The sequence below is a fragment of the Colossoma macropomum genome, unplaced genomic scaffold (genome assembly GCF_904425465.1).
Source record: "Colossoma macropomum unplaced genomic scaffold, Colossoma_macropomum, whole genome shotgun sequence".
Classification (NCBI taxonomy): domain Eukaryota; kingdom Metazoa; phylum Chordata; class Actinopteri; order Characiformes; family Serrasalmidae; genus Colossoma; species Colossoma macropomum.
This window is the reverse complement of record NW_023494799.1, coordinates 1,717,697-1,861,875: the sequence shown is the minus strand read 5'-3', so window position 1 is coordinate 1,861,875 and position 144,179 is coordinate 1,717,697. Positions and strand designations below refer to the sequence as shown.

At 40.0% G+C, this 144,179-nt stretch overlaps 3 protein-coding genes across 4 annotated transcripts; 2 read left to right on the top strand and 1 right to left on the bottom strand.

Annotated features, from left to right (window-relative positions):
- The first annotated feature begins 23,130 nt into the window (after positions 1–23,130).
- alpi.1 (alkaline phosphatase, intestinal, tandem duplicate 1) lies at positions 23,131–45,048 on the top strand. 2 transcript variants are annotated; one of them, XM_036586579.1, is made up of 11 exons: positions 23,131–23,430; positions 23,980–24,099; positions 25,777–25,892; positions 28,821–28,995; positions 35,139–35,311; positions 37,483–37,617; positions 37,707–37,782; positions 39,701–39,835; positions 41,136–41,327; positions 42,169–42,285; positions 44,521–45,048. In XM_036586579.1, the coding sequence occupies exons 1-11, from the start codon at positions 23,364–23,366 to the stop codon at positions 44,790–44,792; spliced, it is 1,578 nt and encodes a 525-aa protein (XP_036442472.1). In that variant the 5' UTR covers positions 23,131–23,363; the 3' UTR covers positions 44,793–45,048. The 2 variants fall into 2 exon arrangements, with proteins under 2 accessions (XP_036442472.1, XP_036442471.1); XM_036586578.1 differs by having other exon boundaries at positions 23,249–24,099.
- A 9,887-nt stretch (positions 45,049–54,935) lies between these two features.
- Positions 54,936–70,756, top strand: alpi.2 (alkaline phosphatase, intestinal, tandem duplicate 2). The gene is made up of 11 exons (XM_036586580.1): positions 54,936–55,071; positions 55,602–55,718; positions 60,393–60,508; positions 61,236–61,410; positions 62,858–63,030; positions 64,736–64,861; positions 65,127–65,196; positions 66,515–66,649; positions 67,709–67,900; positions 68,123–68,239; positions 69,960–70,756. Exons 1-11 carry the CDS (start codon positions 54,984–54,986, stop codon positions 70,238–70,240), a joined length of 1,590 nt encoding a protein of 529 aa, XP_036442473.1. The 5' UTR covers positions 54,936–54,983; the 3' UTR covers positions 70,241–70,756.
- A 4,842-nt stretch (positions 70,757–75,598) lies between these two features.
- Positions 75,599–128,901, bottom strand: map1sa (microtubule-associated protein 1Sa). The gene is made up of 7 exons (XM_036586577.1): positions 128,754–128,901; positions 106,419–106,520; positions 88,859–88,941; positions 86,114–86,254; positions 82,110–85,425; positions 80,966–81,180; positions 75,599–79,697 (listed from the first exon to the last, which is right to left on the bottom strand). The coding sequence occupies exons 1-7, from the start codon at positions 128,872–128,874 to the stop codon at positions 79,542–79,544; spliced, it is 4,134 nt and encodes a 1,377-aa protein (XP_036442470.1). The 5' UTR covers positions 128,875–128,901; the 3' UTR covers positions 75,599–79,541.
- Between the last annotated feature and the right edge of the window lie 15,278 nt (positions 128,902–144,179).

Below are 144,179 nucleotides of genomic sequence, written 5' to 3'. Positions count from 1 at the left end.
TTTTTTTCTGACTGAAAAGTGTAAAGTCTCACGTCAGGGGTTGAATTTGTTCTGAATTAAGATAAAAAAACTGTTTTCTTTTTCAATTTTGTAGTAGTGGCTTGGCTAGCAGTCAGGATTTGACAGCGCAGAAATTCTCAATGGCTGTATAATGTACTTGTGCAATGCATGCTGGGTATTGTAGTAGAGAATATTGATTAAAAAACATGAAAACAGTATAAGAACTTTCAAATCGGCAAGGCTGAGGGATACCGAGCTGCACGACAGAATGTTTTCTTCACTATATTTACTTTATCCCTGAGGCTGTTTCTGTTACTGTGCCTTTAAGACTGATATATGTAAATCAGCTCTGTTCTGATTGGCTGCCCTGTAATGTGCCTCATTCTAAAAGCAATGCAGGGTGAAACACTCCTTATAACTTCAAAGAAAATAGGTGGCTACAAACTGCTGTAGGCCGAATTGGCAGATACATGTAAAAAAGAACTTGGGTTTTTGTGACATCACAAAAACATTACAGATGAATTTCAGTATATGGAACAGTACATTTTAAAGCTTTAACAATGTGTAAAATAATACATCAAACTGTTACTTCAAAGAAGCAAGGAAAGTTTGGTTTTCCATGATATAAGCCCTTTAAACTCCAGATTTAGGCCCCTTTAAGAGGCTGACCTACATACATAAATCAATAAGTAAATAAAGCACCTAACCCCAGCTATGGTAAGTTATGTTAAGCTTCCAGTTTGAGGCTAAATTTGTGAAAATAGCTGCTGACTCAGATGCAGAAGTTCAATGGAGCGCTCATATGTAAGCATTAGCTGTCCTCAAACGTCCACATCCAAATGCTAATCTGGTAATAACAGGCTAACAGTGCTGCTGTGTTTAAAGCAGGAACATCAGGCAATTAAGTGGAGCTGCAGGGTTTCTTGGGTGTTAAAAGCGTCCAGAGCTCGGTTTCAAAGTGACCAGCGCTGGCGTATGCTGCTGTTGGTTTTTCCAGCTGGTTTTCGTTCCCAGGTAATGTTATGCTATTTCTTTCCTCCTTCCTACGCACTCAAGAAATAGCCTGAGGTAGGAGCGGCTGAGGTTTGAGAATGGACTTAAACCTGCCGTCTCGCGCTTTAAAGCCATTAGTCATTTTATCCACCTTTTTATACCACTACCTGAACTCGCAGTGCAGCTTCAAGAATTCAGAGAATCCTAAACTGTCCCAGCGTGTCCTGTTCTGCCACGACGCGTGGATTTGATACTCAAGTAGAACAGCTACCATGTGCTGCCTAGACGTTGCTGAGAAAGTTGGCAGGACAAGGTAGGTGTTTCTAATAAAGTGGCCAGTGAGTGGAAGCACAGCGTAGGTGTTTCTGATAAAGTGGCCAGTCAGTATAAGCACAAGGTGGATGTTTCTAATAAAGTGGCCAGTTAGTGGAAGTACAAAGTAGGTGTTTCTAATAAAGTGGCCAGTTAGTGGAAGCACAGCGTAGGTGTTTCTGATAAAGTGGCCAGTCAGTATAAGCACAAGGTGGGTGTTTCTAATAAAGTGGCGATTTAGCAGAAGTACAAGGTGTGTGTTTCTAATAAAGTGGCCGGTCAGTATAAGCACAAGTTGGGTGTTTCTAATAAAGTTGCCAGTAGTAGAAGTACAAGGTAAGTGTTTCTGATAAAGTGGCCAGTGAGTGGAAGCAGAAGGTAGGTACTTCTAATAAAGTGGCCAATCAGTGGAAGCACAAGTTGGGTGTTTCTAATAAAGTGGCCAGTTATTGGAAGTATGAGGTAGGTGTTTCTGATAAAGTGGCCAGTGAGTGGAAGTACAAGGTAGATGTTTCTAATAAAGTGGCCAGCGTGTGGAAGCACATAATAGGTGTTTCTAATAAAGTGGCCACTTTCATTTATGCCCAGTTGTCCTAACTAACACTGTGTGGACCAGTGTCTTTGGTCATTCTGGCTCCACAGTGTGAAGAGTCCACATGTGTGTTTCCTCCTACACCCACGCCGTCCTGCCGGAAGTAAAGTGAGCAGGTAATGCACAATTGACACACAGTAATGTGTGCAGTTCTGCTTCAGCTCAGCTTCACTGTACAAACAAACGTCCCCCCCAACCCACGGTTTACCCTCCGTACAGACAGACAGGGTTTTCTCTCCGTGCCGTGGTTTTTTGCGCCTGCCTCAGTGACTCATGCCCCCTACTGAATGAAAAGTGTAAACTAATGGAATTTTATGTTGTTTAAACGGCTCCTAAACTGTGTCTCCTCTGGGTTTGCTGGGTTATGTCTGCCCACTGTAACAAAAGGATTTTTTCTCGTCTGTTTATTCGTTTCTTCCTCAGACTCCGGTATGTCTGTACCACTGGACAAACCGCCCCATAAACGCTATTAACCATGTAGGGTCCATCTGTGCATCAGCAGATTTTGTGTACAGTCAATGTTTTGCATGCTTGTCAAAAGTTTGGGCACACCTACCTTCTCAAAAATAAATTAACGTATTCGTAGTTGGTTTGCAACAACTTATTAAATTAAGTGTAAAGCTCTTTAGATCTTCAGATTAAGGTCACGCCCATTTGATCTCCTTGTCATGATGTCAGCACTCAAACCATTTAGGTGTTCAAACCACCTTTAAGTTTCAATATGGGCATTTAAAGTGCATGATGTGCAAATTGGTATTTTTGGCTACTGGGCTCCCCCTACAGTTGCGGAGTGTAAATCACGTTTACAACTTTTACACCACTGTCGTAAATACAAATCGTGCTTTGAGCGCCCCCTCATGTACAGCTGTACACATGCGTTTGCTGACAAGCTTAAGGATACAGAACGTCATCAGAAGCGAAAGAACCATTTTAACCGACAAGGTAGAGTAATATTACAGGATTTGACTCATATAGACTCATACATACATCATCTAAACCGCTTATCCCCGTGTCTGCGTGGGTTTCCTCCGGGTACTCCGGTTTCCTCCCACAGTCCAAAAACATGCAGTCAGGCTGATTGGATGTGCTAAATTGCCCCTAGGTGTGTGTGAATGTGTCTGTCTGTCTGCCCTGTGATGGACTGGTGACCTGTCCGGGGTGTATCCTGCCTTCCGCCCAATGACAGCTGGGATAGGCTCCAGCACCCCACCGCGACCCAGAAGGATAAGCGGTTTAGATGATGGATGGATGGATAGCTGAGACAGGTTTGCAAGGTCACAAACTTTCAAGGCTTATTCAGCATGAGATTGAGAAAGACTGACCAAACCTTTTGGTGTGAGATTAATTTATTTCTTAGCCTGAATCGGGACTGAGGTTAGATAACCAGAGTGGCAATGACAGAGATAACATTCTCACTATTATAAGTCAGTGTAGCAGCAAAATGATTATGAAGCTGTTATTTTAAAGTAAAATTGTTTGGAAAATAAGACAAATCATTATTTAGACAAAGCCAGTGGCCGGTAAACCAGCAGTGCATAAGTTTAAACATAAGTGTTTACTACGTTCAGGTTTATCATTACTAAACCCAAACAAGCTGCACCACAAACTAGTTTTAACATTCAGCTTAGTAGTTACTGAATATTTGCACCCCCTGAGGCTGCTGTTGTGTCGCTCATCCAGAAACTGGCCTTAGTTTTATCAGTTTAACTTGTACACATTGTTCTCTTCTAGACTGGTTATTCTTTCCAAAGTCAGAGACCCCTAATTTAATTTCCAGTTGAAAAAAGTTATTAAATACAAGTTACTCATATTTTTAGCATCAGAAAAAACACAAAACACACACTAAACAAGACAATTACACAGAATCCTTAACAGCTGTCTGAGTGTTCAGTGAGTCACTCTCTCCCTTTATTCCAGCTTCCATTCTCTTCAGGAGACTCACTTTCAGCTCCTCAAAGAATCTGCAGACACACCTCCAAAGTTCAGTCTTGGGTTAGGGTTAGGGTTAGCTGGTTGATGATTTTCTGAAGTAATCAAACACATTCAGTGGTGTTGAGGTCTGGACTCTGGGGTGGTCAGTCCATTGTTCAGCTTCTTTGTTTGATGTGTCCGTCTCCTTTTCTCAGTGAGGTTCTTCTTGATCAGCTACACATCCTTTCAGACCCACAGCGCTGAGTCGTCTTCTCACAGTGGAAGGATGGACAGAAACACCTGTGGATGTTTTCAGATCTGAAGCAGCTTGATTTTCTCCTCTCTTTCAGAGATCAAATCAAATCAAATCAAATTTATTTGTATAGCGCTTTTTACAACTGATGTTGTCACAAAGCAGCTTCACAGAAATCCTTTAAAGCTTTAAGTGCTGTTTATCTGATGGGGGCAGTTTTGGGGTCGACCAGCTCTTCCAGGTGGTTGTTAGGAGCCATATTCTCTCTGTAGCTTTTAATCAGTTTTTAGACTCTGATTTTCTCCTTCCTTATGCAAGTGGATTATCTCTATTATATCTATCCTCCTCACAAATATCTACTGAAAAATGAATAACTTGTGCTTAGTGGTGGTTCTGACTGGGCATTAAACAATGAAGGAAACCTCCATTCTCTCTTTATCGAGTAGAAAACTTTACCTCTAGACTCAAACATCTCCAGATCTTGACCGTGACCTTTCCCACAGGTGTTTCTGAAGAGGTTGCTCATTGTTTTGGTGATGGTGGAGTTCTCTAAAGGTGCTACTGTTCAGCATAATTAGAAATGCCTTGAGAAGCGTTCATTTCCCCTCTGCCCCGCTGCCGTTTACGAGGTTTATTACAATGTGTGGAAAGGTCAGCTCCCTGCGGCCTGCTTAGACTAGCAGACGGCTTTGAAATGATCTTCACGTAAACCTTTAACCTCCTTTCGGTCAGGAGTGTTTGATGCGTATCATGTTTCAGAAGCAGCTTTGCTGTGGATGCACCTCAGTGTTGCTGTGTGAAGTGAATTTGCTATAGAATCTCTGGGAATTTAGCAGAATAAAGGATAAAACTAATATTGCAAATTATTTATTACTGCATAATTATTATTCATTTCATTTATGATTCAGGTTGTTTGGCCTAGATAAAATAATGCTTGTTTGTAGTGATGTTTACACCACTATTACATACACCCATCAGGCATATCATCATGACCATTATGTCCTTGTTTCTGCGCTCATTGTCCATTTTATCAGCTCCACTTACTATATAGGTGCACTTTGTAGTTCTACAGTTACAGACTGTAGTCCATCTGTTTCTCTGATACTTTGTTAGCCCCCTTTTACCCTGTTCTTCAGTGCTCAGGACCCCCATGGACCTTCACAGAGCAGGTACTATTTGGGTGGTGGGTCATTCTCAGCACTGCAGTAACACTGACGTGGTGGTGGTGTGTTAGTGTGTGTTGTGCTGGTCTGAGTGGATCAGACACAGCAGTGCTGCTGGAGTTTTTAAACACCTCAGTGTCACTGCTGGACTGAGAATAGTCCACCAACCAAAAATATCCAGCCAACAGCGTCCTGTGGGCAGCGTCCTGTGACCACTGATGAAGGAGGATGACCAACACAAACTGTGCAGCAGCAGATGAGCCATCGTCTCTGACTTTACATCTACAAGGTGGACTGACAAGGTAATAGAGTGGACAGTGAGTGGACACAGTGTTTAAAAACTTCAGCAGCACTGCTGTGTCTGATCCACTCACCTATATAGTAAGTGGAGCTGATAAAATGGACAATGCGTGTAGAAACAAGGATCATAATGTTATGCCTGATTGGTGTACATATGTGTTAATAATAGTGTAGTTTATCATAATGGTATCATATTTTGTATGTGTTCTTTGTACTTTTGCATTGTTCTTGAAAACTGGTTAATGTTTAGTCTACTAAGCAGTGGAGAACTGTGACTCTTAGAGCTGCGCCCTCAGTTTGGGAAAACCCTCATCTACAATAAGGCTAACTTTTGTTAGCACCTCTATGAGATTTCTAATAGTATGTTAGCACTAAGCTTATGCTGGTGCACATGAACATTTTCTGGACGATCTAATTTAAACTGTGATATGTGAAGCTTGTAAAAGACACTCTATATTTTTATTTGAAGCTTGTAACAGACATTAACGTAAAAAGTTTGTGTGTAAAAGTTTGTGCACCCCGGTCAAATTTCATGTTTTGTTAAAGTTAAAATAAGTGAACACATCCTCTACAGAGAACACACTTCTGCACATTTTAATGCACAATTACTGTTTATTTACTGAATCTATCATATTGGGGGACAAATAAAGCATAAAAAGCATGTTATTATTTATATTTATTTGTTCATGTGTATTAAAATGTGCAGAAGTGTGTAAAATGACCAGGGGTGTTCAAACTTGTTCATACAGCTGTATGCAGGCAAAACGTATCTATTTAAATTTTTCTACATCATTTGCATGTGTTAGCTGTTCTTCACATAGTGTGACAATTTCATGATAAATGGATCAACAGTAATGCTCCAAAATCACTCAGAATAAAATCTCAGTACATTAACTTACATCATGAGTGTGTGTGTAAGTGTGTGTGTGTAAGTGTGTGTGTCGGTGTTTCTGCCCTGTGATGGACTGACGACCTGTCCAGGGTGTTTCCTGCCTTCCGGGATTTTAGAGAAGAGACCACAAGCTGATTTTCTCCATGTATCACGCTGCAAAATTTACTGAAATAATCCATAAAAATCCATGTAAATTAAACAGAAAACAGTATAAAAACTTAAAAATGTTTTTTTTTTAATTCAATTTAATTAATGATGAAATACTACTTAAACATTCTATGCTGCAAACAGATTTCCCAGTTGATCTACCAGGCTTGAAACTTTTGCCAAATCACAAGTCAGAATGCTGTCGAGGATAAACAAACATACCGTGCACCTTTTATAAATTCTATTTTTATTGAGCAGAGTGACTGATGAGACCATTTATCTGCCTGGAAAAAGGAATGCCTGTATAACTTTCTCGCTGCTCTGCAGCACAAATGCTGTACGCATGAAAGGCCAGTGTGTTCAAGCTGTAGTGCTTACACTACACCATGCAAAGGCAGCATGTGTGAATCAGGCGTAAGGCCTTCTGCCCAGCTCCTGAGGTCCAATGGGAGAGCTCGCTTGGCTCTATCTACCTAATTTCTTTCCAACCAAAACTAAACACTGAATTAAGAGTATTACTGCAATACTTGTAGTGTTTAAATACAGCAAGGATGATGATTCTATAGGACAAAAATGAATTAGAAATGACTACTACCACCCAGACGTGTAACATGTTTGGAGAATTAACACTGATTCTGATATAAGGATTGTGATGTACAGTATTTAAACACAGCAGGTGGCAATTTTGATACTAAATAAACTGCAAAGAGGATGGAAACAGTCTTACAACCAAACAAACCTCATAAAAGTTCACTTTTCACACACAAGGCTGCAATTCTCCACCTGATCTCTGTTTTTACTATCGCTCTTGTTGTTGCTTTTCTAATACTTTGTATGGTTTTGTACAACCAGCTCTGATTTCACCCCAAATGCAGTTAAATCATTATAATGCATTTAGTACTCACTGTATATGCCTCTATAATTAGCTCCAAGCCTCATGCATGATAATTCTAATCTACAGTAAAGCTATTGTTTTTGTTTGCTTCAGCCTTTGTTTTCATGTTACTGTATAAATGCCTATTTAGTGTTAATGACATGTTGTGCTACTGTATTTTCAGCAGCTATACGTACGCAAATGGTGGGATGTTTTTAATGAAAGGGCTTTTCAGTTACCGTGGAAACAAACAAACCCCTCTGGCTGTTGTGCTGAAGTGGCACCATCCTGATTTCCTCTATTATGAGTAATGTGTGAGTCAGGCCTGCCGAGAAACTTCAAATGCACTCAGCACACATGACAAGAATGGTCTCAATAATGTCTGGTCAGTGGTGTCCCATGGTGGTCCCTTTCACTGAAGAGGGGCTTTGAGGGGGCTGACAAACTGTGCATTAAAGGATGGTCTACAGTCTTTAACAGTATACCTACAAAGTGGACCTAGATGGTGGGTGTTTCTGATAAAATGGCCAGTGAGTGTAGCTACAAGTAGGCCTGTCATGATTATGAAATGCTAGCTGACTTTAAATTTCCATATAAATAATTGTGATTAACAATTTAATTGAATCTGTTTTTGTTTATTTTGTGCAACTATTAAAGTCTACAGTGACCAAATTGGCTGATTAGGCTCATTATTTTGCTTCCTAGCTGCTGACAGTAGCTCCAAACTTTAAATAAACAAATATTACTCACTGCTGCCCTCTAGAGGTGTCATAGCACCAGTTAGAAGCCAGAACTTTGTTTTTGTAGTGCTGCATTCACACGTTTGCAGCATAGAGATGAGGGCAAACCAGATATTCTATTGTTTTAAAGGAGTTACAACAGACAGAGACTCCTAATTTAATTTCCAGTTGAAAAAAAGTCATTAAATAGAAGTGACTCATTTTTTTAGCATAAGAAAAAAGCAGAAATCACATATTAAACAGGAAATCACACAGAAGCCTCAACAGCTAAATCTAATCTCAGCTGTCTGAGTGTTCAGTGAGTCACTCTGTCCCTTTATTCCAGCTTCCATTCTCTTCAGGAGACTCACTTTCAGTTCCTCAGAGAATCTGCAGACTCACCTCCAAAGTTCAGCCTTAGAAGCTGGTTGATGATTTTCTGAAGTAATCAAACTCATTCAGTGGTGTTGAGGTCTGGACTCTGGGGTGGTCAGTCCATCGTTCAGCTTCATTGTTTGATGTGTTCGTCTCCTTTTCTCAGTGAGGTTCTTCTTGATCAGCTACACATCCTTTCAGACCCACAGCGCTGAGTCGTCTTCTCACAGTGGAAGGATGGACAGAAACACCTGTGGATGTTTTCAGATCTGATCAGCTTGATTTTCTCCTCTCTCTCAGAGATGAAAGCTTTAAGTGCTGTTTATCTGATGGGGGCAGTTTTGGGGTCGACCAGCTCTTCCAGGTGGTTGTTAGGAGCCATATTTTCTCTGGAGCTTTTAACCTGATAGAGTTACAACGGACGATTCTTCCACCGCAGCGGTAATCGATCAAGAGTCCAATTTTCCCATCTTTTGCCGTCGACTGCAGTGTTGGAATAAACCAGATGTTGATTTTTTGGGTAGCTGTGGACGCCAAACGTGTCGTTGTTGAATTCCAGATGAACACAGTATTATATGACACAAAATAAAAGAGTGCAGAGCACCTCCTACACAGCTAAGGCTCTCCTCTGATAATCACCTATTTTCGCCAGCACCGTAGTCACCATGGCAATATCTGCATAGCTTCATGCCACCATCGGCCACATACGGCTGTGAGGTGTGGAATGATGTTTTTGTGAATGCAGCATATGATCCATAACACGGCACTTCAATGTAGCAAAGCTGGTCACACTTTATGTGGACGGTCCCCTATAGATGATCCACAGATATGTTATTAACAAACTTTTTGGTGATGCTCACTTGATTTCTAACAGCATTTAGGTTAGGGTTGGGTTGAGAAGTAGGTGGAAGTTTTGCTTCGAGGTTAAGGTTAGCGTTAGGTTTAGGGTTAGGGACAGATTTAATAGAATATTTCACATGCAACTTCAAGTTCAGTTGCAATTAATTTATATTCAGTTGAATAAACTTAAGCATCTACAGTGGACCATCCAAATAAAGTGTTTCCTCAGATCTATACCCACACATGTAGATTGACATCTTGTACATCTTTTATCCATATCTTGTATGATCTGGAATAAATATATAACAATGTTCTATCCCCTGTGTACCCTGCATCTGATGTATCTACTTCAGACTCACTAATCACATATATGAAAATGTATACAACTGTGCATATCATAGTTTTTATTTCATAACTTACATTATTATACAAACTGTACATTGGAATGGTGCGATACAGTATATATATATATATATATATATATATATATATATATATATATATATATATACACACACATATATATATATATATATATATATATATATATATATATATATATATATATGTATATATATATATGTATATATAAGCACTATATGGGGGCTCACCTTTGCACCTGTGTAAACGTGATGTGACAATAAATGTGATTGGATTTGATCCCTCAATTAATGCGCTTTTTGCTTTCTTATATGTAAATGCATTTGTCTCAACCCAGCAGATGTAAATCTTCATATGTATGAAGCTGAACAATGGACTGACCACACCAGAGTCCAGACTTCAAATGGCTGGGAAGACCCAACAGACAGCAGAGCTGCAAACTCAGAAAACACATGCAGCTTCAGAAACGCTGCAAAGTCAATCACAACACAATGAAAATGTTTCCAGGAGACACTCAAAGAGGACACAGACGTTCAAGCTCTTAAATTCTATGAAGCAGAAATATTCAAGTTTATTTATTAACTTCTATTAAGTTGACTTTCATTTGAGCAGATAACTAACATCACTGCATCGTGACCAGCCTAACAGTAAAAGATAAAATTACCGCAGTACAGCTATGATATGTCAGATAGCTGACCAGCCAAGTTAACCATGAACTCACTGGAATGTGAGTCTTTATAATCTTATCAACTTCTGTCAGTGATTTTCCATCACAGATATTCCAGCCCCTTTGAGTTTTCCAGAAACATTTCCATTGTGTTGTGATTGGCGTGAAGCAGCATGTGTTTACTGTTTTTGCATGGCATTTGTGAAATGTGGTCCAGGCAGAGCTGTTCCTGACCCCCCTACACAAAACTCTACAAAGTGGTCCTCCTACCCGAGTCGTGAGCCATGCAAACCATTTGCAATCGCCACACGGTCACACCTGACACCCCAGTGCACCTACAGTCCTCCCTCCTTCAGACTAGTCTGCTCCATCTGTCGCTCTGAGAGCCAGTCGACCTGTGCAGAACAGAATGAGGTACAAACAAACAATATTTATTTGTTTGAATGCATTCGTGGACTTTGTGGTGGTTTTGGTGACTATTTGCTTCCAGTGTTTGTTAGCACTGTTAGCCTAGCAGCTCCAGTTCTATGCTAAAGAAGCAAAGCTTGGACGCCAAGCGTACCTTGGCTGATTGACTGCTTTTGGGCTAAGGCACTGTTTGCCCCACTGATCTGACCTTGAAACGTGCAGCCAGCGACGATAAGCTATTTTTTCCATCCTGCCGCTGTTGAATGTACATGGAGCATTCTGCTGAACCACTTCACCTGCAGCCCTACACTAAATACACTACTTATAAAACAGTGCAGTATTCAGATCTTAGATATCTACCAGGATTAGGTTCTGATCTATTTAAACTCAAGGTATTAACAGAGATAGTAATAATCTAAATGTATATACAACATCATCATTTATAGGGTGCTTTCTATTGGGAGGAGTCTGTCCCAAACACCAACCCCTAAATTTACACTTCTAAAAACAATACTTACATTTTTTTTTAATTTTAAGATCTTTTTTATTCCTTTTTTAAAGTGAAGTTGAAAGATTTAGATTTATCATGAGTTTATGTCTGATGTCTGACGTTTTCATGTCACTACCAAAACACAGAGTTTTAGTCAGTAGGCGGGGCCTCCACCTGCGTAACATCACAACACAAGAAATGCACTGTCGCTACAGGACGCAGAAACGTTAGTTCACGCCTTCATCACGTCCAGGTTAGATTACTGTAACGCTCTGCTTTCTGGTTGTTCCAGCCAAAACCTTAACAAGCTTCAGTTGGTCCAGAACGCTGCAGCCAGAGTTCTCAGCAAAACCAGGAAATTCGACCACATTAGCCCAATTTTGTGTACCTTACATTGGTTGCCAGTTAAATTCCACATTGAGCACAAAATTCTTCTACTGACATATAAAGCTTTGAATGGCCTTGATCCTCAGTACCTCAGTGACCTTATTTCCTATTATCAACCGACACGCCCACTTAGATCACAAGGTGCTGCTCATTATTAGTACCTAGAATTAATAAAGTTACGTCAGGGGGAGGAGCCTTTTCATACAAAGCCACCCAGCTTTGGAATAACCCACCAGTCTGTGTTCGGGACTCAGACACAGCCTCCATCTTTGAGTCTAGGCTAAAAACTTACCTGTTTAGTTGAGCCTTTGGTTAACTTGTTTTCCTAACTATGTCCCTCTTACCCCCCCTCTTTCCCGCTCCCCCTCTCTTTCCCTGAGCTGAGCGGCTGCCTGTCCTAAGAGGGTCTGACCTGAGATGCGGCCGGCGCACTGCACAGTGGTGTTAAACTGTATCCACTTATACTGTTTTGTGTCTGTGCTGTTATCCGGTGTCAACCAGAGGAGGACGGGTTCCCCTTTTGAGTCTGGTTCCTCTCAAGGTTTCTTCCTCCTGTTGAGGGAGTTTTTCCATGCCACTGTTGCCAAGGCTTGCTCACTGGGGGACCCGGATTCTCTGTAAAGCTGCTTTGTGACAACATCTGCTGTAAAAGGCGCTATATAAATAAATTTGACTTGACTTGACTTATTTTAGCCACACCCCTGCATTTTAGAGCAGGAAGTGAGGCTGCATCCCTGTCCCTCATGGCCACATGGTGAACAGTTAGATCCCATTGTTTTGAAGTAAATGTGTCCCAAAGTCTGAAAATCAGTGTGGAACATTAAGAATCGTCATATTTTCTGCAGTTCAGAAGTTTTTAGTGTTTTAATGTAAAATATGATGATGATGAAAGCTGTGTTTGCTGATCATGAACTGGCTGAGTTTCTGAGCTCAGAATGAGCTAAAATTGTCACCACCGTAACAGTCACTACTGACACATTACACATAAGGTTGGTAGAGTTATGATTGTTTTGGTAGAGACAAAATGAAATGATCAATCGTTAGTTTTAATAAAATAAATATAATTAAGGTACAGAGTCACTCAAAGCTAAAGGATTCTCCAAAATCAGGGAACAGTCCCAAATGTTTCTTCAACTCTGACAGACCTGTTCAGTGGAATGATCTACATATTAAAAAATAATGTGGTTGCTCTCATTCCTCCCTACCCCTCGATTTCACAAGATGACATAAATAAGTGTGACATAATTGACCAAAAAGTTAGAAAGTTAAAGACTTTTTTTAACCTGGCGTGAGACTCATCAGGCCCTACCCCAAGGTTATAAATGTAGTGTAAATGTATTTTTGTGATGCATTAATAAGGTCTCCTGTAAACTAGTTATTGGCTGTCTGTTAAGTCATGAGTTAAATGTTAATTAATGATCATTTTTCAGTTGCAAACGTACTTGAAATGTCTTTTTCATGTGGTGCAATAAATATGAATTCACAATGACTGAACATGGTAGAAAAAGCTAGTAAATGGTCGCATTTCGGTCACGTATCATCTGTATGATGGTTTGAGGAGGAGCTTACAATTAAAAATAAAATACATTTAATATTTATTTACAAATATCTGATTGAAGTAATTGACCAAAAAGCTAGAAAGTTAGAAAAAACAAAAAACAATTGTTTTTTTTAGCCTGCTGATGTGAGACCCATTAGGCCTAAGCTGGAGCCTGTACAGCCTACAGTTAATCCAGCCCTGGGTATGTTTTGAAATGAGCCCTTTAGAGTTACTGGACTGAATACTTACTGAATCTATTGCTCTCTTAGGAGCACATTTAGGCGCGGCACGCAGCACAAATTAATTCTGTGACGCAATTCTGCAGTGCTGAAGACCTACTGAATGTGTTGTTCTTTTAGCAAAGACAGTTCCAACACTATGTAGGACAAAAGCTTCACTCACACAGAAGCATGAACAAATTCCTGGAAACCTTTTGTGCCAATTCTGATGCCAAAAGTCGCTCAAACAAGCCAGAGTCCAGTGGTGATCCTCTACATTAACAGCAGCTCTATTTATTCGCTTACATGTACTCACGCTTGTGCGTACGGCTGTTTATTCGTGCAAGGATGAATCGTTTCATCCATAGTTTCAATGAACTTTGCACCATTTTGACATCATATGCTCTATATATTAACCCTTTAAATGGCCAGAGCCCACCGGCAGGCCCAACGTTTTATTACACACGTCTATAACCTAAGAATAGCTCAGTTAGTTTGCACTGAAGTCCCTGTAATTACTGAATAATAAGCTTTACACTCTTAAAAAAAGGTGGATCTTCAAGCGTTCTTTAGCAAAGACAAGGGTTCTATATAGATAACTCTTTGCATGATTAAAGGGCTCTTTGCATCATTACAACGTTCTTCAGACTGATGGAGAATATGTTTTGAAAAGGGTTCTATATAGCACCAAAAAGGGTTCTTCTATTGTTATAGGCTTGACATCAAAACTGTAGAAGAACGCTTTTTGGTGCAGTGTGCTTTAATCATGCAAAGGGTTCCCTGAGTGTATATGGTTCAATACAGAACCATTGTCTTTACCAAAGAACCCTTGAGGAACCTTCATTTTTAAGTGTGATGTAATAAGCCTGGATTTTGAGGGGTTAATAAGCTCCTCTGGCTCCTCTTCTTATTCACCGGATGCTCGTTTTTGTTTTCTGTGCCGCCTTAAATCGCACAACCGAGTGGGGATGCAGTTACGGCCTCTTTGTTCCTGCGCTGATGATGCTGGATGGAGTCAGAGGTTCCACTGCAGTTCTATAAGTTACTCTGTGACCTCAGACTTTTCACTCAGTGTTGGTTTTTGCCACTTTTACTCTTTTTGTGGTCATTATTTCACTGAAGAAACCAAACATTTACTGTGTGGTTTAAGCTGCTCCGCCACTCTGTGGAGCTTCCAGAGACACAGAGACGTGTCAGAAACGTCTACCTTCAAAGTCTGTGGGTGATTTCATAACAGAGAGGAGGAAAAATACAAACACTCAGGTTTTTACCTTCTTTACCTTCTACTCTCTCTCTCTCTCTCTCTCTCTCTCCCTCTCTCTCTCTCTCTCTTACCCTCCCCTCTTACCTCTCTCTCTCTCTCACCTTTCTCTTTCTCTTACCTCTCTCTCTCTTACCTCCCTCTCTCTCTCACCCCTCTCTCTCTTACCTCTCTCTCTTCCCTCTCTCTCTCTCTCTCTCTCTTACCCCCCCTCTCTCGTACCTCTCTATCTCTTCCCTCTCTCTCTTACCCCCTCTCTCTCTCACCTCTCTCTCTCTCTTACCTCTCTATCTCTTCCCTCTCTCTCTCTCTAACCCCCCTCTCTCACTCTCACCTCTCTCTCTCTCTCTCTTACCCCCCTCTCTCTCTTACCTCTCTATCTCTTCACTCTCTCTCTCTCTTACCCCCCTCTCTCACTCTCACCTCTCTCTCTCTTACCCCCCCTCTCTCTCTAACCTCTCTCTCACCCCTCTTTCTCTCTTACCTCTCTCTCTCTTACCCCCCTCTCTCACTCTCACCTCTCTCTCTCTCTCTCTCTTACCCCCCTCTCTCTCTCTAACCTCTCTCTCACCCTCTCTTTCTCTCTTACCTCTCTCTCTCTTACCCCCCTCTCTCTTACCTCTCTCTCTCGCTTACCTCTCTCTCTCTTACCTCTGTCTCTTCCCTCTCTCTCTCTTACTTCTGTCTCTCTTACCTCTCTTTCTTTCTCTCTCTCTCTCTTACCTCTCTTTCTTTTTCTCTCGCTCTCTCTCTCCCTCTGTCTGTCTCTCTCTCTTTCTTTTTCTCTCTCTTACCTCTCTCCCTCTCTCTCTCTGTCTCTCTCTTTCTTTTTCTATTTCTCTCGCCTCTCTCTCTGTTTCTCTGTCTCTCTTTCTGTCATCCCCTACCTCTTTCTTTCTTTTTCTTTCTCTCTCTCACTTGCCCTCATCACCTTCTCTTTTTTCATCTCTCACTCTCTCTCCCTTGAGTTCTCTTTATCTCTCTCTCTCTCTCTCTCTCTCTCTCATGCTCTCTCACACACACTCTCTTTCTCTCTTTTTCTGTTTCTTTATTTCTCTACAGTTTTCTGTCATCCACCTACCTCCCTTTCTTTTCTTTCTCTCTTTCTCTCTTTTCATCTATCACTCTCTCTCCTCAATTCCCTTTTTTCTGTCTTCCTCTTTTCCCTCTCCTCAATTTCTCTCTTTTGCTCTATCTCTCTCTGTTCACCCCTCTCATGACCATGCACACTCTTGATTCTCCAAGGGTTCTTTAGTAAAGACAGTGGTTCTGTATAGAACCATGAACACTCAAAGAACAATTTGCATGATTAAAGGTTCCTTGAAAGGATTCTTCAGATTGATGGAGGATGTGTTCTGCTTACGGTTCTGCTTTTGTGATGATGTCAAACTTGTAACTACAGGAGAACCCCTTTACATTCTCAGAAGTCACAGTTGCTTCTTCTACAGAAATAAAGGTACTAAACTGTCACTGGGTCAGTTCCCCTCTTGTCACTGGGGTGGTTCCCTCAAGGGTCCATCTCAGTACCTTTAGTCAGGGAACATAACTGAACCATAATCCACTGAAATGATATGTTCTAAGCTGTACTGACTCCACACACCCCGTCTCGTCTCCAGGCTTTTATTTTACTGTTCTGTTTAAAACATTCGGTTATGAAAAGGTACAAATACGAACTTTTCACCTGGAGAAACTTATTTAAGGTTCACAATCAGACCTTAAAACCACTGTTGGAGCTTTGAGGGAACATTTACACTGTTTGTACCTTGATGAAGGAAAAATGTACCTGAACAGAACCTTTATATCTAAATCTGAAGAACAATTTCACCATGCAAAGAACGCTTTAAGCACGCAAACAGTTCTTTGAGCGTTCATGGTTCTATATAGAATCATTGTCTTTACTAAAGAACCCTTGAATTACCAATTTTTTTAGGAGAGTAGAAATGAATTATGACTGTTTTTTGTACATAAAACAAAACGGATGTCGTAAGTGGACCTGAGGGCAAGGAATGAACCACAAGAAAACGCAGGATATGGGCTCTTTAAGCATCACCGGAACAACAGAAATGAGCATTTACAGATTTATGTTTGAATTCTAAGAAAAAAGCGTGGAAGTTAACATTGTTCTTAATCGCTTTGTTCTTACATCAAAGCAGAACAACTCTTCTCTCTTTCTCTCTCTTTCTCTCTCTCTCTCTCTCTCTCTCTCTCTCTCTTCTTTCCCTCGTACAAAACATCAAACTGACCAGAAAAACACTCACGTTAACGCCACCCATTCATTGCCTCATCTCTCCCCAGAGGTTCTAACCTCGCCAACCATTGTTTTTATGGGGAAAAAGAGGAGAAGAGGGTAGAGGAGGAGAGAGGGTTAGGGGGGGAGGGAGGAGGTCAAACAGAAAAAGAGAAGAACCCCTCAGGAACCGCGCTCAGATGAGATCCACCATGAGGCTGGAACTGTACCTGCTGCTGCTGATCTGCTGCGGCTCTGCCGGTGCTGAGGCTGGAGGTGAGAAAACACTTCAGCATCTGAATAATCTCACATCAGGTACGTCTACACTCCTAAAAAACACGGTTCTTCTTGTTACGATGCAAACTTGTAACTGTAGCAGAACCCTTTTTGGTGGTGGAACCCTATGCAACACATTCACCATCAATCTGAAGAACAATTTCACCAGGCAGAGAACCAGTTAATCATGGAAAGGGCTCTTTGAGTGTTCAAGGTTCTATATAGAACACTTTTCTTTACTAAAGAACCTTTGAAGAACCGTATTTTTTAAGTGTGTAGCTTTTGAAAATGCTTTTTAAACAAATGCTCATGTTTTCTTTCTCAGTTTTGCTTTAACGTATTCTATCAAAGCTTGAGCAGGTTAATTTAGAGGAAAATAATATGTGTAAATATTTGACAAACCTTTAAGGGAGAGTTCCACCAAATGTTTAAAATTTCTGCATTATTCAGTGTGTGAGGTGTAAACAGAGTGATTCAGAGTGGTTTGGTGTGAAATGGTTCAGATGTCTTTACAGTGGTGAACCACCAGTGAACCTACACGAGTCTTCTGAGTTTATATGGAATGTTGATGATGGAAAATAGTAATAAATCTGAAATAATACATTTTTATTTGGGGGGCTATTTTTTAACACCCTACATGCAACATAAAAAATACATTTAAGACAAAAATCTTGTCAAAACTATCATAAAACAACATCTCAAACATCAGGTATCAATTCATAACATTATTATTACATGTAATAACTCTCTGTGAGGAGCTTTTAGAGGCGGACGTCTGCTTCCTATCACCACAACTTTGAAAAACTGGTGGAGTTTCCCTTTCATATTAGGTGACTTGCTAACTAGCTGATTAAGCTGTTTTATATTGCTGCCCATTGATGTGTCAGTTATCAGGCACATTATCAGCATTTTGATTGGCTGTTTCATGAAACTTGTTTCACAAAGTTGAGAAGGCTGAGTTTCAAAAGAGTTTCACGTGAGTTGCAGGAAGTTTGATGCTGTTATTCTGCCTTGGGAATTTTCTCTGGAATGAAGCATTTCAACCACTCTGAATAACTCTGTTTACATCTTAACCACTTATTTATGCAGGAATTTAGAAAAACATTAAGGTTTTATGCCAATGAAAGGTTTGTGAAAAACCATGCATTTGTAAGAGTTTTGTAAGAGTTTGGGAATAATGTCAAAGCCCAAGCATTTACCCCCCTGCTGTGATGTCATAATGGTCCGAAAATCACTTTCACAGAGAAAATTCAAACTGCAAAAGAAGCCAAGGTGTCTCCAAACTTTTGACAAGGTTAGGCATGTCCAAAAAAGGAGCCTCACTCTTTATGCGTAAGAGCTGGATGGAACGTCTGTTCGGTTCTTGTTGTGATAACTGTATTGTAATACATTCACTGTGCTGGGGTCTCATATAGTGGCATCTACTGAAAACAGATTTATTACGTCTGCTTAATTTCTACTCGTTAGACATGATTCCCTTCACAGAGGAGTCGAGGCTGTTACTGCAGCAAAGAGGGACAAACTCACTGTTAATGCCCTTCATAGTCTACCGGCTTCTGGACGTGAAAGCCTGAAACAGTTCTCAGTGGTCAGCACACGGACTTTGTGTTTTGTTTATATTATAATTATTTGTTTGAGTATTTGTTTGTTTAAAGGTCCATTTCTGGTTATTGTCTGAAATAACGGTGCTAGCTCAACGAAGCCGAACATTCTAGGACACTGACTGAGGGAAAACATTCTAAAGCAGTGTAACTGGGGAAGAACATTCTAGAACAGTGTAACTTCGGGAGAACATTCCAGAATGGTGTGACTGGGGGGAGAACATTCTAAGACAGTGTGACTGGAGGAGAACATTCTAGAACAGTGTGACTGGGGGGAGAACATTCTACAACAGTGTGACTGGAGGAGAACATTCTAGAACAGTGTGACTGGGGGGAGAACATTCTACAACAGTGTGACTGGAAGAGAATATTTCAGAATGGTGTGACTGGAGGAGAACATTCTAGAACAGTGTGACTGGGGGGAGAACATTCTACAACAGTGTGACTGGAAGAGAACATTCCAGAATGGTGTGACTGGGGGATAACATTCCAGAATTGTGTGACTGGGGGATAACATTCCAGAATTGTGTGACTGGGGGATAACATTCCAGAATGGTGTGACTGGGGGATAACATTCCAGAATTGTGTGACTGGGGGATAACATTCCAGAATGGTGTGACTGGGGGGAGAACATTCTAAGACAGTGTGACTGGGGGATAACATTCCAGAATGGTGTGACTGGGGGATAACATTCCAGAATGGTGTGACTGGGGGAGAACATTCCAGAATGGTGTGACTGGGGAGAGAACATTCTAGAACACCGTGACTGAGGGAGAACATTCTAGAATGGTGTGACCAGGGGATAACATTCTAGAACAATGTGAGTTGGGGGAGAACATTCCAGAATGGTGTGACCAGGGGAGAACATTCTAGAACAGTGTGACTTGCGGGGAACATTCTAGAACAGTGGGACTGGGCGAGAACATTCTAGAACAGTGTGACTGGAGGAGAATATTCCAGAATGGTGTGACTGGGGGATAACATTCTAGAATGGTGTGACCAGGGGATAACATTCTAGAACAATGTGACTTGGGGGATAACAATCCAGAATGGTGTGACCAAGGGAGAACATTCTAGAACAGTGTGACTCGCGGGGACATTCTAGAACAATGGGACTGGGTGAGAACATTCTAGAACAGTGTGACTTGGTGGGAACACTCTAGAACAGTGGGACTGGGCGAGAACATTCTAGAACAGTTTGACTTGGGGGGAACACTCTAGAACAGTGTGACTGGGCAAGAACATTCTAGAACAGTGTGACTTGGGGGGAACACTCTAGAACAGTGGGACAGGGCGGGAACATTCTAGAACAGTGTGACAGGGGGGTTACATTCTAGAACAGTGTGACCAGGAAAGAACATTCCAGAATAGTGTGACTGGGCGAGAACATTCTAGAACAGTGTGACTTGGGGGAGAACAACAGCATGAATTGATTGTCTGTTTATGTTTATTGGTGTATGATGGTGTTTTTTCATGTTTGATTGTGATTGCTGGTGTTTGGTGGTGTTTTCCTGTTTGACTGTGTTTGTTGGTGTTTGATCGTGTTTGGTGGTGTTTACTCAGGTTAGATTGTGTTTGATGGCGTTTATTCCTGTTTGATTGTAATTGCTGGTGTTTGGTGGCGTTTATTCATGTCTGATTGTATTTGATGGTGTTTATTCATGTCCAATTGTGTTTGATGGTGTATGCTGGTGCTTATTCATGTCCAATTGTGTTTGATGGTGCTTATTGGTGTTTATTGGTGTTTGCTGGTGTTTGATGAGGTTTATTTGTGTTTATTTATTTATTTTGTGTGTTTCTTGGTGTTTGTTATCTTTCGTTGAGTCTGTGTGCCTTTAGCTTTAAAAGATCTTCCAGAATCCTCCTGTTTCAGAGTTGACTGTCTCTTTATTGCTGTTTTGTATTTGTCCCCAAATAATCCCTCTGGCTGGAATCTGGAGCTCCAGCCTGTTTCTGATCTAAGAAACGTTACTGGCTTGAACTGACGATGTTTATGGGTTTGATTAAGCTGATCACTCAGATGAATTTATGGGATTGTTCATGACCTTATTTTGAGGTTTGCACTTTAATGTGTGGAACTATAATAGACACACGCTCTCTCTCTCTCTCTCTCTCTCTCTCTCTCTCTCTCTCTCTCTCTCTCTCTCTCTCTCTCTACCACTCTCTGCCCTGATTTCTCACTGGCTTTTTTTCTCACACTATTAACATACACACAGTTTCTTTGATTGTTCCTTGAATGGTTCCCCCTATTAGAAAAGGGCTAGACTAGCTGTAGGGATTCACCACAGGGATTCTCAATAAGTCTATTTGCAAGATGCATGCTGGGTATTGTAGTGTAAGAACACTGATAAACGAAAGCACAAAGCGTGAATTCTATCAAACCGATGAGGCTGAGGATTTAATGCAGCGCTTTATTGTACATAATACAACAAAAAAGTATTCAACTCTAGTTTTAGGCCAGGTTTAGGCCTCAGGTTTAGGCCTGACATGGTCCCTTTACTCCCGTGAGAGCTGAAGGTCCCTCAGCACTAGTACAATGCTAATTCTCCTCCCTCTCAGCTAGCCTCTGAGAAAACTGGCCCACAAAAACAACGGCTTAGCATGCTGTGCTAGCAGAGTGTAGGGTTTCTCCAGTGGTGTTTTGGTACGTGTGGTGAGGAGGCATCATGTGGGGCCTCGGAGAGGGAGCAGCTCAGGTTTCTCCCTTTATTAGCTGCTGGATTTACCACATGTGAGCGCTGGCACTGCTCCCTCCTTCAGCTCCACACAGCCCTCATTTAATCACCCACTGTAGCCGATTTCTTAGCGCTGTTAAGTCCGTGTAATGACCCGTGTACCATCGCTCGCTGTCCAGCGCTGGCTGAAGTTTCCTCATCCACTTTTTGCGGCGTTGTGTTTGTTACATCCATTTTGCTCTTTCCCCCCAGCTTCTTCTCCCCCTCTCTGTATTTTTACGACTCGTTCAATCTCCACTACCTCATGGAGGAAAAATGCAATTCACTTTTATTTCCCACAAATACATCCCGGTTTGCTGAGTTAGTCGGCGCTCGCCGCCTTTCACACGACGAGAAGCAAGAAAGATTGAATGTGCTGCTCCATCTAATCGCCATCAGCCAAGTTTCAATCTCCGTCTGTCACACATTAGACTCGTTTTCAAAGAAGGTAATAAAAGAAAATCAGCGGAGTTTTGATGTGAGTGACGCTGAAGGCCGAGCTGAACAATAACCAGCGCGTAAAAATCTACGTATGAGCATTTAGCCACATCAAAGAGCCAATTCAGCTCCAATAACGCAGTTTCAGTATGAAGGAGAGGTTAAAACAGAGAGAGAGAGAGAGAGAGAGAGAGAGAGAGAGAGAGAGAGAGAGAGAGAGGACAAATCGAAACTGAGCGACCCTTTCTCTGCTCCTGTAATAAATATAACTTCTATCCCATCATTTAAGGAGAAAATGATTAAAGCTGAAGATCTGTTGCGCGTGTGTTTAGGAGAGACACCAGAATGTGTTGAACTATCAGCTAAATATGTTTACAGCTGCCACAAACGCAGAGAACAGAGTGACACAGTGTTGTGTGTATTTTACAATGTGTATGTGTATGTATGTATATGTGTTTATGTACATATTAATACTTTATTATTTTACTCTTTCTTTTATACATTATTTCCTTCTTCAACATTATCTTCATATTCTTCTAGGATATTTTAATTGCTTTGGCAACAATTGTTCATTACAATTCATGCCAGTAAAGTTATTTGAGTTGAACTGAACTGAATTGAGAGAGAGAGAGAGTGGGGGGGAGAGAGAAAGGGATGTGAGGGAGAGTAAAAGAAAGAAATAACACATGATAGGAAAAAGACAGAGGGGTTAGAGAGAGAGGAAAGAGAGGGGAAGAGGCAGAGATGGGAGAGAGAGAGAGGAGAAACAGAGAGAGAAGAAATGTAGGGAAGAATGGAGAGAATGGAGGGGTAGAGATAGACAAAGGGTGAGAGTAATAGCAAGAGGGAAATAGGGAAAGTGAAAGAGAAATGGGGAGAGAGAAAAGAGAGAGAGAGAAAGAAAGAAGAAAGAGAGAGAGAATGAAGAAAGAGAGAGAGAGAGAGAAAGAAGAGAGAGAGAATGAAGAAAGAGAGAGAGAGAGAATGAAGAAAGAGAGAGAGAAATGAGAGAGAGAGAGACAATGAGAGAGAGAGAATGAAGAAAGAGAGAGAGAGATAAAGAAGAGAGAGAGAATGAAGAAAGAGAGAGAAAAGGAGTGAGAGAGAGAAAGAAGAAAGAAAGAGAGAGAAAGGAGAGAGACAGAGAGAGAGAGAGAGAGAGAGAGAGAAAGGAGAGAGAGAGAGAGAGAGAGAGAGGTGTTGTTGGTGCTGTGTGGTCTCTCTGTGTTGGAGCTCAGCCTGGGGTTTATAAAGCTGAGCTACAGGCTGGAGGAGACACTGCTCTGCTGCCTCAGTCTGAGCTCGCTCAGCCCTCTCTCTCACTCTCTCTCTCTCTGTGTGTCTCTCTCTCTCACTTTCTTTCTCTCTCACTCTGAAGCTCAGGATGCTCTTGGCCTGCATCACTCTGCTCCTGCTGACCCCTCTGCTCCTGACCAGCTGCAGGCCGGACGGTGAGAGCACAGAGACCATATTGTCCCAGAGTTAGCCAGGTGAAATGCGCCAGCGGGTTTTCAGGGCTCCTGTGTGTGGGTGTTCAGGGATAAACTGGACGCTGTGGCATGGAAACAGGTCACCTTTAAACCATCCAGGTGACCGTTAGCAGGTTTTGTGCAGATTTTCAGCTGGACTTTCTCTTTTTAACTGTATTGTCCTTGTTTACTCTGACAGAGTTATGTTTTATCAGTTTTGTCTTTTGGGCGCATTACAGAAGCTTCCTAACAGCTTTTATTGATTGCTTGATTGATTGATTGATTGAGCCAAATGGATGGGACGGATCGCTGCTGCACTGTGTTGTTTTTCAGGGTGAATAAGTCTTGTTTTCAGCTGGTTTGCAGGCAGACTGTCTGTGTTGCTGCTTGTCTGTCAGCGCGAGGCTCTCAGGTCGTGTCGGTGCAGGTTGGAGCCGGAGCCTCTGTAAATGACTCACAGCCACAGGCCTGCTGCTGCTTCTGGAGAACACTGTAAACTGTTTTTTTTGTCCTTGCGGTTCTGGTTAATAGCTGAATGGGAGGCAGACCCGAGTTTTTGGAACGACCAGGCCAGAAGAACGCTGGAGGACGCTCTGAAACTGCAGCCACGTGTCCACCGGGCCAAAAACATCATTCTGTTCCTCGGTGATGGTGAGTTACACTCACAGCAAGTTACTGCAACTAGAGATTAACTCACTAACTATGATTCAACTAATCTGTTAAAGTCTGTTTGTGGGTCCAAACCACAATTCCTCGGTCTCATAAACACAAACTCACAAACAGTTTCACAGTAAATACTGAATAATTTACAGCAGTTACTGATTAATAATTACTGAGTTACTGTAGGAATAATTAATTTTGTCTGCTGAAAAATTCATAGTAGATACTGAATACCTGAATGAGTAATGAATAATGAATAGTGTTCACTTAAGCAATTATAGTAATTAATTATTAATACTGATCAGTGGACAACAAAGCAGATACATAATAATTCATAGCAGATATGTAATAATTGATAGTAGACACATAATATTTCGTAGTAGTTACTGAATCATTTATAGTAGATACTGACTAATTCATAGTCGATGCTGAATAATTCATAGTAGTTACTGAATAATTCATAGTAGGTACTGAATAATTAATAGTATTTACTGAATAAATCATAGTAGTTATTGAATATTTCATAGTAGATGCTGAATAATTCATAGTAGTTACTGAATAATTCATAGTAGTCACTGAATAATTCATAGTAGTAACTGAATCATTGATAGTAGAGACTCAATAGTTTATATTGGTTACTCAGTCACTCACAGTAGAAAATTAATCATTCATAGCCGTTACTGAGTAATTACATTATTTAATCTGCAAGTTAATAGCAGTTGCTTAAATTAATATATAGTAGATACTGAATAATTCAGTGTTTATTTAACAATTTGAAGTAATTACTGAGTAATTCATAAAGGTTCCTGTGCTATTTATAATAGATACTGAAAATTCATAGCTGTTCATGAAAACATCTTAGCAGTTACTGAATAATAAGCCCACAGTTTGAGGGATTAATCACCTAATATAAAAATTTTGCCTTCTTCAGTTCCTCTCCTTCTTAAAGTTCCATCTGTGCAACAAGCGAGTTCTTCTTTGATGATGCGATGATATAGTAGAAGCCATATCGCCCCCTACACTTCCTGTAGTGTATTACAGTCTGTCAGAGTGACTGTGTGGATCATATGAACATTATAGAGCTTTTTAAATGAAACAGTAGAAGTCATATCGCCCCCTACACTTCCTGTAGTGTATTACAGTCTGTCAGAATGACTGTGTGGATCATATGAACATTATAGAAGCTTTTTAAATAAAACAGTAGAAGCCATATCGCCCCCTACACTTCCGGTAGTGTATTGCAGTCTGTCAGAGTGACTGTGTGGATCATATGGACTTTATAGAGGCTTTTGTGATGTGACCAGTGCACTGACAATATATATATTTTTTAATAATCAACATTTTGTTGAGCCTGTTGACTAATGGGTCAGTCCACTGCTGCATTTAAGTGACTTTTAGACTTATTATCAAGAGCGTGTAGCGTCTAACGCTCTGGGAGTATATTTCAATTTAAAAGTAAAAATTCACTCCACTACTGGATCTACTTTAAGGGGAAATCTGCACTGAACTACTTGTGCAACAGTCCGCGATATATGTAAACGCTAAGATAGATATAAACGGTTGGTGAACCAGTCTCATATTTAAAGGTCATTTCAATGAGATTTTAGCATATGGCACAGTTCTGCAGGGTTTTTGACCATGGTGCTGCACCTCTTGGCCATCCTGCAGGTATGGGAGTGTCCACTGTGTCTGCGGCCCGAATCCTGCGAGGACAGATGGAGGGCCGGTCAGGGGAGGAGACAGTTCTGGCTATGGATACCTTCCCTTACCTCGCTCTGTCAAAGGTCTGAAACTCACTTTATCATTATCTCCTTCACTACATTCACCTCTACCACTACCACAATCTCCATCAGCATTTACACCTCCATCACCATTACCACCACTACCATCATCAACACCTCTATCACCTCCAAATCCATCACCACCACCATCACAGTCATTAATACAGGATTTATTACCACCATGACCATCATCATCTTCACAAAATTTACCACAGTCATCACATCATAACTGTCATTACTGTTATTATCATTACCATCATCACCACAACCATTACAACCCTTACCACCACCGTTATAACCATCACAACTATCAACATCACCAATATCACTATTATCATCACCATCATTACCATCATATTACCATCATCATCATAAGCATTATCAAAAATCACCATCACTAACACAACCATCGTTACCACTACACTTACCTTCATTATCACCACCATGACCACTACCATCATCATCACCATCTCCACCACAATCACCATCACTTAACCAGCATTGCCATCATATCACCACCATTAACACCATAACCAGTATCATCACTATCACCACCATCATCCCCATCATTATCATTACCGACTCCATCATCATAATCACTATTGCCATCACCATCACCAAATTTACCACTATCACATCATCACTATCAACACCATCATCATTACCATCCCTGACACCACCACCATCACAGCCATTACCACCATCATTACCATCATATCGTCACCATCACCACCATCATTGTCACCATCACCACCATCACTATCACCATCACCTTCTTCATCACCATTACCAATATCACCATCACTACTTAAACCAGCATCATCACGATTATCATTACCGTGCTTTGTCATCAATTTGATCCTTCAGTTTTGCATTTTTTACAAAAAAATCTAGACATTTTTGTTTAATAGGTTCAATTATTGCAGAACTGACAAAGAAACCATGTTCACTTATCAAAACTATTCTGAAAGGTCAGGTGTTTCCAACCTTTTGAAGGGCAGTGTACCTGTGTGTGCAGTGAGTATGTGTGCAGATGTGTTTCTACAAGAAGCCCTAATCTCAGTCTCATATAAACGCACAGCCAAGGAAAACCTCTTTGTCACTGGCCTTTATAGAGTGAGTGATTTTAGGACCATAAACTAGACTGCTTTGGACGATTAGGTCTCGATTGAAGGTTCTACTTCACTACATCAGATAATGCACTTTAATGTGAAGATTTCAGCAGAGTTGCCCTGTTTTTCTTCATCATAGGAGGAAATTTCAGTTACTGTCTAAAGCAGACTGCAGGTCAAAGAGCCATTCAGATGGGAATGATGCTGCTGCAGGGGAATGAATGACTGCTTTCTGTGTACATTTGGTCAAAATGCAAATGGATACTGGATGTGGGGGTTAAAGTATGTGGGTGTGAAAGAGAGGATGCATGCATTTGTGCAGGACTGAACCATGACTATTAGAGCTAAGCCTTCAGTTTTGGCTATGAATGTCAAAAACACCTCTACAGTAATGCAAATTTTCCTAAAATGTCTAAATTCTAACTGTTTGGTTTCCAACCAAAACTTAAAAATGAAATAAGGGTATTAATACAGTACGCAGTATAAGTATAAAAATGTCTCTTTTATCAGAACAGTTTTTAAATGTATATTTAAGTAGTTACACTGGGGACTCAGGTGTCAGTATCCACAATAATCCAAATAAATCTGTCCATTTGTCATCTACTGCAATTCAAACGTTTGAAATCAATGTTTACAATAACATAAAACCAATCTGGTTTTAGATAAATGTATAACTGATTGTAATCTACTCGTCCAGAACATCTTCACAGCTTTCAGATCATCATCACCATCACATCACCACCTTCGCCATCATCACTATCACCACCATCGCCATCTCCATCGTTACATCATAATCACCATCATCACCACATCTGCATCACCATCATCACCATCATCATCTTAATCACCATCACCACCATTGCCATTATCACCATCATCACCATCATCACTATCACCACCATCGCCATCTCTATCATTACATCATAATCATCACCATCATCATCTTAATCACAATCACCACCATTGCCATTATCACCATCATCACCATCATCACTATCACCACCATCGCCATCTCTATCATTACATCATAATCATCACCATCATCACCACATCTGCATCACCATAATCACCGTCATCATCTTAATCACCATCACCACCATTGCCATTATCACCATCATCACTATCATCACTATCACCAATTATCACCAATCTTCACGGCAATCACCTTCAGTATCACCCCATCACCACCACCATCTCTACCACCATCACTTAACCAGCATCATCATTTCCATCACCACAATCACCACTGGCATCACTATAATCATCACCATCATTAGCCCCGACACCATCATCATCTTCAATAAATATACCACTGTCATCAAATCATTACTGTCATCACTGGTATCGTCATCAACATCATCACCACAACCATCATGTCTCTTACCACCACCATCACAACCATCACCACTATCATCATCACCAGTAATCACCTTTATCATCACCATTACTACCATTATCATCATAACCATTACTAAAATATAATTTGCAGAAAAATGTCATTTAAATGTGTTAACTTATTTACAATTATGTAATCAACAAGACATGTAATTTGACCGGGGGACTCTACATCATCATATTGTACTTTATTCACTCATACACAGATATAATTTTGCTTTACAGTAAATGGACAGTAATGGGCATTTTCTCTTATTTGTCTCTATGGTCTGATAATAACCATAAATAAATAAAAGCCATTTCTTTTGTTTCCTCTTAAAACATTGTTATTCCGTCATTGCAGCCCAACTTTCGAATGTATTCCTGAATAAATGGTCATACTTGTGTAGAATGTTGACATTCTGGCCTTGGTGTCTTTGCGCAGACCTACAGTGTGGATAAGCAGGTTGCGGACAGCGCCAGCACGGCCACGGCTTATCACTGCGGGGTCAAAGCCAACTCCAAAACTGTGGGCGTGAGCGCGAACGCTGTGGCCTACGAGTGCAACACCACCTTCGGCAACGAGGTCTACTCCGTCCTGCACCGCGCCAAGGCTCAAGGTACGCCTGGAGTTACACAACACTGAGCCGAGGGAGCCAAGGGTCAGTTTCTGCTGTGTGTTTGTGTTCCAGCTCAGGGTCAGCACTCTTTATGGGTCTTTATCTACAGCATAGCCCATTCAGTAGATCAGAGATAAACATAATAATTCCAGAAAGCAATTTTCATATTTTATTATTTACTGAGCAAAAGCGGTCAGCTGATATGGAGCGGTATGAGCTTTAACTACAATTATCTTGGCTTTCAGACAGATTAGTAGCACATCTGACCTGAGTTCAGCCCACTAATCAGCTCTGCATGCTTAGATACAGCTCTGTGCAAAAGTTTGGGCGCCCATGTTGTTGTTTATTTTCTGTCATCTACAGAGAACACACTTCTGTCCATTTTAATGCACTAATTTAACTTAAAAAATTAAAAAAATGTGGCCTGTGCAAAAGTTATGGTACCTTTAACAGTTTATGTGTCATATTTGAGTGTGTTTTCTGTAGAGGATGTGTTAACATGACTTCACTGGTGCTCAAACATTTGCATGTTACATTTTTTAGGGAATTTTAGCGGTTCAAAAAGCTTTTAATACACATGTAAGCACACTTTCTTTGCCAGTTTGCGATAACAGATTAAATAGAAAGCTGTTTAGGTCTTCAGATAAACTGATAAACTTCTACCTAAGGAATAAAGTCTAAGGCCACTGCCTTTTTCTCCCCTTCTTGTGAGGTCAGCACTCATCAGCACTCAAACCTTTTCAAGTTTCTGAACTGCTTCAACATGAGCTTTTAAGAACAGTTTGAAAAATAAAACTGTCAAATCATTATTTAGATAAAATCTGATCTTCATACTAAAAAAACTTTGGTGATCATGAAGCTGAGAGTTGAAGATAAATATACACAAAGCATCAGCACAGAGCTGCTTTATGATAAACTATTCATATGTTTTTATTCATTCTAATTGTTATTCATTTGATTTATGTCTTACAACTAAATCTGATTGCTCTAAAGTAGTGAAATTTTCTGTGTTTATACTTTGGATGAATATCTAACAGCATCTAATTAAAGTTTTTTGATTGCATATAAGTTTAACACTTTTATTCACAATCAGATTTCGATTTTTGGTTATTTGGTAAAATCCAGGTGTACTGTGAGCGAAAGACTTTATGTGAAATGGTTAATTGTAGAGACTCAGATCTCTTTACAGTGGTGGTGATGGGAACCAGGGGTCGCCATGACTACAACACAAATATAGACATTTTATTTACTATCCAAAACCACCAGTGAACCTACACGAGTCTCCTGAGCTTATATGTAACGTTGATGATGTAAAAATAGTGGAAAATCTGGAATAATAAGTCTTTTTTGGGGGGACTATTTTGCCTCACAGCGCCCTGCATGTATGTTTTAGTGTCTGAGACATCAGGCAGTGATTTCATAACCATTTCATGTAAGAACTCTCTGTGAGGGAGCTTTTAGAGGTGGGAAAGAATATAAAATGTAAAAAAAAAAAATGGATATTTAAAAGGACATTTACACAAAACTGGTTAATAATCTAATAATTCATTAGAAAGTGAATATTAAAGCCTTCAGCCTGGAATTTAAAGGATTATTATAATAAATTAAAGTGCCCCTATCATGAAAAACTTAATTTCACTCACTTCTTAATAAAAGAGTTTGTCTGTACAGTTTATATATGGAAACTAAGCCACAAAACAGCCTATTATGATGTCACTGTTTTTGTGATGTCATAAAAACATTGCATTGACATACTGTTCAGTCTACAGAAGCTTAGCCCCGCCCACTCACACTGAAGTTAAAAGGAGTGTTTCACCCCAGGCTGCTTTTTGTGCTGGAGGCAGAGCCAATCAGAGCAGAGCTTATTTATATCTATCAGTCTTAAAGGCACAGTAAGAAAAACTGTTTCAATCTAATGGATAAAGAGAGGCTGGAAAATAGCCTAGAAGTGAATTGTGACTGTTTTTGGTACATAAAACCAAACCAATGTAATAAGTGGACATCAGTGGAAAAAAAAATACAAGAAAAATTATGACATGGGCCTTTTAAGTGAGAAAACTCATTTTTAGCCATGTTGTTCAATCAGTTTGAAAAATGTCTTCAAATTGTGCTCCCAAATATCTCCAAAAATAACTGACATATCTCCAAAATAGTAACTATGAAATGCTTACACAAAGTAAAGGAGAGTTGCTGTGTTCAAATGATGTAGCAAAATAAAAATCTGAATTATTTATTTATTTATTATTTTTTATTTTTTGGACAGGGAAGATGTAACAGTGAAAATGTTCAGTGTGCTCCTATGTAGTATTTCAGAGTGGTGATCTGTTGCTGCGAGTGTCCTGAAGCTGGAACAGGAAAACATGGGAAGCTTAATCCTCTAATTATAGGCACGCACACGGATCACTAAACCAAAACATTTTCCTACATTAACATTAAACAAACTAAAAATCCTGCCCAAGACCTCCCAGCCCTGCAGCAGGTCCATTTTTCATTTTTCATAACTCTGAGCACATACAGTGTGTGAGGTCCGTCTGAGTACAGAGTTCCTGAATGTGGCTGAATGTATATTTGAACAAGTGCAAAAGCTTTAAATCGAATCCAAACATGTCACTTCATCACTGACTGTATGTGCCTGGAGAGTGGCCTCAGTGCAGTATGACTACCTCCATTCAGAGGGGCTTCACACTGGACCCCCGTGTTTGCACACCGAGGGGCCTTTTTTCTATTGTTTTCAATGGGAGAGGTGTGTTTTGTGAGCTGTTTTCGCACAAGTCAAAAAAGTAGGACTCAAAGTTGTCAAGTATCCTACGTCACAGTGTGTTTCTGTGCTAACGGGAGGTCAGGGCCGGAGTGGTACCGGTTTTGGTGGGTTTTCAGACCCACCCAAACTCTACACACACACAAACTGAGCAGGCGAACTTCATAGATATAATTTCAAAATGCAGCAGTGCAGTCGTCACCCTACACATTCCAACACGTCTGCCCTGAAACAGAACAACAGCAATCAATCAGAAAGCTGGATTCACGTAAACACAACCAACACTGCAGCACCTTCACTATAAAGCTCACGTCCAGCTCACCACAGGCACAACTTCTAAACAGAGAAGATGATAAATCTAAGTCAACATCAGACAGTTGAGATTACAAACATGAAGAAAAACAACACAGCAAACTTTAAAATTTACACCTAATTATATATTATAGGTAAAAGCGTATTGCTACAGCGGGCATGAAACATGTTTATGGTCCATTTATGTCTTACCTGTATGTCTGTTTTGACGTTTTCACAAAGCATCATGCCAGCTTTTGTAGTTAAAGACTGCTGTCAGTACCAAATTTGCAGAAAACCAACAACAACATTGTTTTACATTTGTTTCCAGCTTTGGACGGGTAGAAAATGACATACATTATAGGACAGATATACTTTTAATTGTCCCTAGTTTGATCTTTTTAACCACAACTGGAGCTTCACGTTCAAAAAATCAATCAATCAACCTTTATTTAACCTCAGAATACATTGAAGGAGACCCTCATTTACCATGTAGCCAAGTAATGCAGGAATCAGGGATTGAGAAGTTGTACAGTAAAAAATATAAATCAAATGTTATGATTAAATAAAAAAAAACATAATAGTGAAATTTAATGATAAGAAGGTACCAGTAAACTGTTAAATCAATAAACGATAAAAGTTACAATGTAGTAACTTACCAGTTAACAGAGCAGATAAGGATAAAATAAATAAAAACATAGATTAATGAAATAAAAGAAATGGATGTCTGACAATCCCTAGTTAAAAATGACACCAGAGAGTGAAGTTGTAGAGTTTCCTGTAATGAAGTCCAGTTCGTTGGTCCACTGTAGCTAAAAGCAGATTTTCCCAGCTCTGTAAAAGCTCTCGGCACTGGAAGGGTCCAATCACTGGGACGAGTCTGATAAACTGCATTATTTACACTGAGCATTTCTGTGATGTACGATGGCCAGTAAGAGCTTTACAGATAAAAAGAAGCCAATGTGTCTCCTGACGCACAGACAGAGATGACCAGCCAACCTTTTCATATAGTACACAATGATGGGTCTGTAGGGGTCACCGGTAATGAAGGCAGTGTGATGTACAGAGCCTAGAGATTTCAGAACAGTTACAGGTGCAGTGGGGTATGGCATGTAATAACAAACTGAAGGCTTGAAACAAATGTGGAACTCTGTGGATCTGCCTGCTGTGCCAGTCAGCACCAGACTGGATGATATTGTGGCCAGATTCACACAGTTGTGCTGAATTTAATTCACTAATAATCATTTCTGTAAAATAAAGTCAAGGCCTGTTTCTGTTTCCTTTTTGGCCAAGAAAACCATCAAATCCAGCTAACAGCTCCACTTAAAATATGTTAAGATTACATTGTTGATAATCTAAACAATAATAAAAATAGCACGCTTTCAAATTGCAATTTTGATATAAAAATAAATCTTTCAGGGCTAGGAAATAGATTTATGATGGTAAAAGTGTAGGAAAAATGTTAAAACTACATAAGACAAAAAAGGGAAACTAAGAAAATAAGGTTAACAAATCATAACTTTTATTATCAAAACTATTAAACAGATTAATAATAAAAAATAAGTAAAACAACTGAGAAAATTTCACTCTGCAGCTCTGCTGTAGGAGGAGAGTAGGTATGTTTGCAGCAGACGGGTAGCGATGGTTGAGTCTTTCATTTTTCTGGAGGCTGAATTGTCCCTTAAAGTAACAAGTAACTTGTAACACCTCAGTGGAACTTCTTAGAGCATCCTGTTTGTATAGGGACTGAAGTTTGTTTGACTCTATCTTTCTTATTGGAGACGTTCGTCTAAAATAAAACACTACAGTGTGACATCAGCCAGGTTTTGTTAATCAGATTCTAAAAAGAAGCAGCCATCACTAATGCAGACTTCAAAAATAAATGAACACAGTTCTGTGTATGTAAAGATAAAACCATGTTTATTTTATTCAGGAATAGCAGTGAGAGGCACAGACTAGCTGCTTTTTCAGGATTCGAGAGCCCTAAAATCTAAAGAACTAGTACATAACCTTTGTGTACTGATGGATCTCAGTTTTATCAGTCGTGTCAAAGCAGTTAGTAAATCAGCTTTTTATCACCTTAAAAACATCAGCAGATCTGGAGAACCTCATCCACGTCTTTATTTCCAGCAGGATTGATCACTGTAATGGTCTCCTAAATGGAGACAATTGAACAGCTTCAGCTGATTCAGAATGCAGCTGAATGAAAGAAGGACCCCCCATTCTTAAACCCTTACACTGGATCCCAGTCTGTTCCAGTATAGATTTTAAGGAGCTGTTCCTGCTCTATAAATGTCTTAATGGTGCAGGAGCAGCGTATTTATCTGATCTGCTGCAGCGATATGAGCCAAGCAGAACTCTCAGATCATTAGGAACTGGTCAGTCAGCACTGCTGAAGGTGAAGACTAAACATGGAGAAGCAGCGTTTAGATACTATGCTGCTCTTAAATGGACCCAATGGACAGAGAGCATTAGAAGAGCCCCGACACTAGAACCTTTAAATCCACCTGAAAATGATCCTATTAGAGCAGCAGATGGTTCTTCAAGGGTTCGTTAGTAAAGACAATGATTCTCTATAGAACCATGAACACTCAAAGAACCAATTGCATGCTTAAATGGTTCTTTGCTTCGTGAAATGGTTCTTCAGACTGATGGAGCATGTGTTAATGGTTCTGTATATAGCTTGTAACAATAGAGGAACCCTTTTTGGAACGCTTTTCAAAAAAGTTCTATCTAGAACCATATACAACATATTCTCCTACAATTTGAGGAATGATTCAGCATACAAGCATGAAAATGGTTCTGTGAGTGTTCACGGTTCTATATAGAAACTGCCTGTACAAAAGAACCCTTAAAGAACCTTCTTTTTGACCTTATTATTCCAGGTGAATTTTTAATTAGATTAATTAGAATTTTCTCTTTTAATTCTATTGTTTTAAGCACGTTTAATCATGTTTTTAATTTCTATTTCCCTTCTTTTTGAAAATTAATTGTAATTATCTTAATTTTTTCTCATTTGTAAAGCACTTTGGATGAGAACAGTGCATGAAAGGTGGGATATAAACAAAATTTTCTTGCCTATGTGTGTCTGTAGGGAAGTCTGTGGGTATAGTGACCAACACTCGCGTCCAGCACGCCTCTCCGGCCGCAGCATATGCCCACTCGGTGAGCCGTAGCTGGTACAGCGACGCGGATCTGCCTTCTGCTGCCCGCCGACAGGGCTGCACTGATATCTCCACACAACTGGTCACCAACACGGACATCGACGTGAGTGTTTATCCTTCCTTTAAAGGTGTAGTGTGTAAGATTTAGTGGCATCTAGTGGTGAGGTTACAGATTGCACCCAGCTAAATCCCCCTCCCTCACCCCTCCCTTTCCAAGCGTGTAGTAGAACCTACAGTGCCCGAAAGGAAGATCAGTATGCTAAATTACCTGTCCAGAAGAAAACATGCGACTTTGGCATCACTCCTCATCTGTCCCTTATCAGTGATTTCCATCTGGGAAAGGCCACAGCATTGTTTACCTTTGTTTTCTACCGTCGCCTGTCCTAATTCCGTCCTGCTTCTTCATGTTTTTACTTCTCTGATGGTGAGGATTCACCCTCTCTCACTTTTTTTTGTGCTAAATAATAAGTCTGATACTCCATTTGCCAGATTTGGGCTCTCAAACTTCTCACAACACAAAACGGTCAGCCAGAAACCAGGGATTCTTCTTTCTACATCTTCAGTGCCACCAAATTCAAGCTGCCGCTTCAGCATAGAAACGAGAAAGGTGCCCTCTAGAGCCAGTGTTTGGTTTGTCTGCTCTAGGCTGCAGTAGAAACATGGCGGCGGTAGCCTCTGTTGGAAGAGGAGCTGCTCCCTATGTAGATATGAAGGGCTCATTACAGCTGATTTTACACTCATGAAAACATGGTTTTGTTTACTATATTCCATTTCTGCTTATAGAGCCCCCTAAACCTTACACACTACACCTTTAAAGCTTAACAGGTAAATTCCAACAAAGATTACTTATTATATAAGTGTTTGTAGCAGTGCGCTAATTCTGGAAGTAGAACTATCATTTCCAAATTTAGCTTGATTTACTGTTAAATTAGTATTCTGAAAGCGAGTTGGGCAAAAAATCAACAAATCAACAAATGTACACAATTTCCTGCCTTACAGCCTAGATGTGTTCAGTGTCTGAAGTTTGCTTCTTTAGTTTTACACTGGTGCTACAAAGCTAATGTAGCTAACAAGTAATGGAAGCTTATATCCCACCAATTAGCATCACACAAACTGCAAACTGCATAAATCACAGTGTTGGGGTGGGATCTCACACAGCAATTCATACAAGTTACTAATACTTTGGCAACACTTTCTATGAATGTTATGTCTACAAGAACCTATGAACACATTCAAAATACATTATAATGCATTCATAAGGCATCATAAACATGGCCATAAATATTTATAAAAATGCATTAGATGTTATAGCCATGCTTATTATGCATTATGGATTGTTAACATACTGCATTATAAGTAGTATTCATGACAAATTATAAGAGCTCATAAGTCGTATTTGTCCGCTCTAAGTAAAGTGAAGCGTACTGTACTAAAGCCTCCTCCAGTGTTCAGAGTGAGGCTTCAAGTTGAAGTATTTACTGAAGGATTTACTGAAACACTAAAACATTCACAGTAAAGCACATTACAGGCTTCAAATGTCAGAGTTTAAACTAGAGCTGCCATCAGTGTTTTACCCAATGTGGGAAAGGTAATGTACACCACCGTTAGCTTAGTGCTAACTTAACACTGCATATCCAATAGAATGCTAGCAGAAATTAACTGTACTGTAGTGCAGTGGTGTTACAGAGTGAAGGTTTTTAGTGCTTGATGTTAGAACCAGTGAGGGAACAAATTACAACGACAGCACTCTACTATCTTGCCTCTCCCTCTCCAGGCCTTAGGACAAATAAGATTAACAAATCAAAGCAATCAAATAAAACTAATAAGCAGAATAGTGGTAAAAATAAATAAATAAAATAACTGAGTAGGATAAGGAAAAAAGATAAAATAAAAAACAATACTAAATCATTAATATGACAAAAATATAGAAAATAAATGATGCTAAATATGTATAATAATAATAATAATAATAATAATAATGATAAAAACGACCAAGAAATCAGCAAAAACAAACTTCTTGAATGAAGTAATCTCACTACTCATTACTTTACCTCTGAGTTACTCTCTAAAACCTGCTGGGACCAATACAGAGAAAGCACAGTCCTGTTTTAGGCTTGAAATTAGTGGTGTTGAAATGAATTAAAATGTAGAATATGGGCCCTTTACAAATTTACTGAAATAATTTCAAGGTGCTACACTGAACTATAGTTATCCAAAACATGGTTAATCCTCTATGGTTAATGTACTACAGTGGTAAATTTCTCTCCGTGGTAGGTCATTCTCGGAGGTGGCCGGATGTATATGACACCCAAAGGCACCCCGGATCCAGAATACCCGTCATCATCCTCACGAAAAGGAGACCGCAAGGACAAGAAGAACCTCATTGAGGTCTGGCTGAGTGATCGGAAGGTAAAGTGAGCTCCAGATGCGTTTTCATGGTTCAGTTTCTGAGTCTGCTCTGTCAGCGCGTGTGACTGTGACACTCCACTGTTTCTCAGGACAGGAACGCTCGGTACGTTTGGAACAAAGAGCAGTTCAACGCGGTGGACGTCAAAACCACAGACTGTCTGATGGGTAATGTTATTTTTACCTTTACACCTCAATATCATTCCACTGCAGTCTTATCTTTGTTTGCAATGTCCAGGCTAACAATAAGATAAGATCAGGAAAGCATATGTTTTCTTTGCATGCTGAAACTTTCATGCAACTAGTTGCAGGTTGTAAGTTGCATGAATCACAATTTCCATACAACATGACAGTTAGACAAAGCAGTTAAACATAATTTGCATGCAACACATTCAGTTTTTCCACAAGTGAGCATGATTAGCAGATAGAATGTTTCATATATTGCACAGTTCTGGCTACATGAGCTCATCTCTCAGGTGCTAATTCACATATTTGTGTCTTTTTATGATTTTAATTTCAAGAGAGGTGAAAATCAATAACTTAGATGATGATTCAGCGGGCTAAAAAGCAGGCCAGAGTGTGCAACCTGCAGTGAATGCAGGAATGCACATAACTCCTGTTTGCAGTCACAGACAGCATGTATATGAACTAAATAATCTGAAACTGTACTAAACATATCCTGAGTAAGAATGTAGTTCAGTTCGGAATATTTTCTGCAGAATTCACTGAAAAACTGCAAACCAAAGTAAAGAATATGTTACATGTGAGTCTTAACAGCTTCAAGTGTCCTTGTTGATGTAGAGCTGCTGTAAATAGTATTAAAACCAGTGTAAAGTGAAAGTACACCTCAGTTAGCTTGGAGCTAACTTTATTTAGGGATTTCCATAGAGACGCTAGCAAAAAATAGCATTACAACAGACTTTGAATAAAACTTTCAGCTTTCCAAAAGAAAAATGCATTATTTTACAAAAGGTCAGATGTTGTGCTCTTCAGAAAACAATTAAGGAGAGTACGTACTGGAGATAAAGCAAACCAGGGTTGAATGATTAATCATTTTTGTATCAAAATCGTTATTTGAAAGAATGTAATTTTCGAAATGCATGAGCTGCAATTTTATCATAGCCTCCGTCATCAACGACATTGTAGGTTTTAAGTGGGAATGTTTAACTTAGTTACACAGAGCCTGTGAAGTGCCTGTTAGACCAATCAGATGCAATGAAACACCCATGTGATGCGTACACGACAACAAAACCACAACTGTCTGGTGGTGCAGTATGTTCAGCGTTCCAGCCAGAAAGTGCAGAAAAGCTGCTCTTCTTTTCCAAAATAAACAAGCTGGACCTCAATTTATAGCAAATAGTTGCAAGTTATATTGCAGTTGCAGCCTCGTCAGAAAAATCATAATCAGATATTAGATATTCAGCTCCAAAACAGCTGTAATGTTGACATTAGCTGGCTAGTTAATTAGCTATTCAAGCTAACTGGTTACCAAGAAATACCAACTGTATTTCAAGATTCTCTTTTGGTTTGATTAGATTAGATTAAGTGGCCCTTATTAGTCCCACTATAGGGAAATTTCACCTCTGCATTTTGACCCATCTGTGCAGTGAAACACCACATACACACTAGTGAACACACACACACTAGGGGGCAGTGAGCACACTTGCCCAGAGCGGTGGGCAGCCCTATCTGCAGCGCCCGGGGAGCAGTGGAGGGTTAGGTGTCTTGCTCAAGGGCACTTCAGTCACGTACTGTCGGCTCAGGGCATCAAACTGGCGACCTTCTGGTCAGCTGGAATAATATGATTCTATGCAATCATGTGGTACGTTATTAGCATTTTGATTGATTGTTTCATGAAATTCCTCATATTAATCACAAATTTGAGACGGCTGAGTTTTAAGCAAGTTTCAAGTGAGTTGCAAACATCTGTACGTTATGCAAATGAAATTTAGTCTCAAGCAACTAAAGTTTCATGAGAGTTTCTTCATGTAAAGCCACCCTTGTATGAAAAGTGTTATGAGTCCACATTTTTATTTCCCTATTTCACAATAAGCTTTGGGAGTTTCTGAAATCTCTCTAATTGTAGGTCTGTTTGAACCCAAGGACATGAGATTTGAGGTGTTCAGAAACCGCAGCCGTGACCCCTCCATCGTGGAAATGACCGAGAAGGCCATTCAGATCCTCAGCAAGAACCCAAAGGGCTTTTTCCTCTTTGTAGAAGATGAGTATCATTCACCAGATTGCTTTGTCCTTTCATATTCATTAACTCAAATTATTCTCGTTGCGTTTTAAATATTTCCTTTTTATTTTGGCGTTGATGTTAATCCACTGTGCTCTCCAACAACTTTAACTTTAGATTCCGTCTCTTCAAGTGAATTACACCTTAAAAAGTTATCTTTTCTCTATCTATTTCATGACCGATGGAGATAAACATTTTACCATCACACACTTAAAAAAGAGGCTTCTTCAAGGGTTCTTTAATAAAAAAAACGGTTCTATATGGAACCATGAACACTCAATGAGTCTTTTTTATAATTAAAGCGTTCTTTGCATGGTGAAAGTGTTCTTCAGGTTAAAGGAGAATGTGCTGTAGATGGTTCCATATAGAACCTTTTTGAAAATGGTTCTGTATCGCATCAAAAAGGGTTCTTCTATTGTTACAAGCTTGACATCGCAACAATAGAAGAACCCTTTTTGGTGCTATATAGAGCACATTCTCCATCAATCTAAAGAACCTTTTCATGATGGAAAGAACCATTTAATAATGAAAAGGGTTTTTGAGTGTTCATGGTTCTAAAGAACCCCTGAAAAATCATCATTTTTAAGAGTGCAGAGCTAACTCGGAGTATGGATGTATTTATGTAATCTATAGATCAGTGGTAGTTATTTCTAATAATTATGTGATATATGTATACAGTTCATGATAAATATTGTAGTAAGATGACGCTGATAGATGAAAACTCAAAAATTATAAACAGTTATGAATTCTGTTCAGTGAAACTGAGAGATACAATTCTAGGCTACATAATACTACTTAACTACAAAGAACGTTAAATATTAAAATTGTTTAATGTCAAAATGCTTTAATCTGATCCCAATCCTAACACTGTTAAAAACAACCAACGTTTCGCCAGAATTATTAAAGCCATGCACTCATTTGTGGTCAAACCAAAAATGCTTAGACTATTAACATAAGCATAAAAACAAATTATTAATGTAAAAATAAATAAACAGCTTGTCTGTATTGTTTTTACTGACTATATTCCATTACTTTGTAAATGATTCCTCTGATTTGTGCTTTCAGTGCATTTCAAAAATATTTCAGTGAAATATCAACTTGATTTGTTGTGGTAAAATGGAAGATTTCATGATGAACTGAATCAGTTCCTTAATAACTGTAATCAAACAAAGGTCAGAGATTCACCCCTAGCTGATCATCTATAGAGGACAATCAAAATAAAGTGTAACAAATTGTAATTTGTACAAAATCATGACGTGATATATTGTTTTTTTGGCTGTAAGGGGGAGAATTGATCACGGGCATCATGATGGCATCGCTAAACTGGCTCTGACGGAGACGGTGATGTTTGACCGGGCAGTCCAGCGAGCATCTGAACTGACCAAAGAGTCCGAGACCCTCACTGTGGTGACTGCAGATCACTCACATGTCTTTACATTTGGTGGGAACACACCCCGGGGGAACCCCATATTCGGTGAGACCCACATTCCCAAAACACTTTCTGTGTTTCAGTACCATTAGTTGACAAAGTTGTCAACAATGTTTATTATTGACAAAAGCACTCAAAAATTCTCTATAATGTTCATATGATCCACACAGTCACTCTGACAGACTGTAATACACTACAGGAAGTGTAGGGGGCGATATGGCTTCTACTGTTTCATTTAAAAAGCCTCTATAATGTTCATATGATCCACACAGTCACTCTGATAGACTGTAATACACTACAGGAAGTGTAGGGGGCGATATGGCTTCTACTGTTTCATTTAAAAAGCTCTATAATGTTCATATGATCCACACAGTCACTCTGACAGACTGTAATACACTACAGGAAGTGTAGGGGGCGATATGGCTTCTACTGTTTCATTTAAAAAGCTCTATAATGTTCATATGATCCACACAGTCACTCTGACAGACTGTAATACACTACAGGAAGTGTAGGGGGCGATATGGCTTCTACTGTTTCATTTAAAAAGCCTCTATAATGTTCATATGATCCACACAGTCATCTAGGCTAATGAATTATATAAATTATTGGTAATTATTAGTAGTATGTTTTCTGTTTATTAATTAATACATTTTTAGATTTTTATTACAAATCTTAACACAACTCCTGTGTTATATAACACACATAACATTTTAAAATAGTGGTGAAAATGAAAAACGTGTTGTCCTGAACTGAATAAAAAATACTGCTTTATGTATTTTTAACACGTCTTTTTTGGGAGTGCAGATTAGTGTTCGTCAGTTGTGGAAAAGCAAATGAGCTCCACTTTGATGCAGTGTTGTGTTTGTTTGTTTGTTTGTTTTTAAAGGTTTGGCACCTAAGAAGGCTGATGACAGACTCCCCTTCACCAGCATCCTGTACGCTAACGGGCCGGGATACGTACACGTGAACGGGACGAGGGCGAACGTCTCGGCGGTGGACTACTGTGAGTGAGCTTCTGCTTTGCTCCTTCTGAGGACCCTTTTTTCCATGATGATAAAGCAACATTAGGTCTTGGCAGGTCCCCGTGGGGAAGAATGAAAACAAGACTTCCTTTTGGTTTCTGAGGTTAAAGTTAGGAGTCTGATGGAAAATACAGAAGAACTTGGATTATACTCGACATCCAAAAGAGCCAAAACGTTTCCTCATGATTACTGAGGGTAAAGTTAAGGTCAACTGTAGGTGACATTTAAAGCTATAGCTCATACACAGTTTCCCCTTTTGCTTCTTTAGATGCCTCTTTATGTTTTGCACTGGGGATACGAGGCTAATCTAGCTAAAGCCTTGGGTTCACTACACGACTAGTTTTAACAGATTATAAAAGGCTGGGCGTCTCACAGTACCACACTGGTTTTTGCAGATTTATTTTTGGCGACTGAAATATTGGGGATCCACACTAAACGATTAGGGATCACACACTACTCAACTTTTAATCTGCTGCTGAACCGAACGGATCTCACTGAACTCACATGAACTCTCGCGTCCTGCTGTTACTCGGAGGCCCATATGCTGCTGCTGTTTTCTCTGCCATTTGCGCTGATACAGTAAAGAAGCAGCAGGTCAACGTTTAAGTGACGGTCATAGATTTCAAAATGTGATCAGTTGGTATTTTTAGAGTTTTAAATGTACATAAACTCGATTGTGCCTTAAACTCAGCTCAATTAAAAGCTTCACTCCACATGTGAGAGACTTTTTTTCTTTGTTTACTTGCTGTATTTTCTTCTTTCGCGCTCTCAGTTTTCATTGGCTGTTGCAGGAATCCATTCAGATTGAGTCGTTGATCAGTTTACACTAGATTACACTCAGAGTTGGATCGAAAAAATCAAGCATGTTTGATAAACTCTGACTGGTCTGAAACGCAATCGGGAGGCTGTAAATCTGAGCCTGCGCCCCTCACACAAAATCGGGGTAAAGTGGTGACTCAAAACCTGACTCGGACTCACATCTCACAGACCTGAAACTTGACTCAGACTTGCATCCCAAAGACTCTGAACTCATAGACTCAAGACTCAACTCTGCCTCACAACCCAGAGACTTAAGACTTGACTAAGACTTGCACCACTGAGACTCGAGACTTGACTCAGACTCAAAGAAACAAACTTCACACAGAAACTCCCAAAGACTTGAAACTTGACTCTGACTCACACCTCATAGACTCAAGACTCAACTCTGACTCACAACCCAGAGACTTGAGATTCGACTCGGACTTGCACCTCAGAGACTCGAGACTTGACTGAGACTTGCACCTCCAAGACTCAAGACTCAACTCAGACTCGCACCGCAGAGACGCAAGGCTTGACTAAGACTTGCACCTCAGAGACTCGAGACTCAACTCAAACTCGCACCTCAAAGACTCAAAACACAACTCAGACTTGCACCTCAGAGACTCGAAACCTGACTCAGCTTGGAGGCTTGAAACTTCACTTGAACTTCTACCAAAGAGACTCGAAACACGTCTTGGACTCACATCTTAGAGATTCGTGACTTGACTCAGACTTGCATCCGAGAGATTGAAGACTCGAGTAGACCTCACAACCCAGAGAATTAAGACTCTACTCAATTGGACTTGACACCTCAAACACTCAGCACTTGACCTGGACTTGTATCCCAGAGTCAAGACTCGACTCACACTCCAGAGGCCAAAACCGGTCTCGCTCAGAGATCACAACTTAGAGACTTCAGACTTGACAGAGTCTTGTTTTCCAGATACTTGAAACTCAAACTTGCACAAATCCTGACTCCTCAGAGACTCAAGATTTGACTCAGACTCGCACCTTGGAGAGTCGAAAATCGACTCAGACTCGCACCTCAGAGACTTAAGACTCAGACATGGAGTCACATACCAGAGCTTTGAAACTTGACTCAAATTTGCAACCCAGAGACTCAAAACCTGACTCGGACTCGCACCTCACAGACCTGAAACTTGACTCAGACTTGGATCCCAAAGACTCTGAACTCATAGACTCAACACTCAACTCTGCCTCACAACCCAGAGACTTAAGACTTAACTAAGACTTGCATCACAGAGACTCGAGACTTGACTCAGACTCAAAAAAACAAACTTCCTACACCAAACATGACCAGGTCACTGCAGCTGTGGTAAAGAGGAGGGGCCTAAATTTGATCAGGTTAATTGATCCACAGCAGCTGTGTGTACTGACTGTGTACTCTCTCTCTGCAGTTGATGAGGAGTACATGCAGCAGGCCGCCGTTCCATTAGACACTGAAACTCACGGAGGAGAGGACGTAACCATTTACGCTAAAGGCCCCATGGCCCACCTGTTCCACGGAGTGAAGGAGCAGCACTATATAGCTCACGCTCTGGCCTACGCAGCCTGTCTGGAACCGTACACGCACTGCCCCCCGCTCCCCGTACAGTCAGGGACTCACAGACACTCCCTCTCGGCTCTGCTCATATCAATAACCAGCCTGATCTGCCTCGTCACCAGATGACAGCGTCAGTAACAGTAATCAGTGACATATCAGTGACTGCAACTCAGGCCTGTTTTTATATTAAACCATGTTTCTCTGTTGTTGTTGCTTTTTTTATTTTATGGAACACATATTGGGAGTTTATTAAGGTCTTATTCTGTGTTCAGTGAAAAAAAGTAATGTTTATTCACTGTATGTTAAGCTTGCGTGAAAATAAGTTACACATCCTCTACAGAGAACACATTCCTGCACATTTTAATACACAATTACTGAATTATCAACATAAAATGTGGTCTGTGCAAAAGTTACAGCACATTTTAGGTTTTATAAATCGCTGTTGTTGGAAGAAAACCTCGTATCTCCAAAACAGTAACTTTACAGGAGAAGCAAAAAACCTACTTTACTTTGAATGTAAGTCAATGGAATCAGAATTTTTTCCAAGTCATTTTGGGCCGTTACTTTTAGTCCATTCATCATGAAATTTACATACAGTAAGAGGCACTTTCGAATTATTTGAAAAACTGAAAAACGTCAAAAATGGAGATATGAGGTTTTCTTCCGACAACAGCAAAATATAATATATATATTATATATTATATTATTATAATATATATATATATATATATATATTATATATATAATATTTTTCCATATTTTCCATATACTTTATTTCCATTATTTCCATTGTCCATATATTTTCATATTTCCAATATGTTGCACTAGAAATTGTGCGCTAAAATTTACCAATAAATCAACAAATACATGTTATTTGACCAACAATGTTCAAACTTTTGCATATGACTGTACATGATTAGAGGTCTATTATGTGAAAAACACTAATAATTGCAGACTTTGACAAAATGCAAATAGCTGAGTATGAATTAATTACCTGAATTCACTTCTTATTAGCATATCATTTGCATTACTTTATTACTATAGGTTCCAGATAGCCTCAGGTGACTTCTCAGGTTTATTACTCAAGAGCTAATAAGAGCTTCATAGGTCACTGATAGTTTACGATGTGCTCCTTGCAGAATAAAGTTTTAGTCGTCACTAATTAGAAGCTAAAATACACCAAACAAGTTTTTAGTAAATTAGTTTGGTCCCACATTCTAAAGTAAGTTTCGTTTTTATGGCTTTTTGGTAGCCAAAAAAAATTCAAGCTGGGAATAATTAGTGTTGATTCAATTTAACAAACAAATGCGTATAAATTCAACTTGTGTTTTTTATATCAATAAAAGGTGTTGAATTTGTGATGAAAATACACTTATTGAAAACTTGTTTGGTGATTAAAACTCGACTTACACACATCTTAAAGTGCTGAAAAGCACTTCTTGCTAAAAGTGCTGATGTTTTATGAGCTCATACGTCTTATAATGCAATAAATGACGGAAGTCACTTGACGTGTAGGAAGAAAACGCTGCCAATTATACATTAATAATTAATCGTGAAGATAGGTGATTCATTCATGCTCAATCATTTGCAGAATAAGTCCTTAACAGTGTTTACTGTGTATTATTATGACTAATAATGTAATTAGTAGAGATTTTCACATAACAAACCTGCAATTATGTTTTATAATACCCGTCAGAATGAATGAAGCTAAATGCACAGTGAATAAACCATTTAGAAGTGTTTAATTTGAGCTTTACTGAATAAATAACAACAGCTTAAACCATCAATATGTGTTCCTTAAAAAGTGTTACTTTTTTACACAATTCAAAAAAATCAGCTGCTCTTTACTTTGTGTGTTTTCTTTTGACCAGTAGAATAGGTCAGAGACTACAGACCAATGGAAATGGACAGGTGACAAATTAAAGGAAATACCTGAATTAATGAACGGAGGAACATATCAAGCATAGGTACATCTAGACAGGTGTTCTGCATAATACAATTAAGTAATTAACATCATACCATGATGGAAAATGGAAACATCTAGAAGCATCATCAGCTCAGCCATGAAGCGGTAGACCACGCAAACTCCCAGCGCAGGGCCACCAAGCGCTGAAGCGTTTAGTGTGTAAAAATCACCTATACTCTGTTGCATCACTCACTACAGAGCTCCAAACTGCCTCTGGAAGCAACATCAGCACAAGAACTGAGCATCAGGAGCTTCATGAAATGGGTTTCCATTGCCCAGCAGCTGTACGCAGGCCTAAGATCCCTATGTGCAATGCCAAGTGTCGGCTGGAGTGGTGTAAAGCGCCGCCACTGGACTCTGGAGCAGTGGAAACGTGTTCTCTGGAGAGATGAATCAGCTTCACTATCTGTCAGTCTGATGATGAATCTGGGTTTGGTGGATGCCAGGAGAACGTTACCTAGTGGAATGCATAGTGCCAAAAAAGTGTGGTGGAGGAGGGATGATGGGCTGGGACTGTTTTTCAGTGTTTGGGCCCCTCAGTTCCAGTGAAGGGTGATGTTAAAACTCTGCAAGAGCAGGAGGAAGAAACCTTGAGAGGGACAAAGAGCCCATTCTTCTCTGGTAGCAAAACTACAGAATAAAAGCAATATGAGTTATGAAATAGTGATTAAAGAGAGATTTAATATACAATAATGAATAATGAAAAAAAGAAGTGAGCCTGATTAAAGGGAGGAAATGTTCATATTACTGATTCCTATCAGAGGTTATTTAAACCTCTGGGCTCCCCAAAATTAATCACACGACAGATTCTATGTTTCTGTATCTGTGTCTGTATCTTTGTGATGATCCAGCTCAGAAATCCAGTTCAAACACTTCCTGAATCTGTAGAGTCGCCCTTTCCATTCCATCTTATCACCAGATCATACGAGACTCACATCCGGAGTTATGAGCCTATGAAGAGGGGCTGAGATACACGTCATCTGCCTCTCACCGTGTGGAACTGGTGGATTTGTGTGTCCATCTACACTCAGGAAATCACTAAGGACTGACCATCACGCCGGAAACCCTTCATTCTTCATTCAGTCCACATCGGAGACTCATGTGAAACGGCGTGCAGAGAGTTTACAGCTGCTGAAGCTGCTGCAGCAGTTTTGGAAAGTAGTGATGAAGATAACGGAGCATTTAGATATGAAACATATGAGGATCATGTTATATGAAGAGACTTTAAAGGAGAGATTAAGAGGAGATGAACAAATGGAGAAAATAACCTCTTTTAAATGAATGACAGTGCAGTTTCAGAGGCGCCAAGAAGCATTAAATCTGGCCCAAGTCACTACATCTATTCTTTAATTTGTCACCCGTCTGCATATACAGTACTGTGCAAAAGTTTTAGACACTTAGGCACATTATTTGAAGCCATTTAACTTGGCAGAAAATGTGTTTTTGCTTGTAAAAATCATTAGAATAAATGCAAATAAACACAAATACAGTAAAAAGTAACAAGAATTTGTTGTTTTCAGAAAAGTTGTTGATGTCTTGATGAAGTTGTTGATGTATTAAGAAGATAAAGCGGGTACTGCACTGCAAAAAATGGCATCCTGTCAAGGGAAATGATCTTAAATCTAGTCGATGTATCTAATATTTCCCGTTGTGCACTTATTATCAATTTATCTAGCTTATTTCTGGACTCTTTTCACTTGTTTTCAGTCATTTTCTTTAGTAAAATTCTCTCACTATACTGGCAGATCATTTTGCTGGTTTCAAGCTCATTTCTTACCACAATTATCTGCCAATATAGTGAGATAATTTTACTAAATGTATTTCCTTAAAACAAGTAAAACATTTCTAGAAATAAGGTAAATAATGTGAAATTAATCTTACAATAATCTTAACAGGAGAAATATTAGATTTATTAACTATGTTTAAGATAATTTTACTTGACAAGTTTGTGATGACAAATACTACTAGCAGGAAATGGTTAAACAAACACATTTACACAGAAAATAACTGCTTATAAGTGTTTAAACATTGCTTGGCAATGCGCCACACTATTGTTATCTGAGGGCATATTATTGTTCCAGATGTTTGTTCACTAACTCGTGCACAGTTTTTCGAGATATTGACACCATTCCAATTTTGAAATGTTTGTTCTGATTGGGAACCGTGTGCTTATAAACAGCTTTTTGATCGGACGTACGGTTTTCATACAGTTGCAATTAAATGATGATTTTTTTCCCCATAGGACTGAATGGAGGGCAAATAAGCACCCAGCTTATTTCCCAGTGATATACTGAGGTTTATTAACAACACTCTATTAACCATGAGGGGTACCTTAGAAACGAGCAACCCCATAGAAATCAACAGGGATACCACAGCAAATGCTTAGCAACACTTTAGCAGCCACTTGGGACACCATAGCAACCAACTGGCATATCAAACCAAATCGTTATCAACACCTTAGCAACCACCTAAAATACCATAGTAACCATTTGGCACCCTAGCAACTGTCTAGCAACTGCTTACACTGCATAATCGCTGAATTTTCTTCAGGAAATATATTTACTTTATATATATTTTTTACTGTTATATTAATGTTATTTGCATATATTCTAAATTTCTGAGCAAATTAACACTTTCTAACTTTCTCAGGTGCCTAAAACTTTTGCACATTACTCTGTATGTTGATGCTGTCAGCACAACACCTATTTTTTATTTTTTTATTTTATTTTATTTTATTTTATTTGAGAACATCAGCTGCTCTTTACATTGTGTGAACATTTCATATTTCATGATGGATCAACAGAAATGGAGCACATTTACCTGGAATAAAGTCTTGCTACATTAATATACACAAACTCCTATAAAGTTTGGAATTTGGAAGATGCGAGATTATATATAAACGTTTGTACTTTTTCTTGCTGACTCGCTGACTCGTGGTTTTGTATCAGGTTTTTTACAGATGGTTTTATTACATTTTATGTATCTGTTTTATACGATGTTTTATGATAATTATCAACGTAGAGATTGACTTTGACCTTCCAATCAATGCACAGCTGGTTTATGAGAGAAAAGAATCCATACATGTTTATTTACAAACGTTTGTGATACGATTGTAATAACAAATGTTTTTGTCTATGCAGAAGTTTTCTATGCGTTTTTTTAACACAGAGGTGTAAAGATTAGTAAGTTTGAATATATGTTGAATAAACTGTTTCTTATTACATAGTTATACTTCTATATCTATGGTAAACTGATACTTTTTCTCTTCAAAAAATGTCATTTTCAATTTGTTTATTATGCACATCGACTTCAATTCATATTTACACTTTAATGAAAGTGGCCAGTGGAGATCTTTTTCACTGGGGGGTAAAAGTCTAATTTTTTTCACCTTTTACACACCCTCCTTTACAACAAGGAGCTAATGATCACAGTTAATAAACACATTAAATCAAGTGAAAAAAGAAAAAATGTTTGGTTGGGTGTCAAGATAACCTCCTGTAGCATTAGCAGGAACTGATACTCAGCACTGGATTCACCTTTAAATATAACCTGCATTATTAAACACACACATGTGCTCAGCTGTATTTAGCTTACATGATAAATGATAGACAGCAGTACACGACTGTAAACATTAGTAGTTACTAATATTTGATACACACTTAAAAATGTTTTTTCGAGGGTTCTTTACTAAAGAAAATGGTTCTATATAGAACCATGAACACTCAAAGAACCCTTTCCATGATTAAAGAGTTCTTTGCATAGTGAATAGGTTCTTCCGATTGATGGAGAATGTGTTTTATATGGTTGTATATAGCACCAAAAAAGGTTCTGCTATTGTTACAATGTCAAACTTGTAACAAAAGAAGAACCCTTTTTGGTGCTATATAGAGCCATTTCCAAAAAGGTTCTATATAGAACCATCTGCAGCACATTCTCCATCAATCTGAAGAACGCTTTCACCATGCAAAGAACCATTTCAGAACCCTTTGCAAGATTCAAGGGTTCTCTCTCTCTGCCTGAAAAGGTTCTTGAGATTGATGGAGAATGTTCTGTAGGTGGTTCTATATAACATCTTTTTTAAAAGGGTTCCATATAGCACCAAAAAGGGTTCTGCTGTAGTTTTAGTGTCAAGCTTGTAACAATAGACGAACCCTTTTTGGTGCTGTACAGAACCATATACAGCACATTCTCCATCACCCTGAAGAACACTTCCACGATGCAAAGAACCCTTTAATTATGCAAAGGGTTCTTTGAGTGTTCATGGTTCTATATAGAACCATTTTCTTTACTAAAGAACCCTTGAAGAACCATCTTTTTTAAGAATGTACTATGAATAAAGGTTTCCTTGCATCGTGAAAGGGTTCTTCAGATTGATGGAGAGTTGTATATGGTTCTAAGTTTGTACATTATGTGAAGAATAAGGTATGTTTTGTTCCCTGTTCTCTTCTCGCTGCTGAATCTTAATTTAAAATCTTCAGTAATCCACAAAGTGTACAACATGTAACCAAGGTGCGAAATACAAGGGGTCCGGGACCCCAGTTAACCTCTTGGACCCCCTGAATGTCTCAAAATCAAAATTCTGAGGGTCCCTGAAAATTTAAAATTTAAATTTAAAAAAGTTATTATGAAGTTTTGCTGTCCGTTTGGGAAAAACAGACACTCAAATCCAGATTCAGTGAAGCTCATAGTTTATCTGCTTCCCCCACAATCAGCTTCTGTCTTTCCTCATTTCTCACCCTGAAGACAGAAGAGGAGACGAGGAAGATCTCAGTTACTGTGAGGAAGAGCGCAGAACCTCACTAGAACAGAGACTCTACAGAAGAGGAGACGAGGAAGATCTCAGTTACTGTGAGGAAGAGCGCAGAACCGCACTAGAACAGAGACTCTACAGAAGAACAGCTGATAAAACAAACATTTACTGACATTGAAGCATCAGCGCCGCTATGATGAGTAGAGGTGCGGGAAAAACTCGATTCTTAGATGCATCGCGATGCGGACGTGAACGATTCTGAATCGATTCATAAATGTCAAAAATCGATTTTCTAAATATTTACTTTATACCGTAATGTTCACGGAACTGGAAGTGGGTAAGTGCAGCACCCGGACTGTCTGTGGGACACGTAACAAAAACACAACTGGATAAGTGAGAAATCCGACCGGCTCCCTCTGCATTAAAGCCAGGTTAGGTCAGGAGTCACAGCACAAATGATAAGAAGAGCCATTTTGCCTTTCAACAAAGTCAAACCAGCTTGGGAGCCACAACGTTTAATGTCCGGTATGTCTCAGTATGTATTAATGTCCTAGTATAGACTAAACAATATAATATATATATATAACAGTATATTTACTCTACTCTACTTTAAGCTTCAGCTACAGCCGCTTTCCTCTCATCTCCGCCAGAAAACCTTTCTTCAAAACTAGAAGAGTTTCTGGTAAAATGTCTCAGCATGCGGCTGTTTTACGAGGCTGAAGTCGCTTCTCATTCGCCAGTTTCTCGTTCTAATTTTCCCGTTCCACCTTAAATTCTGCCTTAGGCGCCGAATGTAACTGCTGCACCATTTAAGGTGGAACAGGAACATTTGAAAGAGAAGCGATTTCATTTTCGCAACTTTTTAGGGAAAGGTGCTGCGTGGACACCCATCACCACTGGATCTTATTTCAGGGTAACAGCGCATTTGATCGCAGATGAGTGGCAGCAGCGTCTCTGAATGAGAGCCTTCTAGTTGACTTGCCACATCACTTCCATTTGATTTATTAATAAAAGATATTTTAGATATTTAAAGCAAAGTATTTGTAATGATCCGTAATGCATTTACATTATGGATCATTACAAATACTTTGCTTTAAAACTACCAAGTCCTCAGACAGTATGAAGATGGAAATCCTGCATAGAGAAAAAAGATGCATCGATAATCATTTTATAATCGCATCGCAGCCTCTGAATCGCAATCGAATCGAATCGTGAGGTGCCTAAAGATTCCCACCCCTAATGATGAGAGAGTTAGCAGACAGACAACATGGGACCCTTGAATACCAGGGGTTGTTTCACACACTGACTGTAACCAAAAATAGAGTGATTCACTAAATTAGAGATTTCTTTTAATGGTTTTAAATGTTTTCCTAGTTTTCCTAAAGCCAGTGTCAGATGTTTTCTTAAGCAAAATGAAGAAAAATAACGTTAAGGTGTAATTTAGTGACACGTCCTCTACAGAGACACACTCCTGCACATTTTAATACACAATTACTGTTTATTTACTGAAGTTATTACACTGGGGGAAAATAAACTATAAATTGTGGCCTGTGCAAAAGTATTGGCACATTTTATATCATATGTTTTGTGTTTTTTTTTTTAATTTCTTAAACTCAGCAAATAGTAATTGTGTAATGAAATGTGCAGAACCGTGTTCTCTGTAGAGGACGCTTTAACTTACTTACACCTAGAAAACCAGCAACATGTCATTAGACTGGGGGTGTTCAAACTTTTGCATATCGCTGCTGTCGGAACAAAACCTCATTTTTTTAATGGTTTTGACATACATACCTGTTGCCCTTTACATTGTGTGTAAATTTTATGAATAAACCAAAAGAAAAGGCCCAAAATCACCTGGAAAAAGGTCTGGTTCCACTGACGTACACTAAAAGTATGATTTTTGTTTCCTTCTCCTGTAAAGTTGTCATTTTGGAGATATGAGGTTTGGTTCAGACAGCAGTGATATAACAGTATAATATTAAAAATCCTTCTGTAAGGCAATCAAAAAAATGATCTGAAAGATTTCTCAACCAATTTCTAGACATTTTTGATCATTTAAAACTTATATCTGTCACAGCCACCTATTTTAAGTAATTCAATTTAGCTAAATAAATAAATAAATAAATTTAAAATATGTTTAAACAAGTTGTATAATCTTATACAATTCTTACCACAATCTCATAATGATAAATATTAGACATATTAACTAGATTTAAGATGATTTCACATTCCATGCTGCTGTGATGAATATTTCTCGATGTATATCTGATTGTCAGGTTGTTATATGACGGTTCTATGGTTTTATTTCTAGGTGGAACATTGTAATTAAACTATATGTAAACGCTTATCAGTAAATTTTACATTAAATATTAACTCATCCTCTCAACCTTTCCAGCTCTGCACATGAATCCCTCAGTGAGCCAGTGAAAGGGGGTCATAGCGGCCATTTGTTAATGCTGAACCACACGACCTGGTCACAGCATTTATGTTTAACTTGTTTTAATGAGTTATGATTGGAAAGTTATAGTTTCCGAGTGTGTGGAAACCTGCAGAGAGTAAACAGCTTCTACACAGATAATACATGCATTCATTTCATCTATATATGCTCTTTTATGTGCATTCAGTCATTTATGAAGCCAGTCAAATTGAGTCAGATAGCAGTTACAACTATTTAGCTTGCTTTTAATGTCTCTGTAAACATATTTTTAAAAGGTGCTATACACTGACTGGCCCACCTCCTCATTTCTACACTCACTGTCCATCTTATCAGCTCCACTGACCACATAGTTTCACTCTGTAGTTCTACAGTTACAGACTGTAGTCCATCTGTTTCTCTGCATACTTTGTCGCCCTGTTCTTCAGTGGTCAGGACCCCCATGGACCCTCACAGAGCAGGTACTATTTGGGTGGTGGGTCATTCTCAGCACTGCAGTAACACTGACGTGGTGGTGGTGTGTTAGTGTGTGTTGTGCTGGTCTGAGTGGATCAGACGCAGCAGTGCTGCTGGAGTTTTTAAACACCTCAGTGTTACTGCTGGACTGAGAATAGTCCACCAAACAAAAATATCCAGCCAACAGTGTCCTGTGGGCAGCGTCCTGTGACCACTGATGGAGGACTAGAGGATGACCAACACAAACTGTGCAGCAGCAGATGAGCTATCGTCTCTGACTTTACATCTACAAGGTGGACTGACAAGGTAGGAGTGTCTAATAGAGTGGACAGTGAGTGGACACACCAGCGCAACCCACACTAACACACCACCACCACGTCAGGACACAGACCAGGACCATAGACAGTGTTAATGGAGTGTCCGGTTGGTATCTAAACAACATTCCTCATTCTTATTCTAAATGAATGAATGTATTGCCTAAGCTTTTCATGCGCGGCCGTCAGGCCTGTTTGCATGTGCTGTGGTGTGAGCTGTTTTTGTGTGCGTGATTAATGAGTGATTATGTAGTTTGTAGGTGATAAACGTGGTGATAAGGCAGCGTGTCCTCACTGAGGGAATCTTCAATGACCTTTGATCTGAAGTGTGGCTATAAACAGGTGTGTATTGCGCTGCTGACGTTGCCTGTGTTACCTGTGTACAGGTGTTTGCACCATGGCTGCACAAACCTCCCTCAGAACAGGACTATTACTTTTATTTTTCAGTAATGTTTTCATTAACAGCTGTTCCTCCGATGGCCCGGGTAAGTCTATTTAAAAATATTCAAATGTTCATTTGTGGATTAAAAAATAGTTGATGCTAAATAATCAATAGCAGATACTGAATAATATGTGGCAGAATTACCAAATATTCCGTTTCTACTATAAATTATTCAGCAACTACTGTAAATTATTCAGTATCTGCTTTGAATTATTTATGTACTATGAATTATTCAGTGTCTACTATGAATAATTCAGTGTCTACTATGAATTATTCAGTATCTATTATGAATAATTCCGTGTCTACTATGAATTATTCAGTATCTACTATGAATAATTCAGTGTCTACTATGAATTATTCAGAATCTATTATGAATAATTTGGTAACTACTATGAATTATTCCGTATCTACCATGAAACTAATGTTTAAATTCTGTATTTCTGAGAAATTAAAAGAATTGAAATGTACACACAGACCTTTAGCGTGTGCAGGGTTAATGTGTTCATTTGAATAGTGTTAATTATGCTAATAAAGAGTATTTATTCATAAACTGTGTTGTGTTTTGGTGTTTAGTGGAAGAAGAGGATCCACGGTTTTGGAACGTGAAAGGAAAGGATGCTCTGATTGCGGCTCTGTCCCTGAAACCAAACGTCCACCGCGCTAAAAACCTCATACTCTTCCTGGGAGACGGTGCGTAAGCTTGAGTAAAGCCTTTAATCCGTCCTTTAGGTAAATTCAGTCTGGCTGTAATCTTTAATGAATAGTCCTTATTGGTGTGACAAAGGTTCTTTGTCTCTTCATGAAGCATAAAGTTCAAGACATTATGTAGACAAAGACTGTGCAAACGCATTAAGCAGCGAGAATAAATGTTTAAGACCGTTTATCTGGGTAGACAGTCGAATAAATACAACATACAAACAGTAAAACCACTGCAGATGTAAACACTAAATAAATGAATAACCCTTAAATGTGTCCAAATTATTAAATAAATTGACTGATTTTGTTGTTGCTGTTCAAATCGGATGTTGGAGGTGGTGTGCTGGTGTTGTTTAGCGAAATCATTACATCTGATTTTATATCGAAGGACTGGATTAATGAAGGAAAGTACATGATGTAATCATTCAGTGTCTAATTTAACTTATTAATGGATCATTTACATACAGATGCATATTCATTCACTTAGAATAAATGTGCCTGAGTTTGAAACTGGTTTTGTTTTGAATTTGACTGGGCAGGTTTGGCTATTTCAGTTATAAGCTGTCTCAATTAGACTTTCGGTAATAATACTAGTAATACATTTGTAACATTTATAATACTAATACATATTTATAACATTCTAGTACTCAAAGTGCTGCAGGATAAAATAACAGCAAACCAAGATGCAAATGAAGCTGTACCATAGACATTTAACACAAGCAGCAAAACAAAGGCAGCAGTAATAAAATATACATAATCCAGGAAATAAAATGAGTAAGGCAAATAAATATAAACCAGACCCAGACGACTGCTGCTAACGCTAAAAACGAAAGTGCTGCAAACACTCACAGCACAACACAGTTAACCTCTTAGCAATCCAGGTTTATTTTCCTACAAAAGCTTATTATTCAGTAACTACAGGGACTTCAGTGCAAACTGGCTGAGCTATTCTTAGATTATAGAAGTGTGTAATAAAGCTTTGGGCCTGCTGGGGGCCCATGACTTATTAAGGTGTTAATAAAATAAAATAAATGAATGAATAAACAGAGAGTGATGAGATCTCAGGCTTCAGAAGGATCTGAGCTCAAAATCTGAATAAGCTGATGTAATATGATAAGTTCATAGTGCAAAGTGCAATTGTGTTTTAAATAATCAAGATTGAGGGCTTTTCTTATGTAATCAACCGAGGAGCACTTCACTAAAAACACTCTCTCACTCTTAGATTTAAGTTTGCTGCAAGTCAAGGTGAGGGAACGTGCTGAGTGAGAGTGCAGGCAGGGCTGAATTGAATCACACAGACACTGTAGCACCACATTCTGAACTGCAGAATTTTGTATCTAATACGTTCACAAACAGGAAGCCAATGGGGGCAGTCGTGGGGTGGAGGTTAGGGAACCAGCCATGTGACCGGAAGGTCGCTGGTTCGATCGCCTCAGCCAACAATACGTGACTGAAGTGCCCCTGAGCAAGGCACCCAAACCCCAATTGCTCCCTGGGCTGTGGATAGGGCTGCCCACCACTCCGGGCACATATGCTCACTGCCCCCTAGTGTGTGTGTTCACTGGTGTGCATGTATGTAGGTTTTTCACTGCACGGATGGGTTAAATGCGGAGGTCTAATTCCTCTGTGTGCAAACGCAGTTGGCCAATGGTTCTGAATTCTACGTAATTTCACAAGCACAGGAGTGATGTGTTGACGTGGAGAGGTATGAGTGAACACAGTCTGCAGGATTCTGCACGTACTGTAACTTTTTCACAGATCTGGCAGGAAAGAAAAGAGCTTCACATGGAAATTTCTCAATTCAAGATCAAAGATGTTTGTGAAATCCGTTCATCCTCGATATGTATGAAGCAAACAGTTATGCAGTTTAAAATCTTTCACCAACTGCACTGGACCAACATAGACCCACTATGTGACCATTGCAAGCAGAACCAAGTCACTCTAATTCACATGTTCTGGGATTGTTCTAAACCAGGGGTGTCACATTCTACCACTAAAAGTGCCCTATTAAAAAATCTCAGCAGATCTGTGGGCCGGGGCTTTATTTCATTTTTACTCAACATTTTGTTTATTCAAAATATGCCAAAACTGCAACAGCAAAATAGGCAATAATTACTGATAAAAAATAATTTTAAATAAAAATAAATTGTTTTAGGTAGTTTTTTTTACAATTGCCTATTTGTTGGAATTAGATCCCAGGCATCTTTTCCTTTTTGTGTAACCGCTGGCCCAGAGATTGTTGTTGGGGGAATGGGGTTGAAACGCACTCTATGTTGCAGTGCATGCTGGGGACTGTAGTGCATCTCAGGGTGAAACAGGCTAATTTTGCAGGCCGAGTAGGATTGTCCCATGGGCCTGACTTGGCCAGCGGATCTTGTGTTTGACACATGGGTTCTATTTAAATCTATTTAACTATTTAATTTCTGGCAATCAGTATTTGATATGCTTTCTACCATTACTAATGAATCATTAGAACCATCAGCCTCTCCTGCTTTATCTGATGTGGTAACACAAAATCTTACTTCAAATAACGACAAATTACATTTGTATCTTTTATCCTATCGTTGGTGGCCAGATGACAAATTCTGGTTAGATGGAAAGACAAGCAACCCCCGATATTTGCACAACAGATTAGAAATATGTTGTATTTTATTAAGCTGGAGAAGATTAGCTGCATGGTTGGGGTGAGCTGATAAGTTTACATAGATATGGTGATCTTTCCTCTGTCATGTTGAGGCTTTATGCTCTGCTAATTTTACAGCTGAGTAAAGTCGTCAGTTTGTATGTATATAAATGGGAGTCTTGGAAATGAAGCCCTGGAAGAACCCTGATTCGTCTTAGTGCTCTCCTTCCTCCTGCGTTCTCCAAGAACGTTAGTGACTTAGAAAACAGAATGTGTTTCAGGCCCCTGTCGACTTATCATTAAATATTTATTTATTTAATTACAGTTATATTTTATATATTTAGCTATGACAACTTTACATTATTTGTATATTTATGTTCACTTATTTAATACATTTTTTGTATAATTTAAATCGTATACTTTCTGAATGTTACGATGGGTGGGGGGCTGTGCTTATCAGAAAACTAATATATTCTATACATTCTTGAGGTTGATTATCGGGTGGGACAACAAGATTCCTTGCAAATGTAGAGCAAAGGAAAGGCTGATGTTTACTTTTTTATTAGAAAAAGAATAAAAGAAGCTCAGACTCAGAACCAGTTAATTTATGAAAATTATGCTGCATTTGCGACTTCACTTCATTAAGACAGGATGTAAGAACAGCTGAAGAATGAGGGCAGATTGAATGGCAACATAAATTTGGGTACCATCTGCATTGAATTTAAAATTTAAACCAAATTTTCTGGATAATATGACCAAGCGGCAGCAAATGAATACAAAAAAAGAATCGGCCCAAGAACAGAGCCCTGAGGAACACCCTAATGTACTGGAGCAGAACGGAATTTCTCAGCGCAGATAAAAAACAAACTGAACTAGTCAAGCAGAGCAGCCAAGCCAGCTTTCTGTCTGGTCAAGTAAATGAGAATGACTTTTGATCCATGTTTATAAACTCTGTTATTGATTTTGCTTTGCTGAATGGATTAACATTATCGTCTTTAGACTGAAACCTAAACACACACTTATTATCAGTTTTACACACTAGATTAGATAAACAGGACAAACCTTAGACTTAATGATGTAGCATGTGCAATGTGCATGAGTGTAAGTGTACAGTAGGCTACTGTGCAAAAGTCAGAGACCCCACTTCATATATCTAATTTTCTGTCAAAACGGTCATTAAGTACAAGTCTTTCATTTTTCATGAGATATTTGTGAGGAGATTAGATTAGATATAAGATCATCCACTTGCATAATGAAGGAGAAAGTCCAAAGCTGGATTTCAAAATCTGATTAAAAGCTCCAGAGAAAATGTGTCTCGAAACAACCACCTGGAAGAGCTGGTCGACCCCAAAACTGCCCCCATCAGATAAACAGCACTTAAAGCTTTCATCTCTGAGAGAGAGGAGAAAATCAAGCTGCTTCAGATCTGAAAACATCCACAGGTGTTTCTGTCCATCCTTCCACTGTGAGAAGACGACTCAGCGCTGTGGGTCTGAAAGGATGTGTAGCTGATCAAGAAGAACCTCACTGAGAAAAGGAGATGGACACATCAAACAAAGAAGCTGAACGATGGACTGACCACCCCAGAGTCCAGACCTCAACACCACTGAATGTGTTTGATCACTTCAGAAAATCATCAAATCATCAGCTTCTCAGACTGAACTTTGGAGGTGTGTCTGCAGATTCTTTGAGGAACTGAAAGTGAGGCTCCTGAAGAGAATGGAAGCTGAAGGAGTGACACACCGAAATCTGAAAAATCTGAAATTATGTTTAGCTGTTGAGGCCTCTGTGTGTTTGTCTGTTAGATATACAGTTGCTACTTATTTTTCTTGACGCTGAAAAATGAATAACTTGTGCCGGTGAACGTTCTTTGGTCCTTGTTAGAAAAAAATGTGCTGGTCATGGTTAATCTATATGATTAGAGTCCATTAACTTTACAGACCACTGTAATCTTTTAATGGCGTTTTCTCTGCACTGCCCGCTCTATTATACGCAATAAACTACATTATCTTTATTCCTGATAGTTGCATAACTCTGTTCCGTAGGTATGGGCGTCAGCACTGTGACGGCCGCACGGATTCTCAAGGGTCAGTTGGATGGAAAACCTGGGGAGGAGAACATGCTGACCATGGACACATTCCCATATCTGGCTTTATCCAAGGTGCTTTACACTGTCCATCAGAAGCCTGAGGACAGCTAGCTTAGGGATGTGAAACTCTGTTCTCACAAAAATTCAACTATGAGTTTTTAAGAAATTATTAAATCAATTAATCAATTAATTTCAATCATGAAATTAAACTTCTTGTTCTATAATTTGATTAGTTATTTTGGTACAATTCAGGGTTATTTAAAAAAAATATACAAAAATAACTAAAGGAATTATTTACAATACAGACAATAATACTATGAATTATTCAATATCTACTGTAAATGATTCAGTATCTACTGTCAAGTATTCAGTATGTACTATAAAATACTCAGTATCTAATATGAATTATTCGGTATCCACTATGAATTATTCAATATCTACTATGGATTATTCAGTTTCCATCATGAATTATTTAGTTTATACTATAAATTATTTAGTATCTACTCTGAATTATTCAGTATCTGTTATGAATTATTCAGTATCTACTATGAATTATTCAGTATCTACTATGAATTATTCAGTATCCACTATGAATTATTCAGTATCTACTCTGAATTATTCAGTATCTACTATGAATTATTCAGTATCCACTATGAATTATTCAGTTTCTGGTATGAAACTAATGTGTAAGTTCTGTAGTTATGAGAGTGAGGAGCTGTTTGGACTCTCTTTAGAGTTTCAGGAGTTAATCTACTTATTTACCTGATGTTTCTTCTATTTTGTCCCCTTTGCCATGCAGACCTACAATGTGGACCAGCAGATGCCGGACAGCGCTGCCACGGCGACGGCGTATCTGTGTGGCGTGAAGGCAAACTATGGCACTTTGGGCCTCACTGCGGCGGCCCGGCGCTCCCAGTGCAGCACACAGAAGGGCCACGAAGTCTATTCAGTCCTGCACCGGGCCAAAGCCGCAGGTACAGCGCCACCATCTGTCTACTGACAACACAGCTGCTGTGACACTGCTTTCTCAGATGTGGAGTAAACTCAGCCTGAAACAGGGTTTAGGGTATTTGCTGCCACCTTGTGTTCAAACAACTCATAGAAAGGGTTATTTTATTTTTCTTTTTTTCCACACATTAATAAATTAATATTTCACAGATTAACTTCTAAGGAGGTGCACAGTAATGTGTGTGACATAATGATTGGAGTTCTACATTTTCAACTCCAAATTTCAAAGTTTATTAGCTCCAGTGCTAAAACTACTAAAGTAACATTCAGACACCAAACGTGTCTTTGCTAAGGTGGGAAACTGGGTAAATTTGTTTGACACAAATTCAAAATACATATAAGATAATGACAATTTTAGTTATTTACATAGACTATGTTCTGATCTATTTGAACCCAAGGTATTAATAGAGATAGTAATAAGCTAAATATATACACAATCATCATTTATAGGGTACTTCCTATTGGGAGGAGTCTGTCCCAAACACTAACTTCTAAGTATACACTTGTGAACAAATTACTTTTTTTTAATATCTTTTAGACTTCTTTTAAACTGAAGTTAAAGATGTAGATTCATCATGTTTAATAAAAAAAAAAGAATGTTAATCCAAAAATTGCTGTCCCACACAGCTTTAGTCTGTAGGTGGAGCCTTATTTTAGCCATGCCCCTGCATTTCAGAGCAGGAAGTGAGGCTGCATCCCTGTCCCTCATGGCCACATGGTGAGCAGTTAGATCCCATTGTTTTGAAGTAAATGAGTCCCAAAGTCTGAAAATCAGTGTGGAACATTAAGAATCAGCATATTTTCTGCAGTTCAGAACTTTTTAGTGTTTTAATGACAAATACAATGATTTTATGTGTGACAGCTGTTCAAAGCTGTGTTGCTGGTCATTTACTGGCTGCGTTTTGAGTTCTATTTAAAATTAAATTATAATTAAGGTACAGGGTCAATCGAAGCAAAACGACTTTAGTCTAAAGTCCAAATCAGTTAAAAGCCCAAAATGTGCTTCCAATTCTGACTTTGAACCAGTTTGGTAGAATAATCCATATATTGTCGTTGTCTGAACGAAATCATGTCCAGTATAGTAAATTTACAGAAAGAAGAGAAACATTCTTAACTTTGAATGGAAATTAAAGGAACAAGATTTTTTTTTTCCATGTAATTTAGGAGCTTGTCTATAAAAGTTGAGCATGTTACAAAGGCTGGCTGGCATTTTTAAATTCTGTAAAAAAAAAGTTCAAATTGTCAAAAATGGGTATTTTTGATGAACATTTTGTTCCAACAACACTGATGTGATCACAGCTGAATGAGGTTTGGATTTTTATTCCCTTCAGACAGTCAGATGAAGAGACCAATTAGAAAACAGACAAACATCATGAACCTGCCTCCTGAAACTTCTCCCTCCACTTTTTCCAGGGAAGTCTGTTGGCATTGTGACCACCACGAGAGTCCAGCATGCCTCCCCTGCTGGAAACTACGCCCACATCGCTGAGCGAGACTGGTACAGCGATGCTAAACTGTCGTCTAGCGCAGCGAATGAAGGCTGCACAGACATCGCCTACCAACTCGTCCACAACACTGACATCAACGTGAGACCTTTTACCCAGATGTGTTTGTTTGGTGTCTGAAATTCCTTAGCTTCAGCACAGAGTCACAGGGCTAATGTAGCTATGAATAAAAGCTTATACCCCACCAATTAGCATGATGCTAACTGCATGCCTACCCTGCATGAATTCCATGCTGGTCTATACTGGTTTAAGGTGCTGGTTTAGCTGGTAACGGTTATGCTCAAGCTGGTTGAGCAGCATACCAGCATCCAAAACACAACATATCGCCGTTGTTGGAACAAAACCTCGTATCTCCAAAATGGTAACTTTACAGGAGAGGGAAAAAACCTGCTTTACTTTGGGCCGTTTCTTTTGGTTCATTCATCATGAAATTTACATACAATGCGAACAACAACTGGTATTTTCAAATTATGTCAAAAACTGAAAAATGACAAAAATGGAGATACGAGGTTTTGTTCCGACAGCAGCGATATGCTGGTGTTGCTGGTGACCAACTAGCTATGCTAAATCACAAACTTGCCTCAAACTGTGTGGAGGTGTTCAGTGTCTCTATTACTCTGGATTGTGTGGTTTCTGACACTGTATGACTCACTGTTATCTAGAAACATGGACTAAAAACCAGCACCAGCAAAACCAGCATATGTTGTGTTCTGAATGCTGGTATGCTGGTCAGCAGCAGTGGGAGTTAAAGGACCAATGAGCGATTTTTACAATAAAAAAACGAAACATTATAAATAAAAGTTACTTGTTATTGTCTTTAGGTTCCTTTCACAATGTAGACTTGAGATGAAGACTCAAATTACTTTGCAGGCTTCTTTAAGCCATTTTATCTTACCAGGCCGCAGGTCCCCACTTTGGCGATGCCATGTTTAGATCATGTGATAACAGTCAGAAAAACTCGCTGCAGATGAAAAAGATTTGCTTGCTAATTGTTGAAGCTGTAGGCCATGCTAGTCAGTCTCACACAGGTTATTCAACGCAGTACCAGACAGCTGAGCTGTATGTTGTTAAATATTGGATGAAAAAAATTATCACGGAGTTGAAGAAGTTGGTGACAAGTAATGTTAGGTTGTGTAAAAAGTGCAAAATAAACTAAGGAAGAAATCTAAGGGTCTGTTTACACCTTACATTAACATGCGCTTTTGATGATCAGATCACGTTTGGATAAACTTCCCTTTAAAGGCTCTTCATATCACATGACCCTCATGTGTTTCATATCTAAACGCTCCGTTATCTTCATCACTACTTTCCAAAACCGCTGCAGCAGCTTCAGCAGCTGTAAACTCTCTGCACGCCGTTTCACATGAGTCTCCGATGTGGACTGAATGAAGAATGAAGGGTTTCCGGCGTGATGGTCAGTCCTTAGTGATTTCCTGAGTGTCCATCGGTCAGTTTCGCACAGAATGTAGATGGACACACCAATCCACCAGTTCCACACGGTGAGAGGCAGATGACGTGTATCTCAGCCCCTCTTCATAGGCTTATAACTCCGGATGTGAGTCTCGTATGATCTCGAGATAAGATGGAATGGAAAGGGCGACTCTACAGATTCAGGAAGTGTTTGAACTGGATTTCTGAGCTGGATCATCACAAAGATACAGACACAGAGAATTTGATAAGAAGATCTTAAGGATAAATATAAACACTTCCAGCATAATTACTGTATTCTGTATTCTCTCTAATGCTATTTGTGAAAGTATAAATCCTGTCTGTGCTGCTGTTTCAGGTTATTTTAGGTGGGGGGAGGCAGTATATGCTCCCTCAAGGCACCCCTGACCCTGAGTACCCTTCAGAGACTGGAGAGCGACAGGACAAGACCAACCTCATCGACGTGTGGCTTGAAAACAGAAGCGTGAGCTCGGCATTTAATTCTTTTTCTACATTCATCTCCATCGGTGTATGTGAGGAACCCACAAATGCCTTGATGTTCTCTGTTCTAGCCTTTAGTCTCATCTGTAGCTTATCCATACTGATCTAAATATTTGTATACATTTTTATCAGTTGTATGACTGAATTATCTGACCAGAGCCTTTGACTTTTTGACCCCAGTCTGATTGTGAATCTTTATCTTTCCTTTAAAAGGCCAGTAACACCTGTAAACCTTTCTGCTTTCCTAGAATGCCAAATATGTGTGGAACAAAGCTCAGCTGGACGCTGTGGATGAAGCAGACACAGACTATTTAATGGGTAATACTGTTTTTTCCAATCACAGTGAGCCTTCAGCCTTAGAACCGTTGCATCTCAACATCAGACGTTCACCATTAGAACAGATTTAAGCAATAAGCCATAAAAGGCTGTGTTACTGTGATTTTATCACGGTGAAAGGTGTTGTTAGGCACGACACGAAGGCAAGTAAAACCTCATTCCCCATGATAAAATCACTGTAATGCGCGGCCTCAAGTGCCTGGTTGCTTTTATAAAGCGGCGGCCAACATAAAATATGAAAAATAACACAATTTGTCAGTAAATAATTTGTTATTATTAATAATAATCAACAACAACAAGTATTCTGGCAAAAAAATGTAGTTCCTTTAGAGTATGATATTGTTGCCAAGCAACCATGGACCTCTTAATAAGGAGAACATTCAGTTGCCCATCCCTGTATTCATGGTGTTATTATGAACTTTTTTCATACAACAGTGGACATACGATAACACAGCACTGTTTAATGTAAAAACCTTAGTTTTATAAGCACTTTTTGGTCACCAAATCATTACCATGAGTCTTATTTAGCACCAATCCAGCGGCGCCGCTCTTCTCACGCTGGGGCTGAATCTCAGTCAGCTCCCTGCTCCCTACATAGTGCACTATGTAGGAGTTTAAATACTGGATCCTGCAACCCAACAGTGAATAATACAGCTATAATCGGTCATTTGGGATTCAGACACATCCACACTCGACAAGTAGTCACTGTTTGGCTGTAGAAGCTGGAATTTCTAAACTTCCCTAGCGCACTATTTAGGGAGTATGGAGCCGTTTGGGATTCAGCCTGGGTTTGACGCGACTTCTGACTGGAACACGGACATTTGAAGCGTGTGAGACATTCAGGTGACATTCTTTAGACTTTTATACTGCTGTTTTACAGTGAATCATAATGTGAGTCCTTTAATTCAAGCCTGTGATATTAATGATGGAGTTGTTCAGCATGTTTGCTATCTTTTAGCCTGTTAGCGAGCTGACCAGCCTAGTTCTAGATAAGAAAATAAGTTGTCAGCCCCTCAGTTTAAACAAAAATCGAGTTCTTACTTCATCAGTACACTCGGTGCTCCATATTAGCAGCATTAGAGTCAAAGATTAATCCATTAACAGCAGAAGGGTTTTTCATGCCGTGGCGCAGTGATACAGAGTTCAGTCACTGTGAGGAGGTCAGAGCTGTGGTATATTGTGGATTTTACAGAGGCTTTGAACGCGGCTCAGCCAATCAGATTTTAGGATCAGAACTGGCCGAACTGTACAACCTGGAAACTTCTCATTCATTCATTCATTCATTCATTCATCCTTCCAGGTCTGTTTGAGCCGTTGGATACGCGGTATGAGCTGGACCGGAACTCGGACACTGACCCCTCCCTGACGGAGATGGTGGAGAAGGCCATTAAGATCCTCAGGAAAAACCCAAACGGGTTCTACCTGTTTGTAGAAGATAAGTGTAAAACACTGTGCTCTACGCTATTTACTCTTCTCTTCAAAAGTTCATAATTACTTTATTAATATTAATATTTTAAAATTCTTTATATGCAATAATAAACATATACATGCTAGATATGTATAGTCATATTATACTAAACACCAAAGGGCATTTTTAGATATTTTATTCAATATTTAATTTGAATGAAAAATGTACAGTGATCATAAACGTACTGTAATTTTTCTATTTATATTTTCCAGGTTATCTGTCACGATTGTTAAGTCTGGAAGTTAATATTATTATAACATTATGCTTTATATGAATTTTATTATAAATCCATATTAAATTAGTAAAGATCCTCAGCAAAAGCCCCAAAGAGTTCTACCTGTTTGAAGATGATAAGTGTAAACACTGTGTTCACTGATATTTGCTGTACTGCTCAAGCGTTTAGAATTACTTTATTAATATTAATACCTTTATTGCAATTATATATAACAATAATAATAATAAACTATACAATGTCGGTATGTACACAAGAAGTTATGACGTTATGAATAATAAAAAAACTGCATTTAACTATTTACAAAAATTTATTTTAGTTCATCACCTCAATACTTGATCATTCTTGAGGCATTCTAGATATTAATTTTCTCAGAAATTCATTCTGGATATACAGTTTATTAAAATTTCATTTTAGATATTAATTTTCTTAGAATGTCATTGTAGCTATCAATTTTACTATAACCTCCTCCTTGATATAAAATGTTTCAGAATTTCATTCGGGATATTAATTTAATTAAAATGTTATGTTTGATATTGATTTTATTCGAACTACATTCTTGATATCAATTTTGTTAGAACATTATTTTTTAACATTCATTTTATTGGAACTTGTTATAATATGTACATGTACATTAATTGTGTTAGCTCTTGATGTTTTACAGCTTTCTTGGTCATTTTAAAATAATCTATAATGATTCCAAGTGTAATATCTTATGTTTATATATTACAGTGCATATAATAATGTAATAATATTCTTAACTGGTGCCTCTGTGTGTGTTTGCCTCCCTGTAAGTGGTAGAATTGATCACGGTCACCACGCCAGTGAAGCCAAACGGGCTCTGTACGAGGCTGTGGAGTTCGACAGGGCCATCACAAGGGCAGGTGAACTGACCAGTGAACTGGACACCATGTCTGTGGTCACTGCTGACCACTCTCACGTCTTTTCCTTTGGGTCCAGCTCGCCGAGGGGCAACCCAGTCTTAGGTGGGCTACACATTCATTTATTAAAATTTAATAAAGGAGAGGTTCAGTCATAAATGCGAGAGATGCTAAAGAGAAATAGCGATGAACAGCTGTTAGCATTAGCGAATCACATCATGCATTATTAACCAATGTTAGCATGTTTGGCTAAGTTGCTATTGCTGCTGAAATGGAAGGTCCCACATCATCTGAGCTGGTTTATTGTTTTATTTATTTGTCCTGCAGGACTGTCCACTAAAATCGGCACCGATCTCAAACCGTACACCACGGCTCTCTATGGGAACGGACCGGGATTCGCCATCGTCAACGGAACGCGGCCGGACATTAACTTCACCATCACAAGTACGTTCTGACCTACAGACTGGAGAGCAGCTGAGTGTTGAAAGAGAAAATCTAACAATGTGATTCAAGTGCGGCATGAAAGGGTCCGTTGAGTGTTCATGGTTCTATATAGAACCACTGTCTTTACTAAAGAACCATCTTTTTTAAGAACGTACTATAAATAAAGGCTTCTTTGCATGGTGAAAGGGTTCTTCACATTGATTGAGAATGTGTTGTATAGGTTTCTATACAGAACCTCTTTGAAAAAAGTTCTATATAGCACAAAAAAATGGTTCTTCCATTGCATACACACCTATAAAGATGGTTCTTCAAGGGTTCTTTAGTAAAGAAAATGGTTCTATATAGAACCATGAACACTCTAAGAACCCTCTGCATGATTAAAGGGTTCTACGCATCATGAAAGGGTTCTTTAGATTGATGGAGAATGTAATGTACATGGTTCTATACAGAACCTTTCTGAAAAGGGTTCTATACAGCACCAAAAAGAGCTCTTCTATTGCAACAAGCTTGACAGGCTCGCTCTGCAATGAATGACATGAGGGTTCATCTGCCACCTTGTGGTGATCAGTGTTAATGCAGAAAAGAATGGAAAGTTGTTTTAAAGGCGAGGAAACCTTTTCATCTTCTGTCACTCTCAGACTGTAAGGAGCGCTTTTTGATACGATGCCACTTGATGTAATAAACGCATTTACTCCTGCAGCTTTTAGACAAGTGTCAGTGAATCAAATCAAGGTTTAAATCATGAGAATGAACGCAATAAAATGATTCATTTCATTTCACACTCAGGTAAAAGAAGAAAAAGAAAGAAAGAACTCTAATTTTCAATGCAGCTGCACTTGACTAAGCGTCAGACATTACAACAAATAAAAACGCAATTCTAAACGTAAAACTGCAGCCCAGATCTGAAGACAGATACGAAGACGGTTCTTTAGTAAACGACTCAGCATCATTTGACTCAGTATGTGATATTAAGAACAGAGTATATTAGAAAAACAGAGGAAGCTGTGGTTTTCTGCTGATTTTCCTTTTCCTGTCTCATCTCTCTCCTCTTCTTTTTTACTTTCACTCACTGTCTCCTCTGTTTTTCCCCTTCTCTTTTTCTGTCTCTGTCCCCCTTTCTCTCTTTTCTATCCTTTGTTCTCTCTACTCTAATCTTGCTTCCTTCATCTCTCTGTATCTCCTCCTTGTCTCTCATCTCTGCTTTCTTTTCTCTACCTTATTTCTCTCCTCTTTTGCTTTCTTTCACCATCGCCTCTATTTTTTCTCTCACTCTCCTCTCGCCCCCTCTTCCTCTCTCTCCCCCCTTCTTTCTCATTGTTTCTATCTCCTACCTGTCATTTCTTTTCCCTCTTGCTCTGTCTCCCCTATTTTTTTCTCACTCTCGCTTTCTTTCTTTCCCTCTTTCTCCCTCATGTCTTTCTTTCGCCCCCACTTTCTCTCCTTCTTTTCCTCCCCCTCTACTCTCTTCCTCCTTTGTATCCTCCCTCTCCTTTCTCTTTTCCATCTCTCATCTTTCCTCCTTCTTTCCTATTGTCTCTAATACATTGTTTGGCTCTCTCTTCTCTTTTGCTCTCCATCTCCTCTATTTTTTCTTTCTCACTCTCTGTTCTCCCACTTGCTTCCTTTCTCTCTCGCTCCTCTCTCTCTTATTCACTCTACTCTCTTCCTCCTTCCATCTCTGTCACCCATCTTTCTTTCTCACTCTCTCTCTCTATCTCAGGTGCGACTAATTATAAGCAGCAGTCTGCTGTTCCTCTCTCCTCTGAGACCCACGGTTCTGAGGACGTGGCTATTTTCGCGAAGGGTCCGATGTCCCACCTGTTCCACGGAGTGCAGGAGCAGAGTTACATCGCCCACGCCATGGCGTACGCCGGCTGCATCGACCCATACACCGACTGCAGCCTGGAGCCGACCCCAGAGCCGAACCACGCCTCGTCCATCCAGTTCAGCGCAGGGACGCTGCTGCTGCTCACTCTGCTGACCACTATTAACCTCATCTAACTCCAACAGAACCAGAAACAACCCCACATTATCACTATTTATCACTTATTCCCACTCAGATTACGCCCATGTGGATAACTTCTGATATGATGTTATATAGAGGGCCATTGTGCTCCATTATGTCCAGATCCTGTCTTATTAACCCATTAATATCATATCTGATAATGAAGCCCATATGGTCTCCCAGCTTCAACAATTTAAAATATTGTTTTTATTTTCACTGAATTCCTCTGTGAGGACTAAATAAGTTCATTAGCACTCAGAACACCTGATTTTCAACATTAAAATGGCTTTAGGACGCCAGACAGCGTCAGCGGAAACCGCACTGCTGGTTATTTCTATGATGTTAATAAACATTATACAAATAAAAGGCCAAACATGCACATTGATCATTTCAATCTGATTAAGTTATGCATTTGTAAGCTGTATATTTTGGATACAGTTGGCTTTTTTTGTATGTAGCCATCACAGGACGCCAAACAGCAACATTAGAATAAAGCTTGACCAATAAATTAATATACTGTTGTTGTTTTTATACAGTTGGCTTACAGTAAACTCTTTCCTTTATTCCTCTCTGTTATTACACATTTCATACATGATGAAAACTGCATACTAATCACATTATTATTATTATTATTATAATTATTATTATTATTATAATTATTATTATTATTATTATTATGGAGATCTAGTTTGGTATAATATTTAAAAGTATGTAATTTCAGATGCAGATAAGCAGAAGATCAGTGTGTATCACCACTGCAAACGAGATTTCTAACGCTGCAGACTAGAGGTGCACGATATGGCAAAACTGTAAACTTCTGATGATTCAAGACGTTTCCATGATATATGTCACGATATTTATTTTTTCCAGAGTCTGATATCTTGGAATAGACAAAGTAGCACCACATTTAAAAATACTATCAAAAACTATGAATACAATGATTTAATATTTCACACACTGCGCTGCACTAAACCCAGTTAAACAGGAATAATTATGCATACTTTTTAATCAAACAGGCAGTTGGGAAGTATTTACATATTTCAGAAAAGTATAATGTGGCATCATTTATCACGATAATGATAAATATGGCCATACTGCCCAGCCCTACAGCAGTGTAGGAATTTCAAAACTCATCTTGTAATGTCCTATTATGGCCACAAGAGGGCAGTAAATGCTTTAGACTGAGTTTCAGGGTAGCGTTATAGAGATGGACAGAGTGGGCTGAGGAGTAGGATAAATGTTAGCAAAGCTTTAGACTGTAATTGACCATTTCAGACCACTTTAAAAAATGAATACAGTTTACAGTTCGAAGAAGAAGCAAAACATTTACTTTTAGGTCCAACATAATTTAATGTCTAGACGACTGTTTAGAAGTTACTATCTTCTAATCTGCCTGGGTTTTAAGTGGGAATTCCACTTCGCCATGACTATATTTGTGTTGTAGACATTTTATTTACTATCCAGAACCACCAGTGAACCTACACGAGTCTTCTGAGTTTATATGGAATGTTGATGATGGAAAATAGTGGAAAATCTGAAATAATAAGTTTTCTTTGGGGACTATTTTGCCTCACAGCGCCCTGCATGTATCCCTCCACCATGAATGGAATTGAAAAAAAAAATGTGTTTTAGGCTGCCTTGTGATGGACTGGTGACCTGTTCTGGGTGTTTACTTCCTTCTGCTTAATGACCATAGGCTCCAGCACCCCAACCAGAAGGTTATAACAGAAGCCAGCTGTCAGAGGTTGAAGCATCTATAAACCTTGCTTCTATTAATTTATATCAGTATTTCGGCCTGTACAGTAAATAATCTCATCAAAAGAATCAGAGAAACTGGAGAAATCTGTGCATAAAGGGCAAAGCTGAAAGCCCATGACCTTTGACCCCTCTGATGGCACTGCATTAAAAACTGGCATGTTTCAGTGATGGATATCGGTGCATGGGTTCAGGAATATGTTGACATACCTTCATCAATAAACACTGTCCATCAACTACATCCACAAATGCAAGTTAAACCTGTACTCTGCACAGTGGAAGTCAAACACCAACAATGTCCAGAAACGCTCTGGACTCGAGCTCATCTGAAATGGACTAATGCTCAGCAAACGTGTATTGTGGTCTGATGAGTCCACCTTTCAGATGGCAAGTTAAACCTGTACTCTACACAGGAAATCATAGATGTCTGTTTCTCCAGGCCAAAGAAAAAAAAGGACCATCCAGATTGTTACCAGTGTAAAGTTCAAAATCCAGCGTCTGTCATGGTGTGTGTGGGGGATTTTGGGTACCATGCAGATTCTGTGAAAGCACGTTTAACACAAATATATCTATACGTTTTGCAAGACATACTGCCTATAGGATGACAGGTTCAACTAACACGACAGTCCCACATTCTGCATGTGTCATCAGAGAGTGTAGGTGCTAGACTGGCCTGTCTGTCTCCTAGTGGAAACGTCTCCTGACGAAGTGCAAAATATGAAAATGAAGGCCCGAATAGTTGCATAATGGAAAACTGGCAAAAATTCTGCTTTCAAAACTGGATATATTGGTGTCTTCAGTCCCCAAATGATTAAGTTCTGTGAAAAGGAATGATGGTGATGTAACAGAGCGGTAAACAAACTCCTGCCCAAACATTTTGGGTATTCGGAGGCTTGTGTTAATTACATAAAATGCCATTTAATCACTTTCAAAGCAACCCTGCTGTTAAAAACCAGAACCATGAAGATGGACAGGCTTCCTTTCACTCGTCCTGCTTAAAGTCAGCAGTCTGTACATTAACTCTGGACACAGCGAAGCGATATCTGCTCATTTGTAGACGCCAAATTTGCTGAAACCGTGAAATTTACTGAGGAACGATGCTGAACAGTGTAGCTTGGTGTTCTGCCACAGATTTGCAGTGGGATTAAGGTCAGTGAAAGACATCTGCATTTTTCCTCCAGTGTGTTTTGGATCATCGCTGCTGCTGAAAGACAAACTCCAAACTCCTCCGTGTGTGTTTTCTGGCAGAGGGGTTCAGGTTTTTACCTCCTCCTGCTGAACAGCCTCCCTGCTAGCACTGTAAACTCGCACAGTCACATAACAGTCTGAAGGTGGTCACTGAACGACACTGACTTTGGTAACGATTATAATGGTGCTCAATGCACACTGAGCGATGAATGACAGGAATGAAACTTCAGTCAGCTGGAAATGGTACAAACTGAAATAGTTTGTGTCCAAAAGTGAAAAAAGGCCAAACGTTTTGGCAGAAAAAGGCAAAAGGCTACAGAGGTCTACAGTGAAATTAAAATTCTAAAAATAGTGATTGAAGAAAACAGCGTTCTTACTCTCCTATGCTGGTCAGCATAACAGTGTGAGCAGCAGAATCTCTCAAATATGGTCCGCTGCAGCTGACTGATATGTAAATGAGCTCTGTTCTGATTGGCTATGCCTCATTCCAAAATCAGCCCAGGCTGAAACACTCCTTATGACCACCTCCTTGTTTCAGCTCCACTTACTATATAGGTGCACTTTGTAGTTCTACAGTTACAGACTGTAGTCCATCTGTTTCTCTGATACTTTGTTAGCCCCCTTTTACCCTGTTCTTCAGTGCTCAGGACCCCCATAGACCCTCACAGAGCAGGTATTATTTGGGTGGTGGGTCATTCTCAGCACTGCAGTAACACTGACGTGGTGGTGGTGTGTTAGTGTGTGTTGTGCTGGTCTGAGTGGATCAGACACAGCAGTGCTGCTGGAGTTTTTAAATACTGTGTCCACTCACTGTCCACTCTATTAGACACTCCTACCTTGTCAATCCACCTTGTAGATGTAAAGTCAGAGACGATAGCTCATCTGCTGCTGCACAGTCTGTGTTGGTCATCCTCTAGTCCTCCATCAGTGGTCACAGGACGCTGCCCACAGGACGCTGTTGGCTGGATATTTTTGGTTGGTGGACTATTCTCAGTCCAGCAGTGACACTGAGGTGTTTAAAAACTCCAGCAGCACTGCTGTGTCTGATCCACTCAGACCAGCACAACACACACTAACACACCACCACCACGTCAGTGTTACTGCAGTGCTGAGAATGATCCACCACCCAAATAGTACCTGCTCTGTGAGGGTCCATGGGGTCCTGACCACTGAAGAACAGGGTGAAAGGGGGCTAACAAAGTATCAGAGAAACAGATGGACTACAGTCTGTAACTGTAGAACTACAAAGTGCACCTATATAGTAAGTGGAGCTGATAAAATGGACAATGAGCGTGGAAACAAGGAGGTGGTCAGAATGTTATGCCTGACTGGTGTATATTGCATACATCATATTTAACATCACAAAACAACTGAACCCTTGTGACAAAAATAGTGTGTGAACATTTTTTGTAAAAGTTATGTAAGTATGGAATGGCCATTTTTGATGCCCTGTATTTAAAGCGGTCACTAAAATGTAAATAAAGGATTGTTTTTAATGTAAAAGCTTAAACAAAAAACAGAAAATAAAATAATTGAAAGAGGTAGAATGGTTGACCCTCTGATGTCTGCGTTCAGTTTCTCGATTTGTTCATCTCCTCTTAAACTCCCCTTTAAAGGCTCTTCATATCACATGATCCTCATATGTTTCATATCTAAACGCTCCGTTATCTTCATCACTACTTTCCAAAACCGCTGCAGCAGCTTCAGCAGCTGTAAACTCTCTGCACGCCGTTTCACATGAGTCTCCGATGTGGACTGAATGAAGAATGAAGGGTTTCCGCCGTGACGGTCAGTCCTGACTGATTTCCTGAGTGTCCATTGGTCAGTTTCACACAGAATGTAGACGGACACACCAATCCACCAGTTCCACACGGTGAGAGGCAGATGACGTGTATCTCAGCCCCTCTTCACAGGCTCATAACTCCGGATGTGAGTCTCGTATGATCTGGTGATAAGATGGAATGGAAAGGGCGACTCTACAGATTCAGGAAGTGTTTGAACTGGATTTCTGAGCTGGATCATCACAAAGATATAGAAACACATATAGAAACAGAGAATCTGATGTATGGGCGAGTTCATGAACCCCAGAGGGTTAATATAAAGTTTTTCTTTGGAGGGGCTCAGTTCAGTAGAGCTGTTTTTACATTTACATACGACACAATAAGTGAGGAAATTTAATTAAAAACAGATTCAAATCGTGGTTTCAATATAAAAGTGATGAATCGTTCAGCCCCTCGTTCACAGGTCTCTATGTTCAGGTAGGCTGGTCTGTATGTCTGCCCGACTGTCACTGAGTGGACAGACCTTTCCATTAGGACTCTGATCTGGGTTACAACTACAGCTCTGTAGACTGTTCAGGTTCCAGCAGAGTTCCTGTATGTCAGCACTGAAAAATGAGAGGCAAAGGCAAATTAAATCACATTACAGTGCAGATGGTCTGCTTTAATGCCAGAGTATTTTGACTCATGTGAAGCATTTGGAGCTCCACACATGCACGCATTTATGGACAACGGTAAAATTCTGTACCTTAGAAAGAAGAACGGCAAAGGAAGTTCAAGAAATATCAGAAATCCAAGTAAGCGCACTGCTTTATGTGCACAAAACAAAACAAAACAAACACAAAAACACATTCTTAGAATTTGGCTTTTGCGAATATCATGAAAGTAGAGATACCGTATCAGCTTAAACAGAGTCGAAGGGGGGGGTTCAGCCAAAAACGCTAATGTTGCCAAAGGATTTCATGCTTCTAGTTTGCATTTACCGCTAGCAGCATTAGCGCATACGGCTGAGCTTTAAATGGGTCGGTTAGTGTTGAAGGCTTTTGCGCTCTTTAACAGCGAATCTCAGTCTGCTCTGGTTTGCTGTGGTGATGCATCACGAAAAGGCTGAGTGCATCTCCACGTTCTAGAATCAACACAAGTTGAGCTCATTAAGAACCGTTTTCTCCATTTTAATCATTGTGTGTGCAATTAGTACACAGGCACGTACACATCCACTGAAAGTAAACGCTAACAGCTTTCGTCCTGACGCTCTGTGCTGTTCCTGTACGTAAAGTCCGCTGGTTTCCTTCAGGAAGGAAACTTTGGTTCAGCAGAGCGAGACAGTGGTGCTAATTACAGTCTCGGGTCTTTGAATCTGTTATGGGTTTTTTCGGGATTTGATGACTTTGTTAAATGAATGATTAGAGTCGGTTTTCTGGATTAAGTTTAGTCCTGGACCATAAATGATTCTTAACTGTTACTTAACATTAAAGCCACACTGATTCTAACACTGTGTTATCAACATTTCACTGGAAGAAAACCTTGTATCTCCAAAATGGTGCCTTTACAGGAGAAGGAAAAAACATATTTACTTTTAATGGAAGTCAATGGAACCAGACTTTTTTACAAGAAATTCTGGACCATTTCTTTGGGTCCATTCTTAATGAAATTTACACACAATGTAAAGGAGAACAGGCATTTTCAAATTACGTCAAAAACTACAAAAATGGAGATACGAGGTTTTCTTCCCACAACAACGATTTATTAATGAAAAGGCTTTTACATGTGCAAATAGAGAGATGGCACGATATCATTTTTTCATTTCTGATACCAATATTGGTGCTAAAAAACATAAAAGGCCCAAATCATTCATTTTCAGCGTGTTATTTTTTCCTCTACCTTACACTCGTGTGGTTTTATGTACCAACTCATTTCTACATGACCATTTTACAACCTCTATTCATTTGAATTAAACAGGCTGTTTTGGTTACTGTGCCTTGAAGACTGATATATGCAGATGAGCTCAGTAACCTCTCATTCGAAACAGCAGAGCGAACTGAAACACTCCTTATAAGTTCAGTGTGAATGGGCGTGGCTAAATTGCAGTAGGCTGATATGCAAATATGTTGGTTTCTGTGACGTCACAAAAACAGTGAATTCGAAACAGGCTATAAATGGACTGTAAGGACTGAGGAGTGAACGGTACGCGTTTAAAGACGACATCAAACTCAAAAAAAGTGAGGAGAATTTGGTTTTCTATGAAATGAAACATACTTTATGCAAGGACGTGAACACAGCCGCTTCGAGCTACGCAGATGGGGTTTTGCGCGTAGTTGCATTCAAAAATGTGCCACAACGCATTTCATAACAACGCAAACACGAGCTGCATTCTGAGCGTTAGAGCAAGGGGCGCTATAGCGCAGCCAAGCCTGTCCATGCGGTCTCATACGGCAAGCGTGTTTTCTAAACTGCCACAGCAGACGAGCAGCTGAGTCTCACGCAAAGATGATTTACATAATCATAAAAATATGATCCATTATTGCCTTTCCATTCCAGCAGAAGAGGTAAAGCAGCTCACTCTCCACTACTGCACACATTTAGCTGTTGAGGCTGTTGGAACAACAGTAGACCCTCTCTGATTTGTCCTCTAGCGCCCCCTTCAGTACTGAGTATTTTACCTGCCATAGTAACATAAGAATGCAGGCTGAGTTTGTACAGAAGGGCTGAGCTCATTTGAATTCGCGTACGTGCATGAAATATGATCCGGGCCTGAGTGTCCGCTAATGCTCATACCAATCCTAGATTTTTTTCTTTAAAAGCTTTTAAGCCTTAAATAAATATTTTTAATTGAAGCACTTCCACTTAAGATGAGCTCAAACTACTCAAACTCTGTATAAATGCACCACCAGCATGAGTTTTAAAAAAGGTGCAAATTGTGTGTTTTCATTCAGTTAAAAAGGCTGGATTAGTTACAGGATTATTTTCTGATATTAGGAATAGGGAGTTCTTTCTTTGCCTTAGAGTTAAAAATACAGAGTTTTCTTTTTCTGATAATAATAATAATAATAATAATAATAATTAATATTAGAAGACCAGACTATCCACTTTTTCTAGCTTGAGGTTTGACCTCTGAATGTAGTGTGCCAGAAAGCCAGTAAGTTGTGATGGTGAGGTCACAACACATGGACGTTTAGTTGCCTCTGACTGGTCTAACCATATAATAATTAAAATAACCAAGATAATGTTTGAAAATTGCTCTCTCTTAAATTGCATTTTTTATATAAACAACCTGTCAGCCCTAAATAATAATAATAATAATAATAATAATAATAATCATCATCAACAACAACAGCAACAAAAATTATTTGGACCTTTGTGCGACACTTTAAAATGTATAAATCTGATTGTGTCATTTTATTTTTGGTATTCTTTGCGACTGCTGATTTTCAGATGGTTACTTCTTTGCAGATTTCTGCAGGTTTGCATCCAAAAATGTCTTGGTACACGATCCATCAGTGACCATGAGGTCAGCGACACCACTGCAAGAAAAACATCTCCACATCTGAGCTTTACAGAACCTTTAGTGCAGTCTGGCTTCATTTTATGAAGTAACCTGAAGAACTTGCTCAACGTTTACCAACAGTGTCCAAACACTTTTTGAGGCCACTGTAGAATGTAAACGAAGCAATTACAGCTTATTAAGTTTGCTTGAAATGTAGGAACATGTATCCTTCACCTCTGTAGTAAACCGAGTGATGCAGAGCGTACCGTTAACAATAAAGGAGTCCAGGACTAAACTATATGCCCGAAAAGCCGACCCACAGTAAACAACACATAACCAAATACTGGTCCTTATGTGTGGTGGAGGACTAGTCTGTACAACACCAACACTCAAAACTAATCCAAACATGCAGTCGTGTGTGATGCAGACATCGAGAATGTGTTTCTACAGAGAAATCAATCTTTAGGGTTAAGAAAAAAAAAGATAAAAAAAAAACCACGCTGTGCTTCAGCAAGTACAAAATCTAAACAGCCAAAGTAAAGGATCTGGCGTTTCCAGACAAAACGCAGGGTGACCAGAAAAACGGCTGTCCAAGACGATTTCCATCAAAGTCTGCTGTATTGTGTTTCCCCACTTTGTGCAGAAAATCCAAACTGTGCAACCATGCAAAACGATCCAAGCTGTAGTAACACGTGAAATGAAAAACCCGCTGCTCTCCTCATGGTACCTCCAACTAGTGATGAATAAAGTATACAGCCTCTCTTAAGGAACTCCTAAAACAAGCTTTCATTTAAAATGAGTGAAATGCATGGCGACTTTGTTTACCCCCTTTTTGTCCCCATCATATTTACTATGCAGCTCCTGTAGACTGGCTGATTCTGGCTACTCTCGGTCAGCATGTGCTATTTAAAAGCACATTTCAGTGCTGCTTCCAGGTGACCGAGCTAATATTGTTCAAAAAGGAGAAAAAAAACAGAACCGTTTTCTATTAAAGTTACACTCGTGGAAACAGGCCTAAGTGCTCTAGTGATTAAAAGGGGAGTGAATCGTCATTTCTTCGTCATTTCAACCTGCAGGAGCTTCTTTTCTTGTTCAAAACTCCACTTTGCAGGCAGGGAATGTCTCTTCTTGCATGGCCACTGTGCTGTTGCTGCCCAACACTGTTATGGCCAGTTCCTTTTGTCTCTCGTGTGTGTCCTGGTACCAGTCATGCATCGTCAGCGAATCGAAAGTGGGGATCAGGGTGACCTGGAGTAGAGGTTATAAAAAAGAAATGTGTCATCTAATCACGAAAATACGCAAATTAAACTAAAATTAGTTTTAGTATGCATTTATCTGTGGCTCTGCACACCAATGTAGTGTTATATTAGTTTTTAGTTAATGTGTAATTAGTGGTGACCTGTGAGTGCTGGACCTAGCAAGGGGGTCAGCAACCCAACTGTTAAGAAGAGACATTTTGTCCTTTCAACAAAAATCCTACCACAACATTTTATGTCCCATATGTCTCAGTATGTGCTGACGTCCTAGTATAGGCTAATAATATAAACGAAAATGCAGACTTACTTTGCTCTGCTTTAAGCTTTAGCTCAGCTGTAGCCACTTTTCTTGCATCTCTGGCAGGAAACTTTTCCACAAAAGTAGAACAGTTTCTCGTAAAATGTCTCTCAACGTTTTTACAAGGCTGAAGTCGCTTTTCATTCACCAGATTCTTGTTCTAATACTCCTGTTCCACCTTAAATTGTGCCGCAGTTACATTCTGGCACCTCAGATACCATTTAAGGTGGAACGGGAAAATTCAAACGAGAAACTGACTTAAGCTTTGTGACTTTTTAGTGTTTGGCAGTTTCTCATTGCAGATTAAACGTATCAGGAAACCAGCTGGAGTGATTATAAATACAAATAAGTCAGTTTGTCTCCAAACTATCCACATTATCGTATATCTGAGCTCGTATGTATCAGTTTTACAGCGACACTTTCAGTAAAGAGTCCTGACATAGAGCTGCCGCAGCTGTTTTACATTCCTAACAACTAACCAGAACCTGCTTAGACTAAGACTCATATTCACAGTGACATATCTAGAACCTCCAGCAGGACTTCCTAATTATGTTGGTAGTTAATCTAATACGTAAGGCCTTCAGTCCAGCTCCTGAAGTCCTAACCAATGGGAGAGCTTGCTTAGCTGTATCTGTCTAGATACCATAGAGAAACCAATCCTGATTGGATTGTTTTTCGCTTGTGCAGTCCAACTTAAACATAACAACAAAATAAGAATATTAACAAAACACCTGCAAATACAACAAGCGTGATGATTATTAATTAAAAATATATATACATACACACACACACACACACACACACACACACACACGTATGTATGAGTTTCCAGAAGTCTTTCTTGGAAGGACCTGAAGGCCCTGAGGGTGCCCCACTGATTGTACCATACATTAGCATGCACATGCAAAGACAAATTAATGCTAAAAGTGATTTTATTTTCTGCAATTGAGGGCACAACTAACCTGCACATCTGGCCAAGCCACCTTGCCTTCTAGCAGAGAGTCCAGGATGGGCCTCATGATCGACTCCTTGTAAGGTTCCTCTCCACTTATTATATAACATGAAGAGCGCACACGGCGGAAAAACTCCACATCAATGGTGGATGCTGCAAAGCCTGAGGGCAGATACGCCAGGTCCAAATAAACCGTTGTGGCAATTGTCTTGTTCCCCACTGGACCTGCACAGAAAAGACAGAACAATTAGGTTCTGGACACTCTTAACACAGAGTGAGAAGAAGCCTTCTCCCATAGAATACACTGGAGTCAGAGTACAGCACTGCAGCACCAATGGACCATTCTGGAAAAACGTATATGAATAAACTGTACGTCAGTAAACATGCAGTAAACAAGCTTCCCTGTAGTGCAGATCAGTTCTTTTGCTTACTTAAATAAAACATATTTAGCATTAAAGTTAAGTATTTAAGTTAAATGCTTAACAGATAAAAGCTTTAAATTTAAAGCAGGAAATTTAATTTCAAATTTTGCAACAATCACAAACTAAAGCGCTGTAACAAAACTTGTGGTCTAAACCTCAATTCACAATTGTGGATTTTTGGTTTTGATTTTGCACTTAAAAATGAATTTTTATTTTGGGATTTTGCTGTGTTGTCACATTTTGCCACAAGGAAAAAGAAAAAAAAAAAAACAGGGGGGAACACCAAGTGAAAAAAGATATCCTTTTGCTTCTCGTACAAATGGTAACACTTGCAATTTCAAAAAGTGACTTTCAACGCCTTATTCAACCTTATTCAACACCTTAAATCAAGTCAAGTCAAATGGAGACAGTGGCAAGGAAAAACTCCCTAAAAGCAAGAGGAAGAAACCTTGGGAGGAACCAAGACTCAGAAGGGGAACACATCCTCCTCTGGTCGACACCAGATAGTAAACAGCGTTAGAATAAAATATTAGAATACAAAACAGGGAAAAAACAGGTGGAGCAATGGTTAATTAGACAGTGTGAGTTTATGCAGCAGCAGCAGTAGAAGCTGAAGCTCCACAAGTTCTTTTACAAACAGCTTGGATCAGTTTGAGCTACTTTTGGAAATGCACCACATCTTGGTTGTTCATTGGTTAATTAAAGAAGTCAAAAAACAGTGGAAATGCATACCTGATGGTGGCCTGGCACCTCCTGATGGTGGCCTAGTGCTACTAACAGTGCTACGAGAGGCAGGCTTTGTGTCCAGACTGGATGTAGCCCGAATTGTACCACTTGCGGTTGAATGAGTACCTGTCTTTGTCTTGCTATTCTGTGCCAAACTGCTTGCAGATGACACCTTTTGTGTGCCAGACGTTGCTGTTTTTTTGGGTTTTGCAGTCACATTCTTTGGAGATTTGCCTTGGGCATCAGTGTCAGGGTCAGCCATGCAGGCGCCAGGCTGAGGCGGCAGAGGAGGCAAGTCCTTCATTGGCGCCGGTGGAGGATCTGGGGAGGAATGTGTAGAGTGTCTGTGTAATGAGTGGCTAGTAGGGTGATCATGTGGATGATGTGGTGGGAATTCAGAAGAGTCCTCGTCAGAATCCAAATCCTCACTAATGGAGGGACACTCTCCGGTAGCAGGTGGGACATCTGAGTCTGAGGGAGGGAGGGAGTCGCTAACAGAGGTTAGCGTTGTCTCCTGGCCCTGTGGAGAGTTACAGTCACTGTTGTTTCCCTGGGAGGGCAGCTTGACAAGCTCCTGAGAAAGGTCACTTTCGGTCGAGAACTCATGAGGACTCGGGCTGGGTAACCCAGGGGACGAGGCCTTTTGGTTGTCAGAAGATTTGTGATGTTGAAATTCGCAGGGTGAGACCAAGCACAAGTCAACATCGTGGGGTGGAACATCAGTGTAAAGATCTTGGGGTCCAGAGAGATGATTCTCTGACCCATCGTATGTTTGCCTACAATTATGAGATGTTCTCAAAGGTAGTGACATGTCTGTTTTGGAATCCGTTTCTACCAAATGTCCATTGGTGTACATTCTGTCTTCGGCCTTGCAGGAAGGTGGGAGTACTTGCTCAAAAGAAACAGACAATGAATCATCAACTTCAGTGGAATGTGGAGAACCTACTTCAGCAGGTAAAGATGTGACTGTTGAGGAGGCATCAGGCAGCATGTCCTTAAAAGAGCCTAACGATGGGAAACTGGACTGCTTGTCTTGCGAGGAAGTGGAGTTGTTTCCCAAGTGACTTTTTGAGCTACCAGCCTCAGAGTTTCTGTAGGATCCCTCATGACTATCTTCAAAACTGAGACTGGGCACCTTGATCCCCAAGCTACTGTCCTCACCTGAGCCCTGAGGATCATCTTCAGGAGACTGATGGAATGGAGTGTGTCCTGCACTGTTTGGTGGAGAGACCATCTCAAGTGTTTTCTCATCACAGCTTGCACAAGCATCTTCTGGTCCACTTCTCAAAAGCTCCTCTTTGAGACCACCATCCTCCATCCACCTGTGCTCTGTTGGTGTGAGATCAAAATTGACACTTTTCTCACTTTTTGGAGTCTTTGCAAGTGGTGAAAGAGGACCAATAGCAGAGTTGGAGGCAGGAACCGTCTCCATACTTCGAAATTTCTCTGGACTTTCAGATAACTCTGCTTTGGCCCCCGATCCATTCAATTCACGATCATGCTGTGCACCATCAGCTGCTGAACATAAAATATTGCCCTCAGCATCTCGCATTTCACTACGCTCATTTTCAATCTTCAACTTCTCCAAGTCTGCACTAACATCCTCAGGTGTGGACATCTTTGACCGACTTGCATCTCCTTCAGAATTTGGTTTCGGAGCGCCCTCGTTTTTCTCTGGCTTCGACTTCCCTTTTGGTATACCATCCTTTTTAGGGATGGTCGCATCCTTCTTTATAGGTCCATTCTTTCCAGAGGACTTCCTTGCGTCAGCAGATGCCGATAAGCTTCCGGCTGGTTTCTTCACATCCTTAACAGGAGGTTTAGTGGTTGTTTTTTTCTCCTCTGGCTTGACCTCCTTTTTAATCTCCTTCTTTATTTCAGGTTTAATGTCTTTCTTAGGCTTAGGACCCAGGTCTTTCTTCAGGGGGTCCTTCTTTTTCTCAGCGTTTTCATCCTTCCTTGCAACACTCGTTGAAGGCCTCTCCTCTTTCTTCTTAATTTCCTTCTTCTCCTCTTTCACAGGGTCTTTTCTAACCACTTGCTTTTCAGGCTTAGAGGTTCTTTGTTTCATATCATCTTTTGGCTTTGCTTTGTCTTCCCCTTCTTTACCCTCTTTTTGGCTATTTTCAGTAATGGACTTGGGCTTAACCTTAGTGTCTTGCTTCTTTATGTCAACTTTGCTTACCTTTTCTTTGAGGAGTGAGGTGCTCCCTGGTCTCGAGTCTTTGGAAAGAGACTTAAGGCTTTCCTTGCTCTCTGCACGCTTTGGTTGTTTATCAACTTTGGATGACCCAAGGTCCTTTAAACTCACCACTGGGTTTTTGAGGAAGTCTAGATGTTTCAATCTCTCTAACCCCTCAAAAATCTTGGCCTGTGGCGTGCAACCAGGGAACAGAACTCGAATTATTTTCTCCTGAGGGTTAGCAGGATGCCAAACCAACAGGGCACAAATGGAAACCAGGCAAGGTAGAGGGATCTCTGATCCTTTTACATTAGAGGCACTGCTGGGCCATGTTTGCATAATATTCTCTAGCTCTTTACTACCTTTGACGGGATTAAGGATGTACAGCTCGAGACGCCCCACACCCATCTTCTGAAAGAGGATCATTGGTTCAATGCTTGGGCTATTGGGACGACTGAGGGATTCTGGGGAGATAGATAACTTTTCTAAATGCTGTAGTGTTAGTGCAACCAGATCACAACCCCGCAAGACTTTGGGATCGCCTTGTTGTGTCTTAAGTCTTTCCGGCGCATTGAGGAACACAACCCCAATTTCTGGAGAAATCAAGTTCCTCTGCCAGTCCTCACTGCTATGGGAGCCAGCTGACTCCTCTTCCTCCTGCTCCACTGCTTTCCTGCGGAGGAGGCTGTTCACTCCAGGCAGGTTATCCGAACCAATGTGTGTTAGCAATATAGAGTCAACCCTGTCCAAATGTCTCACCAGTTTCCAAAAACAGGACCTGGGATCAGATCCACCGTTGACCAGGACATTGAAACCGTTCACAGCAAAGAAGGCAGAGTCACCCCTTCCACCGGGGAACACATAGCAGCAGGGACGCGACAGCTTTAGGAAACCAACTGTGCTAGGAGGCTCCAGGAGTTCAAAAGGTGACTGAGGTTCCAGGGATTCCGAGAGATATTCCGTAAACTCCTGCAAACCTTCCATCTCTGGTAGCACTGATGGAGGGTTGGTCTTGATTTCGATGAAGTCTTGCAAGTTGTGGTTCTCCAACTGAGAATGCTTCCACATTCCAGACTTGGGGCAACTCAGGGTGAGGCTTGCTTTTTGTGTAGGATCTGCTGAGCTTAACAGCTCACCAATCTGCATTAGGGAAAAGAAATTCAGTGTGGTTACAACGTCTGATTATTTTTAAGTTCAGATCAATCAATATGTATTTGGATATGAAAATAGAAAAAAGTCTGGTAATACTTTGGTGAGGGGAGGCATTATAATTTCAATAATTAGTGAATTATTGGGTGAATTTTTGGCACTTTTGTGTACTGCACATCATTTTTGCACGTTCTTTATTGATATGAAGACATCGATGAGACAATTTGATGAGACTCAATCTTACGGGTTTAGGTACTGACCAGAAGCTGTAAATAAGCCAGGCTCATGTATACCACATTTTCAATTAAAGCCTATATACCAAATATTCAATATTGCATACTACGCAAGTTAATTTATACAGCACCTTTTATACGGTCATTTATAGTGCTTTACAACTGAGGAAATACAAAGATAATTCAAATTCAAATTTGACAGAAAGTAAAGGAGTAACAAAGTAAAGGACAATGGAAATTAAAACATGATTCAAACATGTTACAACACATTTTAGAAGAAATTAATCATTAAAATAAAGTCAAAGTAAGTCAATACCTTCAATCTTCACTTTAGAAAAGAAGGTCAATTTGTCTTTAGAGGTTAATGGTAATTTATTATGGAGGTATTGACAGTAATCAAAAGAAAATCAGCTTACTGTAAACCTCAAGTCCTAGTGCTTACATACCTCTTCATCTGCAAATATCTGGATGAAGTCATTTAGTGAAAAGCATCCAGTTTGCAACACAAGGTCTCCAGAGTCTTCCACACACTGCCCGGCGAGAATCAGTAGCTTGTGACGAGACACGTCAGAAATAAGTCGCCGAACCTGTGAAGGCAAAGACGAACTACTGTATAGTATTTCCATAAAATATTGCTATTATAAGAGTATAAATAAAAAAGAAAACGCTCATCACATTCATCAACTCAAGCATAAGATGTGGCTGCTGTGCAATTTTGAAAGTTGAATTAAATGTTTAACACATTTTCAAGACCTCACAAAGGAAAAACAACACTTAACTCAAATATGGCATGTGGTTCTTTATGCTTTATTTAAATAGCCTGGTTGAAAATCAAACACTGATATGCGCTTTGAGGTACATTATATGCGTAAGTTATGTTGGTAGACCTGTTCTCAATTTCCCTATCTAGCTGCACTAACTGCTCTCTGTTTTCAGAGTGTTTGACTTCGCTATCAGCTCTACGTCCTCTAGCCCTTCATTCATGGTCAGTTTCTGCGGGTTGAGGACCCGAGCAATATGAAAATTTGGTGGCTCATTTTAAGGGGTTAAAAATGATAAAAACTGATATCAGTTGATGCAATATTATATTAATACTTCAGCTTTTAATTTTGCATTCTAATAACTTCAGTTAAACAGTGCTTCAGTGACTGATTCTCAGTGGTCACAGTTCTTAAACAGCAAAAACCTGCAGTGCTAAAAAGATACACCATATGAACAAAAGTATTGGGACACCTACACATCACACCTACAGGAGCTTTTATGAATCCCATTATAAATCCAGAGGCATTAATATGGAGTTGGTCCCCCTTTACAGCTCTAACAGCTTCCACTCTTCTGGGAAGCTTCTACAAGATTTTGGAGAGAGTCTGTGGGAATTTGTGTCCGTTCATCCTGAAGAGCATTAGTGAGGTCAGACACTGATGTTGGACGAGAGGGTCTGGCTCACAATCTCCGTTCTAGTTCGTCCCAAAGGTGTTCAGTGGGGTTGAGGTCAGGGCTCTGTGAAGGCCAGTCAAGTTCTTCCACACCAAACTCACCCAGCCAGGCCTTTATGGAGCTGCTTTGTGCACTGGGGCTCAGTCAGGCTGGAACAGAAAAGGTTCTTCCCCAAAACTGTTCCCACAAAGCTGGAAGTTTACAATTGTCTATAATGTCTTGGTGCTGAAGCATTAAGATTCCCTTCACTGGAACTAAGGGTTCTAGACCAACCCCTGAAAAACAGCCCCATATCATCATCCCTCCTCCACCAAACTGTACAGCTGGCACAGTGCAGTCAGGCAGGTAACGTTCTCCTGGCCTTCGCAAACCCAGACTCGTCCATCAGACTGACAGATAGAGAAGCTGATTGGTCACTCCACAGAATACGTTTCCACTGCTCCAGAGTCCAGTGGTGGCGCTTTACTCCACTCCATCCGACACCTGGCATTGTGAATTTTGATCTTAGGCTTAAGTACAGCTGCTCAGCCATGGACACTCCTTTTGTGAAGCTCCTAATGTGCAGTTATTTTGTTGATGTTGCTTCCGGAGGCAATTCGGAACTCTTTAGTGAGCGATTCAGAGGATAAGCACTGGGCGCTTCAGCACTCAGCGACCCCACTCTGTGAGTTTGAGTGGTCTAGCACTTCGTGGCTGAGCTGTTGTTGCTCCTGGATGCTTCCATTTCACAATAATAGCACTTACAGCTGTCAGGGGCAGATCTAACAGGGCAGTAACTTAACATACTGACTTGTGGAAGAGGCGGCATCCTATGACAGTGCCATGTTTAAAGTCACTGAGCTCATCAGTTCGACCCTCTCCTGCCAGTGTTTGTCTATTGAGACTGGAAGACTATGTGTTAATTTTATCCACTGGTTAGCAATGAGTGTGGCTGAAACACCTGAACTCAATAATTAGGAGGTGTCCTAATACTTCTGTCCACATAGTGTATAAACATTGTTGCCCTGAGGGCAGAACTATGCAAAAAAGTTGGTAATCATCAGCACATTACCAATATTTTTGCTGATACTGATAAATCAGCGATTCAGCTTTCTGTGGGCTGAAAATTATTTGTTTGGTGGATTGTTAGGACCAGCAGTTTAATACATGTGATGACTTTTTGCAGCCAGAGCTTCAAGCATCATCTTCATGAATCAGAATTTAATACATAGCAGTAGAAAATTAGCCATTTTCCAATATTGTTTTACATTTACGATACATATTAAGGATTTGAGTGAACCCTGCAGGAACGTGTGTAAGACTACTGTTGCGCTGTACTGCAAACATCAAGAAGATGAAGAAAAATAACATTTACACTCATAAGAAATGTTGCTCAAGCAGTGGCTGAACACGTCCACATGTTTACATAGCTGAACATCTGCAAATCCCACAAACAAATACCTCTGGTGGATTTGTAGAGGAAGAACCGCTGTAATGGAACCACGTGCAGCGCACATTCTTAGTGTTCTAATAAACATTACATTAAATGTTGACCACAGCTTACTAAAATATTAATACAAATACTCAAGAACGGATAGAGAAAAAAGCCAATTTTAGTGACACGAGTGCATTTTTTTTTTTTTTTAAATAAGCTTTTAGTCAAGCAAGGGCTCACATGTGTCAAATTACTCAGAAGAGCACTGATCTAGGGTCAGTCTTTAGCTTCTGGGAACAAAACAAACAAAATGAGGAAACTGAAGCTGGTAATGCTTTACCTCTGAGCAAACCAAAACATGAGACGGGTTCACCACCACCTGGGTCTCCAGGACATCGCCACTGTGTTGCAGTGTCCTCTGGCCTGGAGAGAGAGAGGGGAAAAAACAAAAAGGAGGAGAGGATCAGAGAGGAACCACAAAGCCGACAGCTAATCCGTTGATCCAATGTACGGATCCACTGAGCAGATGCTTACAGTGAGGTAAGAATCCACACAGGAGGAGTCTGACATCAGCTAAAGCCAGAAATGAAACAAACGTCCCAGGTAATTGTCTAAAGGTGAATTCAGGTGATGGCACTGACGCCTGCAGGCTGACAGGGAGAGAACTTAAAACAACATTATACACCGATACTCTTCTACGCTCATTGTCCATTTTATCAGCTCCACTTACTATATAGGTGCACTTTGTAGTTCTACAGTTACAGACTGTAGTCCATCTGTTTCTCTGATACTTTGTTAGCCCCCTTTTACCCTGTTCTTCAGTGGTCAGGACCCCCATGGACCCTCACAGAGCAGGTGCTATTTGGGTGGTGGATCATTCTCAGCACTGCAGTAACACTGACGTGGTGGTGGTGTGTTAGTGTGTGTTGCGCAGTTCCACAGCTCCACAGTCCAATGCCTGGGGGGGCTTCATACCCCTCTAGCCCACGCTTGGCATTGGACATGGTAACTCCAGTGCTTAAAGCTAGTATAAGGACTGTCTGAATACTTTTGGTGCATTTAAAACCAAGCTGAGTTCAAAACTATTTGCAGGGCTGCATATATGTACATAAATCTGGTCCTGTTTATATTGCAATTCTATTCTCTAGTGCTCTAAAACAAACAAAACTAGTGTGAACACTTGGGGAATGTGAGCAACAACTCAGAGCTCTAAATATGGACCTTTCACTCAGCAAACACAGCAGCATTACATGCGTAAGGTCATGCTCTTATTCAGGTTGCCAAGTCTGTTTGGGAAATCTCTAGCAGTATTTTTAAGCTGCAACCAAATATACTGTCCCAAAATTGGTCTCAATTAAAGACTCTCTGGTTATTTGGTGGAAAACAGTGAAGGGGGAAACGATAAAAACCATCTGCTGAGCAGCTGCCTGAGCACAGCATGCTAAGAACTTCCACTTGAGTTTCAGATAACTGTTCACTCAACAGCAGAAAACAAACAGAAATCTGAAACAATGAGTGTAAATGTAAGACCGTAAGGCCGACGCGCCTCTCTCTTCTCTAAGTGGCACTTGTTTTCCATCTTCCACTGTTGATAATCACAACTAGGCATCTGGGTGCAGACTGTCAGAGTGAAGTAGTTGGGGTGTTTGTATTTTAAATATAATATAAATGTGTGTATTTTTAAGGTGGCGATTATTGTAGTTAAGTCTGTGTCTGATGGTTAAGTGAGTTTACATGGTAACAGCCCACAGTGAAGGTAAAAACTCATTTAAAAGAAAAAAAAAAAGTTTAATTGATTTATTTATTTCATGTAACTTCTAGCAGGACTAGCCACACTTGTAACACACCTAACCTAAAATAACCTAAAAGTACCCAAATAAGAGGATTCTGTTACCAGCACAGGCCCATTTGGACTTTTTGTTCAAGGACTGCGCAGAAGACATTAATAGAAAGTTACTCGAGTAATAATGAGAGTTTTTGTAGATTCAATGTTTTCTGCATTAAAAAAAAATAAATAAATAATAAAAAAAGTGAATCTTGACCTCATCATATCAAACCTGAAAGCATGTGTCCGGTTACATCCATTATCTCACCTTCTAGCAAATCAGTGTTCATATGAAAGACATTTCACCAAGTGGAGAAGCTCCAGCTCATCAGCCAAAACAAAAGCAGGCAAAGATGATACTGATGACTGTTGTTGCAGCAGCGATTTGCACAGGAGCCTCTGAGCTTTATTGGATTACGATTCCATTAAGGAAGCCGTTGCTGGTATCTTGCCCTGGAGATGAGACTCAGCAGATTATCCAGAGAGCCGGTCAGAAAGCACGGCCTGCTAGCTGATGCGAGTCCTATCACTTGTTTTTTCTAATTTAATCGGCCTGAGGTTTGACAATTATTCCCCTTCCCCCCTTTTATACTTGGGAAAGAGTGTCAGTATCCAGCCTCACGTTAATCTAATGACCATAAAAGGAGATGGGAATGGACATGAAAGCTGCTGACAGCACTAACAGGAGGCAATTACACACTGTATATGCATTAGCTTTAAAGGCAGTGCTGCTTATCTATTAACCTTAAAGGCTTCATAATCAGCAATTCAATTTAGTATGATCCCACAGATCTGATAGGTCCAAAGTAAGGCTGGACCACCTACTGGCCTCTTTATACATACATACAAACAAACATATACACATATACACACACACACACACACACACACACACACACACACACACACACACACACACACATACATACATACATATATATATATATATATATATATATATATATATATATATATATATATACACACACACACACATATTTACATGACCCATAGGGGTCACAGCAGTTTGTTCCAAGTCTATTATCTTCCCAAAAAACAATTTCATAAACATAACATTTCAAGTATTTAACAAACCCTCTTTTACGTGAAACAGTTGTCAGAGCATCCATATGAAATTCATTTTAGTTTCTTCTTGGCTTCCAAAAGTGTAAAAATGTCAGATGATGCAACCGTCCAACCATGTATGCTGATTATGTAAACTATCAAAAAAGGTAACAAAAATAAAGGACATGGTTCTGTTTACCATGTCAGGTGTTCTGACCTCAGGAGAACCACAAAAATGTAGAATTATTATAATAATGTTCATTTATTTGAAAAAATGTAATTATAAACTCAAGTTGAAGGTCAAAGTTTTCTGCGGGTGTCTAAGTAGATCCTGTTTAATTTGAAATTAGTCTGAAAAGTCAGGTGGCGCAACCAGTCAGTCAGGTGGAGCAACCAGACCAGCACAGTTTAATAACTGAAACAGGCAATTAAAGCTGTGATAACACTCAATATATTTAAGACATAAAAAAACACAGATATAAATGCAAATATTTAGGCCAATAAGGTGAGAACTCTAAATTACATTTACTCAACACTGAACCACTCTGGACACAAGCATCTGTTAAATATGATAAAACCCATTTTGAATGTTGCTTTGTGTACTTTGCAAATGACAGCATCTGCTAAATATGCAAATTCTTCTTAAATGTTGATTGGTCTACTGTTTAATTCTGTTTTGCTTTAGTGAAATAATCATTTAGTAACATAAGCTGCAGTACATTGCTATACTACATCACAACACAATCGTACTGTGGCTCAAGTATTGTGAAAACGCAATTAAAAGCAGTATTTCTGTGCTTATTTATAGCTTAAGATAATATTAGCATTAAAACTCAGTCCAAATGGCCCAAATGGAAAGTGTCTGAGACGTACTGTAATGTACCGAGAGTATTTATCGATAATTTGCCCCAACTGTCACATTGCTCATCATCCCAGCTCGAGTCTAAAGAGATGAAACTACATATAATCACACCTTTAATAAACATTTAGCAGAAACTATTTGAATTGTTCTGATTACGTGTCATTTTTATACTTTTACTCAATCAAATCTGGATTTGCTACTGTTTTGCTAATAATAAGTAATCCCATGTGAGCAAATAATACATTTAATATGACAAATTAGGTGATAAATTCACTTTTTAGCCATTTTCTTTGTTTAGAGAACATTTCAGGACATTAACGGTTTGATAAGGGAGGAAAACACCATTAGACAGTCCTCTGGTCGAGTGGACGGGTATGTAATGCTAACCTTGAACTGTCTACCATAACGGAGCACATGGTAGGAAGCAGCTTCTTCCTTCCTGAATGCGAGAACTGTGTTCTTACAACATCTGTACAAGTCAGAGTGCAAACTGCAGCCCAACAGCCACATCAGATCAGATTCACACAAACCACGTGAGGCGTTTGACAAAGATCTTACAGCAGAACACTAAATTAACTGTACTTTAAACAGTAATATGACCTGTTTTAGGACGAATTTCACCATAAATAAAACCATTAGTAGTAGATAGACACCAACACCAGCCCCACACCTTATTCACATCATTTAAGCTTAATATAATTGATGCAATTCTTGGATAAAACTGTATTTTGTGCTCATTATTGGTTCCTATTCAGACAACTTCATGCTTTGGAAACTCCTACAGTCATGAAAGACGAACTGCAGCACCAAATCCAAATCTGTGTTGGGTTTGTTTTCATCAGTGCTGACTAGTCTGTAAACAGTGTTTACTAAACCCTCATGAGACAGAAAAACACATCAGCAAAAACAATGTGTGAATTTTCTAGTGTGTCAAAGTGCATCTCTCATAGAAATAAGGGCTCATTTGATCCGATTCCATAAACAAAGGCTGCCTAAGACGTACTGTGAACGAAATGTTTGGATGTTGTAGAAAAATACTAATAAACAAGGCCGGGACTATTTCACAAAGTAGGATTTCTCAGTTAAAGCTAAAGTAGGTAACCCATATGAAAATACATAAAACTGCCACTGTCTTCCAGTAAACACTTAAATACTCGCAGTAGTTAGTCCACATATACATCAAGCACACATATCAACTCACACCAACTTATATACGCACACACACACGCAAATATGACATGAATATGAAATACTGAATTTTGTTAAACCCTTTCTTACACTATTACATTGAAATCGTTTAATATACACATGTCTGTCTGTTTGTCTGTTTGTTGGTCTGTCTGTCTACTCTTTCATCTGTGTTACACTGACAAACACCCGCGCAAGCGCACACACACACACGCACACACACACACACACACACACACACACTCTCACACACACACACACACACACACACACACACACACACACACACACACACACAGGCCACCTAACTCCACTCCTCAGTCGTTTATTATTTTTGATTATCTTGGTTGTAAACGTTGAATATCTTGCTTTTAAACTGTATAATAAAAAAGTCATTCTCCAAAGGGGTGTTGGGAAGGAAAAATAAATAAATAAATAAACCTGTCACTGCGTCCTGACTGTAGTACATGAGACAGATAATCTGTGAAAAAAAATCAGTCTCCTCGGCCTCCACCTAGAGCTCCACCTAGAGCTCCCAATGCCATTTGCAAGAATCAAAACAATGAAAACAACCAATCAGCTCCAGGAGATATGTCTGACGAAGCGTCAATCACTGCTGATGCAGCCCCTCCCCCACACACCGTCTCAGGAAACACAAATGAATTGGTGGATGAAGAACCACCAACAAGTAAAAAACTGCCCAGCAAAGAAAAGCAAACAGAAGAGAAATGAAGAAACGGAAGCTACAAAGAAAGACAGAGCAGGAGATAAAACAAGACTAAACATCAAAGCGGCTTTCGGAGGCGGAGGGAGCTGCGGCACCGGAAGGGCTTCAGATCTGATGCTGAATTAGCCACGTCTCTGCTTGCCAGGTAATCACAGCTGCTTGGTTTACGTTTTATTTGATTTTCAAAAATAATGAACCCCAAAGTTAAGATGGTGCTGATTACAGTGACACTGTCGCACGTATCCCATATTACTGTGATGCTGCTGTCGGGCTAACATTAGCCTGTTTCCGATGCTAAGGCTACTAGTTAACTTTATTTCAAAGTTACTGAAAATATCTTTGCCCAGGCAGCCGATTTGTCGTCTGTCCTGATATCTGTGCCCGTGCTCTCCAGCTGTGTGGACTTTCTCACCGGTAAGTGCTCCCCGCCGGTTACCTGGCCTCGCCATGGTTGCCAACCTGCGCGTCCGCCTCCGCTGCAGGGAGGGGCTTTGGAGGTGGGGCTGGAGCACAGAGAGGGAAGGGGAGGGACCTGGAAGTTGTATGCGTTCAAATTTTAATTTTTAATTAATTGGATAACCAAATCCCAAAGTCAAACACGCTTAATAAGAGAAGAGCTAAAACTGGAGTGGATGTTACGGCAAAAACACATCACAATACATTTTCTCAATACACAACAACGTCGTTTTGTTTGGTTCAAGTTGCAAACAAAATACACCAGTTAGACAAAAATCTACGAGCGCTAGGATTTTTTCCACATATTATGCTGCATTACATCCATTAAATGGGCTGGTTATGCTCTCTTTGACCTTCAGCATCACAGAGATTCAAAATAATGATCAACAAAAGGGGAAACATTTAGAAGCCTCTTTTAAATCTGTTTTGAGCTGCACTGTACGTTTTTGGGGATTTGGAGACCCCTCTGGTAGAAATGTGCAATTACATGCAACGTGTAAAATTAGTGAATTATCTACTACTGTCATCACATCTTCATCAGTATGATGGTGATTTTGAGATCATTTGAGGCCGAAACATCGAGCCAGACCTTCTTTTTGAGTCTGTGTGTGATGTTAATACATAAAGACGTACGTCGTGGTGTGATGATTATTTCAGGCTTTACAGGGCGACTCACAGCAGCGCACGCTCAGTATGTTCTACTGTGCTTATATTCTCCTGACTTGTGCATAGTAGTCCCTTTGCCTTGCAAACAAAAGACAATAAATTCTATAAAAGACTGATGTTACAAAATAATCAGAGCTTTCTGTGAGGGAGCTTTTAGGGGTGGATGTCTGGTTCCTATCACCACCACTGTGAACAGTTCTGACTCGGTAAGTTTATCTAGAACAGAGCGTTTCACACCAGACCACTCTGAACCACTCTGAATGACTCTGTTTACATCTCAACCACTTAATTAAGCAGGAATTTTAAACAATTAGGAATGTAAAGAAAGAAATTTTTAGTCTTCAGTACTTGCAGCAAACAGCACCTCCATAAACTCAGACCACCCCACCCCCCGATCTCTAATCTCTGGAATGGGAGGAGCAGGGGGGCTTTAATCTGCAGATCAGTACATACACACATACATACAGATAAAACCACACTGCTGCTGGGACCAGCTGCTCTTATTAACCAGCCAGCACAGGAAACAGAGCCCAGTCTCTCCAGAGTAACAGGACACTCTCAGCTCACATCACTGTCTGGGAAAAGTCTGAGCTCTGCCAGAACCCTGAACACTCAAAATATCCCTCAAAAACAAGACAGTGCAGCTGGACAACGTGACGTTAGGTATCACTATTAGAGGTACTGCAGTTCACCTCTTTCAGGGTAATGAAGAGTAACTCTGAACCTCAGAGTTTCATTAATGTTTACATTTTATATGCAGAAAAATGTAAATCAGAGTCAGAATCAGAATTACAGAGTCAGTATTGTTCACAGTGGTGGTGATAGGAACCAGACGTCCACCTCTAAAAGCTCCCTCACAGAAAGTTCCTACATGAAATGGTTATAAATTCACTGCCTGATGACTGAGACACTGTTTTATGATAGTTTTAAGAAGATTCTGGCCTTAAACTCCATTCATGGTGGAGGGATACATCCAGGGTGTTGTGAGGCAAAATAGTCCCCAAAGAAAAACATATCATTTCAGATTTTCCACTATTTTCCACTCTCAACATTCCATATAAACTCAGAAGAGTCGTGTAGGTTCACTGAATCAGAAATAATTTGTTATTCACAATAATGAACGGCCCCTATTCTTCTATGGCTAAAGAAGAAATGTTAAAGAAGAAATAAATATGAATATCGGTCCTGATTCGGTCCTTACTCAAGATTTCAACACTGGTATTGGAGTAGAATCTCCAGCCAGATGCATCAGATGTTTACGTGTGTCACGCTAGCTATGGCAAGGCAGAGAGAGAATCCAAACACACTCTCCTTAATCCTGCCTGCTTAAGCACTGCAGACAGAGAGAGAGAGAGAGAGAGAGAGAAGCTATACACCTCTGTTGTTATACATTCCTCAGCAGCTGCTCGTACATTAGTCAGCCTCCTGACTGGAAGTGACCGAGACAGTAAACACAAACTCTCAGTTCGGACCTGAGATCAGGTTCCCCTTCACACTCACTAAGCTGCATTAAAGCAAAACCTGATTCCAGCTCAGCCTTGTGAGTTTGAGCTTGGATGGGTGTGAGTAAAGGGGCCTTAAACGAAGAGGGGCAGAAGCTCCTGGACAACTTCAGGAGGACAAAAAGAGGCCAGCCAGCAGCTCAAATCATCAGCCAAAACGCAACGGCGACAGCACAAATACGTCGTCACCGGCTCAAAGGCACTGACACTGATTCAAAAGTCAACGGCAGCGGCTCAAACACACAGTCAACGGCTCGAAAACACAGGCCCAAAGGCACCAGTGCCGGCTCAAACATAGTCGTCGGCCCAAACACAGTGGCTCAGGCACCAATGGTAGCCAAAACACAGACACCTGCCCAAATCTAGTCATCGGCTCAAATACAGTCAAATACAGTGCCCCAAATGCCCTGGCAACAGCCAAAATCGGCACAAAGGCTGGCCAAAAAGCACCAATGCCAGCCCAATTCTAGTCATCAGCTCAAATACACTGTCCCAAATGCAGCAGCACCAGGCCAAATAAAGTTGTCAACTCAAATACTCTGTCCCAAAGGCTCAAACAAAGGCCCAAATACACTTGCACCAGCCAAATTTAGTCATCGGCTCAAATACACTGCCCCAAATGTGCCAGCACCAGCCCAAATGCAGTCGACGGCTCAAATACACTGGCCCAAAGGCACAAACGCAGGCCCAAATGCACTGATGCCAGCCCAATTCTAGACACCAGCTCAAATACACAGCCCCAAATGCCCCAGCACCGGCGTAAATATAGGTGTCGGCTCAAACGCACTGGCTCAGACTGCCAGAAACAGGCACAAATGCGACAACCCCACCCCAAGTCTAGTCATCAGCTGAATTAAACTGGCTCAAAGGCACAGACACTGGCCCAAATACACTGCTGTATTAATTTGAGTCTAGGCATGGCCATGTCCAAGCAGCGCAACGCAGACCAACCCCAGACTAATACAGCACAGAACAGATATGTTACCAAAATCTCCTACGAGTCACTGATTATATTTTCTGCTAACTTAAAAAAAACAACATCTTACTCTACTAATTATGCTTAATATAACTAACAGAAAGTGCTCGTTTGATATGGACCCTTGAAAAGCAACGCCAGACAACACGACAAGGCTAATGACCACTCAGCGCAGATGACAAACAGTGACACTAAAGGGTCAAAGAGCGCTTAATCACATCAGGCAGAGCCACGAGAAAGTCCAGACACAGTTATGCGGGCCATGAGCGCAAATAAAGGCGAATAAAGCCGCTTTCTGAACCCGACCGCTCCCTGCTGCCAGGCCGCGGTCTCCTGATGTTTGAACAGAACATGAGCACAGTGGGTTCTTTGTCGCAGTCAAATCATAACTGAATGAGCGAAGAGACTTTGCCTACAGTGATGCACAAAGGCAAAAGGAAACATGCAAAAGCTCCAAAAATCAAAAAAATAATAAAAAAGCGGTTCAGCTCTGCCATGAAAGCCCGGGTTGTTTTCAGAACCAGCAGACGGTCCGCAGCGGGCGGGGTCGCTCGGGTTTGTGTCTTGTGAAAAAGAACATTCAGGGCTGCAGGGGAAGTTCAGTTCGAGGGGGGTCAGCGATCCACATGCAGAACTAAACCCAAACACTCGCTCAGGACATTAAAAAATGGATCTCATTATCTGGGGCTGATGTGTTTCAAAGGAGAATTTAGCAAATCTATACATCTTTACCCCCTTTTCCCATTTCTAGTCAATAAGAAAGGCCATGTACACAACATGGCCAAAAGTATGTAGACAGTCCCTCTTAATTAGCAGGTTTGACTATTTCAGCCGCACTCGTTGCAAATTGGTTTATAAAATCAAGCATACAGCCTCTACAAACTGGGCTGTAATGAAGAGCTGGGTGGTTTTCAATGTGGCACAGTCATAAGATGCCATTAGGGATGGCCTGAATAAACAAATAATTTACATTTCATATTACATTCATTTTTAATTCTAAATATTCCAGTTTTCCATTTGAAACAATTTGACATTTATACTTTCTTTTTTTTTTTAAACAGTAAAGATTCTAAATATTTATGAAATGAACCATTTCCAAAAATCAGCCAATTTATCTTTTTATTTAAACAAAACGTCCTCCCAGACTGCTTCCAAAACACTTTTCAGTAGAACTCCGACATCCATCACTATTCCAGCAGATCTTCCAACAACCCACATCCTGCCTTCTACCGAACGTCACTAAGGCTACGTTCACACAGCAGGTAAAAGTGGTCCAAATCTGATTTTCTCACCAAAGCCGATATTTTTGTTTGGCTGTTCAGATTGTCTTTTAAATGTGATCTGTATGTGACATCAGTCTGAACAGATCAGCTCCTAAACTGACCCACATGTGCAAAAGAACAGAGCGTCACGCTGCTTCACGGCTGCATCACAGGAGCGATCATGAAGTTCTGACGGCTGACAGCTGGGCTCATCACCCAGAATGTGTTTGAAAAATCTTTAAACGTTGCTTTCAGACTTTTAACTGTGCTTTGACGCTGCAGCCTCGCTCTCCGGGCGCGTCTGGTAATTTCTCTCGAAACCTCTTTGAACACGGAGCGGTTGTGATGAGCCTCTTCTAAATTCTTCTAAAATACAGAAACATCAGGCTAAATGTTTATGAGTCTCAGCAGCGCAAAATAATGACGAATGTTGAGTTGGATTGACGTAGAAGTCGCATGAATTCTGATCTGGCCGTTCAGACTGAGTCACACTGCTGCAGATCGGATACGTATCGGATTTCAGTACCACAAATAAAAGCGTCTGAAATCAGAATTGAAAATATCAGATTCAGTGTGTTTTTTGCTGTTCACACTGAGTGCATCTAAGTGGGAAAATGGACTAAAAGAACAGAAAAATAAAATAATTTTGCCCTGTGTTTGACACATGGGCTCTAGTACATGTGCACTTAGCATTTATGCACTAGAGAAGCAGCCCGATTGAATCTGTACCTGACCTCACTAATGCTCTTTCAGCTGAACTCAATCAAATCCTCACAGCAACATTCCAGCATCTAGTGTAAAGCCTTCCCAGAAGAGTAGAGGCTGTTACTGCAGCACAAACTCACTATTAACACCTTCATTTCAGAAGAAACACCGTGTCTATTAACATCCTTTATTTTGGAATGAGATGTTCAACGAGAACATTTGGATGGTGACCATAAGGAGATGGGGGTACCTGGGTTAATTACATTTTGCCAAACTGCTCCTTTAAAGTGAAGAACAGAAGAACAACAGTTATTAGCTGCCCCTCAATAAATCAACAGTAATTAGCATGTATGACTCAGTAAATTAATGACCAATAAACTCCAGTCAGCTGAGCCGGTTATGCTCCAGATTTGATCCTATCATATGACTGCATCTCTCTGAAAGACCCACACAGTCAACCTTCCCCGACTTCTGTGCTCAGAGCTGTGTGGCAATGTGTTGCTAAACTTCACAGAGAGATGACAGATGAGTGGGAACAGACTCTGGTCTGAAACTCTGAGAACTCTGGTCTGAAACTCTGCTTTCTTCATGTCTGTGTCCACGGTTGGTTAACACAGGTTGACGTGTTATGATAAGCACAATCATTCCATCTTTTCAAATAACGCATATAATGCGACTCACTAACTGCACATACAGAAATGTGTACAACTGCACATTGGAAATTCTCTGATACTTTGTTAGCCCCCTTTTACCCTGTTCTTCAGTGGTCAGGACCACCATGGACCCTTACAGAGCAGGTACTATTTGGGTGGTGGATCATTCTCAGCACTGCAGTAACACTGACGTGGTGGTGGTGGTGTGTTAGTGTGTGTTGTGCTGGTCTGAGTGGATCAGACACAGCAGTGCTGCTGGAGTTTTTAAACACTGTGTCCACTCACTGTCCACTCTATTAGACACTCCTACCTTGTCAGTCCACTTTGTAGATGTAAAGTCAGAGACGATAGCTCATCTGCTGCTGCACAGTCTGTGTTGGTCGTCCTCTAGATATATATTTGTATAAGTACTACAAGGGGGCTATGCACCTTCACTCACCTTCGTAACTGTGTAAATATGATGTGACAATAAATGTGATTTGATTTGATTTGCATTTCAGCAAATGATCAGAAAATAAAGCTACAATTACAAAACAGAAACTTCTGGTTCTAAAATTTGATTGGCTAAGCTTTGTTGAGCCCACTGTTTTTTTGTCTGGTTGTTGGCAGATTCAGATTGTATCCAAACTGATTTTTGACAGTCTGGACACTAAAAAACGCATGGAATCAGGTTTTTACAAAGCTGATCCAAACCACACTTGGAGCAGGTTTGAAATGCGATTCCAGTCTCAGTCTGAACACTCAAATCAGATTTCAAAGTGTCTTTTGCGTCACTTGCAACACGACAAACGACGGCGATGTCAAATCCACAGTGATGCAGTGCTGGGATTCAAGAAGAGCTCCAAAGATTCATGATTATGAAGAGAATTCTGAAGAGTTTGGAGGGCGAAATGATGCTCCTCCATCTCTCCTGCATTTGAAATCCGCATCACCAGCATAGCTGCGTCGTTACCACAGCAACCCATGCAGATAGGCTGGTGATGTTGGGACACAAATCCGATCCGACCACTTGCAGATAAAACAGTGCGGACAGTCGACTCAAAAGATCTGAGAAACAAATCGAATTTGCCTGCAGTCTGAACGTGGCCACAGTCCTATCCAATTCCACCCACTAGTTAGGACCATCCAATCAAACGATACCACCAGCAACAGGAGGGCAGAACCGCCGCTACTGCGACGTCATTGGGCAGGTGAACACGCTTGGAGGAGAACATTAACCGCCAGTTCTGCTACATCTGGCTAGCCCCACACTAAGTGATGGGGGACAGAGAGGGCCATCCCACCCACCCACTACTGTCTTGGACTGCTGGGCACAGATGGCTGTAGCATCACCGGAGATCGAACCCACCATTCGTGCTATGAACAAGCTACATACACCTCTGTGTCGTCATTCTGTATTCCGTGTCATGCCCATATAAGGAGCTCTGGGTCTAAGCTGGTTCTCTCTATAGGAAAAAATGAAGGTATTTTTGAGTTGAACTTATATGTTTGGCAACATGTGCCTTTTTCCTCTAAACGCCACTTCTGAGGTCATTAAGGAGCCGAAATACTCGTAGTGCGTTAGAGTGTATTCAAGTGTCTCTTAGTAACTGAGTAAAGTGGGTGGGGCTTATGCTATGGAAACACCCACAACAGGGTTATTACAGTTTTGCAATATTCTTTAGTTTTTATTTAAAGATAGTTTTTCATTTTGGGTTTTGATTTAAGTTTAGTCTTAAGGATTCTTTAAAAGTTTTAGTTTTTATTTAGTTTCAGTTTTAGCTGTTAGTATTATGATGAACTGTGTTATCCCGAAATAACATCACGGCTGTGATTTGGTCGCCGTAGATCATCACAGCCGTGATGTTATTGGCGATAACACACTCCTCGAGTGTTCTATTGCTTTAATACAACAGTTAAATAAATACAGTAATAAATTAATAAACTGGGCCGTGAACGCCGCGTTTAATATGTTTTAATGTTCGCAGTTCCTTCACCAAATTATAGTTCCTTAACGAGCAGCTTGTTGATACGTCAGGGTAACGAGCTCCGCCCACTCGCTGCACAGTCTGCTGTAAGCCCCGCCATTTGAAATATGGACTGAGCCATAAAACTGCCACAATATCAGGTTCAGCTCAGTTCTGTCAGTTTTTGCCAGATCAGTATTAATGTTGTTTTGTTCCAGCCAGTCTGTAAAGCATCTTACAGCCCATTTAGTTTGGCGAATGGTGTTGGGTTCATTTCTGGCTGATTCCAGGTTGTTTAGCTGTTCTTCTGTCACAGCTGCCGACTGAAAAGCTGCTCTGTGGTGATGACAGTTTGGGAATTTAGTGTCGTCTCATCTTCAGAGTCTGACCAAATCGGCTGTCGGTCAAATGTGATCTTAAAAGTGTCCATTTTCTGTTTGTGGCAAAGTAAGAAGTAAAAACGTTCAAATGTCTTGAGCGTCTCCTACAGCTGTCACAGTCTCAGCGGAGTGATACAGTGTTTGTGAAAGAAAACGTGATGTTATGGTGAAGTAACAGCACAGTTAAAACGCTTCTCAACCAATCAGCTTGCGTGGCCGGAACTGACTGTTGTATAATTGCAGGTATTTGATAAGAGTAGAATTAATTGAACGCAGCAGTAGACAGAGCTCAGACTCCAGCTTTCCTTAAACACCAAACACACAAACGCACTTCTAAACTCTCATTAACACACTGAAAAAACTAAAACTAAAGGTTTATTCTCTGGAAATCCATTTAGTTTTAGTCAGTTCTGCAGCAGACATTTTGATCTAGGTTTCATGTTCTCAAATACTGTAATTTATTTGTTATTACAGTTAACGAGCACATTTTCCATGGCTGGTTTTTGTTTTAGTAATGGTTTTAGTGAACTATACTTCAAACCACACTGACCCACTGATTTAAATAAAATGGGCCTTTTTACTGAAGAGCTCATAAATTCTAACGGTTGTGATTCTTGGAATTTAATCAGAGCTCCAAATCAAGATATTTTAAACATGTAAAATAACAAATTTAATAACCAATAAATCCAACCTGAGATTACGTATCATTACGCTCCTGTTGATTTAACCTGGCTGTTAAGCTAAACTGAGCCCACTACATCTCTCACACCCAACACTGGCGCACAAATAATCTCCGGAGAGCGATCTGAGGAATCCCTCGGTAAGCAGACAGGGTTGTGAGGTGAGATCTTCTCCAGGAGTAAACAGGATCTCCATTCAGGTGTGAAAGCTGAAGCATGTCTAAACTGGCTGCTGTCTGCCTCGCTGAGCATCACAGGCACTTAGCAGTATTAGGGCGGTATTCCAGTTAAGCCGGTATACCGGCTGAATCTCATCCTCCAGTATGAGCTTCGTCATAACCGTTACACCGGTTTGCCACAAATCAGCGCAGATAATGAGACGCACAAATGGTGCAAACCACACTAACGATATCCTGTTTAGCTGAGTTTGGTCTTTAAGGAAAGCTGGAGCCGAGCTGAGCTCCGCCTACTGTTTATTTAATTCAGCTCTTAACAAACACCTGCAATCATGTAGTTCATCGTGATACTAAGAGCTAAAACTGAAACTAAAACACAGGACTAAAATTATTACTTTTTAGTACATAAAAAAATACTATTGATGAGTCTTTAAGACTGAAAGTCTAAATACACAGGGATGTTTCAGTCACGTTTCAAATGAGAATCAAAATGCAGAATTACCTCCCGATGACTTGTCTGCTTCATCTGAAGCAGTCCGCTCCACTTTTGAGGCAGCATACACAAATGAATGGCTGGACTTCAGGGGTTAGCATTAGCCTAGCAAGGACACCCAAGCGACAAGGCCTGGCTGAGACTCTTTCAATGCCACACAAGAGCCATGGAGCAGCTGGTACTGCAGTACTGACTGTAATATTTTCCAAATTCCATCCGTGTCTGATGATCAGAGTGGTGAGTGTATGAGAAGCACAAATGAGAGCTCTGATTGGAGAAATCTGACCAAGCTGAAGTTGTACTGTTATTTGGATTTCGTGTTCCACCTTAAATAGAGCAGCAGTTTCATTTAGGAGCCTGTAAAAGGTGTCAGTGTGTAACTGCAGCTCTATTTAAGGTGGAACGGAAAATTCAGACAAAAAGCTGCCAACTTGGTCACACTAGTCCGGCCCCCCCATGCACTTGATACTACATCTTTAAAGGGCCCTACCCCCCCTTATTAAGGTCAGGTATCTCTGGTATAACTTGTACACTGGCATACTGCTGATTTATGTGAGTGCAGACGTTAAATAAAAACTACAGAACCACAGAAGATGAAGGAGGAGTGAGACCGAGAGGAATCTGAAGCACTCGAGGCGTGTGCCATGTGTTAAGAGAGAAAAGCTCCGTCATTAGAAGGTGATTTAACAGCGGAGAACGGCAGCTGCTCCATCAGCTGTTCATGTGTCACGTCTCTCTCTCTCCTCCAATCCAATCCAATCCGATCTAATCTCGACCCGTCAGCACTGCCAACTTCCTCGCCTCATACCCTCAAAGGCTACTCACTCCGCTCACACCACAATTTGGAACACCACCCAGGACAGCAGGTTTAAGAAATAATGTCCAGTTAAATAAACAAATAAATAAATATTTTTTTCCATAATGGTCAATATTGCCAGAAACTATCTGGGTATTTTTCCATGAAACCCTATGAACTGTATGTTTTGAAACTCAAACACCACCTGGCCAAAAGTATGTGGACACATGACCATCACACCTATATGAGCTTGCTGGACGTCCCTTTCCAAATACATGGGTGTTAATATGGAGTTGCCCCCCTTTGCGACTGTAACAGCCTCCACTCTTCTGGGAAGCTTTATACAATATGTCTGAGTGTGTCTGTGGGAATTTGTGCCAATTCAGTCTAAAGAGCATTTGTGAGGTCAGACACTGATGTTGAGCGTGAGGGCCTGGCTCACAGTTGACATTGCGTTTCATCTCAAAGGTGTCCAGTGGGGTTGAGGTCAGGGCTCTGTGCAGGCCACTGGAGTTCCTCTACACCAAACTGGTCACTCCATGTCTTTATGGAGCTGCTATGTGCACAGGGGCTCAGTCATGCTGGAACAGGAAAGGCTCTTCCCCAAACTGCGGCCACAAAGCTGGAAGCAGATAACTGTGTAAAATGTCTTTGTGCTGTAGCATCAACATCACCCTTCACTGGAACTGAGGGGCCCAAACCCTGAAAAACAGCCCAGCCCATCATCCCTCCTCCATCAAACTCTACTGTTTATCACTCCTCCACCAAACTCTACTGTTTATCACTCCTCCACCAAACTCTATTGTTGGCTCTGCGTTCCGGTAGGTAATGTTCTCCTGGCATCCACCAAACCCAGATTCATCATCAGACTGACAGATAGTGAAGCTGATTCATCTCTCCAGAGAACACGTTTCCACTGATCCAGTGTCCATTGGTGGCGCTTTACACCACTCCAGCCGACACTTGGCATTGCACATAGGGATCTTAGGCTTACTTTCACCTGTTCGGCCATGGAAACCCATTTCATGAAGCTCCCAAAGCTCAGTTCTTGTGCTGATGTTGCTTCCAGGCAATTTGAAACTCTGCAGTGAGAGACGCAACAGAGGATAGGAGATTTTCGCACATTATACTTCAGCGCTCAGTGGCCCTGCTGTGAGTTTGCGCAACCACTTTGTGGCTGAGCTGTTGCTGCTTCTAGACACTTCCATTTCATAATAATAGTACTTATAGTTGACCAGGGCAGATCCAGCAGAGCAGAAGTTTCACAAATTGAAAACAGTGTCACATTTAAAATCGCTGAGCTCTTCAGTACGACCCATTCTACTGTCAGTGTTTGTCTATGGAGACTGCAAGGCTACGTGCTTGATTTTATACAACTGTTAGCAATGGGTGTGGCTGAAACACCTGAACCCAATAATTATGAGGGGTGTCCACAAACATTTGGCCATGTAGTTTAAAAAAAAGGGGGAGGGAAAATTCAGTTTTCCATGACATGGTCCTTTTAAAATTGAGTAGGTGTCACACATTCTGTTCGATCAGTACCTTTGAGCTCCTCGGAGAAGAAGGCTGAGTGTCTGGAGACGAACAGTTTGAGCTGCTCATCCAGGTTACAGGATGACAGGTCCACGTCCCATGAGCGGATACCTACACACAGAGCAGAGGAAAACAGACCAATCAGAACACAATCAGCGTGCCGTGTTCAATTATTCATGCCTAGCATTCACTTTCTCACAGAACACACTGGCTTCCATTTACAGACACGGAGACATGGCAAATATAAGAATCTAACACGCCAGACAGAGCAGAACCATCAGAGGCAGAATTCATCACTTTACAGGCAGAGCACAGCTGCATGTAGGGGAGATCTGCGTTTGTGGAAATGGTGCTTAAGTAAGCAACACAGAATACAAACAGTAAACAGAAAATACAGATAAATACAAAGACATTGTCACATCACAAACTACATGCTTTATATGGTGTATTTACACTGATCAGGCATAACATTATGACCACCTCCTTGTTTCTGCGCTCATTGTCCATTTTATCAGCTCCACTTACTATATAGGTGCACTTTGTAGTTCTACAGTTACAGACTGTAGTCCATCTGTTTCTCTGATACTCTGTTAGCCCCCTTTTACCCTGTTCTTCAGTGGTCAGGACCCTCATGGACCCTCACAGAGCAGGTACTATTTGGGTGGTGGATCATTCTCAGCACTGCAGTAACACTGACGTGGTGGTGGTGTGTTAGTGTGTGTTGCGCTGGTCTGAGTGGATCAGACACAGCAGTGCTGCTGGAGTTTTTAAACACCTCAGTGTCACTGCTGGACTGAGAATAGTTCACCAACCAAAAACATCCTGCCAACAGCGTCCTGTGGGCAGCGTCCTGTGACCACTGATGAAGGACTAGAGGACGACCAACACAAACTGTGCAGCAGCAGATGAGCTATCGTCTCTGACTTTACATCTACAAGGTGGACTGACAAGGTAGGAGTTTCTAATGGAGTGGACACTGAGGTGTTTAAAAGCTCCAGCAGCACTGCTGTGTCTGATCCACCCGTACCAGCACAACACACTAACACACCACCACCACGTCAATGTTACTGCAGTGCTGAGAATGATCCACCACCCAAATAGTACCTGCTCTGTGAGGGTCCATGGGGGTCCTGACCACTGAAGAACAGGGTAAAAGGGGGCTAACAAAGTATCAGAGAAACAGATGGACTACAGTCTGTAACTGTAGAACTACAAAGTGCACCTATATAGTAAGTGGAGCTGATAAAATGGACAATGAGTGTAGAAACAAGGGGCTCATAATATTAAGCTTGATCGGTGTACAATAATCAGAATAATAGCCAGAAATAAAGTGCAAAGGGCAAGAACGTTTATTTACACAAATATAGAGGAAAAACAATCCCAAAATAACTTAAAATACTCCAAAATAGCTTAAGAGAGTGATTTTTAAAATCAGAAGAGCCATAATTTAGACTAAACAGCCTTTATTAAATGGAAACAAACTTGAAAGTAAACAACTGTTACCTGGCAGGAAACATTAACTGCAATAAGAACTAAAATATAGTAAAATAAATCAACTAGGGCAAATAGTAAGTAACTATTTATTTTTTAAAGGTGGTCAATGTGTTTCAGGTACAGAACTTTTATCCCGTCTCCCTCTGAGTAGGGCAGGGCCGTGGTGTTAGCCACTGCACTATCCAGCTGGTTTATACACTTTACATAATAACACACTGAACGCACTCACACTCATAACACAAGGAGGGGTCTGCCACAAACCGTTAGGCAACTCAGCGAGCATAAGAAGTACATAATAGGCCACTTTAACATCACTGCGATATTCATAACTGATGCCTAATTTTGTAACTCCAAATAAAGAGTCAACATACTGTAAATATTCATTTCATCGCTCAGCACTATCACCTCATTTTCATTTAGTTCAGTTAACCCCCTTAATTTCCGAGGAATATTTCATGCATAGACTTATTATTCAGTAATTAAAGGGAAAACGATGTAAGCTGGGTATTGTAGTGAACTGAAAAAAAAAATGCGTACAGGATGACGTTTAAACTATTTTGGAAAACTTCAGAGACTATTAACTTGTATATATTAACATAGTCATAAAATCATAAACATGCCAGCCGATCACATCCACCCTAAACACAGCAATGTTTAATCCAGAAACAGCTTAATCCGCTTTAAATCTGCTTTAAGTCTTTGCTATGGTGTCCCAGGTGGTTGCCAAGGTGTTGCTAGGCCACTGCGTTGTTATCCCAGGTGGTTGCTAAGGTGTTGCTAGGTTTTTGCTAAGGTGTCCCAGGTGGTTGCTAAGGTGTTGCTAGGCCACTGCGTTGTTATCCCAGGTGGTTGCTAAGGAGTTGCTAGGCCACTGCAACATTATCCCAGGCGGTTGCTAAGGTGTTGCTAGGCTAGGTCTTTGCTATGGTATCCCAGGCGGTTGCTAAGGTGTTGCTAGGCTAGGTCTTTGCTATGGTATCCCAGGCGGTTGCCGTGGTGTTGCTAGGCCACTGCAGAGTTATCCCAGGTGGTTGCTAAGGTGTTGCTAGGCCTTTGCCACATTCCAGTATTAATATATTATAACTTTAATAAACACTGCAAGAAAACCGGAATACAATCTGAATCAATAGTAATCTGTTTTGCATTTCATGTACATTTACATAATGCAGACGAGCTCCGTATGTGCTAAAGACTTTTAATGAGTGTACTGCTGTTGTTTTTGGGAACACTAATGTAAACAAGCCAGTTTAACACTTTGGACGGACCAATTTTCGCCGCAGGATGGCTCACGGTTTTTCAGGATTCCGAAAAAGGTCTGGAGCAGTGCGACGAGGCTGAGGGATGTAACTTCATAGCATGACAAACAACATATTAAACTCCAGTTTTAGGCTGCACTGCCGCTTTGTTTCCTTGAGAATAATAACTCTAGTAACTGTACGCCTTCTGTAATTCTAGATGAAAACAAGAGGCTGCTTTTATCATAAGTTTGATTAATGTGGTGCCACTGCCAAAGTGAGAAATATCCCAATATCAAATGGCCATTCCTGCTTCATACGCCTACAACAGCGACAAAGAGGCAAACTGCAGCTTGCTTCAACCTCCGGCCACGCTAAATTAGCTCTGAGACACTGCAGGCCTTCTGCGTTCGGGTCTGTGGCCGACAGCACGGAATATAAAAAAAGCAAATTGTCATTTTGACCTTAGTTGAGTTTGCTCTTGGCAGGCTGCTTGTCTGCACAGAGTAATTACACCTTCCAGCGCGGAGGGTGGAGCAGGACGAGGCCGTATCAGCGAGCTTTTATTACCCTCAGCCTGGCTGTAAATGCAAACACTCCTCATTTACCTGTGAATAAATGATAATCTTTATGAATAATCAAAGTTGAGCTTCCCTGCAGCCTCGCAGCAAAAGCACGAGTCATTTTAAATTCATGCGGCCTGCTAATTTAAGAACGCAGCGCTGCTGGAAGGCTCTGTGGGCTTCTGTGACAGCAAACCCTGCAGATGTTCCACCCACATGACAGTATTTCTATTAAAACCTCCAAAACACAAGACTGGATACGGATCCATTTTCCATGCAGCTTGTGGAAAAATCTGGGAGACAATAGCTTGCAAATGTGCAGAAGTTGATGCAACATGGAAGCGTCCGTCTACAGGGGATAAACAGACATGAGCTCACCGTCACATGCTGCTCACATCCATCAGAAATGTGAAGAAGACATAACAGAGCACGAAAAAGCAATGCAAGGTCAACTGCAAGTATTCAGAGGGAACACGTTTCTTTTTGAGCGTGAGCCGAGTCGGCCCTGGCGTGCGCCGAGACGAGAAGTAGTGCAGCACAGCAAGAGACAAGGAACTAGAGTCAAATTAAAATAGTGATCTATATATATATATATATATATATATATATATATATATATATATATATATATATATATATATATATTTATATACACACACACACACATACATTATATATATATATATATATATATATATATATATATATATATATATATATATATAATGTATGTGTGTGTTCAGTACTTTAGTTTCTTCAAAGTAGCCACCTTTTGCTTTGATGACAGTTCACACAAAGCAACTGTCCAAACTTTTGACTTGTATATGGATACAAATTTGAATAACCAGTAACGCTTGCGGATCCTCGGACACCAAAATTAGTCGGAATGTGCACCCATACAAGAAACGTTCCACTTATAAATAGCCCAATTTATCCACTAGGGTAATGCTAATGTCCTCTAAATGCCATTCTACATTAGCATTAAGCTAAAGGTGCTGTGCATCAAAGTCCTTAAAGGAAAGTCTGTTCACTTGGCGGCCATCTTTGCAACACCGCCGGGCAGTTATTTCCGGCAAGACCGAAATCCTCTCTCTCTTTAAATGGGGAGAGAAAAAGGGGGTCTTTCCCCACTTGCAGCACAAACAGCAAGCTGATTGGCTCTTTTTTTATTGAAGGGCGGGACTTTCGTTATGATGTGCGTTATGAGCTTTCCCATTCATCTTTAAACCAGTGGGTAAGAGTGGGAAATATAACAATGTCTTATCGTTATCATGATAAATTGTCACAATACTATTCTGTGAGTGAATCGTGGATATCGTCAGCACTTAAAGAACACTAACTACACGTTCATTAAAAAATGACCATAATTAGGCCTGTTTAATTGGATTTAGTGCAGTATAGTTTGTAAAATATGGCGTAAAAATCATCACAGTTGTTGTTTTATTACTATTACTATTATTGTGTTTGTAAATGTGGCACTACAGGTTCCATTTTGTCTGTTACAACTTATTAAATCTCGGAAAAACTAAAAATATTGTGCTGAATACCAGGTATCGTTATAATATTTAAACCGCTGCAAAACAGGACAAACATAAAGCCATTTGAAAGCCTTAAACACAAGATTTTACCATCACTGCAAATATTTTCATCCAGTTTGTTTTGTTCTGAGCTGCTTCCACTGCTGACCAGATGAAATTTACCCAACTGCAAATAATCAAATGACCCTGGGTCTGGTAGTTTATTGGAAAGCTGAGCTAGCCTGCAAGCTAAGCCAGTGCTAACACTGCAACAGGCTAACAGCTCCACACCCATATTAGACAGCTTTAAACCTCTGGGCCGCGCTGGACGGCTGCAGTTGAGCTCTATTGTCCGGTACAGTGACACACAGGCTATTTATTCACTTCCTGGTGAGATCAGTTACTGTCTGAATTGGGAAACAAAGAAACGAGCACCTTTTATTCCACGTCAGCCCACGACGCTCAGCACTGCACGACTGCACACAAGCAGTTAACGTCATGCTGGGTCTGAACTGCGTTTAGCCACAGAGCTGCGGTTAAATAAGTGGCAATTCAAACTGGTGAGCCATTCAAAAGGAAACTGAAAGACAAACATTTCCTCCAAAGACAAAATTACACAACCGATACTGAGTCAATACTGATGTACAGAACACAGAGCGAATCTGCAGAGCTCTTCATTTAGATCACCTTCTCGGTACGGAGGCTGTGGGCAAATGTATATATGTTTACAGTCAACACCAAAATGTTCTGTAACATCATTAAACAAACCCTAAAGCCAGGGGTCGCGACCCAAACGCTAAGAAGAGCCATTTAGTCCTTTCAGCAGAAATCAAACCACCTTGGGAGCCACAATATTTTATGTCCATTTTACCATCTTGAGTGTAAATATGCCTCAGTATGTGCTGATGTTCTAGCTAAAAAATATAATACTGCAAATTTACACATGCATTGCTCTGCTTTAACCTCTTATTGACCAGGGTATATTTTGGTTTGTCCATCTGAATTTCCATGACCAAATCATAAGGCAAATTATTCAGTAACTGCATTAAATAAATTAACAGAACATGTGTTTTATGATACACATATTGCTATATGCTTACAATTTACTGCTGGAAGCCAAAAATCTTAGACGCTCTTTGTATTATTTTATAAAAATAATGTTTACAGAGCAGATCACTGAAGAGACGCCATCTGTTTATAGTTTATAGCCCAGATTTGTGGAAAAATGGGTCGACTTTCAGTAGAAAAAAAAAACTGAGTTCAGCTTCTTTTATTATAAGGGTTTAAAATGACATCACCCATCTACTTGACTGGAAAGAAGACAGTTACAGCCTCATACGACCCCCACCTTTAGAATGAAGCTGAAAGTTATGAAGAATATGACGAAGTGCGTTTTTGGAACCACCAGCGGTCTCAAGGAGTCGAAGAGTGATTATAAATGCAAATAAATCCATTCATCTCCAAATCATCTAAGTTTGTCTTAAATCTCTCTCTTTGCCATTTCGTAGCTACTAGCTAGGCGAGATTGTCTGCGCTGCTATGGTGACCAGCAGTCTGCGCTGATCTTCAGGGTTAAAGGGTGAATTAGCAGTTCTAGGCTGCATTAATTCCAGTGTTTAAAACTGTGTTGAACGATCAGCAGAGCTTTATTTTACTGTGAAGGAGGATTATTTTATTTTTACCTACTAATCTAATTCCGCCGTGGAGCCGCAACACATTTTCATAATTGTATTTTTGGGGACTTGTAACACTGAATAACCTCATCAAACACAGATACGCAGCTTTAGTGATCACAATGACGTTTGATGGTGGAGTTGATGGTAAAGACAGACCATCGCTGACCCTCCATAGACCAAATAAATGAGTAATGATCTGTGTGCTTGTATCTCCTGCAATGCGTACGCTGATGCAGTACTTAATGTAATTATAGATGTCTAGATATGTTACCATAGGCAACAACACAAACAAAACTTATTTACAACCTATCGATTTAGTACGGATCAACGCGTCTTTTTCTTGATATCTTGATTTTTGACCAGCCTCTGACTGCTTATACACACCACGCAGACAGAATGTCAACAATCTGGCCGCGAGGCGCTTCTTCGGATTTTGCGAATACTGTCTATAATGACGGCAGCAACAAAGCTGGGCAAAACACAGGCTCAATCTCAAATGGCCTCCTACTCCCTATGTAGGTCATTATATAACAGCTTCTACATACAAACAGTGCATTATACGTCTAAATAGAAGCCATTTACATTCAGCCAAAGCCGCTCAGCACACGGCACTATTTGAGTGCAGAAGCTGTCCATGCAGTACAGCTGGACAATGACATTCTTATCGTTTTGTGATAAATGATGCCACAGTATGCTTTTCGGAGAGAACTGTGGCTATCACTGCTACTTATTTTCATATTTATTTTTTGGGGTTTCCTCATTAGCCGCCATCACAATAGCCGCTATTCTTCCTGGGGTCCAGTAGAAACATCATACATTACAAAATAATGTAATATCAACCAACAAAACAAGTCATTCAAAACAAGAGTAAAAAAAAAACAAAAGAAAAACAACAAACCTGTGAGAAAAACACTCGAAAATGGAAAATAATATATCATTTAAAAATTAAAACATAAAATAACAGAAGAAAGACGACCGAAAACGAAAATCACACGGAAAGTATCTCACAAAGACCTTAGCCGACCGCACTCTGGTGAGTATCTACATCCCTGCCCACCATGAACCTCCCCCCATAGTGTTGTTCCAACTGCCGAGGACCGATTTAACGAACTGATCTTTAAATTTGTTAAAGTGTTTTTTATTCGTTTTTAAAGATTATTTAACCCTCGATTTTAAGCAGTGAGACCGATAAGGGATTCCACTCCTTTACAGCTCTATAAATTACTGTCCCACACATGTAGTTAGTTTTTTATTTATTTATTTATTTATTTATTTAATTATTTTTTTTAATCTACTGCATATTTTATGCTGGTTCTACACAGACACTAATGTAATTCCTGCTGCCTTATTTTGCATTATCAAATGTTTCTTTGCTGCATTTGACCATAGTCTAAATTACACAGTACATTAGTTTTAGTGACCTCTGTGTTAAAAATGCTGCACATCTCCTTATATCTGGAAACAAACCCATTCCTAACTGCATGTTTGATTACAAAGAGGTCCTGTTTAACTGCATTTAGAGCAGCTCTGTGTGCAAAATATGAATACAAATCACTGGATTCTTTAGTTTTTTAATTTTTTTTAACACAGCAGCTGTTTGTCCATTCCAACGGATCAGATGTCAAAAAAAAACATACTGTAAAAACGGCTTCTGTTATTGTGATATTACACTTCTGCGATATCACCCACCTCTACTGTGCAGCACACTATATAAGGAGTAAGGAGTGATCTGACACGCTCTCATGCTAAAACAGAATCACCCTAACGCTGAGCAGGTTTTTGTCCGTACCGTTTTCTCCCTAAGCTCCAACCTGAATGTTAAGAAATTTAGCAGTAGTTGTAAGTTTACTGTAGTACAGTATGGTATAGTATTTCGGTCCTTATTAACAATTTTCCAACATGAATACACACATGAAAATACATTAATAACATGGCATTAAATTAATAGAAAAGAAATGAAAAATAGTATGTGACACTTTTAGATCTAAAACGAAATAACGTGGTGCATATCGTGTATTGCGAAAATGTCTCAAAGTATCATGATAATATTTTGGCCGTATCGCTCCACCCCACAAACACCCAGCTACAGTTTACAGCTCTGAATCTACGCACTTCTCGGGTTTATGAACACTCAGGACATAAAGGTCAAAAATTATGATCATATTAAAATTATTCTGGATGTTAGCTCTCCTGAATGGGAAGAAGAGTTTTTTCTTCATGGGCCCTGAGTAACGCCCTGCACAGCACCAAGACTGAACTGCTCCAGCGTCGCAGACAGAAAAACACCCACGAGAGGAACACACCCTAAACACGCTTACTAATTATTTTAGAATTAAAGTAAACCTGAAATACAGACTGCACTTTTTGATATTCTGCTGTGGACACTGTGAACCTCAACAGCCCCATCCTTAAAACAAATTAAACACCAACCTGAACAGCTCAGACTATTATAAAGCATGTTGCTGCAGTCGGAACAAAACCTCGTATCTCCAAAATGGTAACTTTACAGGAGAAAGAAAAAACATACTTCACTTTTAATGTAAGTCAATGGGGCCAGACTTGTAGGTCATTGTAGGTCATTTCTTTTGGTCCATTCATCATGAGATCTATATACAATGTAAAGGACAACAGGCATTTTCAACTTGTCAAAAACTGAAACACGTCAAAAATGGAGATACGAGGTTTTGTTCCGACAGCAGCGATATTCTAAACTCATTATTACAGCTGCTGGTTTTATTTTTTGTAATTATTTTTAAAAATCATATTTTGTTTTATAGTCCCAAAAAAATAAAAAATACTGTGCATTCGTATCACCAACCCCAACTCAACTATTGCTTTAACTTGTATTTGACTCAAAAACCTATAGAGTCTAATAAATTACTGACTTTAACAAGTGTACTATCTATGCCAGTCAGCTCAGTGACCCATCTGTCCTGCAGTAACACTGCTCTGTCCGGTGTTTACTGGTATCTGACATGCTAATTTAATGCTGTGTACACTGACCAGTATGTTTGCCTGGTGCTGTATTTTACCTGGACAGTCCCACTGAGGTAACAGCGCTATTCACAGAGGAGCTGGTAAGTTTGGGAGCAGCGCAGAGGCATGAAAACAGCAGTGCATTTGGATAAACTTCAAAAAATTAAATTAAGAGAGAATCCATACATTTTTTCAAATTTTCTGCATAACTGAGTGTTTTTCATCTTGTTAGTGTTGGAGGGCCTAGAGGTTAAATAAGCTAATAACCATGTTTTAATGGATATTGGTTGATTAATTATGTCTAGAGTTGATTCTAACTGCATTTGAAACTTCATTAGAAGTTGCTGAACCAGTGGCAGAGCCAGTGGACTGGCTTTTTAAGCTCCTCAGCATGTATATTAAAAATGGAATTCCACTAATTTGTCCAAATGTTCTCCATAACTCAGTGTGTGAGGTGTAAACAGAGAGATTCAGAGTGGTTTGGTGTGAAATGGTTTAGATGTCTTTACAGTGGTGGTGATTGGAACCAGGGGTCGCCATGACTACAACACAAACATAGACATTTTATTTACTATCCAGAACCACCAGTGAACCTACACGAGTCTTCTGAGTTCATATGGAATGTTGATGATGGAAAATAGTGGAAAATCTGAAATAATAAGTTTTCTTTGGGGACTATTTTGCCTCACAGCGCCCTGCATATTATGTATCCCTCCACCATGAATGGAGTTTAAGGCCAAAATCTTCTGAAAACTATCATAAAACAGTGTCTCAGTCATCAGGCAGTGAATTCATAACCATTTCATGTAGGAACTTTCTGTGAGGGAGCTTTTAGAGGTGGACGTCTGGTTCCTATCACCACCACTGTGAACAGTTCTGACTTTTGTTTGCATCTTAACCATCTAATTATGCAGAAACTTTGAAATATCAGTGGGATTCCCCTTTCAGACACAGAGGATGTTTAGCTTAATGACTGACAGTGACTGCCATCACAAGCCAGTCTGCAGACTTTCTGTTAAATCGAGATGAGCTTTAGCTTTGTGAGGCGCCGCTTTCAAGGTTACTCGTACAATGAAAACAAGAGAGGACACACAGCTGAGCTAATGCTGGTGGACCGGCTGACCCCTCTGTGGCATTTGCTTTCATCAAAGCAGGGTCATTCTTTCGCACACTGTCCACAAATCTCTTTAAATGGTGACCAACATAAGTCCAGCTTTCTCTGTGTGTCACTTTCACCAGAGAGAAAACAAACCCTGACGTAAGAAATGATAAAACTTCCATATTGTTGCATGTGCAGCTGCCTGATCCCAGACGTCCCGTCTACAGCAAAAACAGCCTTCACTTTTAATGTAAGTTAATTTAAAGTTTGTAATCCAAGCAATTTTGGAGCATTTCTATTGGTCATCATGAAATTTTCACACAATGTAAAGGGCAGCCGATGTGTTTGAATGATGTAGATAAATTTTGAAAAAGAAAAAAAAAAAAAAATCTACAAAAGTTTAATTTTTTTTGACAGCGACGATATATGATAAACATATGTTTATTATTGTGGCCACATATTGTTAATTCATTGATTTGGTGGCCTGAGAGTCCAGTACACATTTTTAGTGTTTCTGCCAGACACACACACACACACACACACACACACACACACACACACATTTATAGGTTGCAGATTACTAGATTACTAGTTGTTAAAAAAAATGTAATGTAACTTATTACATTTGATTACTCTTGTTTCAGCGCATACTGCCACATGAATGGAGCCGGTCTAGAAGGCAAACAATGCAAAAGGAACCAAATGAAATATTATATGGTCATTGATTTTGTGTCCAAGTTCATTATTTTCCCCAAAAGTAATTTAATTAATATGACATATTTTAAATTATTCAACAAAACCTCTTTTATGCGAAACAATTTTCAGTGCATCCATGTAAAACTCATTTTAGTTTCTTTTTGCCTCCAAAAGTCTAAAAATATCAGATGGCACAGCCGTCCAACCATATATGCTGATTAAGTAAATTATCAAAAAAAGGTTATTTAGTTGTTAAATTACAAATAAAACAGGCTGCCATATTTTTATGCTTGAAAACTTTAAATATAAACAATGCAGCAAAATAAGGCAAATTTAAAAGGTGCTAAACTTACTGAAAAACGTTTGTCAGCAAGTTCTTACTTCGTCAAATGTCAGGTGGCACAACCAAAATAAAAGTTCTTTGTTTTTGTCCTGCTTTTATGGAAGATGGTCAGGATACTGCATCATAAAGAAGACCCCAAGTGACCTTCACAGATTTAGTAAAAGTGTGATGTTTGAGTCGAGGTTAGAACGGTTCAGTTTACCATGTCAGGTGTTCTGACCTCAGGAGAACCACGAAAATGTAGTTCAAACTGAAGTTGAAAGTCAAAGGTTTCTGCAGTCGTCGTCCAAGTAGATGCCTGTTTAATTTGAAATTAGTCTGAAAAGTCAGGCGGCGCAACCAGACCAGCACAGTTTAATAACTGAATCAGGCAATTAAAGCTTTAACACTCACGATATTTAAGACAGAAAATGCACAGAGATATTAATGTGAATATGTATGCAGATATAAAAATGTACCTCATGTCCTTTTTAATAAGATTTTAAAAAAATTGTCATTTTTGAAAACCTTATATATGATTAACCCATAATCTACATATAAGCTTTAAAGGCTTTTTCCCCCAAAAAGAACATATTCGGATGTAATCTCTACTTTAATCACTAACAATCTGATTAGTAACTGTACTATCACATTTTTATATATTTCCTAATTTTAGTTCCTTTTTGGGGTGGATGTCAGTGAACAGCGTTGGCCGATTTCGGGGTTAAGGGGGGGGGGTGGAAACCGGAGCTTGAATAATATATTAGAGGAAGCACTGGTTTTATGTCTGTCTGCTCCAGTGTATTTGAGCAAAGGCCTCAATTTTCTGCTGCCTGTAATGAGGCGTGATGTAAAGGCCAGAGCAAATCTCACCCTCAGCTCACAGATGCATGTTCAGCTACGTCGCCTGACCAGGAAGAGAAGGAAGTGGTGGTCAGCGCGACAAAGAGGATGTGTGTTGTCTTTAATAATCAGTCACATGGCCCTGGAGAGCAGCGACAGATAACGGCAGTGGAAATCAGAGGCAGCACATGCTGTAGATGATAGAGGAAGGAACGTGGGGGCGATAGAACGGCCCTGAATAGCTCCGAAATCTGACAACAACAGTGAGTTCGCAGGGATGGAGTCGCAGTGCTGCAACACTGCTTCCTCTTTACATGCATACAGCTGGACTTTGCCCTGATAAAGGCTGCCTGATGAGGAAGGTGCGCCCTTCTGTGTACATGGACACACGAACGCATAATCAGAACCCTCTTATGAAGGCCCCATTCCATTTCTTATTTTTACCCCTACCCCTTGTTTTCGAGTGTTGCCCCTTGGAACTGAGTTACAGGGTAGAGATTGAAATCTACCCTCTGAAATGGGACCCTCAAATAAAAAGAGCAGCACTTCATTAACAGCTACCAGCGCTGCTCTGCTATTCACCAGCTTCTTATTTGAAGTTCCACCTTAAACGGCAGCAGTTCTGACGACCAAGGCGCCAAAATGTAACTGCTGCACCATTTAAGGTGGAACGGGAAATTCAGCTAGCTACCGAGACATCAGCACACTACTAGAGATTTATTATGCTTGTTATGAAGAAAAGGACCATAACACCCTGAAAAGACATTAAACTAAGATAATACGATGGATCTCATAATTTTTAACAGAGAAAATTCCCACGTGTGTTTCTTTGGTCGCTTGCACAGCCATTTTATTAACTCCCTGTTTGGAGTCTCTGAAAAACCTCCGTTTGGAGGGTCATGTAGCTCTAACACTTCACCCTACCCCTCTATCTCAACAAGAATCGGGACACCCCACCCCTAGACCTGAACGCGCAAAATGAAGGGTTAAGAGCCAAGTGGTAGGGGCGAAAGGTGAAATGGGATCGAGCCGAAGTTTGCTTCTTAAGTTTCCGCCCTGAAGCTATGAGGCCAGTGTAGATAACAAGCAATGGAAGCTTGGAAGTTTGTGTATTATTTCTGCATAACTGAGATGTAAACAGAGTGATTCAGAGTGGTTTGGAGTGAAATGGTTGATTGCAGAGACTCTCTACGGCGGTGGTGATAAGAACCAGGGGTAGGAACCGGAACTAATTAGCATTACAGAGTGATACAACCTTTATATCGGTAGGATTACAGAAGATATGAAGTTTTCAAATAACATTACAAAGCAACCTGCAACACCCCAGCAGAGATGTGCACCATCACAAAATATTACTGTCTATTTACTGTCATGTAATCAAAAATTGTGTGATTAAAAAAAAGTTTTTTTTTTGCTTGTTTATTTTATGCAACTACTAAAAGTCCAAGCTGAAAGTGGTCAGACTGGCTGATTAGCCATCTTCCTTCTTAGCTATGTTTAGCTCGTAGCTAACACTGGGCTGTCGTGTCAAAATGACACATTACACTCACACAGACATCTAAAGGAACACAAAAACAAAACACTTTCAGTGAAAATATACACAAAACACACTCTTCCTGCTACCATACATATTAAAACTAGAAGTAGCTACACAGCTAACAAGTAAACAGCTTACCATGTCAGGGTCACTACATGTGTGTAGAGAGCATCACCAACGTTCTGATTAGTAACTGTAGTGTCACTTTACTTCATAATTCATGTGCTATTTCCTAATTTTAGTTCCCTCTGGGGTGGACGTCAGTCAGCAAGTTATACTGGCATCTACTTAGACACCCGTAGAAACTTTTGATCTTGGGATTTGGCTTTATATTTTATACATTTATAATTTTTTTCAAATAAATAAACATATTTTTAATAAAAACACACTTTCAAAGTCATGGCCATGTCAGGACACCACAGGTAACATGTTAAGGCAACACATTAGAAGTTAGAACTGACACTGAATGAATTACTGAATGACCTTTATTTGCCCAAACAACACATCCAGTTCACATTTTACTTGCTGCATGTGTGAAATGTGAATGTATGACAGTAAAATCTAACACCTGAGGAAAAACTACTGTCAGCTTAACCACTGTGATCATCTGAAATGACTGTGATGGTGAATAAGTAATAACTGTGTCATTCTTGGCTGCTTGCATAAAAATATTATTAATCTCACTGAGATAGTTTTACAATTATTTGGTAACCAGAATGTGCTCTCTCATAGCGGCGGGCGATATGGCAAAAAAATCATATCACGATACTTAGCATTGACACGTTCACCTGGACCAGGGGTGTCAAACTCCAGAGAAAAGACCTGATATTAATAGAAAATTAAAATACTTCTGCAGGCTGGATGGGATTGTGCTGCAGGCCTGATCTGGGCCTTGTGTTTGACGCACGGGGATTCAAACAGTCGAGATTCGAAGTAACTGCGTACAAAACGTTTTGTTGCTCCTTGTAAATCATAAACCCTAAACTATAAAAACGACGGAAATCAGCAGAGAAATGTAAACATCATAGTGCTTTTTATCCAGAGAAACGCAGCTCCCGTTTGCTTTACAGGCCAGTCTTGTTCAGACTGGTGGACATGCTGACACATCACAGCAACGGACCAAAGCGACGTCTATGTATATATATACTACACGATTTGTATCACAATATTCTGACACAGACACGTCGCACTAGTGTTACCACCTTTAAAAACTGCCATCAAAAGCTATGAATATGATTCTTATTAAAAAACTTCACACTCAGCTGCACTAAATCCAATTAACAGGACTGATTATGCTCTTTTATAATGAAACGTTAGTGTTCTTAAAGTACTGATGAGATCTATGATACGCTCAGAGAAGCATACTGATTATCGCAATATTGAAATTTATCACAGTAACAATGAAATATTGCCATATTACCCACCTCTACTCTCCCCTACAACACATGCACACAATAATCCATATATTATACCAACACAATTATCACCAGAGATTAGAAAACTAACAGGACTAAGTGGAAACTTGTAAACATTTGGATTAAGTGAGTTCACTGTATTGTTTTCTCGGGTTCTGTGCCACAGTGAGAGCGTTTACTGCAGGAGAGCATGGAGCGTGTTTTCGTCTTCACTCTCTCTCCAGATCAGCCAGGCTGAAGGTAATGACCTGCATTATTTATACTCAGCACAGAGCACTGGGTTCTCTCTCTCTCTCTCTCTGCCTCATGAAGACATTAAAGGAAAACCCTCTGACTGCCTGCTGGTTCAGATGGTGCTAAGCCTGTATATGTAAAGCCAACACAAACCCACGTAGAGGCCCAACACTGAGCTTAAAGGGCCCATATCCTACACTTTTCATGCATTTTATTCCACTTTTAACGTTTGTGCAATTTTATGTAGAAAGAGTCACATTTTATTTCTACAACCATTTTCCAGCCTCTCTTTATCCCCTAGAATAAAACAGGCTGTGCTTGTTACTGTACCTTTAAGACTAATATATGTGAATGAGCTTCGTTCTGATTGGCTGTCCGGGCTACAACACTCCTTATAACTTCAGTTTGAGTGGGCGGGGCTGAATAGGTGATGTGAATCTGTTGACTTTCACAAAACACAAAAACAGTTCATTTAAAACCAGCTGTTTTTTTTTGTAGATTTTTCCCCCCACAATCTGAAAAAAAGATGGTTCTTCAAGTGTTCTTCGGTAAAAAAGGGGTTCTATATGGAACTATGAACATTCTAAGAACGCTTTGCATGATTAAATGGTTCTCTGCATGGTGAAATTGTTCTTTAGACTGATGGAGAATGTGCTGTATATGGTTCTATATGACACCAAAAAGGGTTAAAATATCAAGCTTGTAAGAACAGAGGAACCCTTTTTGGTGCTATATAGAATACTTTTCAAAATGGTTCTACAGCATGTTCACCATCAAGCTGAAGAACACTTTCACGATGCAAAGAACCCTTTAAGCATGTAAAGGGTTCACTGAGTGATCATGGTTGTGTATACATATATATATATATATATATATATATATATATATATATATATATATATATATATACACACACATGCCGATCAGGCATAACATTATGACCACCTCCTTGTTTCTACACTCATTGTCCATTTTATCAGCTCCACTTACTATATAGGTGCACTTTGTAGTTCTACAGTTACAGACTGTAGTCCATCTGTTTCTCTGATACTTTGTTAGCCCCCTTTTACCCTGTTCTTCAGTGGTCAGGACCCTCATGGACCCTCACAGAGCAGGTACTATTTGGGCGGTGGGTCATTCTCAGCACTGCAGTAACACTGACGTGGTGGTGGTGTGTTAGTGTGTGTTGTGCTGGTCTGAGAGGATCAGACACAGCAGTGCTGCTGGAGTTTTTAAACACCTCAGTGTCACTGCTGGACTGAGAATAGTCCACCAAACAAAAAGATCCAGCCAACAGCGTCCTGTGGGCAGCGTCCGGTGACCACTGATGAAGGACTAGAGGATGACCAGCACAGACTGTGCAGCAGCAGATGAGCTATCGTCTCTGACTTTACATCCACAAGGTGGACCGACAAGGTAGGAGTGTCTAATAGAGTGGACAGTGAGTGGACACAGTGTTTAAAAACCCCAGCAGCACTGCTGTGTCTGATCCACTCATACCAGCGCAACACACACTAACACATCACCACCACGTCAGTGTTACTGCAGTGCTGAGAATTATCCACCATCCAAATAGTACCTGCTCTGTGGGGGTCCATGGGGGTCCTGACCACTGAAGAACAGGGTAAAAGGGGGTTAACAAACTACAAAGTGCACCTATGTAGTAATACATTTTATAAAATGCTATGTCTGATATATATACACATACACACATAATTTGGGAAGTTTCTGAAAATTAATAAGTTATACATACATTAATGACCTTTAAGGTGCATAAAGGTCAGTTGAGGTAAAATTCTAAGCCTCTGCCCATGTTTACAATGACAGCAGCGCGCAAGTCCCAAAAAAACAGGCCGTGAGAAGCCTGCATACTTTCAGGTCAGCATTATTCTACAGGTCAGCTGCCATGAGAACCTGGTAATTAACAGGACTGCACACTGATATCGGAATAATATCCGCATTAGGGTTGGACAGTATCCGCTTTTTATATCTTTAGACAGCCTCCAAATATTACAGCGGTATACAGTGTTACCTTGAGGACGTTGCTAGTCCGTTTTCATTGCCAACTTTTCCTACATTAGTTCAAAAACCCAAAGACAGTCAAATAAAAAGATAAGTTCAGTTCGTTTACACGGTGCACGATTATTAATCCATCACTCATCTGTCTAAATGTTTCTCTAACAACAATCGCTGGGCGATTTGTTTCTTTTATTACTAATAAGTAAGGAAATATACAGATCATTACGAAACGATTTTAGCACCTTAATTTCTGTTCTGTTTCTTTTTTTATTTTATTTCACCTCATTTAACCAGAGTAAATCACACTGAGATTAAAAATCTCTTTTACAAGTGAGCCCTGGCCAAGAGGGCAGCACACAAAACAATCAACAAAGAAACACCACCACAACCAACAGAATCACATCAGAGAAATTAAAAACAAGAACAAACAGAATGATACACTTAACAAATCACTCTCAGAAATAAACGGCTCCACTTTCAAATGTTTTTGCAGATCATTCCACGTAGATGGAGCGCTGTAACTAAAAGCTGCCTCGCCATATTCAGAGCGTACCATGGGAACGTCCAGCCGAATATCACTATTAGAACGTAAACTCTACCAAAACATATTAGTTGATATGATTGCAGACAAATATGAAAGAAGACAAAAATTATCCAATTTGTCTTCGCACTGAAAGTGAATGCTAACTAACCATTTCATCAAGTTCACTGCTGTGTCTGATCTACTCAGACCAGCGCAACACGCACTAACACACCACCACCACGTCAGTGTTACTACAGTGCTGAGAATGATCCACCACCCAAATAGTATCTGCTCTGTGGGGGTCCATGGGGGTCCTGACCACTGAAGAACAGGGTAACAAAGTATGCAGAGAAACAGGTGGACTACAGTCTGTAACTGTAGAACTACAAAGTGCACCTATATAGTAAGTGGAGCTGATAAAATGGACAATGAGTGCAGAAACAAGTAGGGGGTCATAATGTTACGCCTGATCGGTATAAACGTGCACAACTGTACATATCATAGCCTTTATTTCAACTTATATTACTGTTACAAAAGTGTACATCTGTGTATGTTTTTAATTTTTTATATATATATATATATATATTTTAGGTATTTAAGTTCTACAAGGGGGCTGCGCTCCTAAGATTTTCACTCACCTTCACATCTGTGTAAATGTGACAATAAATAAGATTTGATTTGAAGCTCATGGCTTTAACATGTATATGCGCCGCTAACTGTGTGACACTCGGTTGTACAGTTTGGGTTTAACAGTCTCTATAATGTGTTTTCTGGATGGCAGATCATATCTGGGCTCTAAGAGCTCCAACAGGCCGCAAAATCCGAAATTGTCCAGACTCAAGTCGCCACAGGTTCATGGTAAGATGAGGATTGGAATCTGGGTCGCGACTCTCCGATACACCGATACATGTGCTGCATAACGACATACCGACATACCGATCTCAACTAATTTATATGCTAATTTATATGTTTACCTATCAACATCGGAAGATTTGCACATGATGCACTATATTGCCAAAAGTATTCGTTTTGAGTTTGAGTAACATCCCATTCTTAATCCATAGGGTTTAATATGATGTCGGCCCACCCTTTGCAGCTATAACAGCTTCAACTGTTCTGGGAAGGCTTTCCACAAGGTTTAGGAGTGTTTATGGGAATTTCTGACCATTCTTCTAGAAGCGCGTTTGTGAGGTCAGACACTGATGTTGGGCGAGAAGGCCTGGCTCTCAGTCTCCACTCTGATTCATCCCAAAGGTGTTCTATCGGGTTGAGGTCAGGACTCTGTGCAGGCCAGTGAAGTTCTTCCACACCAAACTCGCTCATCCATGTCATTATGGACCTTGCTTTGTGCACTGGTGCGCAGTCATGTTGGAACAGGAAGGGGCCAAACTCCCCAAACTGTTCCCACAAAGTTGGGAGCATGAAATTGTCCAAAATCTCTTGGTCTGCTGAAGCATTAAGAGTTCCTATCACTGTAACTAAGGGGCCGAGCCCAACTCCTGAAAAACAACCCCACACCATAATCCCCCCTCCACCAAACTTTACACTTGGCACAATGCAGTCAGACAAGTACCGTTCTCCTGGCAACCGCCAAGCCCAGACACGTCCATCGGACTGCCAGACGGAGAAGCGTGATTGGTCACTCCAGAGAACTGGTCTCCACTGCTCTAGAGTCCAGTGGCGGCGCTTTACACCACTGCATTCGGCGCTTTGCATTGCGCTTGGTGATGTAAGGCTTGGATGCAGCTGCTCGGCCATGGAAACCCATTCCACGAAGCTCTCTATGCTGCTCTTCAGCTAATCTGAAGGCCACATGAAGTTTGGAGGTCTGTAGCGATTGACTCTGCAGAAAGTTGGTGACCTCTGCGCACTATGCGCCTCAGCATCCGCTGACCCCACTCTGACATTTTACGTAGCCGACCACTTCGTGGCTGAGTTGCTGTCGTTCCCAATCGCTTCCACTTTGTTATAATCCCACTGACAGTTGACTGTGGAATATTTAGTAGTGAGGAAATTTCACGATTGGACTTGCTGCACAGGTGGCGTCCTATCACAATACCACGCTGGAGTTCACTGAGCTCCTGAGAGCGACCCATTCTTTCACTAATGTCTGTAGAAGCAGTCTGCAGGCCTAGGTGCTTGGTTTTATACACCTGTGGCCATGGAAGTGATTGGAACACCCGAATTCAATGATTTGGATGGGTGAGTGAATACTTTTGGCAATATAGTGTAAATAATAAATATCATAATTAGTCCACGATTCCCATATCAGTGCATCCCTATTAATGAACGATACACCTACACCAGTGATTTTAGACGTCTAGTGGGACAAAACGGACACGGGAGCAGCAAACGGTTGGTAGCACCTAATTACTTGTTTGAATTATTTGTTATAAAAATGCAGATGGACAAACCATGTGAGCCCTCACAACATCTCCACCTCTCCCTGAACCCCAGCTTCTGCCTTTAACCGGCCTCTTCTTCCCTTCACTTCATCCTCCTTTCCGTTCACCAGCTCTCTCTCTTTCCCTGTCTCAGCTCCCAGCACTTCTTCAGCATTTTCCTCTCACTGTCCCTCTTTATTTTTTGGAGAAGAAACCTGAGAATGTTTCCCTTTCTCTTCTTTTGATGTAAGCAAAGATAAACCAACTCTAGTTTTCCATTTCAACAAAAAACAGAGATATGAATCAGATATTCCCTGCAAGACAAAATGGAATGCTTGTTTCCCCTTGTTTGCAGTGCTCATCATCCGCCTATGCGGTGAATTTACAGGAATGAAATGCGTCAACTGGCTGCGAAAATCTTGCCAGAAGGACACCAACTGTTTGTTTATGAGTGACCGACTGACACATTTGAACCATAGAAATTCAAATGCATCAATTTTCTTTCAGCGCAAAATGGAAATCAGCCAAAGAAAGGCATTTATTCATGATGTAAACACCATGTGAGAAGAACAGCAGATCTGTGGGGGCCTGAAGGCCAAAGTGTCCTTAAAACAACAACTACTAAAGAACTCAGGGTACTTTCAGAAACCTTTAACACAACACCACCCCCTTAAAATGAGCAGTATGTCATATGTGGGTAACTTAAAGGGGAATTCTACTTTATTTCCGCATAATTAAAAGGTTAAGATGTCATTCAGAGTGGTTTGGTGTAAAACTCAGAATAGTTCACAGTGGTGGTGATAGGAACCAGACGTCCACCTCTAAAAGCTCCCTCACAGAAAGTTCCTACATGAGATGGTTATGAATTCACTGCCTGATGACTGAGACACTGTTTTATGATAGTTTAGAGAACTTAAACTCCATTCATGGTGGAGGGATACATAATATGCAGGGCGCTGTGAGGCAAAATAGTCCCCAAAGAAAACTTATTATTGCAGATTTTCCACTATTTTCCATCAACAACATTCCATATAAACTCAGAAGACTCGTGTAGGTTCACTGCTGGTTCTGGATAGTAAATAAAATGTCTATATCTGTGTTGTAGTCATGGCGACCCCTGGTTCCTATCACCACCACTGTAAAGACATCTGAACCATTTCACACCAAACCTCTCTGAATCGCTCTGTTTACAGCTCACACACTGAATTACAAAGATTTGGACAAATTGGTGTAATTAATTTTAATATACATGCCGAGGAGCTTAAAAAAGCCAGTCCTGGCTCTGGCACTGGTCCAGCAACTTCTAATGTAGTTTCAAATGCAGTTAGAATGAGCTCTAGACATAATTAATCAATCAGTATCCATTAACCATTAAAGCATGTCCATTAGCGTATGTAACCTTTAGGCCCTCCAACACTAACAAGATGAAAAACACTGAAACTGCATTCATCCATAATACAATACAGGAGATTCGCAGTGTTAAGCTGAAATATGTATTTACTCAGATATACACTGACTTAAACTGGGAAGCAGCTCACAGAGTAAATATGAACTGCCAGATTTCCATCCTCTGATGGTCATACTGGGAATTCCTCTCTCCCTCCACAGGCTACACGCTCCCCCCATCTTCAGGGGAGGATGAGGACGTGGAAGAGCAGAAGAGCTAAAGAAGATGAGCTGAAAGAGGAGTTTAGAGTTGAGAGAGTTGAGGCTGGAGAGACTGAGCGGTCAGTCGGGGCGGTCAGGGCGGGCTGCCTCTCTCTCCTCATCCATCCGCGCACACCGAAAAGCCTGAAAAACAGCCGCTTTACCTCGCTCGATCTCCGCCACCAGGTACTCCACGAACCCCGCGGCGCTGTGCTCCCCCACCACCACCAGTAGGGAGTACTTGTGGCCGCTGAAGCCGGGGTGGGCTCGCTTTCCGCCCTCCATTCTCTCCGCTCCGTCGAGCTGCTGAGTCGCCATGTTGCAAAGTTTTAGTCCAACGAGGCGAGCCCGTCACGCCCACTCAGGGGCGGGGCCGCGGTGATTGACGTTCGCTCTGGCCAATCAGTCAGTTTCCTAAGACGCGGCTCCGGCGTTTCTTCAAACTTTAAAAGTTTTTAGAGATGAAAATATGTAAAGAAATAAAAATGTATTTTACTGACTCCGTTTCTGTCACAATACATCCAACAATTCACTCAGTATCTCAAAATACACTGAAATACTGACTTAGTATCCCAAAATACACTGAAATACTGACTTAGTATCCCAAAATATACTAAAATACTGACTTAGTATGTTAAAATATACTGAAATATTGACTTAGTATCCCAAAATACACTGAAATACTGACTTAGTATCCCAAAATATACTGAAATATTGACTTAGTATCCCAAAATACACTGAAATATTGACTTAGTATCCCAAAATATACTGAAATATTGACTTAGTATCTCAAAATACACTGAAATACTGACTTAGTATCCCAAAATACACTGAAATACTGACTTACTATCCCAAAATATACTGAAATACTGACTTAGCATGTTAAAATATACTGAAATATTGACTTAGTATCCCAAAATACACTGAAATACTGACTTAGTATCCCAAAATATACTAAAATACTGACTTAGTATGTTAAAATATACTGAAATATTGACTTAGTATCCCAAAATATACTAAAATACTGACTTAGTATGTTAAAATATACTGAAATATTGACTTAGTATCCCAAAATACACTGAAATACTGACTTAGTATCCCAAAATATACTGAAATATTGACTTAGTATCCCAAAATACACTGAAATATTGACTTAGTATCCCAAAATACACTGAAATACTGACTTAGTATCCCAAAATACACTGAAATATTGACTTAGTATCCCAAAATACACTGAAATACTGACTTAGTATCCCAAAATACACTGAAATATTGACTTAGTATCCCAAAATACACTGAAATACTGACTTAGTATCCCAAAATATACAGAAATACTGACTTAGTATCTCAAAATATACTGAAATATTGACTTAGTATCCCAAAATATACAGAAATACTGACTTAGTATCTCAAAATACACTGAAATACTGACTTAGTATCCCAAAATATACTGAAATACTGACTTAGTATCTCAAAATACACTGAAATACTGACTTAGTATCCCAAAATATACTGAAATACTGACTTAATATCTCAGAATACACTGAAATACTGACTTAGTATCCCAAAATATACTGAAATATTGACTTAGTATCCCAAAATACACTGAAATACTGACTTAGTATCCCAAAATATACTGAAATACTGACTTAGTATGTCAAAATATACTGAAATACTGACTTAGTATGTCAAAATGGTCTCTTATACTCCCGAAATAATGACTTAGTATTTTGAAATACTCTTATTTTGTCGAAATGTTGACTTAGTATCTCGAAATAATGACTTAGTATCTCGAAATGACCTCTTATTCCTTGAAATACTGACTTAGTATTTTGAAATAATCTTAAATGTTTGTAAATATTGACTTAGTATCTTGAAATGATCTTATTTTGACGACATATTGACTAATAATTTGAAATAATCTCTTCTTTCTTGAAATAATGACTTAGAACCTCGAAATGATCTCTTGTGTTTGGAAAGATTGACGTACTGTCTTAAAATAGCCTTAGTTCCTCGTAACATTTACTTAGTATCTCGAAATAATAATGAGTTATTGCCTTATTTGCGGATCAGTATGGTTTTATTATTTATGACATAGTAAGTCAATATTTTGAGAAAATAATATAATAATTTTAACATAATGTCAATCAGTCAGTTTCGACATGAAGCTTAATAAAAACAATGCTATACAGTTTGTTTGCGTTGCACTTAGTTCCTATATGAATGTTTGAAATCGTCCTTAAAGTGTTTTTTAAGCTGTATTTAGAGCTCAAATATTGAAGTTTATGACGGTGGCGTTTGAATCTGTGGCTTTGGCGCCCCCTTGCGTTACATGTGCTGCATAACCCCCCTGTTTGCGCCCTGTCTGTAGACAGATAGATGGATGGATGGACGGACGGACGGACAGACAGACAGACAGACAGACAGACAGATAGATAGATAGATAGATAGATAGATAGATAGATAGATAGAACTTTATTGATCCCGAAGGAAAATTACAGTGCTTCAGTAGCAAGACATAGCATTTGCAGAGTGTGGACTTCTGGGAAATGTAGTTCTAACCACATTTAGTCAGACGCAGATAGAAATAGAGTGCTTTAAACAACTGTGGCTATTTTTTTAGCTGAGTCTCCCTCATGGAGAAAAGTTTGGGTACCCCTGGTCCAATTCTGTGTATGTAAAACTCTTCTTCTGGGCAGTATGTGTGTAATTTATGTCTGGAAAAAATATTGTTTATCATAAGAATAAACACAAATAAACATTAATGCATGTATACACATGTAGACAGTTTTTTTCTAATTTATTATTACACACACACACGCATTTTTTTTAAACATAGTTTGAAATTCCCCACCATCCTTTACGTTCTGTGGACGTTTCATGTGAAGTGGAAATGCTACAAAATGTACTGTAATTGGAATCGTTTTACATTAACGTAGATTAATGGCTAAGAAGGTTTCTAAAGTTATATTATATACTGACGGGTCACTTCATTACATACACCTCCTTTCATCTACACTTTCTCTGCATACTTTGTTCACCTCCTTTCACTTTGTTCTTCAATGGTCAGGACCCCTACAGGACCCCCACAGAGCAGGTATCACAAAACTCCAGTAGCACTGCTGTGTCTGATCCACTCGCACCAGTGCAGCATGCACTAACACACCACCACTGTTACTGCAGTGCTGAGAATGACCCACCACCCAAATAATACCTGCTCTGCGGGGGTCTTATGGGGGTCCTGACCACTGAAGAACAGAGTGACAAAGTATGCAGAGAAACTGGAGTCTGTAACTGTAGAACTACAGAGTGAAACTATACAGTCAGTGGAGCTGATAAACTGGACAGTGAGTGTAGAAACAAGGAGGTGAACATAATGAATTACACACACACACACACACACACACACACACACACACACACACACACATTATTAACCCCTGATCAGTGTGAGAGCGCATCATCACCACTAGGTGGCAGCTTCAGAAAAGAAGTGAGGTTCACAGCAGGTTTGGTTTAGCTGGTAAAGCTGTACTGTGGTCATAGTGAAGGTTGGTTATGATGGCTGGCAGCTGATTTACATCACTTTTCACATGATTTTAATACCCCTGATCTTCAATAACACATAAACCTGTGCTTTACTGTCATTTCTTCTGTAATATTTATACATTTATTCTATTGATCACTAGACAAACCAATTACCACAAAAATGTGACTATTTATGCTGTTTAATCTGCTTTAGTTTTTTTGTTTATTTTGTCGCACAAATTATATTTTTGAACAAATAAAAACACTTGAACAGGAATATAATTAATAAACTAGTCATTTGATGACTTGTTGATTTGTTGTCAGATGATTTAATTATTTGTTCTATGCGCTTGCCAATCCAAATTGCTGTGAACAATCCAACAATAAAAGAAGCCTTGTGCATCTTTTATACAGTGATAGGAGGCACAATACAAAGCTCGATTCTGTGTGCTGAAATTTTGAAAACTTATTCTGAATCATTTGTGAATCATATTTCAGCCCTCAAGTATTTTTACACACTGTACAATCTGTCCCTCTTTGAAAAAAGTTTGGACACCCCTGAGACAAAGACTGTAGTCTCTGTACAGTTTGTGTTAGCCAACTTCTAATAAAGCACAAGGTAGGTGTTTCTAATAAAGTGGCCAGTGAGTGGAAGCACAAGCTAGGTGTTTCTAATATAGTGGCCAGTGAGTGGAAGCACAAGCTAGGTGTTTCTAATAAAGTGGCCAGTTAGTGGAAGCACAAGGTAGGTGTTTCTAATATAGTGGCCAGTTAGTGGAAGCACAGGGTAGGTGTTTCTAATAAAATGGCCAGTGAGTGAAAGCACAAGGTAGGTGTTTCTAATATAGTGGCCAGTTAGTGGAAGCACAAAGTAGGTATTTCTAATAAAGTGGCCAGTTAGTGGAAGCACAAAGTAGGTGTTTCTAATAAAGTGGCCAGTGAGAGGAAGTACAAGGGGGCCGTTTCTTATATAGTGGCCAGAAGCACAAGGTGAGTGTAATTTCCTCATTAAAGCAGAATACCTTTGTCTCACTGTACACTACATCACTGTATATATCTGTACTGTATATTAGTCCTGCAGTCAGCGCTCAGAGGTGTAATCAGTTCGGTGCTGTGGGATTTCCTAGGCACTTTCATGACCTGAACTGGTTTTCTGTGTATGTTAATAGGAGGGTATTGTGGGGTGAAAACAATACGGGCTGATATGTCCATGAAAATCAGATTGTGTCAGTAACCGGTACAGTATGTTTACACTTAATAATCTGATTACTGCAGAAAATCAGATTGTGTCAGAAATGTAACGTTGAGCTCAAACGTCATGAGCGGCTTTTTTTTAATGCCTTGAGTCACTTTAGCAGAAAATATGAACATACATCATCTAGAAGATGAAGAATATTTCATTTCTTTTCTTTGTCGAGTATGAATTCGGTTTCAGTGTCGCTCCAAAAGTGTTGTGTCGGTCTCATGAGTGCTGTGTTAACTGCTGCTCGCTGTTTCCAAGGCAGCGCTGTGTTTTCACACATGCTAAGACTGAGATAAATGAAAAAAATGAGTGAGAGTTTACATGCACTAAAAAAACCCAGGGGTCGCCATGACTACAACACAAACATAGACATTTTATTTACTATCCAGAACCACCAGTGAACCTACACGAGTCTTCTGAGTTTATATGGAATGTTGATGATGGAAAATAGTGGAAAATCTGTAAAAAAAAAAAAGTGTAAAAAGTTTTCTTTGGGGACTATTTAGCCTTACAGCACCCTTCTTGTATCATTCCACCACAAATTGATTAAAGCAAATTAATTAAAATTTCTATCGCAAAACTAAATTTCATGTGATAACTTACTGTGAGGGAGCTTTTAGAGGTGGACGTCTGGTTCCTATCACCACCACTGTGAACAATTCTGACTCAGTAAGTTTCTCCAGAACAGAGCGTTTCACTCTGTGTACATCTTAACCACTTAATTATGCAGAAATTTTGAAAAATTGGTGGAGTTCCCCTTTAAAGTTTAAACTGTGGCTTTAAAGCACCCTCTTACACTTGTCCTGCATTTTATTTTTTCCATTTATAATATTTGTGTGCTTTTATATACCCAATTTGACAACAGGCTGTTCCTGCAGCTTCGAGTGTGTTCTTAAACTTTAACAACGTTTACATCCTGCATTCCAAAAAGAGGATAAAGTGTAGTTTTCCATGTTATGGGCCCTTTAAGTGCTAAAAGCAATCACTATTTTCAAGAAAGTTTTATAGAACATAGTGATTGAAATGAATTTAGTCCCACAAAATTCTGTTTCAGTCGTTATTTATGACGTTAGTGCTCCTCATGTTCTCAGGGGAACGGGGAGACTGAACTTGCCGTTTCTCATACAAATAAAAAGGAAATCTGTATGGGACAGACAGCCTGGCTGGTCTTGTCATCGGTGTGACTGCAGCTGAATGGTGGGCATTGTGCACTCAAGGTGGCATGATAAATGGGGCTGGAGGCTGATCCGTGCCCGCCGGAGTGCCAGGCTGTGGCTCGCTGACAGCCCGGCCGGCTGCCGAAAGCTCACTGAATGAAGCTTTTTAGGGATCGGTTGGCTCTCGTCTGTCAGCCCAGCCATACCTTCAGCACTCGGAGACGTTTCAGTCTGTTATTGTTCCAGAAGGCCGTACAGAAAACAGCTTTCGTGACTTTAGGCTTTAAGAAAATCCTTATTCTAGTTTAGGTTTGACCTTAAAGGGGAATTCAACCAAATTTTCAAAATTTCTGCATCATTTTTTTAAAATAGTGTGTGAGGTGTAAACAGAGAGATTCAGGGTCGTTTGGTGTGAAATGGTTCAGATGTCTTTACAGTGGTGGTGATGGGAACCAGGGGTCGCCATGACTACAACACAAATATAGACATTTTATTTACTATCCAGAACCACCAGTGAACCTACACGAGTCTTCTGAGTTTATATGGAATGTTGATGATGGAAAATAGTGGAAAATCTGAAATAATAAGTTTTCTTTGGGGACTATTTTGCCTCACAGCGCCCTGCATGTATCCCTCCACCATGAATGGAGTTTAAGTTCTCAAAACTATCATAAAACAGTGTCTCAGTCATCAGGCAGTGAATTCATAACCATTTCACGTAGGAACTTTCTGTGAGGGAGCTTTTAGAAGTGGACGTCTGGTTCCTATCACCACCAGACTCTGGAAGTTTTTCTAGAACGGAGCGTTTCACACCAAACCACTCTGAACCTCTCTGTTTACATTTTAATCATTTTCTTATACAGATAACTGGTGGAATTCCCATTTAGCCTGTTAATCTTTGCTAGTTTTTATTTATATTTCCTTTGTATTTGTATATTTGTACCTTAGCCTAAAAGGTGCTATAGAAACTATAGGAACTATAGATGGTAAAATAGAGGAAAATCTGAAAAGTTTTTTTAGGCACCCTGCATGTATCTCTCCACCATGCATAGGTATTAAAAATATGGTAAAACAGTGTCTCAGACATCAGGCAGTGAATTCATAACCACTTCATGTAGTAACTTTCTGTGAGGGAGCTTTTAGAGGTGGAGGTCTGGTTCCTATCAGCACCACTGTGAACAGTTCTAACTCAGTAAGTTTCTCTCAGAGAATTTCACACCAAACCACTTTGAATGAGCTCAATGACTCTGTTTACATCTTACACACTTAAACTTAAACTTTGAAAATTGAAACTTTAAAAACTGGTGGAATGGAACTTTTTAACTTTTACTTTTTAACTTTTACCCCTTTAACTTTTTCACAGTTGCAAAATTCAACCAGCTTCATTCGGCTGGTCTCTGATAGAGAGGACCGCCACTTGGCTGGACAGACTCTGGCTTTATCTCAGCTGATTTAAGCCTTGTCTAGAAGGACTGCTGATTAGGTCACATTACAATGCTCCATTGTAAAGCGCTCCAGAGCTCAGAATTACAGCGTGTAGTCTGTGTGACCGACTGTTAAAACAGTGCACCCACCTTAAAACCACTAGGATTTGGGTCTAATGCACAGACATACTTGTGTTTTAGCACTACTGAATGTGCAATTTTCAGACAAGAAAGTATTGAACTAAAACTGGACTGAAAATCAAACTCCTCCTCACTCCTGCTGACTGTTTAATTCCTAGTTGAGGGTGTAGAAATGAAATATGACTGTTTTTGATACATAAAAGCACACAAATGTTGTAAGTGGACCTCAAGGAGCAATTTAAATCAAGAAAAATAAAGGATATGAGCCCTTTAAAGTTTCAAAATCTCAACACAATTTGCTTGTTGAGAAGTTTCCATTTTTGTCGCTTTTTAAAAATGGACCAATAGAAATTCTCCACAAATTTTGGAGGTATGAGGTTTTGTTCTGACAGCAGTGACACACACACGGAGAGTGTTTTGGAAAAAAACGTACTCAAAATATTTTTGTTTGTTACAGAAACAACTAGTAAAGCTAGGCGTCCCCTGAGAATTCGTGTTATACTGTAATGTTGTGCTCGGTGGGGAGCAGATTTTCATTATACTCATAACTATAATTGTAGCTCTTTTTACCTATACATCATTTTATCACCCTATAGACATTAGCTGATCGTACTCTGATCGCTGTGAAGGAATTCTTCCACAAAGACTTTATATCCCCTTTTTAGTGTGGACTAACACATTGTTATGTGTTCGGTGTTGTCCAGCTGTACACCTTCCCATGGTGAGCTGATGCCATACGAACGCCAGCATCTCTAATTGTCTGTAAAGCAACAGCGAAATTTGTTTACCTGCTGTTTACGTACTTCTGTTTCTTGTGAAAAGGACTTCTTGCCAGATAATAGCTGCGTTTCAAAGCCTAGGCTGAATGTCTCGGCCGCTATGTCATAGCAGGCCGTTCCAAAGTGAAGACCCTTCGAATACAGCCTAGAAATGCAGCCTACGGTCTGAGTGATTTTGAGGACCTCGAGGACCTTTCCAGGCCTTCCGTTGCCCACAGTTATCTGTGCACGAACAACACAAAGGAAAAAAAAAAACAGCACCACGAAATTGTCCTTGAATTCATCTTCGTTACTTTATAAAGTGTAAAATCAATGATTAATTAATGAATTCGTCCATATATCATATTTTATTTAGAAGTATTTGTATGTGTAGTTTATCGTACTACATAAGATCATCTCCTCCATTTCTGTGAAGAAATGAAAAAGCAACAAACTCAATGGAACGGGCTCCATCTTCTCTCACCAGTTCCCTCACGAGTTTGGCGCCACAATTGCAAGAGGTGGGACCTTTCTGGTGATGTCACCTCACAGCCTCGTTAGGACTAAGGAGGAGTCTTCATAGGACAGTCCTACCGAGGACCCACGCTACCTCGGCTGCAGCCTAGACTTTGGAACGCAGCTAACGTGTTCGTCTGACGCTAGAGGGCGCTACTGAGTGAGTTCAAAATGAATGGGTTAATATGGAGCAATTTGAGAAAATCATAAATCAGTTTGTATATTAACATTTTTATATAGAAGACAGAAGAGCATAAACCATTTTAACGATGCTGTTTTATTTTTGAACTTCAGTTATAAGGCTTTATAACAGCACCTCGTGTACATTCATGACGTCAATGAGTGCAAACCACTTCACTCAGCCAATAATACACAATACATCTACATTCACCTGTATGAGCGCCAACCATCAGCTTCTTTTGGTCTGAATGATGTTTTGTGTTTCCTCAGGTCATTCTTGCGCTGCAGAGATGGGGCTGCCCTGTAATTATCAGATTTAACAGACCGCTTTAGAGTGGTGCCCAATTCACAGTTGACGCTCTCGAATCTGTTAATCCTCCTGGGGTCGTGTTACAGAAACTCCCTGTCTTCAGTTCTAAGTCCAGAACTGACAGGTCAAGATACGATTTTCCACAAAATCATATTACAAAAGCAGATCTGATCTTAATTTAGGAATCTTATCTTATCTTACAGCCTCTTATCACCAGTTAGGGAATCTTAACCTACTCGATCAAATTAAAAATCAACTTTTATGTCTGTTGTCTAGCAACCGGTCATACACACACAGCTGAAATGTAAACACGCAATCAAAATGATGTTAAAAATGTGAGTTAAGCTGTCTTTACTGATGTAAAAAAAGGTCAAACAGAAGTGTAATAAACTGTAAGTAATGAATACAGTGAGAGCGCCCCCTGCTGTATATCAGAACGTTGCTGCTCCCCAGTTTCAGTCTCCATTTCCCAAACGCTTTAGCCGAGCGCGCTAACGTTACTCCTCCTAATAAACAGACACAGGTTCAGCTCCGTCTCCTCATTATTCACCACCATCACTGTAATATTTCATCATCAACATTAACACACGAAGGTGATCAGAGGGCGGTGGAGATCGAGTCTGCAGCGTCTGAGATCTTTAAAACGCAGAGTTAGAAAAGAAAATCATCTCACAGTGAAAGCAGCGTTTTACAGTAGAAATAAATGGAGCTCATTATGCTGGTAGTGAACTATGCTGCTGACACAGCTGCCTAAAAACCATAGAAACGGACCTTAAACAGAAGTGAGGACCCTGTTGGGGTTCATCCTAAAGTTAGGACAGGATTTAGGAGGTTTAGTCTAGTTAGGATGTTTGTGTGATGCTGTTTTCTTATCTGGAGTTCATGATGAGATGATGAAGTTAGGAGCTGTTATTCTGGAACAGCTACCGTCCGAAATTCAGTCCGTACTGACGTTGTCATGGAGACTAAACACAGAGTGAAGATCTTTGTGTAATACGGCCGCTGGACAAAGAAAGTTAAGTTAATTTGGTGGTGAAGATGAAGGAGGCCAGTTCGGACTCTGTGAGGACCATTGTTCTGAATGTTAATCCATTCACAAAACAATCAGTTCAGAATAGCATCAGTAGGTGAGCAGTGTCAGGTTTAGCTTAATACCAAACACAATGCACAGCGCTGGAAACCTCAGCTCTAGTATTGAACATGTTAAACAAAAGCCCCTTTAAATAATGACGACGAAGCAAATTCATTAGTGATCGTGTGTTTAGCCCAGTTTAACCAGTTTAACAAACCTTTGAGATTTATCAATAAGCAGACGGCACAGTATGGCAAGACTGACTGATTCATTAATTGATTGATTGACTGATTAATGGAAATCTCCTGATTTGTGTGGTATCTTGTTTAACACTTGATCCTTATTTAACCCTACAGGTCAGTGATATTATATGATATTGTACAGCCCAGTTTCCAAAAAAGTTGGGGCAAAATGTAAATAAAAACAGAACTCAATGATGTACAAATCATTTAAACCCACCATTTAATTAAAAAATAGCACAAAGACAACATATCAAACGCTACAACTGAAAAATATACGGGTCATTCTCCATTTGGAGGGAAAACCATGTCACAAAGGTTGCAGGACTTAAAAAGATCAGTATGTACATTTACACGGTTGATTAAATAATTAAATAATACTTTAACTTATTAATTTAATTTATTAGAGATTAAATCATATTTTCCTTTATGATTTCTCCGATTTTTCTTATTTTATCCTGTTTCATAGTCACTCTGCATCTGTAAAACAGCTCATCACAAAACCAATTCTCAACATTTGAGAAACAATTTTTAATATAAAAACATATTTTTAAGAGGTTTCAATTTAGGAATTTGTATGAAACAGAGACATATTTACTTTTTATATCATTAACATTATACTACATAAAAAAAATCAAAATAATGATTTTGTCAAAATAATGCCAAATATCACTTTTATTACTGATTTTAAATAGCTGAGGTCACCTGATCTGCCAACGAGTCAGCCAATTTACAAAATCTTCAGTTTTAACCAGAATCACACTGGAGTCACCATTACTGGAGTTACACCACATTCATACAACACCAGTGACTGTAAAATCTGTTTGGAATTAAGCTCCTTTCTGCATATATGATCATATATTTATATTTTTTGGATGAGTTTTTTTTTTTAATGTAATCACTTGAATTTCCACTCCAAATGGAGAATGACCCATATACCCATTCTGAATTAGATGCCAGCAACATGTTTTAACAAAAGACTGTTAAAACTGTGCAAATCTAAAGAGCTTTTAGAGTAAAGAGACTAAAGAGCTAAAGAGTCTTTCAGATGTAAAGACCACTCTGTGAAAGACTGCACGATCAAATAGTGTAACAATTGAAGAATAACAATCCTCAACATAAAATAGAACATAACTTGGAGATTTCATCATTTACGGTAAATAATATAGATAAAACATTCAGAGAATCCTGAGAAATCTCTGTATGTAAGGGACAAGGCTGAAAACCAGTATTGGCTGGCCTTGATCTTCAGGCCCTCAGGCAACACTGCATTAAAAACAGACACAACTGAAAGCCACTGTCTGTGAAAACAGTTTGTCGCTGCATCCGCAAATGCAAGTTAAAACTCTAAAACGCAAAGAAGAAACCAAATATAAACAGGATCCAGAAACGCTGCCACCTTCTCTGGGCCTGAGCTCATTTAAGATGGACTGAGGTGAAGTAGAAAAGTGTCCTGTGGTCCGACGAATCAACATTTGAAATTCTTTTTGGAAATTATAGACGTGTCCTCCGGGCTAAAGACCACTATTCATGATGGTATAGGGGGGCATTAGTGTACATGGCATGGGTGATGTTCACATCTGTGAAGGCACCAATAATGCTGAACGATATATGCGATATATGGCAACATGTGCTGCATTCAGACGACGTCTTTTTCAGGGAAGGCCTTGATTATTTCAGTAAGACAATGTCAAACCACATTCTGCATGTATTACAGCAGCATTGCTCCGTATTAAAAGGGTCCGGGTGCTAAACTGGCCTGTCTGCAGTCCAGACCTGTCACCACTGATAACATTTGGCACATTGTGAAATGAAAAATAAGACAAAGGAGATTCTGAACTGATGAGCAGCTGAAATCATATATCAAACAAGAACAGGAAAACATTTCATTTTCTAAACTACAGCAGTGTCTCCTCAGTTCCCAAACGCTTACAGAGTGCTGTTAAAGAAGAGGTGATGAAGCACAGTGGTAAACAGGCCCCCGTCCCAACTTTTTTGAAACTATAAAATTTCTCAGTTTCAACATTTGATATGTTGTCTTTGTAATATTTTAAATCAAATACAGGGTTTAAATGCACATCAGTGTACTTAGTTTGTATTTAAATTTTGCACAGCGTCTCAACTTTTTTGGAAACAGCCTCTGATTGGTCAAAAAGTCAGGAACACAGCCACTGATTGGTCGACAAGTCAGGAACACAGTCTCTGATTGGTCAATAAGTCAGGAACACAGCCTCTGATTGGTCAAAAAGTCAGGAACACAGCCACTGATTGGTTGACAAGTCAGGAACACAACCTCTGATTGGTCGACAAGTCAGAAACACAGCCTCTGATTGGTCAATACGTCAGGAACACAGCCACTGATTGGTCGACAAGTCAGGAACACAGTCTCTGATTGGTCAATAAGTCAGGAACACAGCCTCTGATTGGTCAAAAAGTCAGGAACACAGCCACTGATTGGTTGACAAGTCAGGAACACAACCTCTGATTGGTCGACAAGTCAGAAACACAGCCTCTGATTGGTCAACAAGTCAGGAACACAGCCAATAATTGGTCGACAAGTCAGGAACACAGCCTCTGATTGGTCAAAAAGTCAGGAACACAGCCTCTGATTGGTCGACAAGTCAGGAACACAGCCACTTATTGGTCAAAAAGTCAGAAACACAGCCTCTGATTGGTCAACAAGTCAGGAATACAGCCACTGATTGGTCGACAAGTCAGGAACACAGCCTCTGATTGGTCAAAAAGTCAGGAATATAGTCTCTGATTGGTCAAAAAGTCAGGAACACAGCCTCTGATTGGTTGACAAGTCAGGAACACAGCCTCTGATTGGTCAAAAAGTCAGGAACACAGCCTCTGATTGGTCGACAAGTCAGGAACACAGCCACTGATTGGTCGACAAGTCAGGAACACATTCTCTGATTGGTCAACAAGTCAGGAACACAGCCTCTGATTGGTCAACAAGTCAGGAACACAGCCTCTGATTGGTCAACAAGTCAGGAACACAGCCACTGATTGGTCTGCAAGTCAGAAACACAGCCTCTGATTGGTCTGCAAGACAGAAACACAGCCTGTGATTGGTTGACAAATCAGAAACACAGCCTCTAATCGGTCGATAAGTCAGGAACACAGCCTCTGATTGGTCAAAAAGTCAGGAACACAGCCACTGATTGGTCGACAAGTCAGGAACACAGCCAATGATTGGTCAACAAGTCAGGAACACAGCCTCTGATTGGTCAAAAAGTCAGGAATACAGCCTCTGATTGGTCAACAAGTCAGGAACACAACCTCTGATTGGTCAACAAGTCAGGAACACAGCCACTGATTGGTCTACAAGTCAGGAACACAGCCTCTGATTGGTCTGCAAGACAGAAACACAGCCTGTGATTGGTTGACAAATCAGAAACACAGCCTCTGATTGGTCGATAAGTCAGGAACACAACCTCTGATTGGTTGACAGACTCCACCCAAGGCATCAGTGGACGGCTAACAGCCATGCTAACAACATCAATAACTCTTTTCAACATGGAGAAATGGATAAATAATCACAGCAGACATTCAGTGTTGGATTTGTTATTGAAGATTTATTTTACAACGTCATCAAAAAGACGCTGGATTACAAAGCTTCTGAAAGAAAACACTCACAAAGAAGCCCTCACTGAAGAGGCACAATGCTACACCTCCAAGACAAAATAAAAGTCTGTTGATTTTCTATATGACATCATCAATGTGCACGGGTTAATGACATTACAGTTACAGTTCACCCCCCATCCATACAGCCCAAATATGGCAGCTGAGCTTCACAAACAGCCCATTTTGGATCCTTTGTTAATAAATTGTCACAACAACCAACACATTCATATTTATCTACCTATTCAGCCTACAGCAGTTTAGCCCCACCCATTCATGCTGAAGTTATAAGGAGTGTTTTAGCTCAAACTGCTTTTTGAATGAGAGGGCAGGGCAACCAGTCAGAACAGAGCTCATTTACATGCATCAGTCTTAGAGGCACAGGAACAAAAACAGCCTGTTTAATTAGAAGGGATTAAAAAAAGGTTGGACAGTGGTCATGTAAAAATAATTATGACTGTTTTTTGCTACATGAAACCACAAAAGAAAATGTTGACCTCGGGAAATGCAAGAAAACTGTAGGGAATGGGCCCTTTAATCCCTTAACCCTTACTCACTGTTAGACCTGACACATTCAGTCACTTGTATATCCAACTTTTACCAAGCAAAAAGAAACATCCTTCTCGGTGAAATGTGGTTTATATGTCTCTCCACAGTCACAGTGCCATAGCTGACAAACGCACTTCCCCAGTTAAACTTCCTAACTGCTTTTGGCCAAACTCCACTCGGCTTCCTGCTGAAGGGCTTGTTGGCCAGCAGTTACTTTATAAGAACGTGTCTTTAGTTTCAAGCATGAAGTTTCTTAGAGTGACAGCAGCACTATTTACCTGGAGTAAATTTCAGTTTGACTCCCCCAAACATAGACAAAATATTCTTAACAGGTGGCCAGGTGAGTTCAGATTAGCTTTGGGGGAGATAAAGGGCCATATCACAGAATTTTCTAAATCAGGGATTGATTAGTATGAAAACAACCTTAGTTTCCAAACGTACAGTTTACTCACCAGTCTGTATATGATAACGTAGCTGCAAAATCCAAATAATTTCTTTATTTTTGTGAAAATCGAACACGTTTAAAGATCTGTACAGCTGTTTAGCCTCTCTCATTCATGCAGAACTTGGAGGGAATGTTTCACAAATCTTATAATTGGACCTCGGGGGGGAATAAAGGGAGAGAAATGTAGGATATGGGCCCTTTAAGATGGTTTGTAAAGGGAGAAAAGATATGGGCCCTTCAACACGAATGTAAAAGGAGAAAAATGTAGGATAAAGGGCTTTGTAAAAAGGGGGTAAATGTAGGATATGGGCTCTTTAAAGGGCTTTGTAAAAAGGGGGTAAATGTACGATATGGGCTCTTTAAAGGGCTTTGTAAAAAGGGGGTAAATGTAGGATATGGGC

Excerpts from the sequence above, each read along its gene's own strand:
- map1sa (XM_036586577.1), bottom strand. The coding sequence starts at position 128,874 with ATGGAGGGCGGAAAGCGAGCCCACCCCGGCTTCAGCGGCCACAAGTAC. Across the intron at positions 81,181-82,109 it reads AGGTGCCAGGCCACCATCAG|GTCCAGTGGGGAACAAGACA; the intron begins GTATGCATTTCC and ends TTTTCTGTGCAG. Across the intron at positions 79,698-80,965 it reads TGGCTTGGCCAGATGTGCAG|GTCACCCTGATCCCCACTTT; the intron begins GTTAGTTGTGCC and ends CCTCTACTCCAG.
- alpi.2 (XM_036586580.1), top strand. The coding sequence starts at position 54,984 with ATGGCTGCACAAACCTCCCTCAGAACAGGACTATTACTTTTATTTTTC. Across the intron at positions 63,031-64,735 it reads TCCACAACACTGACATCAAC|GTTATTTTAGGTGGGGGGAG; the intron begins GTGAGACCTTTT and ends CTGCTGTTTCAG. Across the intron at positions 68,240-69,959 it reads CATTAACTTCACCATCACAA|GTGCGACTAATTATAAGCAG; the intron begins GTACGTTCTGAC and ends TCTCTATCTCAG.
- alpi.1 (XM_036586578.1), top strand. The coding sequence starts at position 23,898 with ATGACTCACAGCCACAGGCCTGCTGCTGCTTCTGGAGAACACTGTAAA. Across the intron at positions 28,996-35,138 it reads GCACCGCGCCAAGGCTCAAG|GGAAGTCTGTGGGTATAGTG; the intron begins GTACGCCTGGAG and ends GTGTGTCTGTAG. Across the intron at positions 37,618-37,706 it reads TCTGGCTGAGTGATCGGAAG|GACAGGAACGCTCGGTACGT; the intron begins GTAAAGTGAGCT and ends ACTGTTTCTCAG.